Source organism: Zonotrichia leucophrys, chromosome 4, assembly GCF_028769735.1.
Source record: "Zonotrichia leucophrys gambelii isolate GWCS_2022_RI chromosome 4, RI_Zleu_2.0, whole genome shotgun sequence".
Lineage (NCBI taxonomy): Eukaryota > Metazoa > Chordata > Aves > Passeriformes > Passerellidae > Zonotrichia > Zonotrichia leucophrys.
This window is the reverse complement of record NC_088173.1, coordinates 56,999,511-57,115,844: the sequence shown is the minus strand read 5'-3', so window position 1 is coordinate 57,115,844 and position 116,334 is coordinate 56,999,511. Positions and strand designations below refer to the sequence as shown.

Below are 116,334 nucleotides of genomic sequence, written 5' to 3'. Positions count from 1 at the left end.
GAGAGATGGGCAGAAAGGAACCATCTGGAATTCAACAGAGGCAAGTTCAGGGTCCTGCTGAACCTTCTTCCTAAGCTCAGCCCACTGTCATTTTTACTTGAAGAGTGTGATTAGCAAGACAACAGCAGGAAAAGCATATGTATATCAGTATTAACAGCACAACTACTTACATACTAGTAAGTGAATTTGGTTTTCATTAACTAATCTTTTGATAATCTTCTACTTGCAAGTTTGCTAACTTGCAGACAAGGATTTCATACTCCTAAGTAATTTAATCAAATTCTTGTATAAAAGGAATGAGCTTCTGCTTATGGTTCAATAAAAATATTTATTAAAGCCTTCATCTTTAACAACTGAAGAAAATGTCTTCTGCCTTTAAAAAAAATGGTGCTGGCATTATACAGATATAAAATAGAGCAGGATATGAAGCAGCCTCTTAAAAATTGAAGTATGGTCTCTTCACTGATGGCTCTTAGGTATATAAAATTTATTCATAGCTAAAAATTCGGGAACTGAGGTAGAGGAATTTTTTTTATTTACAAGTGTCTTTTGAAGAGGAAGAACAGCTGTAGATAAACTGACTAGCTACAGGGATACCAAGGAAACATTTTACTCTGCACTCTCGCTTATGTGGAGATGTGTAATGCTTAAAGTGTGAGGGTCCACAGGGAGCTATAAAAGACTATATAAAAATCACCTATTAGTACTAAAAATTTATGCTGTCAGTCTCTTCCTTAGCAGTAATTAGTGCTTTTAGGGCAAATAAAGCTACTAAAAATCATGTTATTTGATTTTTAAAATACTTGGAATAGTTCAGCAGTGAGAGAAATCATATATTTACACCTATATAAGCAAATTTCTTGCAGTATTCAGACTGGTCTGTACTACCTATTTCGCACAAGTGAAGCAACATAAATCCATATAGAGAGAACATTTTGGGGATAAGCATGAATATACACAGCCAGAGCAAATTCAACATTGGAAACATCAATGGTGTGAACTCTTGTGCTGTGTACAGCCTCTATTAGAGGTCTCACTTCAGAATATGGCATATGAATAGGAAATCCAGAGACCTGGAAAAGAAAAGAAAAGAAAAGAAAAGAAAACATGTGAGAAGAAAAGATGAAGGCACATGAATAAATACATAGTTTAAAAAATTTACATGCTAAATAAAACAAATTCTCTATTGCCAGCCTGAAGTGATGCAGGTGATGCATAGAAGAACCTATGTTTGTATTTTGATAACACCTCCCTTTTTCACATACTCCAGGGAAGCTTCTGCCATTTTTCCTCTCTAATTTGGTTTAAGTTCTAAGTGAAGTTCTTTAGAATTCACTAGAATGAAGTTATATTAATGAACATGTGTAGTGGGGCTTCATTGTTTTTTAGCCTTGCAGCTAAAAAACACTCAGGGGCTGTTTTAAATCACTGTTCTCCTGACTTGGGATTTGAGTGCAAATGTCTCCTGCTCAACAGGAACTGAAGCCTCAACTCATTTTGGAGCTGGCCAGAGCTGCCAACTGTCCCAGGTGTTCCATGTGGAAAGCAGAAGGCCCTTCCAATAGCCTGGAGGAATAATGCACAGGCACCCAGTGGCTGCAGTGAACACATCAGTCAATTTTCTTCTGTCTTTATAGAATGAAGCAAAGACTAGAAAGCTGAAGAAAAGCATGTTGTGTGGGCTCCTGCACCTGTGAGCAGACTGTGTGTGGCACTGCTCAGCACCAGCAGCAGGTTCCTGCTGACCCTGAGAGCTGCTGCACCAGTCAGCCCCAGAGCAGCTGGTGCTGGGAGGCTGCACTGGTGTGGATGTACTGGCTGTAGTGGCTGCTGTGCAGCAACACGTGTTTCTGCTGAACATCAGAATATAAAGTTAATTGGGTGCATTGTTGTTTTATCTTCAACATTACAAATGAAATAAACCAGATCATCACTCCTTCACTCTATTAATATTATAATGGTTTCTCTTTGGTATAAAATCTCTTGTGAATTTTGGCAGTAGAAGAAATAACTAGCCTAGGACATTCTTCTATACCACAGAAGGTGATACTAAAACCTAGGGATTTAACTTCTTGCTTGTATGCACAAGGCATTTATGTTCACAGTGTACCCTGTAATCTCCCAGCTGTTTTTGCAGCTCTGCCTGGTGGTCATCTTCTACATCTTTGCCTTGATTTTGTTCCAGCAGTGGCAGAAAGTTGCGCAGGGTGGAGGTGCAGTATCTATTCCAGCGTGTTGGGCGTGTTGGTCTCCATTCCATAATCTTATCCTTTAATATTTTTTCAATCCTGCAGTAAGATAGACTGATTATTACAGTTCTAGTATTGGACATCTGAACTGATCTCCCTTGGCAGACAGTACAGATTCTGAGAACCACACATGACCTCAGTTAAACTGCAAGTGCAGAAAAGCCAACACAGCTGTGTAGTAGTGAGTGCACTGTCAGTGTCTGCATGGAAAGCCATGGAATTAAAACACCTTTTAGTTTACACCCTCTCCTCTCATCCCCCCACAGCATTTTGTTCTTTGTGAAATGGCAGAGCAAGGACTGATTAGTTCTTTCTACCTGGCAATCTCTATTGAAGAAGAGAATTTTAAAAAGCCCTGAAACAATAGCTTCTGATTTTTTAGGCCCTTCTCCTGGCACTGAAAGCAGGTTTTTAGGAGCCAGGCATGAATACCTAGGAATGCTCTGGTATTAGCACTGATGGCACTTGTTCTGGAGGTGGCATTACCTGCTCTGCAGTTCCAGTGCAGCAGCCTTATCCGAATGCTCATAAGTTAGTTCTTCAGGCTAGTGATAAAAATATAAATATTAAAACGTGCAATCTCTTCTAAATATATAACAATGTAACTTCAGGAGTTTCTGCCTTGATAATGCTCAGAGAAGTTTACAATTATGCAAAAAGAATCTATTCTTTAACAGAGACATGGTGAAAATTTAACTAGATATTTGTGTGTAATTCTGGGGTTTTTTTCCCCCAGTAAATTTCAACTGTTTACACCTTTCATAACTGTACAGGAATTTATGGCTTTTTACTAGTGATATTCATACAGCTTGAAAAAATGCCTTCTTAGCCATGAGACAAAAGTTGACTTTTTCTTTATAATACTGAGCTAGTACTTTAGATATGTTTGTTTAGAGATTTCTTCCATTTACTTCACCGTTGCCCTGAGATCTCAGATAGAGGGCAAAAACATTAAATCTGTATGAAGTCAACTTTTTTCAGTATTCCTGCTTTAATTTTTTAAAGGAGTAACTAGGAAATCTTTTTAAAAACCAATGCTATTACATAAATGTACTTAACCAAAGAAGTCCAAAGAACTTAGTATGTGCATCTTTATACCAAGTCTGTGATGTCTCAACCCCTCTTTTTGAGTTGGCAATAATCCATCAATACCTGAACACTGCGGAGACCAGGGAATGGCAAACTTCTTGAAAAGAAAGGCTTCCAAAGTTTTGGTTTGCTGATATCAAAATATATCCTTCCTGGGGAATCATATTCTTGCATATTAAACCAAATCTGCAGGAAAGCAAATCTGGTTTAGCTTTCAGCACATAATCAACACCTATGGAACACATTCCACTTACGAAGCAATAAAATCCTATATGATGTTAACCTCCTGTAGCAATTTTTTCTGCTGTTCTGAGCTGCATTTCTGCCCCTCTGGACTGCTGCACAATTCCTTCTGAATTCTGATTAGATTCCTGCAAGAGCCCACCCCAGTGCTGCTGTGGCTGTGATGCCTGGTAGCTGCTGCACCCCAAGAGTACTGCTTTTTTAAATGTACCTTGCAGAATACAAGCAGAGACTGCTGACACACAAGTCACAGCTTCTGTGCACATTTTGTCAGAAGTGGAACCCATGTCTTACACTCCCCTTCTTTACAGACATTCATTTTGGCCTCTGTGCCTGGTCTGGAGCATGCAGGCACTGTAGGATTCTTGTTCTACAGCCTTTAAATAACTATTTCTAAGGCTGCAAAATGTACCACCACCTACTATGTACATGTGTGTGACTCTTTGTAACTGAGGTTCTGTGCAGAGCCTTCTAGGACAGCTGGTTCTGCCCCAGTTGGGTGTGAGCTGGTGTGACCCTTCTGGCTGAGACTGCCCAGTCTCACTGAGACTGGAATTAGGCGCCTTGAAAGGTTGTGGTGTGTTCTGCAGCTCAAGTAAGTCCTTACTTGCTTCTGCCAGCAATTAACAACTGAGTTACATTTTTCTTAACTGCAGGTTTAGCATTGCTTACAAAAACACCAAACTAAACAACTCTACCACTCCCCAAAATGCTTTCAGTGAAAGAAGTGACACTTTTAAAATAAATGTGCTTTAGAATATTAAATTTTCATCTAAAGTTAGGCTCTGTATTTAGAATAGAACATAGAAGATTAAATAACAAAACTCATAATGCATGGCATTCCAAAAAACTGAGGAGCAATCTTTTAAACACAACTTCCAGTTTCCATTCAAATAAACACTGGGGTTCTTTTTTTAAGTTTGCCTTCTATTTTCTCGTTTTCAGACTTTCATGCATCTTTCTACCTCATTATCGTGCCCCTGTTCGTGTCCCCAGAACGTGGGAGGTCTGGCTCCCAGCCAAGTCAGGGAATGCTGCTGCCAGGACACTTCCAGGTTTCTGAGCCTCCCAGCACAGGCTCAGCTCTCAGCCTGTGGCTCCTCCTTCACCTGCCCAGAGCTGCACAGCTCTGCAATCTCTCCTCTCTCACCCCACCACCTCTGAGAGTTTACAGACACACAATTAATCATACATTATGAACATGCACCAGTACTATTTGTCAGTTTTCAAATAAATGGGGGACTTGATGCCAAGCAGAAAATCAGTGTTGTTTTTGTGCCCTGAGGTGCCAGCTCTGTGTTGTGCACATTGAACCATTCAGGCTGTGTCTAATGTCACATGGGCAACTCAAGTGACTCTTTGTACTTTTTTCCTCATTTTTCAGTCCCATTTCACCTGCAAACTATTATCTTTGAGGAATGACTACTCCTCACCTAAGCAGCTGTAATCTTAGGCCACCCACTCTGGGAAACATGTAAATAAAACTCAGTAATGAAAATTATATTAACAGATCTCTTGATCTACCTAAATGCTGATTAAAAAAATCTTTCTTATTTAAAGTAGCTGAAAAACCTACTTAAGATTTAATAATATTTCTGATAAATGATTGCCTAAACATGTTTACAATGATGAACAAATGATGCCAAAAAATAATCAAGTTATTAACTCTTTTGTGTATAGAAATGTGACAAGACTAGGCACACGTACATTATCACAGCTGATCAGACAGTACACATTTTGTAAGGGGCAGAAAGTATCATACTGCCCATAAAAACATCCGGTACTGGGGTTCCAAATTACATACTGACTTTGTTCCAAAGTTAATACATATGCAGTTGGGCCCTAGGAAGGAAAAAAAAAAAAGTATGAGAAAGATGTTTGAAAACTGGCTACAAGTATGCTTTGTTTTCCTTGTAATACAAAATTTTTACTATTGAGTTTGATAGTGCTTTTTAGGGCAAACTGCTTGGAAGAATTGCCAGGTTCATTACAGTTCAACACTTACATAATAATGTGGGAGAGAAATGTCAGACATGCAGAGCTCCAAGCCATTTTTTTCATATAGAATCTGAAAGCTCTTGTCTCAGCAACAAACAGATGTGAAATTCCACATACAGGAATGTTTACTAGATGCACTTCAGTATCAACACATCCTGCTTGGCTACTGCCCCAGCTCCCATCCATGGGCAACCTCTGAGCTGAAGGACTCCCACCAAGACAGCACACTCTGTGTCTCAGCCACCAGCCTCACTCTCAGGCATGTCAGGAATTTTCTTTATATTAAAGCTCTCTTTATATTCTCTATCAGGAATCCCTAAGCTGCTCTCCTGTGTTCTTGTCATATCTTATATTTTCTTGAAATTCCTGGAGTAAATTCCCTCTGTACAAACTGCTTTATTAATGACTAGCAGCATCTCCATCAGATCTTGAGGGGAAGGAATGTATCTGAGTACCTGCTCCTGTCACTGCAGGATCTCAGAATGTGCTTAAGAAAGGAGCTTAGATGGAAATTTGTACCAAAGAAATCTTTCATATGTATGTAGAAATTTGCATTATAAACAGCTAGCACCTTTTTAAAAAGAGCAGTATAGGTTAGTTGGAAATCTGAGTACTTCCCTGAAAACAAAGGCATCTCCCAAGCAGTAAAACAAGCTGTGTTTCAGTTCTGGGCCAGTCTGAGCCCAGCTGCTGCCACAGTGGCTCCCAGCAGCCCAAGGCAGATGTGTGTGACCACTAAGGATCCCTGGCATGCCCCTAGGCCCCTCCTATCACCTCTGAGCCTGTACCAAATCCCACACTAACTCAGACTCTGTGTATCCATGACTGAGATGCTGTCAAGGGACTGTCTCCATCAGATACACCATTTATACAAGCCAAAGTCAAATCAAGGGTTACAGATGCTTGGTACTGTATTGTGCTAACTACTACCAGTTTAATCATGGAAACTGAGGTCCAGGAAAAAAACTCCAGACATATACTAAGATAAACTTTCAATTTTTTATTTACTTCTCTGAAAAGAATCAGTGCCCAGCACCAATCTTTAGATAATATCCTGGAAAAACATCCCAGCAAGAAACAGTGGCCCCCAACAATGGACAAAAGACTTCACAAAAGACAAGTTAATACTTAGGCCAAATGGAAGAATGCTCTTACCTCAGGAATGGCATTTCCAATGATGAGCCAGGCTTTTTTCCCCATTCCAAGGAAATAATTACACAAGAGCACGGCGTGTTCTTCCTCATCTCCCGCCAGAAGATAAAGAAATTGCTAATTGAGATATTAAAAAGAAAAGGTTTTTCTAGGCAGTTATCAACTTAGAATATTTGATAATGTTTCTTAACACATCTGAAGAAAGGAGTCCTCTCAGATCTTTGCAACTGATCCTTACTGTTTATTGGTCACTGCTTCAACACACAGGATGAAGAGTGAATGGTGTGAGAATATGTGAGATCTGAGATCCTATCACAACAACCAGGGTCTCTGTATTTTTTAGAAAGACCATTCTCCATAAAAGTTTTGAGATGATAAAAACTTCATCTATGATAAACAATGTCTGCTGTTATTCTCTAAATTACAGGATTTGTGTGGCAGAATACTAAATATCTCATTATTGCTCACACTACATGCAATGTCTTTCCTGTAGTTCCTTGGAATGACAATGATCCATTTTAAGTCTAGTTGTAAAGTCTCCATCAGTCAGCATCCCTTCACTTAAGCATGTCTATGACATCATGGACTGGTTTGTAACTGAGAAAAAATGGGAGATGCTTTGAAGCCCTAACATATTCTTACTTACTGAAACCTATTAAAGATAAAACTTTTGGCTCAGATCAAAATAAGCAACTTCTTTCAAGCTTTGGTCCTTATCCTTTAAAATAAATGGCTCAAATAAAAATATTCCTCACAATAACAGAATCACAGAATAATTTATGTTTGAAGGGACCTCAAGAGCTAATCTAGTACAACCTCCCTCCAAAAACACAACCGCTAGGATGTACTATCACATTCAAGAGGATAAAGAACTTCTTTTTAATGCATTGCTTACATCTGATGTGCTCCATAAATCACAAATTCCAGCAAATGACACACTATCTGGCAAAAAAGGAATCAAAGCAACGTATCGAGCCACCAGTTCCTGCAAGAAAACAAAACAGAGCAGGTCACCCCTTTAATTCAAAATGCTCTAATGTTATACCAGATGTGAAGAATATTGCTGCTTCCACTCAATAACAGAACACTGAGTAACCTCAGTACAGTAGCAGCTAGCTCATTGTAGAATTTGTATCAAAGACTGATATGATTTACTGCCATTGAGGTTTGACAATTCTTTGTCTTTTAAAGGACAGTACTCATTAATACACTTATTTTTTCCCCAGAGAAAACAAATATTATTTTGCAGTATCATTATAGTTGGACTTACTGTGTATTACACATAGTCATTCACAGTCATTACTATTTTTATTTTGTATCTGTAGTTTTTCCTTTGCAAAAGGTGCAGCTCTACATCAGAGACACAAAGCTGAGATTTGCTTATGTGCATGTGCACAGGCAAAGAAACAACCATCTTGCAATCTGTATCCCAGAGACTTCACCATCTTTTCTAAGTACTTACTGCTGCTGTTTGAGATCTATTTGGGACAGCATCAAGAAGCTCCTGTGGTGGATTCAGAGGTTTGATATATCTGGTAATAAAAACTGTTTTTCCATCAAGGTCAATTACAGTTGTTAGGCACTGGCGGCTTGGAAACTTTGATGTACATTCAGCTTCATATTTTTCTGCTGCCTGGAGCAGTTTCTCATCTTCTTGGGTATCAAACTTCAAAAGACAATAGAATTTATACAAAACCAGTTTTATTTATAGTTTGGACTTAAGTCTTTACTATATTTAGCCATATTTCACCATTTAGAGGACAATAAAAATATTGTTAAATTCTTTTCTAATAGCACTTTGAACTTGCCTTTTAGTATGAAGTTTTGCTTACAGACATAAAAGGAAGACCAAGGCAATGGAATATCAGGTAATTTGCACTTACTTATGAATGCCCATAATGATCTCTACATATAAGCTGGCTTTATTAAAGCACTGAAGAATGCAGTGAAAGTTAGCCATCAGTTAAAGTTATGGCCAAGAAACATGGGGGCATGAGGATGTAACACCCCATATTAAGTAAAAAATAAACAATTATAGTTAGGTACTAATCCTATGTGCTATTCCCACAGCACTCCATTGAAACCACAATTGACATTAAGCATAAAATCCCAATGATTTTTATATAAATAATACTGCAACAACACTGCACAATGCCAAAATATTTGCAGAGAAGGTTAGATAAATCATTATAATTCAAAGGTGTCTAGAATTTCCACATTTTTAAATGGGATATTTTCAGAAGCAAATGTATGTCTCAAAAGCACATATTTATTATATAACAATGACAATTATTTCATGATGATACCTAAGATGTCATCTTTTAAAGGTATTAAGATTGGTCAAAAGGATCTATTTAGAATTCCTTATATACTTCTAGTGGTGCTGAGAATTAAAGTTCATTCTTTGTAGTATTTTTGTTTAAAATAAGTCACTTTTGTCATTTGTTACTCTTCTTAAACTAACCTGAGGTGGAACAGCTGGGCACTGCCCTGCAGCTAGAGCTCCAAGTTAGAAGAGAAGGCACACAGTGGTGATTCTTCTCAACCATAATTAGGAGCAGAAAGTGGAGCCTCTGGCATGTTGTAATGTAAATGTAGCAATTTACTGCAAATATTACTGGCAAATAAACAATTACTATGTCACAGTCAAGTAACACAAACTGCAAAGAGGTTGCTGAATGGCACAAACCCGAGCTAAATCTTAAACTGGGAACAACAGGAGTATCCCAACTAATTTATTAATGTTGTACCTTCTTAAGCATTTCATTCATCTAACAGAGGTTCAGGAAGGACAGCAGGAAAGAGAGGAAAAATAAGTAAAGAAACAAAAAAGGTATCATAAAATTAAACTAAAATTAAGCTTAGCATCCTAAAGCCTAAAGCACTACACGAGCATTTCAAATTAACTGCAGGTCAAGAAGAGGAAGAAAGTATGGCAAATTATTTAGGTTTTTTTTTTTTTCCATAATATGCCAAACTCTTTCTATAATAGGTGTATGTGTTGCAGCTGGAGAGTTGCAGCAAAGAATTGTAATGACTACTGTTGTTAGTCTAAGGCACTTCTGGTTTACTAATGAAACTGAAAAAAACAGCAGCTGTTGTTCAGGAATTATCTTCAAGATCTCGAGGCATGCATGAAGCCATAAATAATAAATGCTCATTTGAACAGTATAAACACAGAAGCAAGAAAATACTCTTTGCACCTGCCACCTCCTTTTTGTCCACTAAATCCTTTTGTTCACAAATACTCACACAAATGCTTTATTGTTTACACAGGAACAAAGAAAAACTACAGGCTCCCAGATAGGAATGCCAATTTGCTTTCTCTGAGGACTAAAATTAGATACCTGGGCAAAGTTATTTCTCATGCATTAAGTGCACACCTCACTTAATGGTGCATCTAATTAAACTGAACTGAGATCTTTATTTCAAAAAATTTGAAATAAACCACTCCAAATTTGTATGAGTGTCCTTCTGTACTTGTTCATGTCCTTTGGTACACTAAGGAGAGCTATTAATATGCACCTCAAGAACTGCAGCACTGGAAACAAAGAGCAAGAGAATGATGAATTAGTGATTAGTTACCTTCTCTCTGACAGACTCTCCAGGGATGAGCTGTGGTTCAATGGTAATGAACAGAGTTATATATGAGCCCTCACTCAGATTTCTCACAGAATCAAAACCTCTCTCCATGCCCACGCTCTTTTCTTTGCTGTAGCCAAGGAGGACTGGAGGAATATTGACCTTAAATGTACCATCAATCTACAAGAGATACAGAGAAATACTTCTCATTAAAAGCAAAAAAGCAAAAGTTCCCTCTCACATGAATTTGCTACTTGTGTCTGCATATTTTCTTCTTTTGGTTATTAAAGTTAGAAAATGATAAAATGAGAGAATATGACATTTATGTTGATTAACTGTGGGGAAAACACAAGGTATCTCACTTGTTAAATGTATTAATCACAACTCGATTTCAGCCTCTCTTGCATATTATGAACACTAATATTTAATGGAATGGAAATCATACACACTAGTTCACAGAGAAAGAAAGAGTGCTGGCCTTCCACTACTTTTATTTCAAACAGCAAACTCTACATGGCTCTGTTTATCTGGAAAAATGAAGAAATGGCAAAATACAGGTTGGATGACTATTCTTCTCAAGGCAGCAGCAGACCAACAGGCCTTTGCCTATGAGTGCTGTGGGAAGGATGCTCCAGCATCGCAGACATGGACCCTCTTCCATGCACAACCTACTGATGCTTCTTGGGTGGAACTGGAACTGGACCATTTATCATGCTTCTGTATGGAAGTGCTCTGCCAGCCCCACCAGCCCCTGCAGCTCCCCCTGCTAGCACAAACACAGAATAAGGACTTTCTGAAGGGCTGCCTGAGACAAGAGATGGCAGGCCCACACTTGCTTGGGCACCTTTCAATAGTGGAAGCAGCCAGCTTTAAAAGAAAAGCAAAATCAGTAAGCTCCTGATTTGGACACTGTTGAGGCAACTGCCACCAGAAAGGGTATCCTCAGTGGATGAGGGAAATGGGAAATGAACAGATGACTCACTGGCATGGCTCATCAAACAGTTCAGAAAAAAATTAAGTTCTCATGAAGAAAAAACTAAACATATCACTCAAAATTTCTGCTCCAGTGTATTAGAACAGGATGATGAAATGCTTCATTTGCTACTGAAATTTAGCTGCTTAGATGCACCTTGATATAAGCACTATGGTGATCAGGCTTTTCCAAATTCCACATGAAATCCTATTCAAATTCAAAGAATTTCTACTGCTGGGAAAATCTGTACAAGCACTCACACTCTGCTCAGGCAATCACAAACTCCAACACCTCCTCAAAGAGACTCAGAAGTGTATCTGACCGGAATTCTGGAGCTACTCTGGTTCTACAGCAGAAAGACCAAGAAGCTGAGGAACAGAGGTTGACATGAGTATGGGAAATCCTTAAAGATGGATCGTGGATGGTGGCTGCATTGGTAAGCAGTCTGCTAAAATGCCAAATCTGCCCATTAGGTATCTCTGTGAGCAGACACACTTCTCAGGTGGATTTCATTCATTCAACATGGAACAATTCCCTAAAAATGAGCACTGAGTCATGTTGTTTCCTGTTTGCTGACCTACAGCAATGGTGATCACATTATGTGACATTTTCTGCACAGGATGGTCAAAGACTCATGAAAAGAAAGTCAGATCTTACTACTTACATCTTCTTTAAAATCAGTGAAAGCTTCATGGTACAGGGCACCACAGCTCTCAAAGAGAAAAATTAACTGAATAATCTCCCAAGCTGAAGAGCACATATTACTAATGATCTAGCAGAAACAAGCGGACTAAGCCTGGTTAGACACATACTGTACAAAATTTCTCAGCACTGAAAAGTGCTTTCATTCTTTCCTGAATCCCATGACAATCACATTCTGTTATGCTTTGCAGACAGCCCAGTAAAACCACTTTGATCATCAAGCACTGCACTCAAATCAAGTGAGACTCCTACAGACTTTCCCTCCACCCAAAGCTTCTGGGAGGCTCAGAGTATGCCCTGAAGTCCTTCAGGTTCTGAAAAGTGCCCCTTAGGGCCACAGAACAGCAAATGAATGTGTCATTAGGAATGCAACCGATGCCTCAGTTTCTCACTTCATGAAGATTCTGACTTGTGTGATCAGATGACTTGATCTACACCATGCAGAAGCCCTACAGCTGTGTTACAATGTGATAGGACTATCAATGGAAAGAAGTAGCTTCCTTAAACTAAGTCCAGGATGAGTGGCTGGACAAAAAAATATTTCCTCTGAAGAAGAGCGTGTTTTACTACTACTCCCATGACTAACTGTGGCTATTTCTTGGAGAAAACTTCTCTTGAAAAGTTCTAGAAATGAAAGAAAGAAGGGATTGGGAGAGGCAAAGACCAAAATCTTGTGATTCATGGAAAGTGTGAAAAAAAAGTTAAAATTTCCTCTCGTACCTGGGTGATTCTATTCCTAGTTCATCTATCCAGGCTGTGCAATACCACAGCCCTCAAAAGCCACTGAGAAAACCACCTAAAAAAATCTGTGCTTTTAATGTTGCTACTGAAGGAAGTCAGGCTGCATTGTCACATTGTCACTGTTGAGTATATTTTATCTCTTCTCCCTTCCAAACCTTGAACTACTGGGAAATACTCACCAATCTGTCAAAAATCCCAGTGGTTTCAAAGACATCTTCAAGCATTCCATAAAAATAAACTAACAATTACAAAGAATATAATTAAATCTGACATTCCATTTCCAGCCCTTTTCCATTCTCAGTTCTGTATTTTACTTCAAACAAAATCACTTACCCTTGCTTGAAAATATATGGTAGTAAATGGAATCTTAACACATCCCAGCCAGTGTCTCTCAATACGAGTGTGGATTCCACTTCCTCTCTCATGATCATCCTATTAAAAAGTTGCCCAACATAACACTTTGTAAGACATCTTCATTTCCTTAAATTCAATCAACAACTGAATCCAGGCATTAATAAAACTTCTGTATTAATTTCCTGTAAGTATCAGCTCCATTACTTGGGCAGCAGTAATTATTCTGCACAATTTCAAGCTCATCTGATGCTGAAAACATGTAAGAACATCACAGTCCATGACAAAACGTGCTTGCACTTTAGGGTTTAAGTCCTGTATAACCTGTGATGGAGAACTTAAAGCTCTGACAAGGAGTCCACAACACTCTTCTCAGACAAAGTAAATGAAGCTCTGGTCTTCTAACAAAATATTTCATTAATATTTAGAAAAGCTTTTTGAAGTTAAAATTGTAGGAAAATCTAAGTAAACTCTGTGAAATGGAAAAACTGTTTTCATGTGTACTGCCTATCAGATTTCCAAATCTTTCATGATCAGCCTAGAATTATTTTTAAAAAACCTCTGGCATGACATCCAAGTTTCAAGCGTGTAGCCTTCTTCCTTCTGCTTCATCAAGTATCATTTCAGTTTTGAGGACAGAATTCTGTTTTCAGTGAAGTGTGTGCATTATTTATTTATGGGCTATGTTTTCAAGAACGTTGAGTGCTGCTATTTTTGTGTCTGCTGAATTGACTAGGAAAGCTTTCACTGGATTCAACAGGGGAAGGAGTTATGCCATCACTGAGAGCTTACAAAAATTTCTTGTTACTGGTACTTGCAATTCCTGTCTCATTCAAAAAAATTAATGCAAACAACCAGTAGATGGTTTGGGCTTTTTTTTATTATTTCACCAAAGAGCTTGTAAAACAAGATGAGACAAAGCATAACAAGATAGTTAGCAAAAAATACAAGAACTGGGATCACTCATCTGGAATGATGTAAAAAGCTCTGATTAAGGTTAAGAACAGAAGTCAGATTCTGTTGTTGATGTCTCTCAATTTTAGGATCTTCATTAAGGATCAGTAAAACATATTACACACTTGTGATGTGCTCAACTCTAGCAGCATTTTATGTGGTACAAGCTGAATTTGTGCAAAGGTTAACACTGTAAAGATTGCTCCCTCTGATAACCTTGCAGTATTGACTAGATATAAAATCATAATTAATGACAAAATAGAGAAAAGAGAGGCACAGGATGGGGGAAATTATTACATGGAAAAGTCTTGTTCTGACAACTTCAAAACGCTCACTATGTTCTCTAGTGTACAATGTCCTTCAATTATGAACTCACCTCTACAGCATCATGAAGTACTTCATCAAAAACATTAATGAAGACTTCATCTTTTACTGACTGCAAACTGTGGGTGCTGTAGTCACCATTAGGAGCTCTGAAGAGGTTAAATAAATCAAAAAAGTGATTTGGACAATACAGGACAATGAGGATAAATATGCATGCTCAAAATGAACTATTATTGTGCAGAAATAATTTGGTTTCATTTTGCCATACCTGAATGGAAGCTCAAGTTCCTCATTCCAGCAGGGGCTTGGACCTTCTGCTGTTGTTGTCCTGCAGACTGTTCGCTGAAAAGAAACTTCTACAAAAGGACGGACCAAAACCTATAAATAGATATCAAAACAAAGAAAACAGACCTCTGGAAATTCATCAGAGCACATTAAATTACACATTTAAGCATTTAGAAAAACATATGTTGTGGCAATCAGGCTGGTTCTGCCCAGATATTAATTTAATACACCTTAAATATTGCACTTCATGGGTTTCTAAGCATTTATGAAGAATTCATAAATTCAAGAATTCGTATTCTTTAACGAATATTTTATACACTAGCATTTCCAAAAATTTATGTGCATTCAAAATCCTTGATGTATTTATATACACTGTCAAAACCACATTTTCTCCTGAGAGTGGAAAAGGTACAGGCTATCTAATCAAGGAAAGCAACTGAATCAGAACATGTGATCCAGACAACAGTGGAAAAAAGTGCAGTTGTATCCTCTTATCTGTAATCCAAGAAGCCTACAGCTACAATCCCAGCTGTCCCTGAAACTGGCTCCTATGACAGATAAGCAACCTCATCTAGACAAAACAAACCCCTAATGTGATTAAAAATGCCTTATTTAACATTCAAATGCATATGGCAGAAGCTTTTCTACATTTCAAAAAGCTGTAATTTTGAAGGAAAATCTCAAGAAAAACAGTAAAAACCCTGAAGGTCTTTCATTTTCATTCAGAAGGATGCTGGATTTAGTTTTAAATAGCAAGAAATTGAAATTTCAGTGTCAGCCCTAAGAATGGCTGTGCTGGTTTAGACCAGGGGTGTACTGGACCCAAAGTGCAGCCTGTGAAAACAGCCAGCAGCCAACACACACTGAAAAGTAAGAACTGAGCAGGCATAGATGGTATTTTCTCCTATTACTCTTCCAGACTTCAAACATTTTCAGATGAAAGATTTTCCAAAGTCTGTAATGATTTTTCTATTAAGTAACTCCCAATGGATCACTCTTCACATACTTGTCCAATACCCACTTCAGCACAAAGCAACCTCTTTCATCCACAATACATGCAAGCAACTTCTCTGGGCACGGGCCAACTGCTGAATGCAGAATCACAACTTTCTTTTGAACCTAACTCCTACCAGCTTCATTTGCCCATCACTCACATTTGTGCTTACAGTGCCAGGAAATAGTCAATCCTTATCCAGTGTCTATGATTGATGATTTTGTGCCTTTCTACCATATTCCTCCTCCTCCTCCTCTACTTGCAGTTATGGGTGCTCTGGCTCAAAGTCCCACCATTTTTCACTGGGCAGGAGCCATTCTGTATATTCTTCTCTGAACCTTTTGCAGCTTTACTGTCCTTTTGGAGATAAAGGAGTGGGCAAGGAAACCTTGCCAATAAAGTATCTTTCTGAGGGTGAAAGCTAGTGTCTGTGGAAAATGCTCACAGCTTCCCAGAAGATGTCAGTTTTGTACCATACCTGGTTGAATGCCCAGTCTGGGCTGTTGGGTGGGCTCTGAGCTGATGGAGAGGCTGCAAACATCTCATTAAAGGACCTTGAAGATTTTGATGGCTGTTGAAGTTTGCTACAAGAGGAAACAGACAACAACAACCAGGGAAGACAGAGAATTCATTACAAAATGTGAATCCCTCACATTGTCTATTAGCCATACAGAATTCTGGAAATACTGATGGTTTTGGTTACAATTTTAACCTTGGGAAGATATTTATTAGATCAAATAACACAAATAAAATGCCAGAAAGGGGTATTGAATGTATACTTCTTACAAGCCTCAGTGCAAGAGTACTTTGTGCCTGGAGGCTCTCTTTTCTGAAGGGTTTAATAACTGCAGACTTTTTTGTTGCCTGCCCCACACAATCTCATTGAGCTACAAGCTTTTAAGTTCAAGTACTTGAAACCCTGCAGAATTCATGAGCAGTGTAGATCTCATGGTTTTCATGCAAGGCCTCTATGGCAAAAAATAATTCATATGAATATTACAGATTTGTGTGTGAAATAAAAGACAATATATGTTATATATGTTAAACATTTATTTTTACAGCACTTCCAGGTAACTTTTTTTTTGTGGTAAGACCACATTATAGACCATAAAAGAGTAACTATTCACATATAAACAGCTCAAAATAAGATGTCATATAAAGCAAAAGACTGGATGGGGTTTAAATTATTTTTGTAATTCTGGTAAAGAATTGAATTTTCCATCTTCTTTTTCCTGTCAATGAATTGCTTTTCTCAGTATCAATTTATTTACAGAGTGCAGCAGAACCTCTAATACAGCAAGAGAAAGAAGAGCTGACAATGTTGAATTCTGTAACTGGCCAGCTTGGAAATACCTCTGAGTTAAATGCAAGGTGTATTAATTGCAAATGCAATGTAATTAACACTACATTAATACACTGCCTTTGGAGCTGAAGCAGACTGTTCAGGGTCTCTACATGACACACAACCATGCAGTGCAGGCATTGTCTTAATGTGCCTGAGTGTAAAGGTCACCTTTAAAATCAGAGCCACATTAGGCTCAGTCTATTAACTTAAATGGTTCATCAAGGAGAAGATCAACATGCTGCACTCAGGAGACAAATATAGTACCTCACAGTGAAGAACTGAGTTTTTTAATATTTGGTTTTGGTATTTAATTAATATATTATTAATTAAAATTTCCCTGAGTATCATCAAGAGGCTTCCTTAAGGGATAATTCATCTGGCCTTACCAGAGTTAGAATGCTGTCAAAGCTGTAACTGATCTTTCTGACAGTTTCTGGTAAAACATGTCTTGAATTTCACAGCTACTAAAAAATTATTGTATTAATCTACAGACTTACAAAGTATCAATCCTTTATCATCATTTGTAAAAAGAGAAATGTATATATGTATGTTTTTATCATGAGAATCAAAACAAACACATGGCTGAATTGTAAAATCTGTTGCTTCATCTGTCTTCAAAACAGTAGAAGCCAGAAAATGAATCTGTACTGGAAAGAAGCTTTTAAACATACCTCATCACTGGTTTTCTCACTGGAATATCATAGGCTCTGATGATGTTCACTAACAGTTTTATGTCTCCATCTGATAAATTCTGTGCTGTGACCTTCTTCCTCTCTTTTCTTCTTGGCCTTAATGGTCGTTTTGGCTCTGCCAGTTTAAAGAGGCCAAGTCCCAAAATGCTAATAATCATAAACCAGGTATTAGTCAGTTTTGCACAGAATCCAACAGTCCAGTGTTACCATTACACACATGAAAATTATGCACTAACATGAACAGGAAATATTTGCTCCTGCTAGTGCCAAACAAAACTCCCTGAAATGTCAAAATGTTGCAATTGTTTAGTGCTGCACTAATCCATTTCTGTCCTATATTTCAGGAATTACAACTTTAATGTGCAAAAAAGATTGGTTGTTTGGCTTTTTTCCCCCCAAAACTATGCTAGGTGCAGAAAAGACAATTACACAGCTTCAAGACAGACCTAAACTACAGTGCTATAAACACGGGATCTAGCAGATGAGGATATGCACTGTACAGAAGGGGCAAAGCATCTCTCTACACAGCTATGTACACTGAATAGCAGGCTACAGGGAGGAATCAGAATCAATACACCACAACATACCCTGGACCCTCAGAACTTATAACCCAAGGCAAAGCAGAGCCAACGGAAAAAAGAAAAACAGGGAAAAAATAAAATGAAGATGTGTGCTTCATGTATGCAGATGTATGTAATGTTTACATCATTGATATCAACTGCAGACATTCCAAAAACACATTTAAAAACTGATAGCTAATGGTATTTCTTCCTTTAATAAAGACCCCACAGTAATTACTGTTAAAATAACACAAAATCATGAGTTACTGAAATATCCCAGTAAGTGAATATTAAACAAGACACGGTGTATTTTAAATTCAGTAACCATAAATCTTCACAAATAGAATACAATATGAATTAGGATTCATTATGAGAAAATATAAATGAAGCATTTGATTCTAAACAAAAAGCTAATTGTAGTTTTGTTCAGATGTTTCTCTACTGTGGTGTGAAAACATCAACTAAAACCAAGCATGAAGCCTCTTGTAAGAGAGCAAGTCTCTGTGTCTCCAGCAGATGGGACTGTTTAGATTTATACAGCTGGCTGAAAAACACTTTGACTGTATAAGGGTGCTGTGTTTAGAGTGAACAGAAGCAACTTCTACGTGAAAGAAAAAAAAAATAAGATTCACAACTTGTTTACTTACACAGATTTTAAGTGAACAATATTAAGAATCATCTATGCTGGGATGATTGATATATGTTAAAATTGATAGGTATGTGATTTGAAACAAAAATCTAAAGAAAGTGCTCAAGTAATAAAAGAAACAATTATCTTAGAAGAGAAAACCAGTAATTTCCAAACTCAGTATATTTTTTGAACATAAACAGCATATGACAACATTCAGCATCAGACGTATGTGGGAAGTAAAACAAAGAAAATTACAGTTAAAAATCTATTGCACATTATTTACAGGGCATAGGCACTGACTGTAAGGAGGCATCACCTACAGAACCAGTCAGTAATAGTGTTACTAACTCTGATAGTTGCCTGAAAATTGGAAATATTCAATCTGGCACCAGCTGGACTATGCTCAGCTCATCAGAAATGCATCATATCCTGTTATATCTTATTTACATGCTGCTACTTTATTTCTGTCAAAACCAAGCTTTTTATTAAAGAAGTTTTTACTACACTTTGTTTATCAATGCACTGTACTGGCAGAGGTGTACACAGAAGTGTTTATCAATAAACTGTACTGGCAGAGGTGTACACAGTGATTGCAAGTTTATCTATCATACTAAACACAAAGTCACATCAGCTAGTCACATTACACACTTTGTAAAACAGAAATTTAAAAAGCAGGTGGTTTTACATTAATTTCTTTTATTTGGAACAAATAAAGATAGGTCCTTACCCCAGGCCTGGAATCTCCTCTTCATTGACAAGGTCAGAGAGAATGAAATGGTGCTTTGCTATGAGGAAACGTTTGATTACTGATTCTCGAACCTGTGAACAGGGAGGGAAAAGGGACAGAGGTGCATTTCTAACCCAGACCCACTGCCAATATTTGCATTCTGATTGTTAAACACAAACAAAACATCCACATACATATTCTTCATTTTTTCTGAATTTCATGAGGGTCACAGTTGAAAGAAAAATTTCTTTCCTCCAGCTATTTCTTTAGAATATAAGAGCAGCTCATTTTACCAATACAATGCTTCTCTAGAAACAGACTGGCTAGATTAACAGAAGAATATATGAAAACATACAATCAAAAATTATGCCTTTATCTGCTTACAGCTCACCATCAGAAACAATTACAGAAACAAATGACATCAACAGACATCTATTTTCCACATCTAAATGAAATTGCAAAAAAGGCTGTAGAGAAATCTTTACAGCATCAGTTATGTGGATCAAAAGAAATACTTTGGGCTATAGAACTGGTGAAGCCTGCATTAAAATCCTGTAATTTCAAATAAATGTTTAAAATTCTTAGTTCCTTACTTACCTTTGTTGAGGTCATAGAGTGAAGCACAGAGATAAAAGTCTTCCCTCATCTCCTAACGAGGATGTGGAAGCAGACTGAAAGAATATTGTCTTTATCCTTTTTTCTTAGCACTAATGCTAGTAGTGGCTTTATACTCTGTGCTAGTACAACATCAGAAGTGATACACATATAAAGATCACATTTTGGAGTGAATTGAATTTCGGTTCTGATACAAGAAATCTAATTTTCTAGCCCATCTGACAACTTACAGAAATGTAAAGTATCCAAGTACTGTTTTAAAAAAGGCTACTTGTATTTAATCTAAGAAAGAGGCAAACAAAGGTATTATAATGTATGCTATTCTGTACTACACCATTACTATTCAGTGTGCTGTAAAACCCATATGTTCAATGCCATGCAAAACATATGGGGCTGACACAGACATGACAGCTTTGTCAAAAATCATTTTTATACTCATAATGAATCTGGACTTTGGCAGTTGCCTGGAAGATTTAAACACTTTTTTCTCTACTCTTCTTTCATGAAGCATTCTAACCAATAATTTGTTTTGTCCTACTTTAATTCAACCATATCATCATATTTCATGTTTTACTGGCAGGCTAGGATTTGATACACTTTTTGATATTTACACAACTGGTAAGAAACTGGCAGCCATGTTTCACACTTGCTTTTTTGTCAGTCTGAAATTGTAAACTTTTGGTTAGATGATGAATATTTTCCTTCTTTTTCCCTAAGGATTAAAGAGAATGTCATCTTAATATAATGAAAACTAGAAAAATTAATTTAATCAATATAAGGGAAGATGTTACTGTAATACCACAATGAAGGTAAATGTGACAGATGATATGCCCTCTGCCTTAGGCTGCAGAACAAGACTCTGTGTATTACATTAAATGATTTTTAGAAGTGATTAGGGCCACTTTCTGGAGCTAATTAAGTTCTTAGCATCACAGCCTACAACAAAGAAAACAGGGAAGAGGGAAATCACTGAATTCCTGGGACTCAACAGTATAAAACTCTGGGGCACTGGAGCAAAGAAGAATTTACAGAACTGACAGAAATACACAGAATGGCTTGTCATTTTGTATATTGCATCCTTCTCAATAGCATTAAATAACACAGACCTCCATTTGTTCAATTACTCCAGTTTCAGGCCTAAAAAAAGATGTCTGTAGGTCACATTTAGAGATGAATCAGGTTTTAATATTCAAGGAAATAAAGTATCCAAGTACAAAAGCAACATACAGCCTACAGGAATATGGTGAAGCACATATTTAGCATCTTACCTTCTGCAGATAGTTGGCAACAACTGCTCGGTGTGCATCTAGGTAGTTTTTGCTGTCAATCACATCCCTCTCTTGCACTCTCTTCTCATAGTCCTAAAGATATTTATTACAGTTTGTGCTTCAATATATATTCAATACTTTATCACATATAAGAAAAAATATGAAGTATTTCATTAATAATAATGTATGGACCACAGAAAACCACAGCAGAGTGAAGTTTGAGGAGTTTGTGAATTATTTCTCGTTCATGTAAATCTATTTTTAATGCTAGTGTATAAAACATATGCTAAATTTTCATGAATAGAGACAAGAATACCATTCAGTTACAAGATTCATGTGGTTTAAATTACAATGAATAACTTGACAATTTCCCTCTCTTCTTTGAAAGCTGAACTTTGACCTGCTGTTATAAACTGAAATTCCATTTGAACTGGAAGTGGCTTCACTTATTGCAGCTTTAACAGGAAGAGTTCTTTACAAACAGAAATGATGCAGTCTTCTTGGAAGATGGTCAGAAATCTGAACTGTGTTTTCATACTATTAAGTACTTTTCCAAATAATTAGTAATTACTTTTCATAGGGTGTAAAACTCACTTGGTGAGTAGAACTGCACTTGGTTCTTAGGGAGAAGTTTGTTGGTGGCATATCTCTCAGGGCTGTGAGAGACAGATGGACTACAGTGAAAGCTCTACTGAGTGATGCAACTTCTATCCACAAGTTTAGGAAAGTGTCTCATAAAATAAGAAGAGGCCGGAGGTAACACTCTGCTTTCAAGCAAAAACCAGAGCTTACAAGAGGCTCTCCCAGGATCTGAGAATCACACTGGCTTCAGAACCACAGCTAGTATTGTAAAAGTACTCAGTAAAATTAATCTTCAGGTCTGAGCTCTACCAGTAAGAACAAACAGCTCAATGTCTAATTAGTGTCCTCTAAAAAGCAAAGGGCCCCTGGGATTGATTATATTCAATTTCTTCACAAGTGACCTGGACGAGGAAACTCAGTGTACTGACAGCAATTTAGCCAAGGATACTTGATTAGGAAGAGTGGTTAATGTGAGTGACTGAACCATAGTTCAGAGGGCTCTTTATGACTTAAAACTACGACAACTGAAGCCTCAATTATAAAAAGAAAAAATTCTGTATTGAGGGTCAAAAAATTTCATGCACTGGCAGAGTCTGGAAATCAACCAGAAGAATAACAGCCATATTAAAGTAAGTGTGGGTTTAATGACAACCAGTGACATGTTCTTTTGGCAAAAGGCAAACCACAGGATAGATAAGGATCAGCATGTCCTACAGACAAAGAGAAACTACTATCCTCTCCAGCCTGACACTGCAGAGGGCATGCCTGACATACTGCAGCCAGTCTGCAGCAGCCAATTCAAGCGGCATTTGGAGACAATGGATGAGATCCACTGAAGGGCTACTAACACAGCAAGAGGCCTAGAGGACATGACCTGCAAGAAGAGGTCAGAATCTTAGATTAATGTACATTTGAAGAGACTTCTGGTGGCCAACTGATCCAAACTCTCAGAATCAGAACAACTCCAATTAGAATGCTCAGGGCCTTGGATTTTCAGTATCTCTGGAGATGGCAATTTTACAAACTTGATGGACAATGAGCTCAAGAATGTGAACATGTTCTTTGTGAAAAATGTTTTCATTATGTTTAACTGCAATGTCTTTGGGAGTAACTTGTGTCTATCATCATCTCACCTCTAGGATGAGTCCCTCTCTGTTTTCCCTGCACCACTGGGCACCTGAAGGGTGCAGTAAGAAAGCCCCACAAGCCTTGCCTCCTTAGGCAAAAACAACCTCAGTCCTTCCTGCCCCTCCCTGTAGGTCATGGCTTCAGCAGTGCACGTATTCTGACAGCTCAGTACTGGACTGGCTCCAGTGTTTCAGAGTCTTTCTTGCACTGGGCAAGGTGATCAGATTCATCAGTCTGCTGAGGAAGAGATTAATGAGCAATGCAGGATCTGCTCACAACTCTTTGAGGGGCAAAAGGACAGGGTGCCAAAATCATCTCTCTAGTTCCAGACAGTACAAGAAGGGAAAGCAGCCATTAAACACAACCTGGAAGGCTCAGGTTGGATGGGACTTTTTTCTTTCTTTTTTTTTTGAACAATCTCTGGAAGGATAATGAAGCACTGGAACAGGTTATCCAAAAAGGCAGTGGAGTCTCCCATTTAGAGGTTTTCAAGACTTGGCTAGACAAATAAACAGCTGACCTCATCTAGTGCTGGCAACAGTACCACCACTTCAGTGGAAAGCAGGACCAGATGATCTCCAGAGAATATTTTACAAATAGTATTTCCATGATTCTATGAACTTCCAGACCTATTTGCCAAACAGCTAGTAAATCAACTGGGAACAAATCACTTGAAACTTAATTTTGAAGATCACAGCACATAAAGTAAACTCGGAATGGGCAATCATGGGTTTATCCAATTTATCTTAATGGAAAAAACCAACAAACCTCCATCAAAATAATTCTTAAACTATGGTTTTCAAATTTTGAATGATTACATAAAATGAATGAAAATAGCCCATAAAATGAACTGCATCAGAAAGGTGCAGCAAACATGTGGTGCATCTTTAAATAAAAGATACAGAACTAATCTAAACTTACAAAAAATAATAATATTTATTGCAAAGAGATATGTCTGAATTAATAAATATCTTTTAAAAATATTATCATACAATAGAAAGGAAAAAAACAATTTTTCAAGTAAATCTATGTCAGAAGAAGTAGGGATGAAACAGCATTTGCCAGAATCTGAGATGACTCTGACCCTCCTAAGCCAATGAACATACTAAAATGTTCCTTAGCTACATGAATTGCTAAGAACAAAAAAAAAAAAAAAAAGCATGAATTAACACTAATAACAGAGTTGAGATAAAAATAATTGAAGTATAACCCAAATAAAAAAAATTGCACACATTGCATTTCAATAAGGTAATTAACAGACAGGCAAGGGCATGGTAAGCTAATTGGAGCAATGTACTAAAACAGAAATATCTGTAACACAGGCTCTAATGAAACAAAAAAAAGGTTTTAATTCTTGTTAGAGTCATTGCTTCTAACAGTCATCCCCTCCCCCAGAAAAGGGCTCAAAAGCTAATAGGCCTAAACCTGAAATATCTCTAAATTACCATTTTATATCTAAAATCACTTTTTTAAAAAGTATCTCAACTTTAACGAAAACTACTAACTCATAACATTTTTGCCTACAGCAGTTTTTCTGTTTTATTTAACTCTGAATGAAGTATGGCTGTGGAAATATTGCCTTGGAAGGAAGCTAGTTTAATTAGATGAAAATACCACTAGAAAAGACTGAAGGAATAATTTTTTTTTTTTTTCATGTCAGCATAGCTTTACATTCTTTAAAGAAACACTTGACTTAACAGCAAGTCAAATATCATAAGCATTTAAACTAGAAAAGAAGTATTTCAGAAAACATTCTACCTGGAAGATTTTCTCACTGATTTCTCGTTCATGTAAAGGGACTTGCTTGTAGTTTCTGAACTCTGCCACCTCCTCATTTCTGAGCTGCAACAGTCGGAATCTCTTTGATCTATTAAACTCCTCATCAGAAACAAAATTAAATTCTTGCTGCAACTGTTCCAATCTGAAGAAATCAGGAACGTGTGCCTCTCCACTTGTAGTAATCTAAATTAGTAACAAAAATATGAACTTTTTCATACAAAGTGACAAAAATCTATAAAATAGCTTTTATAAGTTTTGCATGCATATTGCAAGGATGTTCATTTTAAGCAAAAGCAATAAAGATGGATCACACAGACCAAACACCAAGTATTTTATAGCAGTGTTTTGCTGAGCAAAGCACATGAGATTATACATTACAGAATGTAATAAAATTCTATTTCCTTGTATCATAAACAAAAGATCAGAGAGTATGAAAACTATAACATGCCAGAGTAACCTAGGAAACTGTACAGTAAAGGAGATCCATTTACAGAACTTCAGCTTTGTAAACAGCTATGCAAATTAAACAGCTATGTAAATAAACAGCCATGTAAATTAAACAGCTATGTAAACAGCTCCTCAATTTGTTGTTTAGAAAAGCTGAAGCCTCTACAAAACCCGAGATCTCTGTGCAATCCTCATTAATGAGCAGCTTCTTATCTAGTACCACACAAGTACATTGGAAATTCCCTTGTACTTTAAGGAAACAACAAACTCAAAATCCGTATTTTGTTTTTAATTTATTAACTGATCTGTATGCACATTCCATTACACCTATTTTTGCCACTACTGAATGAATTAATAAATCATATTCATTAATATGTAAACAACCCAGTACTAAATGCATTAATCATATTTTTAGTAGATATTTTGCTTCTTAACATTCACACAAGTATGTCCATCACAAATTCAAATACTGCTACCTCCCTGGATGCATGCAGATTGCCTGGGGAGGTTCTGGTGATCAGGAGCTCCACAGCTCCAGCAGCCCCTCAGCTCTGAAAACACCACTCACCATGATCAGCTGCATCAGAGCTGCATTGTTTGGGTCATTGGGATCAAGTTTTGCTTCAGCTGCCCACTTAGCTAGTTTCTTCATATCAGTTAGGCCTGACGTGCCAATGGATGCAATAGCATCAATATTTTTTAAAGCACTAAAAAGACAGAATTGACACAACTTACACCTAAAACACATTTGATTTAGCAATATAAAAAAAGTATTTAAAACAATGTTAGAAAAACCCAAAAAGCTCCCCACAACCAGAATAGTAGATTCCAGTTCACAGTTCTTAGTTGTAACTATGAAACTGAGAGAATGATCAATCACAAAGCAAAGTAAACGGGAAATATGAAGGAAAAGATGGAAGACAACTTTTATACAGCTAATAAGGTGCTTTTTGATATACTCCTGATATACCTATGCTATTCCATGGCGCTGCAAGTAAGAAGATAAATTGCCTCACACAGTGAAAGGTAACATAAAAATGTTGACAAAGAACGTCTCAGACATACAGTCCTTGCTTGTGTTGTATCTTAGCTCCTGTCTCTGACCTCTCCTCCTGGATGGTGCTTTCAGCTCTGTATTTCAGCCCACATCTCTGCCCCCTCCTCACTGCTTCTGCACAGACCCTTAATCATCCCCTCACCATGTCTGGGACTGCTGCCAGCACTCTGCTCTGCCTGCCACATCCAGACTGCACGCTGCCTGGAGAGGACACTGCCTGAGCTTGGGAAACCCTAGCAGCCTTCTCTCTTGTGATGCAGCACCACTTATGATCCTCCCTGTAGCTACCAGTCCCAAGTCTTCATCCTCTGGGTGCTCCCACTCACTTTCTTGTATTCAAGGAAGTATGGTAGGTAGTCTGGAGGCCATTTGTACACTGCCCTGCTTGCCATCTGCATCTTCTCTCAGGAGCCACCTCTGAAGGCTCACTGCTACTCAAATCTTGACACATAAGGCCAATACACCAGGACATGTGTGTTATTTATTAGCCAAATACCCCTGCAGTGGATGTTGCCCCTTCTCATGTTAGGGGTGCCAGTTTGTCTTTCATCTCTACTTAACTTGAGTACTTTCAAGAAAAATTTAAAACTTATAGGTCTGTCTTGTGCTTGGTTACAAACAAATACCCAGCAGTTACTGGAGCAGCAGATAAAGAAGGAACATCAAGTTTATCTTTAGGCATCAGTCTTGAACAAATGTCAACTGAATCACATTTGTGCTAAAAAGCTCATGGGCACCAAAAGCTAACATTAGTCATGAAAATCCTGTCTCTGACCTTCCCAACAGACAATGGAAAGTCACAGGGTGCTGTTCATCTCCACAAGGTGTTTCAAAGAAGAGTGTTTCACAGAAAACTTCCTTCTGAAATTCTTCAGTTTTCCATTTATTATAGTGATTAGTCTCCAGAGTTAAAGTTAGCTATTGGGAATCCATCTTTACATTTTAACTTCATCTATTCTGCTTTCACTGAAGTCAGCAGATACTGATATATTGATCAGCAAAGTACTTGAATGGCTGCAGCTTGGTTAACAATAGTAACAGAATGATTTGTAAGCCAATGTCTAGCCTCTACATAAAAACAAAACTGACAAATGAATCAGCTGGAAGAAGTACACATACTTGCTCAGTATTAATAACTATGGGAAAAATTTTAAGGGTTTATAGTGAAGGTGCCTAAGGATGTTACAAAAGCAGCCTTTATGTATCATCTCTTCAACTTTACGGAATTAAATAAAAGCAACAAAATGGACAAATAATCTACAATAACCAACTTGCAGCCTCAGGGCAAATTAGACATAGCCTCTCCAAATGCACTTCAGATAAGAAAGAAGTGGAGCTTCTGCTCTCAGCAAAATAATCACAGGAAGGTTCCTTGACAAGATATTCACTCTCTATTAGAAAACCATAAAATTGAATTAATTAGCTTGAATTTTCTAGAAATAATAGGCTAAAAAGTATAATTTCTAACTAAAATACATTTACTAAATACATGTACCCTAAGATATCTGCAGAGGGTTACAGCACAAAGTAAAATATCTAAATATGAGGAAAAAGACTTATTAAAGTCTTGATTATGAAATAATTTATATTTTTTTAATACTAGTACAATCAGTTTTCCATGAATCACTAAAAATTCATGTCTTATTACCTTGGAATGCCTGTGTTTTGCTGAGATACTGGAGGAATTAAGGGGATTCCTTTTTCTCCAACTGCCCAAGAGACACTACTGGATACTTTCCCAGAGGTCATGAAAGTCATTTTGTTGCTACCATCAGCTTCAAATGAAAAGGACACACCTATCAAAAGGGAAAAATCCAAAGTAGTATTTATACATTCAAACACAATATCTTAATATTTTTAAAAACATTCCAGAAAATGAATAGTCAAATAATCTGTGCCTTTGTATAAAAAGGTTCATGTGGAACCATGGTTCTGCTGTGTGCTGTGGGGAAGAACTCTGTTCTACAATAATGAGTGAAAGATTCCATTGCACCTACAGAAAGGCCTTCCATGTGAGCTGGAAGGAAAGGCTATGCCAAAGGCTCATTGTTTTCCTCCACAGAGGCACACCATTTAATATTTCTGGTACTTTTCAGATTCAGCATACTGATATTAACAAAACAGAAATTCCGAGTCTAAAGAATTATGTATGACTGCAAAGTCAGTCCTAAAGCTTTTGACACACAATTGTACATATGGTCATCATAGACAGTGACATTTACTGTATTGATTTTTTACCCTATTTTTATCTCCTCATTTTTTATCTATTCTGCTCTAACTTTATCTGTATTTATATATGGCAAATTTATGCAAGTCAGTCATCTCACAATGCTGTTCAAATTCATTATACACACTTGCAAGTCCATATGCTGCTATGTATTCTTCATTTTCCCTTTTGTTATCTCTCCCTTATTTTATCTTTAGCCTAAAGCCCCAGGGAAAAGGTGTGTGCAGGTTGCCTACAAAGAAAACAGGGGGACAAAAAATTCTGCATATACACTTCTGCAGACAGTTTTACAGTGGTTTAAAACATTAAAATCATTGGAGCTATAATGATTAGTATCTGCTTGCTCTGCAGTGTCAGAGGCCTGATTACTCAAATGCTCAAAAAATACCAAACATCTTTTATAGCTTGTAAAGCTCCATTAATACAATACAACAAATAATAAACAGACACATTTTTATTATGCAGCGCATAAAATTAGTAAGAGATAAAAATTCACAGCAAACTCCAATAATAAAAATCATGACAATTATGGAAGACTCAGGTACAGAAGCTGTGAAGGCTGTTAGCAGGGCGTATTCTGAAATCCACTCCAGCCTCTTACTGCTACATGGTTGCAGCAAAACAAGAAACACTGAGCTAAGGAAAGCCAGAGTCCTCACCACTCCCAACTCCTTCATGATCCAGCACCACACGCTGGTCACTGCTGAACTCGATTTCCTCCAGGGGAGCACTGCCTGTCAGAACTGCAGTCTCAGGAACAGGTAAGAACACTTCAGCCAACAGGGTGGTACTGCTGATACCTGTAGTTTCATAAATCTAGGAAAAATATACGAGGGGGGACAGAAGAAACAATTTACATGGAAATTCTTGAGAAGTTGAAAACATATTGCAGGGTATTTAGAGAAAAGGTTTTACTATGGCTTAAGCATGAAATAAATAATTTAAGGCAATTGTATTATTTCACTTTCTAAAATATCCAATTAGCAGACATTTTGGCAGCTATCAGCAGCTTTACTTGATGTGAATTCTTCCTACAAGTCCATCTTCTTCATTTTTCTAGTGCACCTGAGACAAGTATAACAAAGCCAGGCTTTCAAGAGCGTCACTGTACAATTTGTAACTGCTTGAGACATTCCCTTGGATCAGCTGAAGATCCTGGAGGGATTCTGCCTGGCTCATTCTCCCTTGACATGAAAGGCAGGATGTGGCACACAGTCCCCAGTCCTGGCAGCACTGCAGGTTGCTCCTCTCTTTCCTAGCCAGCTGCAGGCTCAGAGTGATCTCAGTGGTTTCTCCATTCAATTGCTTTGAATCCAGGAAAATGGTCTTCCTTCTCCTTTTCAATTTATGCATTAAATAAATAAGCAGACAAGGGGTTTTTACATCTTTCCCTGAACTACCTGTTTTACCCAACCAGAGGAGTCTTGTAAAGGGAGAAGCAGGATCCTGATCCTATTTCATATTAACTCTGAAAAGTATTAATGTAAACCATTTATTAATTCATACTTGGAATTGGGGTTGGCAGTACCTTGATTTAACTGCACTGCTGATCAAGTCAAGCGCAGTTATGGACATTACTAGAAATTATTTTTTTCCTTCTTCCCCTCCAGTAAACATTATGAGGGTTTTACTGTGTGGAAAATAACATTTTAAGATGACCATGTTAGTAATTTGATCTGCAACACAAATCAGTTTTTCCAAAATCAAGAGGCCGATCCACTAACATATTTAATCACTAGTCCCGATTATTTAATTTCTCCCATCCAAACTATAGCTTTTTACTATATATTTCTAGAAAGCATAAGCATCAAAAACATAGCAGCAAAGTTAAAGACAGGGGAAGCAAGGAAGGAGGGTAAGATTGATGATTTACAAAAGGTCTTTCACAAGTTTTTCAGTCTTTATGGCACTATCACAGAGCAAAACACAAGCACTGCAAGAGTAATTACATTTTATATCATCTTTAAAAGTTATTGCAATAAATCAACATCTACCTGTAGTTTCAAACTCTCTGGCCAATTGATTATTTGTAAATTGAAAATCTGTCCAAAGTGAACTCTAAAATCGGAACTTATTGGTCGGGTAACAGTCCTTGACACTTCCTTGGAGTTGAAAAGGACTTTAATAAATGCTGAGCGTTTCTTCACATCCTCTCGTCGCAAAACTTCTGCTCTGTAAATATGTCAAACAAGCTATCATAGCATTTTTAATAACATTTTTATTATTTATCTTTAATGAAAATCTGATTTTTCATGGGGAGACAGAACCCATCTAAAAATAGATGGTATTCCTCCAAAAAAGTCAGTATACAGGAATGACTTCAGAACTCTTATTTAACAGGTGTTTTATCTTCTTGTGAATATAAAATGATTTTAAAATGATCAAGTAAAATTTTGGATCCACAAAAACTAACTCCATATAAAAGAAGTTATTTATGAAAAATAAAATTCTCTTCCACCCTCTTCCTCCAAAGCACAAAAATTATATCAAGTTAAAATTTTGAAGTTTTCAGCCATTGGGAGTACAACAGCCAAGCAGTATTCCCTGATGAGGCTATTTGTGAACCAAGTACAAAACAAAGCAGTGTTTAAATTACTGAAATACAGCAGATGTATGTTAAATTGTGTGCGCAAATACGGAAAGTAACAGAAAACAAGTGCATTTATTTCTTTTATCCACAGTGCAGTCTCTGGTTTAGTACACAATTCCTTTCTTTTCCCTTTGTTGAGTACAGCAGAGACTCTGTGCAAAGGACTGGCTAGTGAGAGTGGTACTGCCAGCAGTGACCCAGAAACAGTGAAACCAGTTTCTTTGTATCTGCACCCTGTTCTGTGCAGATGCTCATGGAAAAGCAGAGGGTTCAAAGGGATTGTGCAGACATGCATTTTTTAAGTGCACTATGTACAAGGTTATATGTGACTTGAAAATTAATTAAGTTATATCACCTTCAAAAGCAAAGGTTTCATACTAGGTGAAACAGAATGGTGAGCTCATGCATCTGAACTTGTATAAACAAGCAATTAATAAACCATAGAAATTCACAAATAAGGTAATTTGCTGGCCAACATTTATCTTACCGAGGACACTGCTCAGTTGGAGTTATGCTTCCTGAGAGGGTCAGCTCAGGAACTAGAATAGGCTCTCCAGGTTTCCTTCTGCAGTTGTCAGCTTTTTCTCTAACCTGCTGCTCTATTTCCAGGCTATTGGCCATTTTAGGAGGGATGGGTTTTATGCGTTCCTCACCAAAATCATGATCTTCTGATTCTTCATCTACAAGAGTATCTTTTTTCTTTTTCTTCCTGGACTTCTGCATATAAAAACAATAACCTTCTTTCTGAATGTGTTTCAATCTCTGCAATTTTTTCTCTTGTTCTCTTGATTCACAAGTGCTAAACACAGATGGTATATGTACAGTAAAATGACAGTATAATTTAGTATTACACACAAACACATAAAAGATTTCTCTCATTGTAAAGGACTGCATCAGTTTCAGAATTCAGCAATACATTCCATTCCTATGCTTCAAAATAATAATGTGTTCCAAGCAAAACATTTACTTAATCTTCTCCACCAACTTTTAAAATCAGCATGTTTCTTGAACATTCTGGCTAGATGCTGCCTCCTCACTTGCCTGAGCTACCACGTACATTCTGTTAGGATTGAAGGGAGCTTACTCAGCCAGCAGACACAGTTGTTTGAGATACACTGTCTGCACACACACTGACAAAACAAACGCACATGTGCCACAAACTCTGGAGCACAAGTGTTGCTGGCTTAGCAATATCTTTAGCATGAGCAGAATGATCCTTTCCCTCCCTTGTGCCAAACAAGAATAAACAAACAGAACAACACAGGCCTTTCAGCATCTCCTGAGCTACAAAACTCCAGTGTTTACATGCATGCCCAGCTTTAAACAGCTGCTAAACAATTCCTCCTTCCACAGACTTCTGGATTACTTGGAAGTACAGCTTGCTTGGAAACACCAAGCCACTTCACAACTTAACACATCATAAGCAAAAGAGGAAAGAGAGCAAACAGATTCTGCTCATTAACTAAAGCAGAAAGCCAAACAACTTGTTCACATATTGTTCTTAAAAAATATTCTTTCTTTGCTGAATTTTGTGTTATTCTTCTTGCTCCTGTATTCGCTCTTAAATTTATTTAGTCCCACCTAGCTCTAGTGTGTTTGATTCATTTCTAGTAAGAAACCAACAGGAGTGATTAAGTTAAAAAGTACTTTGAGTAAAATAAAATAAAGCACTTCAGGGTAAGAAAGAAAGGTAATTTCATTCTAAAAGGAAAGAACCAAAATCCTCTTAGTCTCAAGACAGTTTGTGACTATCACAATAAAAAGATGCCCCAATGGTATTTGTGAAGGCACGAAAGAACAGTTTGCATTGGGATCAATGTTCATGACTACCTGCCTTCATTTCAAGGTTTACACTTATTAATTTTATCCTACAAGTGAATCTACATGATGCTAATGAGTCATGTGCCCACTTGTGTTCTGATAACAGGAATTTCCAATTCCTGCATATTGGCCTCTTCTCAAATATTTTAAAGCTTTCCATAGAGGCTGCATGTACATGAAAAGACTCTCCATAAAAGTATCAGCAGACACACTAGATTCTTGAAAACAGTATGTGAAGCATTTTCTTAAGCTTTATTTTTCTTTGGTATTCAAAAACCCAGGGTGCTCAAGCTGGGCAATAATCATAATAAAGTATAATCACCATCACCCCAAGGAATCCAGTATACTGCCAGCTAACTGTGAAAGCAAACCTGATTTTGCCACAGCTGATTTCAAAGATCATCTTGTTGCAGGGTGCTGCTGCAGCACCTGTACTTCCCAATATCCCAGAGAAGCACAACTGAGACCTTAACTACAGCACAGATTCTTAGCAATAAAGCTTTTCAAAGGTGAAATGCTAGAATATTAATTAAATCTTTCAGACATTCCTAAACATAGTGAGGCATTCCCAAACACATATTTACACAAGATATCAACTGCTAGCTCATTAGAAACACCCCTAATTATTCTGCTTCATCACTCATAGACACAAAGTTCACCCATGCTTTTTCTTTGCAAGAAAGAAATTAATTTAACAGAAAGGCTGCAAAAAAACTGAAAGAAAGAACTGAAGTACTGAAAATCAGTAGCAGAAAAACAGTGCCTCACAAAAACCTAATACATTCTAATTTTTTAATTAACAACTACCTGACTGACAAATTCTAAGTAGACAGAATGTATTTGAACATAAAATATACACATAACTCTGAATTTTTTTTCTGTATTAGAAGGAGAAATTTTTGACACATTTACTAGTAATTTTTTTTCTGTGAAGTTGAATGATTTGAACAAACCTGTGTCTTCTTCCAGGATTTCCAGTCATGTAGCTCAGTTTTATACTCCTCCATTTTCTTTTCATATTCTTCCATACATTCTTCTAGCAATTCCTTTATCTCAGCCTGGATTTCTGCTTCATATGCTTTTTCATCTGATTTCTGATCAACCTCTTCTCTTCAAAACAACAATTAGCAGCATGTTATATAAAATTACATAAGCATTAGAATTAAGTCTGTAACATATAACAAAAATCTACTTCTCTCTGAATTAACTTCATTATATCAAAAGTATGTTTTATTTAAAAAGACTAGCACAGATACTCTTAACTGTTGATAGCAGATAATTTCATTAACTCCAGATAGTAACTTTTTTTACTTATTAGTCTGCAGACATTCCTTTCTGTTACAGTTATTACTTTTTTAAACCTTTCCTCTTCCCCAAACTCAAAAGGAATAGTGGCAGGCTCAAAGTGCCAGCACTGCTCAAAGTCTTACTTCTGCATATCAAAATTCTAAGTTTCTAAATTAATTAATCTTATTACAACTCAAATCAATTACAAAAAGTGTTATCAAGACATACTTTCTCAAATAAAGTTTCATGGGAGTGTTAGTGAACTTCTGAAAGTCCCGGAGGGATTTAATTTGTTTCCAAACTTTGATAATGGTCTTAAGCAATGTTCTGTCTTTTTCTTGTTCAGCATCACGAAGTCTTCTGGTTTGTCTAGAAATACACATACATAGCACAAGATCAATCAGAATTGTCTCACTCAGTGGAACAGATTGAAAACTTGGGATACCAAAAGCCAAGTGACAGGGGTTTCAGGCTGATTGATGGCTGCAGTGGTTTAAATCCAAGGAACATAAAACCCAGACTTGAAGACTGCAGGATTTGATTTCCTCCTATATTCCAGTCTCTTTCATTTGGAACAATCTGACTTCAGTTAAGTCTGTTCTGCAGAGATCTCACAGTTTTCGGAAATGCTTATTACAGCTGTACATAATTAAAAATATTTTAAAGCAAATTCATGTAAATAACAGCCCAGAAAACCTACACTGCTGCTGTGAAGTAATGCTCATTATATGTGCACATTACAAAAGATGTTTTAAACTTCATATGCCTCTAGCTCCAGTAAGAAGGACCTGAAGAGATGAAGTAATGTAAAAAGTCCTTTGACAGATGTAGAGGATTCTTAATACAAACAAAATTAACACAGTCTTTTTTGTGTCTCAGAATTGATATTTCACATTTCAACCCTCTAATTTGTTTGTAAAAGAGCTATTTATTAGCACTTTAAATGACCATCATGCACTTCCAATGTAAATGTCCATACAGAACAAGCACAGGCTGTTTCCCCTATTATCCTGGTACAAAACCAAGTCTGTGATTAAAAAAAAAACAATGTAAACTAACACATTGCTACTTGTAATGTTCAGAGAATGTGGAAAACAGAGAGAGAGTTAGAGGTAAGAGAATAAAGACATCATACATCATTTAACAGCATAAGCCAATCTAGGGAAAACAATGAACAAAGAAGAAACGCAGACTTCAGAAAGCAATATGAGCAACTTGTCCACTTCATTAGCTAGCAGTTTGCACATCACTTACACATGTAGCAACCTTTTCTTTTTTGTCTACCAGATGATGCCAGAAGATGAAACACGAGGAACACAGAGATCAGTAACCACACTTATCTCATGTATGGGATTTGGAAGTAGGACCTTTCAGCAGAGAATCATCTCTGCTAAAATACATTACCCACAAGAACCTGAATCATAGAATGCACAGCATATGTTGGCTTCCTGCTTCAGGAAGTGAAGATGAATTTCCTAATCTGCAAAAGTTTTCTTTATTCAGATGACATTTCTTTCTCAAGCCAATGGAAAATTACAGCTTTGATCTCCAGAAAGCAAAGGGTATACATCTGTTATGTTATTGCAGGGTGGAGGAAACAATCAGATTATTTTCCATGCTATATGTCTGTAACTTCTCACGAGCGTTCTACATTGACCATCAGGGAAATGCAACGTTAAAAGAGAGACAAGGCAGGTCAGATGATTTTACCAACATAAGTGGTCCAAGTTAGTACTGAATACCATGACAGCAAAAATTCCTGAGCCCATCTGAGCTTCATATATGTAGCAACGTCCAGTAACAGAGCTGTAGCCAAAATGAATTACAGATATGAAAAGCTCTAGAGTAATCCCAGCCAAACTCATCTCATGTTACTTGAGCAACACTGATCTCACTGATTTCAGCTGAATTTCTCCAGATTCATAATAGCATGAAACTGAACTAAAGCACTCCAGATACAGAAAAACACATCAGATACAGAGAAGATGTATTCTTTCTTACTGGAGTTCACCATCAAGCAAGCCTCAGGTGCCAAAACCCAAGAATCTCATTTCCACAGTGAATATTCCCATCTCCATTCTCATGCTTTCCCCAGGGACAGCTCCTGTCTCCAAGTACAGGATGGTAACTGCACACCTCCTGCTCCTTGTCCTCTAGCAGATATGTTAATGAGATACTGATAAAAGCGATTCCATTTTCAATGGAAGGAATCCCTTTTCCTTCAGTATAAAATAATAAATTATAGATGGCTTTATGTTCTGCCTAAGAGGAGTGTGTGGATGCATAAGTTTAGCAGATGTAAAATTCAAGGCTGAAAGTAGAATTGGTATTAAAAACATTTTTCTTCTTCATATTGTGTGTGTATAATGTGACCCATTACATCACTTTATAGTTGTTTCTTTAAATGAATACATTACTGCCTACTCTTAGATTGTGAAAATCTTTCAGACTTTTGTTATTTGCTAGTTAAAAGGCTGTTCAGCATGGATATCCAAAGTAACTTCTTTTTTATCATACTGCTAACACTTACAGCTCATCACTGTCCATCTGCCAAAAATAATACAAACTGTCACTACTAAGCCAAAAACTGTAGCACATTTTTATAACTCAGCTTTTCTCCAAGAACAATAACTGTGATCTTGTAAAACAAAATTCTACCACTTTATTTGTATTAACCCATTGGCAAAAACATGGCCCAAATACCTGAGAATGGGAAGGAAATCAAGAACATTTGTGTAATGAGGAAGAGGATGGAAAAAACTAGGAGTTTTGTCTGTTAAACAAATTACCTTATTGCACTGCAAAAGCTTTGTGCATCCAGCCGAAGTCTACTGAAACTGTAATTAAATTTAATTATACAAAACATACCAGTAAATAGCTACTAAGAAACTAATAAACATAATCAAATTAGACCACTTTTGAATGAAAATTTCAGCCTAAACTGTATTTTCTTCTTAATGTTTTATGCAACTTATCAGTGAGAACTCTACCCTAAATAGCTCTAGAAGAATTTTGAGGATTTAAAAGTCTGACATGAATCATATTCTGTACCAACACTTAAAGGAAAAAAGGAATACAAGTTTAAAAGCCAAGAATTAAATTAATTCATACCCACCTGATCTCCATTTTGTATTCAGGTATGCTTTGTTGAGCCACAGGAACACCATCCCCACCAGCACCTTCCATACTGTACTGCACAGCACTCCTCAAAGCATGCAGCTTGAACAAACAAACAAAAAAGGCAATTAACAGATGCCTTAACAAGGTATCCAGTGTGCTGCACTTTGAAAGGAAAGAGCAATTAGTAATGACAGAAAACCCTGAACTATCCTGATTCTGCATTTACAAGGTTTTGCCATGTCTGTGAGGTGATTCCTCAGCATGACATTTTAATTAGGATCCCTGGATATGGGAGGAAGAATCACTAACTTTTATCACTGCAGATCTAATCAAGAGGAAGACTGATCTAGGGAGCATTCTGAAAGCTCAGGAATGAAGGGTGGAAGTGGATAAAGACCTCAAGTCAGCAAAAACCCCCAAGTTTCACAAAATGTCGGATCTCAATATCTCAGTCCTGAGATGCTGAGCCTCCGAGACCAGCTTGGGGGTCTCGGGAGTCCTGGAATGTTGCCAGAAGTGTCTGGTAGCTGGACTTTAACCCTACACAGGAGACGACAAGGATGAAGGCTTCACAGGGCCTCACCGGGGTGAAGGGTGGAAAGATTAGTTAATTAGAGGGTGAGACACAAGGTTTAAGATTTATGTACAGGGGGTTTAGAGGAGTAAGATGGAGGAATTGGGGTGTGTCCTGTCCTCCTCCTTCTTCCTCCTCTCCTCCATCTTCTTTGGCCACGGTGGCACCTTTCTATTGGTTATTACTAAGAGTACACCGAGTTATAACAATAGATGGTATTGGGGAAAAATGATAAATATTGTATACGTAGCAAAGGGTATAAAGATAGGTGCCTGCCCCGGAGGGAGACACAGTGTGCCCATGGCTGACTGCTGTGCAGATCTCTGTTGGGCTGAAAGAACATCTTTTAGATAAACAATTAATAAACATAAAACCAGAAAGAAGAACTGAAGCCTCTTCTCGTCTTTCGATACCCGGGCTGTCCCAAGGTCACCCAGGGCCTTTCCAGGCCCCTCAAACAGCCGAGATAAACCGGACACTTGGCGTTCCCTGGCTGGGCTCCACCACCACAACCTTTCGGGGGAAGATTAACCGGACATTTGGCTTCCACTGGGTGAGCTCTGACCACCACAACCTTTCGGGGGGGCACCACCACCACCTTCAAAGCCCTGAAGAAAAAGAGAGAAGAAGAGAAAAAAAGCCAGCAGAGACTGCAAAAAAAACCAGCAGTCACTGAGAATTCCATCTCTCAGTTTCTGCCGAAGAGAATTCGTAGCAGAACAGCCCGGACTGGAACCAGAAGGCGCCCTGGGTCCACTTCTCGTGATCTGCTGGACAGATCGAGACGTCCAGACTGCTCTGGCGACAGATTTGGTAAGAAAGCCTGAAAATAAGAACATGGGAGGCACACCTTCCCAGGAACAACGGGAAATTTTGTCCACCTTATAAGGTGTGACACAAACATACAAAAAATTATTAGCTCTGGCCTTAAAAGGCCAGGAAGACCCCCGAGACGCACCAGACGTCCGGGGGGGGGCCCTCAAAAGAGGGGGGAGCAATGCAAGACTCCGGAAAAAATTAGCTCTGGCCTTAAAAGGCCAGGAAGGTAGACCCCCGAGACGCACCAGACGTCCGGGGGGGGGACTCTCTGAAAGAGAGGGGGGAGCAAGGCTCCAGGAAAGAAAAAATTAGCTCTGGCCTTAAAAGGCCGAGTGAAAAATGCTCTTGGAAAAAAAAGAGCAAGAAATATTATTAAAACACCCGGTCCCAAAACCCAGAAACCCTGGGAAACTCCCAAAAAGCGTCCAGAAAGCCCAGAGAGCATGGAGGACTCAGGACCGAGGGGGAGAGCAGGGGGGGGAAGAAAAAGGGATCGGGGAGGCGCTCTCTCGCGATGCAGCAGCAACGGAAAAGGGAAGCCAGGCTGCGGCAGAGCAGGCGGGGAGCGCGGGTGAAGAAAAAACAGAGAAGGCGTGTTCAGATACGGCTTTGCTAAGCTCAGGGCCGGGGGGTGCAGCGGCCCCGGGGGCCGGCAAGGTAGCAGAAAGGCGCGCGGTTGTGACGCAAAAACCCGGAGCGAGTCGCGGCAGAGCGCGGGTGCCGGCGGGACGGCCGCACACACCTACGAAAGGCCACACACACACACAGCGTCGGAGGAGGAGGAGACAGTCAGGGGCAGACCGAGGGGGGAAAATTCAGAGGCGGAAGAAAAAGGGAGAGGAAAAAAAATTACCTCGGGAGAGACACAGAGCAGCTCGGAAAGCACGCATGCGCCGAGCGCGGGCGGGGGCGGGCCAGACCCCCGGTGACGTCTCAGGCGAGGAGGGGCCCTCTCCAGACTTGGTGCCTTTGGTAAAAACCCTCGGGGTCCCAAGCCTCTCCCCTCCTGGGGAGGCTTGTGTGTTTTCTAACCCTATTGTCAGTTGAATCAAAAACTAGGTAACCCCGGTCTCAAGTAGGCTTGCAAACAGCAACAATCAGCGGAACAAAGAGGCAGTTGTCAGCAGAGCTGCAGCATCATTTCGTAACAAGTCTGCAACTATCCAGCGATTTTCCTCAACAAGATATAAGAAGAAACGAATACTCAGACAAAAGTCGGGACTCAGACTGCAAAGGACAACTCAGAAGAGAAACAAGAGGAACGAAAGACTCTGGGGGGGTTTTTTTCTCTTTGGGGTCTTGAATATTTCTGTATAAGGACAAAAGACTCTGGGGGGTTTTCTCCTTGGGATCTTGAATTGCAATAAGCAATGGGGTAAATTTACCTATTACAGGGAAAACTGACAAAGGATCATATATTGATCAGCTGGTAGATTTCTTTGACATTTCTCCCATTTGGAGAAGAATTTTAAGGGCAGATTTCTTTGACATTTCTCCCATTTGGAGAAGAATTTTAAGGGTAGGATTTTATGTTTTAATAGTTTAGGATTTTATGTTGTAATAATTTTCCTAGTCCTCATCCATGTCGTCCCAGATGCCATGAATCAGATTGTAAAAGAGGGTTTCTTGGGGCAAACAGAAGGGGGAGATGTCGGATCTCAATATCTCAGTCCTGAGATGCTGAGCCTCCGAGACCAGCTTGGGGGTCTCGGGAGTCCTGGAATGTTGCCAGAAGTGTCTGGTAGCTGGACTTTAACCCTACACAGGAGACGACAAGGATGAGGGCTTCACAGGGCCTCACCGGGGTGAAGGGTGGAAAGATTAGTTAATTAGAGGGTGAGACACAAGGTTTAAGATTTATGTACAGGGGGGTTTAGAGGAGTAAGATGGAGGAATTGGGGTGTGTCCTGTCCTCCTCCTTCTTCCTCCTCTCCTCCATCTTCTTTGGCCACGGTGGCACCTTTCTATTGGTTATTACTAAGAGTACACCGAGTTATAACAATAGATGGTATTGGGGAAAAATGATAAATATTGTATACGTAGCAAAGGGTATAAAGATAGGTGCCTGCCCCGGAGGGAGACACAGTGTGCCCATGGCTGACTGCTGTGCAGATCTCTGTTGAGCTGAAAGAACATCTTTTAGATAAACAATTAATAAACATAAAACCAGAAAGAAGAACTGAAGCCTCTTCTCGTCCTTCGATACCCGGGCTGTCCCAAGGTCACCCAGGGCCTTTCCAGGCCCCTCAAACAGCCGAAATAAACCGGACAACAAAAGCCTTTCTTGGGACTAGGAAGGGCCACTAAAGGCAATCCTTAGTGAATTAGAAAATCCCAGAATCATAGAATAGAATCACAGAATCATTAAGATTGAAAAAGACCTCCCAGATATAAACTAAATCACAGCACTAAGTGCCACATCCAATCCTTTCTTGAACATTTCCAGGGATAGTGACTCCAGTTCTTCCCTGGCCAGTGCATTCCAATATCTAATCACCATTTCACTGAAGAAATTCTTCCTGATGTACAACTTAACCTTCCCTGGCACAGCTTCTGGCCAGTCAATCCTCTTGACTTGTCTGGGATAAGAGACTGACTCCCCATCTGGCTACAGCCTCCTTTCAGGCAGTTGTAGAGAACAATAAGGGTCCCACATGAGCATCTCCAGGTTAAACCAGCCCTGAAAAGAGGCTGTAGACAGATGTTGGTCTCTTCTGTCAAGTAACAAGCGACAGGACAACAGGAAATGGCTTCAAGTCTCAGGGAGGTTAGGTTGCATCACTGCAAGCTTTGTCAAGCACTGGAACAGGCTGTGCAGGGACAGTCACCATCCCTGGAGGTATTTAAAAGATGTGCAGACTGGCACTTGGGGGTTAGTGGGCTAGTGATGGATGTGGCAGGGCTGGGTTAATGGCTGAACTTGATGGTGTTGGAGGTCTTTTCCAACCTTAACGAAGACATGGATAACCCAATTGTTCTGTTTCAGACAGCATTAAGGCAAATCCTTCAAAACTAAGAGAACAAAATATACCAAGGAATTATTTTGAGACACTATGAAATGTCTGTCCATCATAAGAACTAGAACCAAATGCTTTATATAAAAATTCAGAAATATCTCTACACCATCTACTGACCCTCATTACACTAATATAAAAATGAGCTTGCATACAATGATTATTTTCCCGTATAATAGCTCTTTAATGTATAAAATAATGACCTTTAGTTTATGGAAATCTGAATGTATATGTACTTAATAATCCAACTAATCTTAGACAGACAAGTGTTCCTGTGTGCCCTGATGACATCAGAATTGTGTTGACAACGCCTAATGTTCATGTGCACACTTAAACCAGAGAAGACCACTGCTATTACTGCCAATGAACAGAGAGAGGAAGAGGTGGCACACAGGGGATGAGCAGCTCTGTCAAGCTCACCCAGCAAGCCAAAAACAGAGGAGTCGACATCCAGCCTTGGCTTCTGCCACGTCACAAGAGTCCCACAAGTAAATGTGGCAGCAGTTTGCATTTAAAACACAGCATCTGTCACAGACACATACCTGGAAATGGGTTCCACTTCTGTACAATCTGGTGAAATTAAACTGCTTCCTTTTACTTTGATTTGATAACTGAAACTAAACTTCACTAACTTTCCTCCATCACTGAATAATGTCTTTTGCTGTCTCCCTGTCAGAGCTGCTGTACACAATCCTGTAATGTCTAATCTGTCACTCACTGGGAAACATTTTGGGTACTCTAAGGAATACTATACAAAATGTTATTGTATTCCTTTTACCTCAGAGTTAATTCAAATTCAAAGATCAAAGAAATTCTTAATCTTAAAAATGCAATTCTGCACTGAACACACAGCAACTCAGTAAAATATTTAGGGTTTTAACTTCTGACAAGTTCAGCTTTTACCTTAAACTGTCATGTCATTGTCTCAACAAAGTATGGAGACAGAATAGAAATACCTTGTCTGTGAGAAGTTTGGTAAGATTCTTCTGTTTTCTTGCTAAATACTGATCATATAACTGAGCCAGTTTAGCTGCTAACACATGCTCACGGCTAAAACAGGGATGATGGGTGAATATCAGTCCAGAAATATCAATATCCAATTGAAACATCCCCTGAAAATCTCCAGGTCCAACAAGATACTGATTGGTAGATGTCATTTTTATTGCCTGAAAGAAAAAAAAGAATAAAATAGATTTACAGATTCTTACAACAGTATCTTTCAAGGATTTTCTTTGTCAGAAAATGACCCATTTAGCTACATATAAATGCTGAGTCAAACTGTGTTAACTTCTTGCCTTATTGACAAGTGGGTGGTACAAAACCACCATGGATATTCCACACAAAAGAATTTTCATAGTCCACGTGAGGCTGAAATAAGAAGTCATCTTCCTATACTGAAGGTTCTGCTGAGCAATGAAGAGAATGACACTGGATTACAAAAAGCAGCGCCTGCTAGTTCTCTTTTGACACATTTGTTTAGTATTTAGTTTTGTTAGTTTTATTTAGTTTTGTTTCCTCTTAGAACTGAGCTCTAGGATAGGGTCCAGCTCTCAGAACAGCTCTCTTTGTAGATTAGGAAGACGAGGAGCTCTCCTTGTAAATTGCGTAGATTAGGAAATATATTATATTTCCTAATATTTTATATATTGCTTCCCCATTCAAACACCAGGGAAATTCAGACCAACAAAGGCAAATGAAAGTTTTCAGCAACAAAGTTTAAAAAAACTACTTCAATCCACTGGACAGAAAGACATCCATGGCTTACATCCTCAAATTAATGAAATCAGAAGAGAATTAACACTGCTTCCAGCCTGACTACTCCCGCTCCCTTATTAGGATCCTTCAGAAGACATTCACCAGAAGACGTTCACCAGAGGCACTATGGTGCTGTAAAAGATTTTTAGTTATGTAGTGTTTGTTGTAGTCCCTTCCTGAGAACAGGAAAAAGAAATATTTGGAAGGAAATTTAGCTGTTGCATAGGACTTATTTAGCTCTTTTACAGGACTGATATAAATGGCCATGAAACACACTGGAGTCCACCTGATGCTTCCACATTCAGTTTCTCATCAAAAGATACCATGTGTCATAGGAATGACAACTTTGAATTCCTTATGCTGTAACTATTTTTCTGCCCATAAAGGACTCTTAGGCTCAGTGTCTTACCACTGTGACTTAGATATTTCTATGTCACTGTTCATGTTAACGTGGTGTTCCTGAACCATGAGCTCCCTTGGCCTATCTTTACATGATCTAACCAGGAAATTTTTCCTGCCTGCAGAAGCACCCTGCACAGATCTGTGCCACTGGATGCAGCCTGTGCACGGCATATTTACCACCAGCATCAACTGAAGGGCCACATTTAAATCTCTATCAACAACAACAGTCAGAAACACTTATGTGTCCCAAATGAGCACTCTATTTTAAAGTCTTAAAAGTCAGCTTTTCCAAAGGGAAACAGAGTTCTAGCAAGCAGAACAAGTAAAGCTTGCTTCAAGATTGCTGAATGGTTTTAACTGAAACTTATTTTGACTTGTACCAATTGCACATTGAAACTGCTGTTTGCCAGGGTAGGTATGCTGTGACTGGAAAAAAAAAAACCCACAAAAACCCCTGCAAACAAAACAAAACAAACATGAAAAACAACAAAGAAAAAACTCCACAACCTCCCCAAAATATCTGAATTGCTGCTACATAACTCAAAATTAGTCTAAATGAGCAAACTCTGTATATACACTAATATAGGAACTATTCTACTTTGGCATGAGAACATCCAAGGGAGCCTCACAATGATCTCAGTGGCTCAGATTTTAAGGTGTTTGTCAGGAGCTGACACTTTACTGCTTCAACCAGCACCACCTAAACTCTTCATCCATTTGTATGCATTTTTAAAGGAAAAAACCAGATATATACTTAATAAAGTAGAACTCATTTAAATAGATTTGAAATCACAAAAACCAATCAATAGTCATGGTTCTTAGCACAAAACCCTTCATGTCACCAGGGTTTCTGGTGCAGAAGAACTGGGACACAGTCTCAGGAATCTCACATATGAAATATGCTTACCTTTCTATAGACTGTTTCAAGTTCTGGTGCAAGGCCTTCTTCAAGTGAGAATATTGGAGGCCTAGTACAAGACTGTTTAATTGGATTAGGCAATGCTAAGATTTTGCCATCATCACCAAACCATTCTTTCCCCTACGAAGGAAAACAAAATTATATATTGTTTCTTAGTTTATAAAGGAATTACTTGCAAAATCATAATTATTGTAAAAAATACAGAATAAAAGGTGACTATGGATTATTTGTGACTGAAATAACCAAAACTTTCCTAATACACCAAAATGAAATCTTAAAAAATATACTAAAGTAAGTTTTGAAATTAAAAGACCAAGATGTTGCTCAAACTTTGATTATACTGATTTATTTTTCCATTCAGTGTTATAGATTTGAAAGAAAAAAATCAACATGTCACTTATTTAAATGTTATTTTCTTAAATCACTAGAATGGAAAGAATTTTAAGTCTTGCTTTACACAAGAGCTAAATGGCAGCTCAGATGATTTACCAAAGCACCTCTCAAATCTTCTAGTCCAAAACCTGAACTACTTAAACAGCATCTACGAAAGCAGACCAGGTAAGTATTTAACAAGCAATTGCTATCCATGGCCTTGCATGTTCAGCATTGTCCTAATTCATCCCTCTGCACTCTTTACTTGGATTCAAATACAGCTTAAACCAGTGCAGCTGTCCAAGGATGCTGCCCTACCCTGTCAGTTTCATACCTGTTCCATATACCTTGTATTTATATTTATTATTATTTTCAATACCTGACCATTGAGCCAAATGTTGATGTGGGAACACCATGAAGCCAAGCAGAAAACTAACTGGGTTCAAACTGCCCATTCAAGAATTTTAGATGTTCCCACATTTGCAAAAGCACAAGAAGAATACACAGAATCACAAAAAAAAAAAAATAAAAAGGGCAGCAACTGCTCAGGAGTTTAAGTCTATACTGAATACACACATTACCATGTATAGGATGATAATATAGGAGGACAAAATATATCCAAGCTACTTTCCCAAGTCTGCAAGACATACTTAAAAATCTGAAAGGATTCTAAAACCTCTCTGATAATCTATACCAATATTTAATTGGCCTTACAGTCTGATCAGTGGTCTGTTACCCAGCAGGCTAAAAGCAGAGCCAAGAAAAGATATCAGTTTTGTAAGACCCAGTCTGATGTTCTAACAGTGGGGTTACACTAAAAACAGGCTCCCACAATCTATTTCCCAATATCTGATGCTGCTGAACATTTTTAAAATGAAAGTTCTATATTAGCAAGACCATCCACTTACTTAACTATAACAAAAATAAGATACTTATAAAGATAAATAAAATACTAATAAAAGTTACAACTAAAAAGGTAGCAGTGACTTACTTGGTCCTGTCTGAGTATTCTGTTTTCTAAAATATTTTGATTAGACTGTGTTACAAAGGGCCTTTCTCCAGTGTAAAGACCTTCATCCTCAAGGTACCTGGGCTGCATATTTCTAGGCATCTTCTCAGAAGCAGGCACTAATGAGACATTAAGAAGAAAATCATGTAAAATGTCTTGTAACTGTAGTTTTAGCTTGTTAATTCTTAAAATGATTGGCATTGTGTATTAAGTATGCTGTCAGAAGTATTTTACTGCAAAGGTAAAAAAGAAATATAGAATTAAAACAGATCCTTATCTTAATCAAGACAGATATCTCATACTAGTACCACAAAGCATCACAATTCTAATAAACCAATAACTAAAAATTTCCTTACCAAAAATTACTTTCAAGTTACTTAGTGGCAATAAGTGTTAATGGCTGCTTGCAGAACAGTGTAAAAAGCCTGGAGTAGCAACTGACTAGAGAAGCATTTCTAAGTCTTTCCAATGGAAAATGAAACTTTCAGACTAATCAGACCTTCAGTTAATAAATAGTTTGCTTAAGACAGTCTCATACAAAATACAAAACATGCCTAAAAGAGTTATTTCAGCCAAATAACAGCAGGTGTAATTTGAAGACCTGCCTGCAAGGCTGTTTCACTGTGTGTATGGATTCAGTGTTTTTGAAGAAGCAATCTTAAAACAGGGAAGGATTGTGCTGAGGGTTACAACAAAAGTTCTCCCCTAAATCAGAACACAGTGGATCACACAAGAAGTAGTCAGAATTAATTTACAAGACACAAAAAACCAGAGGCACACAGTGTCAAATATTATGACATTGCACTGCAAGCTGCATTGGTACCATTCCAGTTCATACTGGGAGACTTGCTTCTATTTCTTCCAGTGCAAATATTCAAATAGCAAGTGCTACTATAACGCAATTTTCTAGGACTTTGAAGTTCTGTGGGAATAAAGCAAAAAAGGCAGAGATATGATCATTGCTGCATACAATAAATACCAGCAGAGGAGAGGCTAGCACCTTGCACTTCCTACAGACAGCAGTGAGGAAATTACCCCCAGGCAACTGAGGTGCCCTGAGCACACCTTCCAGTGCAGCAGGTGCTGACCTGCTGAGGTGTGCACGCTCCCAGCTGATCCATCTGCCAGACATTTTCACACTCAACTGGATGAGCAGTGCCAGAGAGCTGCAATGAAACATCTCTCCCTGCGGCCAGAGATAGTCAGTACAAGATTTACTCAGCAGATCAGAGGGTGCCAGGCTATGCAAAAATCCAGGAACCAGATGGATAACCACTACCTTCATACCTGCTAACATGCTGGGAATGAAGAGAAATTCTTTTTCCCTTTTCAGTTGCTCAGTGTAGCTTTCACAATCAACAGGTTTCACTACTACAAGGTCTTCATCTGTCTGCCCTATGAATAAATCATCTTTCACCAAGCGTACGTCTTCATCCTATTGGTTAAGTGCAAACATCTCTGTCAGTTTGTCTGTTTCTTAAGAAAGTTTCTTGAGAAAGTACACTTTGAGAATTTTTAAGGAAACCAAAGATGCTGTTTTATATAGACATATAAAATTAATAAAAGTCTGAATAAAAAATATTAACATTTATCCTATAGTTCTCACCATTTCGTCCTCCTCTTGTTCATCTTCATGAGTTTCGTCACATTCCTCTTCTACCTCTTCTTCTTCACTTAATCCATTCTTTTTCATGGCTCCAGTTTTCAATTTCTCTGCTACAGCATCAAAATTGAAGGTAAAGAAATTATATGCTTCTTCCTCAGAAGGAAAATCATTCTGTAACTAAAAAAAGAAGACAAAGATAATTTATTATGGTATTCTTAAGACAATTAGGGCAAGTGAATAAATTGAATAAATCTGCCCATTAATAATATGAAACAGCAGCATGTATAAACATTTGTTACAAGATAATTATTATTTTATCTCAAACAGAACTCACTCAAATGCTGAAGCTAACTGAAATTGTAAATGATTCATGAAACTTTCTCTATTTCTATATATTAATTCAATATTTCTTGCAAAGTTTTGTTTAAAAAGTTACCTGGTCTAATTTTAACATTCTTATTGTTTTAAATCTAAATAATTTGTGAATCAGAACACCAAAGTTTAAGTTCTGGCCATATTGCAGGTACCCAGGAAAATGATATCAAGAGAAATTTCTAATGGCCTTTTGCCTCTGAAGGATCCAGGACCCTTTAGCTTTAGGATGAATCCTCTAAGAAAAGAATTAACATTAGTACTTTGTGGCTAATAAATGTAAATGTAAAATGCTTTAACTGCCAACTGGTGGCATTCAATAAAAAGGATTTAAACAGAAGACGCATTTTTCCTGCAAACTCCAGTAGTGTCCAGATGGATTTACTAGAGCTTTTTGGGATTTTTAATCAAATGTCCCAAAGCCATTCTTGTATTTGATGAAGGTTCCTTTTATATACTTCAATTGCTGGCATATACTGCTTATGAATTTTTAAATTAAATAAAATCTTCGCCACTGCTTAAGACTGAATTCTGTCTCCTTCTTCAAACAGAATCATGAAGCCATATAAAGGTTAAATTAAATTAATATTCATTATTGAAATGGAGGAATTGGTACTTACTGTTGACTTTTGCTTAAGCTTTTTTACAGAATCACGAAATTTTACTTTTGATGGTAAGTGTGAGTCACCCTCTGGCATCTCCCTGGATTTATCATTGCCTGACTGCATAAAAACATATACATAAATTTTAGCATAATTTAGTGAATCATAAAAAAATGCAAACAATTGACAGTTATTAGATATTGGGTTTTTACAGAAAAAAATAACAAAAGAAAACATCACCACTGTGGTAACAAAGGGATTGCACATTTATTTTACAAGGGTACATCTGACTGTTAGTTAATTCCTTTGGGTCAACAAATAGATTGTAGAGTATGAAGAAAAGGTTCATTGCCTAAATGACAGTAGCTGTCTTCACTGCTGCTGGGATCATTGTTCCTGCACTCCTGAACACAAGCAACCACAGGCTGAGTCCAGAGGGAGAGCAGGGAGGCAGCAGGGGCTGCCCTGGGCAGACAGCCCCAGCAGGGCAGCAGGGCCAGGGGTGCTGCTGGCAGGGGCTGCAGCCCAGGGGAGCCAGGGCTCCTCTCAGACAAGCCCTGCTGCAATCAGGAAAACACTTTTTGGTATTGTTTATAAATGTGTTGTTCATGGCTTGGGTGCTGAAATACACACTTGATTATTGATTTTATTCTGTCAAACATTATTGCTAGGCTACTCTCTAACCCCATGGGTGACACACCCCTGCCTTTCCTTGAAATAGGTATCATGTTTATCCACTCCCAGTCAAGATCACTGTAAAGGTCACTGGTTCTGAGGTTGCTTCAGCAACTTCATTTAACTGCTTCAAAGTGATTTTCATCAGGCTTAACCAACAAAAACACATCTACCATTCTATCTGTTCTTCCATTTTATCTGTTCTTCTTCTTTGTGGCCTGAATTGTTAGATTAAAGGGAGACAATTCTTAAATTCACCTCTATTACACCTGTATTTAAAAATAATAATATCAAAAAGAAAATCTCAGACTCTGTCAATCTGATGGCCACTTGTTTAACAACAAAACAATACCTTGTGCATAAATAGGTACAAGAGAGAAAACCAACACGTAGAAGGTTTCACATATACTTGATATAAAATTAATAAACAACTCCAATAAGGATATCACTTCTGCATTTTCCTAATACAAATATATTCAAACAGTATTACTTAACTGAAAGCTGTAACAATTACTTATTATACGATAACATTGCCAAGAATCTTCCCACAACACACGACACGGCAATTCGTCCCTAGACAGGTGATTTAGCCAGGCTAAATCACATTGTTTGGAATTCCATATAAAGGTGTTACTGCTATATGCTGTTATTTCCTGGGAATAACACATTCTTTGGAACACATTTTCTACAGGCAACTCTTCTCGTGAATTCTGAAGAATATGAGTGCCAGTTCTGCACAGGCAGAGCCTCTGGTTTTTTTTCTTAATAAAAAATTCATTTTTTGACAAAGAACATGCTTATACAAAAAAATTCAACATAAAATGGTAACAAGGAAATGCAATAAAATACAATGACAAAGTTAATATCTGGCATTTAGCAATTGCACTGCTCAAATTTATTTAAAGCTCTATTACAGTGGGAGCTTTATTTATATAAAGGTCCTGTTACAGTAAATTTTAAAAACTTCAAGGCATCTTAAGCAACAGAAGTCAAAAACCTCTAAATGACACAATTTTCACATGATATCCATACTACAATTTATTACTGTTAAATAAATACTATAAAAATAATAACCAGGATGGTTCCTTTCTGGTTACTAATTCAAACAGCAGTATAATTCTGTTAAATGAAATTGATCTTCAAGAGTGTGCAGACTTTGATTTTTTTCATGTTTCACACTCACTTTCTTTTGATAAGAACAGCAAGACAGAATGCACATTTTTACCCTTTTATCCAGTCCAACTCCTGGTTTTCTTTCTCTGGTGCCTTTTAAGCCTCTTGGTTGTGAGCTGGGGTCTTCTTGTGATAAAGTAATTTCAGCTTTTGTCTAAGCAAACAAATGAAAAAAATGTTTAGCTGTAATAGAAACAGAAATAGGTCAAAGCTACAATGATTCCCAGGAACTCAACACTTACTTATATTTGTGTTAGGGACAGAATCTATAATTATAAAATCAGCTTAAGTGGTTTTCCAGATCCATGTATTAACACACCTTATTAAATTGTACAGCAAATACACAAAGAAATCCATTGCTTCCAAAATAGTGTAAGAAATTTTTTGGCAAAGAACACAGAATGATTGTAATGATTGTATCATCTGAATTACAAAACAATTATACCTTTTATGTTACTATCAACAAATTAAATACTAACTTTAGAAAAGAAAAAAGCAATACAGAATGTAACTGTACTCATGAACTGAGTACTCTTTGAGCTTCAGAAATAAAAAAGCAGCTATCCCAACTCAAATTCACACAGCACAAAGCAAGCAAAATGAAGGACTGAGGTCGATCAAACAGCACTTCTGAAGGATTCTTACCCTTGCTGCTTTTAGTTTCTCTCTCATTCGCTGCCTAACTGAAAGCTCTGCAGAGCTTGTCCTTGATGTAGAAGGAACAGGTGGCAACTCTGAAACAAAAAAAAAGTGGAAATATGTTTAAATTAAGTATTTTCTGAAATAAATGTATGGAAAATAAAACCATTTATACCAGAATTCCATGTTCCAGGAGAAAGAAATTGCATGAGAAAATATGAATGAATGAAACATTTTTTTTTGGAATCCAGTCCTTACAGTTTAAATGCCTTATAATTTAAATGCCTTTAAACTACAGCACATCTATCTTTCATCATATACTTTGAACCACTGTAAGAAATGCTTAAGCACACTTTTAGTCTACCAACATTTAGAAAAGAAAAATACACTAAGATAAACCTCACTTCTACTGATTCTACTCAGAATCATCAAGAGATTTGGAAGAATTCTAATATTTCAAAATTATACAATTTATTGCTTGTATTTCTAGAAAAGAAACATTCATTGCATTTGGAAACTTTCAAAAGAATGAACAAGGTGCAAGTGCTAACCCCTTATTTTGCAAGAATTTTCAGCATCTGCCTCAATCTAACACCTTTAAAAGATTTATTAATGAATTGAATGGTGCAATAGTGTTTACTTGTGTACAGAAAACACAAGCAAGAATTCTCAGAAAGTCACATTTTCTCACAGATGGCCTTTGAAAAGTTTTTGGAATTGGGAAAAAACTAGCAATTTTTGAAACTTCAGGCTCATGAAAGATTATGGCACACAGAAAAAAGGCTCTGTCTGCTGGAGATGGAAATGATGAACTTTAATTGCAGTTTGAAAGGTGGGTAAACACTGGAAATAAAATTTAACTTTTTATTCTAACACTGGAACTGAGTGCCTTAAACAGTTATGGAACCTTCACTAGTGCAAGCTTTTAAGTTAAAAAACAAAACCAAACAAACAGATAAACCCCAACCCTCAAAGAAACTCAATCAACCAAAAAGCCACACCAAACCCAAGTATCAAGACTTAGAAAAAAATATTTCAAGGAAGAAGCTGGTCTAGAGTTACCTTTAGATTTTCCTCTTGTGACTTTTTGCTACTATTTTATTCTGTTCAGTTAGCATGCAAAAACATATTCTATTTCATTGCTGCAAATCTGTCATTCAATTCCATTCTGATAAATGCAAACTAGAAAGCAACAGATTAGATGATCTGAAATCCTTTACAATTGTCTGTAAACATTTCCAGACAAGCTAGGTCAACAGTGTAAACATACAAAATTAGGGCAGAAAAAAATCTGCTGCTACTTTAGGCACTCATAGAGCATCAGAGCTTATGCTCTGTATGCAGAATTCTTTATCAATTCATCTGTTCCTTGAGACAACAGGGTCATTATCTTTTCTATATATAATGAAAACCATTTTAAGGCCTCGGCAGTTGCATCAAATACTGTGAGATACTGTAGCTTTTTGAAAAAATGGCCACATTAAAAAATGGTTTTGTTACTTTATTTCTCTGGACAAACACTTTTGCTCTGCTTATGTGAATGGGCTCTACAGCCAACTAAGTTGTGCTCAACTTCAAAATACATCTTTGAAGTGAAGAAAGTAAAACTGATATCCATGAACACATTACTTTGCAGGATCACCACCAGAAGGCTTAAAAGCATCCACACCATGTTTCACATTGGAAGTGTAATTATCCTACAGTGGCTTTGTATTTTATGTCAGGCAGATCTAACAAGTTTGCCGGATAGTCAAACTGAAATTAAACCTGAGAACCTGAAAATGTCATGCAGTGCTTTCCCTTGATTTCATCTGCACTCAGAGGGGGCCAGAGCCTCTGCATCTCGGTGTGGCTTCACAGCTCTCTGCACTGGCACTGACTCAGAACTTCTGCAAGTACCTCACAGGGTGCAGCAGCCAGGCACAAGGCAGATGTTAATGCTGTGACAAAGCATCAGTTACCTGAATGAAAATAGGGAATGGTAACTTCCAGCACAGATCCTAGGAAAACTGCTGTATTTTTCATGGATACAACTGCAGAAATGCACAGTAAGACACGAACCAAACAATGAAGAAGAATTCACAGCAACACTGCAGTTGTGCTGGTTTCACAAGGCAATAACTACCAGACACAGGCTTTTTATTTAAAGCAATTCTTCTTTTGAAGCCCTTATTTGCTAGTCTAATGAGTGGACTGACATATAGCCATGTCATTCCATTTAAGAAAAATATAAAGGCATTAAGCACACATATAATTGGATTAGAGTAAAATACTGAATTTCTGCAAACAGACTGCATTAAAAATAGTAGAGACTGACTGAATGTTTGAAAGACTAGTATAGAAATTATGCTGAATATTAAGTGAAGAAGTAGCTGATGGACACGTTTCAAGAAAAGCTTGCCAAGAATGATAATCATTCCATGCTAGAAGAAAATAAACCACCTATTTGAGGGACATGCGTGACAAATTGATGATTCCAGAAAAATTATCTACTTCCCACTTGTCTTAAAATACAGTTCCCTTTTCCTGAAAAAAGCAGTCTGGGGGTGTGTACATTTTTAACACCACAGATTTAACATAATATGGTGACAACTGACAAACTAAAAAGGCCTCAGAATAGAGGTGATATATTATCACAGGCATTAAAATAAAAGCAAAACCAGATAGTGGAGCAAACAGACAATGCAGAACTTTTCAATGGCACCTGGAAAACTGCACAGGGAAATTATTATTATTTTTTAAATAGTTAGCTATCATTTGGCAAGAAAACGATAATCAGAAATTAATACATAAAGCATCACTCTAACAAAGGAGTGAGAAACTCAAACCTACTCTTCCTTGATAACTGGGCAACACAATAGCTAACAGCAGTTGTCAGCATATTCAAAACCATAACATACAGAACATGGAAATTTAAATTATTTATAAATCTGTGAAACTGAGTCCTGGAGAGGTGAGGGGAACTGAATTAAGCTTTGAATAGATACATGAAGGCTTCAGCTCAAGGTGTTGCCTTTCTTAAAATGTGAGATGCAACTTCAAAAAATCCAACCAAACAGATGGATAAATTATACTGCAATTAAGTAAACCATTGCTACAGAACTCTACCCAGAATATCTCATATTGTACTTTTCACTTGATGATATGAAGTTTGCAAAATTAAAGGTATTTTGGAAGCAAAAGTAACAGAGCAAAATACTTAGGAAAAGAAAACATTTATCACATATGGAAACTAGCGACTAGTTTTCTTCTGAAGAGTACTGCTGAGCTATTCTGTTTATTCTTGGAAAATAAGCTTCTGTAAAAAAAATAACTAGAGGTTATCTAGTTCTAAAAAAAAAAATCACTAGAGGGTGCCTCAATTTCTCCATGCAATCAACTCTGAAAATTGTTTGGACTCTGTCTGTCAACAGCATAGCACTTCCTAGCACAAGCTGGTACAGTGAGACTCAGAAAACTTACAGAAGAAATGTATGCAGACACTGAAGAGCTGGAAACATCCCTAAACTGTGAATTAGGTAAATTAAATTGTCTTTAAAAATTTGTCTGTGCCATATTTTGTTAAAATGTGCTTAAGGACGGTACGTACATTTTATTTTGGTAAAACTTGATGCTGAGGAAAAAACCAAGTATGTTTATACTTCACTACATTTTTGTTCTACTGATTTTTTAATATTCTGCTCTTAATTAGATCTTTTATGCATTCTATTTAGGTAAACCATAAACCCATGCAGAAAGATTAGACATCCAGTTCTACCAGTTTCCCACCACCACCTCACTGTCTTACACTGTAGAAGTATTTAATGTGTGACATTAAAATAGAATGCCAATAAATCTATACATCTTCATACCCATGAGAAACACTTCAAGCACAAATTATGAGGTTTACAGTACCAATAGGGTTGGAAGGCACCTTTGGAGATCATCCAGTCCAACCCCCATGGCAAGGCAGTCACCTAGAGCAGCTTACACAGGAATGTGTCCTGGTGGGTTTTAAGTATCTCCAGAGTGGGAGACTCCAAGACCTCCCTAGGCAGCATCTTCCAGTTTTCTGCCACCCTCTATGTAAAAAACTCCTCCTCATGTTGAAGTGAAACTTTTCAGTTTATGACCATGGCTCCATTTCCTGTTGCCAGGCACCACTGAAAAGCCTGGCACCCTCCTCTAGGCCCCTGCATTAATGAGATCCCTTCTCAGCCCTCTCCAGAGTAAACAGGCACAGCTCCCACACTCTCTTTCATAAGAGAAACATGCCAGACCCCTCAGCATCTTCACGGCCCTCCACTGGACCCTCTCCAGTAGCTCTATGTTTTTCTTAGTCCTGAGGAGCCCACAGCTGGACATGGCTCTCCAGAAGTGGCCTCACTATGGTCAAGCAGAGGGAGAAGATCACCCCTCTGGACCTGCTGGCCACCTATTCCTGAGGCACCCCAGGACACCATTGGTCCTCCTGGCACAAGGGCACTGCTGGCTCATGGACAGTTTGTCATCCAGGACTCCCAGGTCCTTTTCAGCAGAGCTGCTCTTTAGCAGGTCAGTCCCCAGCCTGTGCTGGTACCTGGGGCCATTCCTCCCCAAGTGCAGGACCCCACACTTGCCCTTGCTGAACCTCACTGAGTTTCCCTCTGCCCAGCTCCAGCCCATCGAGGTTCCACTGAATGGCAGCACAGCCTCAGGTGTGGCATAAATGCAAACCTGAGCCACTCCCCCAGTCTGCACCACCAGGAAACCTGCTGAGGGCACATTCTATCCCATTGTCCAGGTTGTTGACAAACAAATTGAGCGAGACTGGACTCACTATTGATTCCTAGGGAACGCCATGGACTACTCTGCTGCCCACAGCCCTCTGAGCTCTGCCATTCAGCCAGCTCCTGATCCACCTCACTGTCCACTCACCTAACCCACATTTCCTGAGCTTACCTGCACAGATATCATGGGAGACAGTGCAAAACCCTTGTGAAGTCCAGACAGACAACACCCATTGCTGTCCCCTCACTGATCCATCCTGCCGTGCCATGACAGGCAGCTGTCAGGTTGATTTCCCCATGGCAGAGCCAGGCTGACTACTCCACATGACTTTATTCTACACGCTTGGTGATGACCTCTGGAATGATCTGCTCCATCACCTTCCCAGGGATGGAGACAAGGCTGACTGGCCAGTCCAATTACAAAAATACCGCACATCTACACAAATATATCTGAAAAACGAAGGGCTTTTCATAATCTAACCACATTTAACCACAATAGGAGGAGGTCGTTGGAGTGCAGCGCTGCCTGTCCGCTCGAAGCCGGAGCCGACCCGGCGTGACAAACACAGACCCCCGCCCACCCCTCGGATGCCAGCAGGGAGCACACAGGAGGAGCGAGGAGCAGACCGGGAGCGCCGCACGCTCCTCCCTCAGCAGCGCTGCCGTTGTGCCCGCGGGGAGCCCCGGAGCGGGGCCGGGTCCCGCAGAACAGCGCCGGGACTGGCACCAGAGCCCGCCGGAGCCGCGCCCGCCGCTGGGAGTCACTCACCGCGCACTGCCTCTGTCTCGGCGGCGGCGCTGGGCCGTGCTGCCGACATGGTGCCGCTGCGCTCCGCCCGCGGCCCGCCGGGACCCGCAGCGCTAGGCGGCAGCGGGGAGGGAAAGGCGATGGCAGCGGCGGCGCGGCCCGGCCCGGCCCGGAGCGGGACCAGGAGCGGGACCCGGCCCGGCCCGGCCCGGGGCAGAGCGAGGGCGCCTGCGCGGGGCTGCGCGTGCGCGGGGCCGGGCGCGCGCGGCGGGGACCCGGCCGGGACAGACGGAGAGAGGGACGGTCTGAGGGACGGACGGACACCCGTCCGCACTGGCTTCACACCAGTATATCTTATATATACAGTTATAGACATCTGCCTTATCTTTACAGTTAGTCTCCTCATACCATTGGGGTTTGGGCATTCCTTTCCCCTCCTGACATTTTACTGTTTAAACATAATCACCTCAAAAACTGCTCTGCAGGTGAGCAAACGGAATAACTTCGTGGTTTTGTGACCTACGCAAGGCTAAGTATATTCAACAATAATTTGAACATAATTTAATCCGCGCTCTTAATCCGCAGTCATACTTTGAGTATGGATCAAAATGAAATAGAATTTTAAAAAGCCAAAAATCCAAAACACATCGAGGGTGCCTGCTTCCAGCACTGGTACTTAAGAGTTGCTGTGTATTTGCACAGAAATTAATTGTGCAGATCTGAAAGAACTGGAATGGTACTGCCAGGTGAGAAGAACTTAAAAGAGAGTCTTGCCTTACTTATTTCACTTTTCACAGCTATATATGTGAAAGATTCCTATTATTCTCAGTGAAAAGCAATCATAAAACATGTTTATCTCCAAGAACTGGACACTAACTTCCATGATTATCCTAGGGATTCTTCACTGCAGTTCTCCTGGGCAGTGGCTGATACCTGGCTGTCACAAGCAACGCAGGAATTACTCATGACAGATATGCTTCAATATGTGCATAATGATCATGAGAGATGTTCCACCTGTCATTTCTCCCCCCCCAAACACTTAAATTACACGATGTAACATACAGGCTTAGTGTGTGTAAAAAACCTTGATTTTTTTCATATAGGAATGATTAAAAATATATGTATGCATTCAGTTATTCCATATAATAGTGAATAATGTGGGCCAGTATCTGCTGTATGAACACTCGTGTTTTGTTTTTTTTTTTTTACATAAACAACCCATAAAGCCCACTGCAATATTCAGATCATAGGGATGCGTTCCTTTTCCCCCTGCTTTCAGCCTTGGGCTCAAATCACTTCTGTTCCCCAAATTACTTCGGTTTTGTTTCCACTAGAAAGTGGCTGTATTTGTTTACAAGCACTGGGGAAAGTTTTACATTTATATCTACACAACTCATTTTGTTGCTACTCTTCCTGCAAGTTCCTGTCCTTCTTTACCTTTCCCAGATGGAAAAGCAGCCGTGGCTGTAACTTGTTCCTGGCACAAAGTTTGTGCCAGCCTGGCTGCACTTGTGCCAAACCCAAGGGCTGATGTGCTGTGCTCACAGATGAAGTAAATCACAACAGCATTGTTTATTCTGGATTTTAAAATCCCCATGAAACAACTTGTGGGAGTGAAATGTGGGGCCTGGCTAAATCTTCTTTGGCAAGAGGGCTAACTGAGGCTGACACAGGTCACCTGTGATTTCCTTGTCACTTCTTTGTACTGGGTGTGTACAGGCTTGTGCATACTTGCTTCAAAAAGCTCTTCCAGCCCAGCCTAGAAGATGCAGAGTGATATTCATATCCCCCCTTATCTCTTAGGAAGTACCAAATGTAAAAGGAGAATCTATCTCCTGCCTGAGGCTTGGCTTTAGCAACTACTGGCCCCAAGTATTATCAGATTTCTTGATATGTCTCAACCAGCACAGGCAGCTGAACTCGCCCTGAGCAAGTGGCTTTCCCAGCCAAATGTAACTCCCTCCCAAACCACCTGTGCATTTACCTCAGCACCACTTCCCTCAGTGTCTCTCACCAGGCTAAGGGTTATGCACCTAAAAATGGCCACATTTCCTTGCTGCTGCCAAGGAGCAGCAGCCTTTTTATCACTTGGCACATAAATCTCTTTTTCATATCAAGCTTTCTGTATCAAATTTAAACAGTCTTTCCTAAAGGCACATGTAAATGTAGAACACTGACAACATTGAAGAAGTGCTTTATGGCAGCTTTCTTTAACAATTTGGTAGCATTTCTTGAAGTTAAGTACTATAACAGACACTTTAAAATGTAATAAACAACTGGATGCAAGAGCTATAAAGCTCTCCACTAGCTCAGAGGTAATTTCCAAGCACTGAAAACTAACAACAAAAACACAGGGAAGTTTCTCACACCGCTCTTTGAAAGAAATATTGCATCAAAAGTACCTAAAAAATGATTTTGAGGACTTTGTGCTACTTAAATCTGTCTCATTCATGAAAGTACACTAAATGCACTGAAACAGAGCTTAAGGAAAATGTTTGCTTCTTACCTGGGTTTTCTTGCAGAGCAGCTCTTGGATCACACACAAGAGCCAAACACCACACTCCCCTAAAAGCAGCACCCCAGCTGTGCTTTTAAAGAGAAAGAGTCAGATTTCCTGCTTAAACCACTAAAACACTTTGGAAAACTTATTTTTGTAAACAATTTCATCTAAGGTAAAAGGAAAATCATAAATAAAATATGGAGAAAATGCAGCTCCAGCAGACCTTTTCAGTTACTGCAGTTATTTTAAAAAGCAAATATCCACAGTATATTTTTACAGGGTCAAGGATGGTTATTTCAGGCTGAAATATAATAAATACACTCATCTTAACTTTGAGTATCTAACTTTGTTAAATTGTCTGACTCAATTTCTGTGTACTGCTTCTAAAGTGAGTGCAAGAGCAGCACAGACCTTCTTGGGATTTGTGTGAACCAGAGCAGTGATTCCTAAATACCAATCATTTTTGGAAGAGACTGGTTCACTCTGTTGACTAAAGAGAGGTGTTATACCACTCATTCAGACTATATGATAACATTCCAGAAAGTAAATATTTTTCTAGATTAGTTTAGAAACCTTTAATTTCACTCTGAAAAAAATCCCTGGAAACTTCATTTAAGGATAAATCCTTGAAGTGGATGGTTAGTAGCCAGTTGTTTTCCTGGTGCTCTCTGTGTTCCAATGCATTGAAGTACTAAGAGTAACTACTGGAGAAGCATCAAGGAAGCAAAACTGCATTATTCTTTACAGGGGACCTTTACAAATCAGCATCAGCCTCAGCAAACGTCTTATCTTGTCATTTGGGGAAAAATTACAGGAAACATAGCAGAGTTAAAAAAGATACAATCTCTCAAAAGCTGTTATTGGTTAACAGGCTTTTTGCCACCCCAGGATTAAAAAATGTATTAGTAAATGCTCAGAGTAAGAAGGCAAATCATAACTTCCTAGAGTTATCAATATACTTTTATATTTCTGTAGCAGGAAAAAAAGGATATGAAGTCTGTGATTAGTTGTTGTAGAGCCTGCTTAAAGGGAATCACACTCTTGAAGCCCCTGTTGGAGAAACAGAGGAGAGATTATTTATCTGCTTGTAAATACTGACAACCAGCTTATGTTGATACTAGGAATGGCAGAAATGTCAGCACTGTGGGATGGTTTGTAGAAATGTGGATTGTTTTATATACCATCCCTAATTTTTGTAGCTACAAAGGGATTTTTAGCTTTCCTGTCAAGTCTGGAGGGGAGTATTTTCTGCTGCACTGAATTATTAACAAAATAATTTCTTGTGTTAACATGTGTAGTAATATCTCTAGTATGATCAGAGTAAACAAAATTGAGAATACTAAATGGAGTTACTAGACCTATTTATAATTGCTTGTATGTAAACAGTGCCTGTAACATCTGAAGGTCTATTACTGCGAAGTTTTAGTAGTTGGAATCACATGAAAAGAGTTGTATAAATTGCTTCTCCTTTCTGAATGCTGTACTAAGAAGGAAAGCATGGGAAGAAGTAAACATAGTAGTTAAAAGAGATTAGGGGTATGCATTTTTATTTGTAAAAAGAGGAACTATCATAGCTAGAAACATCTGATATGGCCAAAGCTTTCAGGAAAGGGAAAGATATGTAATAGGGGGACAGGTTTCTTAGGGTAACATGCACAGCACACATCTCTTTTATCTGCTAAGAATCACTGCATATGGGACTGTGGAAATGTTTCAGTGGGTGAAACTTCATACGAAATTTTGGCAAGAACTCAGATTCAAGATCTTGTTTTGCTAATAAGTCTGTGTCCCAACAATATACTCCAGTATCAGAAACAGTTGTACAAACAGTTTAAATTATGAACAAATATGAAGAGCATTTATGTAAGGAACATTACTATGAGACCCTAAAGAAGTAGTCAGTCCTTTGCTTAACAGGATGGAAAGCTGCTTAAAAACACATGTCAGTGCAATGACTCTGCTCACAGGAGACATCCACAATCTGAACCACATGTGTCTCCTGGGGTGGAGAGCAAGTCATTTATCTTGGTCAGCTTTATGAAGAATGGCCAGCCCAATGCCATTGATCACACTGAGTGCTGCACATGAGGTGGTGGTGGGAGCTGTTAGGCATGACACTGGCACACTGGGACATTTATTGCTGTTCTGTCAATGATGGTCGAGGCTTACTTTTGGAACAGGCAGAGTACCTTGCAGCTTGGAGTGCCCACAGTGCAGGATGGCCCAGAGTGGGCAGCGGCATCATAGTCCCCCAGTTCAGAGTTAAAACCATTTTAAAACTCAGCAGGGGACAGTGAGCAATGGAGTTATTTCTCTGGCTTTGAGGACAGTGTGAGATTTGCTTTGCCATAGACACCTCTTATTTCCTGCCTAGAATCAAAGTCAAAATTTGTAAAATCAACAGAAGGAAACAGCAAATGTTACCAGCCACATACAGCGTTTAGAGAATGAGTACATGTTGCTGTGTTCTTAGAGTAGGAATTTAGGTATTGTGTGCAACCCCACAGTGATCCCAGTTTCAGGGAGGTTACAAACAAGAAAGAACAAACTCTGCTCATCCTCATTACTTTTAAACTGATCACACCTTACTCTGACATGACAGAAATCTCAAATAACATTTTTTGTAATTTAACATTTTTTGTAATTTTTCACATGCAGTTTAGAGGTCTGTGTTCACGCATCCGCATCAGAATGTCTGACAAAATGTGCATGAAGGCAGGTGGTGCATGGAAGGGAAATCAACATTAGTGGTAGGAAAGTTTTCAAGTGATGAAAGAGATTATTGTTCAGCTCAGAAGTTTCAAGTGCTTTTCACTTTCCTCTGAGCCTAGAGATAACACTTCATTGAAAATAGTGAAAGAAAAATCACTTGCTGGTATATTTCCTTCATGCAACTCACTAATTTCTAAAAATCCAACCTTCTTCTTTCAAAAAAATTCACTTAAGAGCCCACTGAGAACCCTGATTCATTTGTATTTTTCAAGAAGTCAGTATTTTTGTCCATTGTTAAGATGTCATAAACAAGGTTATTCTACTACAGAGATGATTTTACAAATTCTGCGTTATATTTTTTATTTGATTTAGGATTTAGGACAGGTTCTTTAAAGCTGAAAAGAAACAAATTTATTAATTTTTACTTTGGTGTAAGTAGAATCACTCCAGGATTCCCTTAAGTATCCTTAAAAATATCTATATATTTTAAATATACTTATGTGTATTGAATTTGGAGATATGAGAGGATGGCTAGCCCATCTTAATATATTGCAAAATTCTCTGGGGACCAGCCAGGTTACTTCATTTGACGTTGTCCCAGGAGGAACCTGAGCAATACTTTATGGAAGATCTGCCAAGAGGACACTTCCATCATTATCAGGGTACTTCTCATCAATCCACATCTTCTTGCTAATTTTGAGACATATAAATTCCCAAATTATATTGTGCCAATTTTTCCACTTAGCAGATTGTTCTTGAAGAGCAGACATCTTATTGAACTGTTGCCATCTCAAAGCTAAAGCTACCCTTAGTTAGTAGCTTAGATGCAAGTGATGTGAAGACAGGGGTACCTCCTGATTCCTTCTTTCTTAATGAAAGTCTCTAATAGAGTGTCATCCAAACAGAGATTTACTGCACCTATTTCTTTGCACTGGTAACAGGAGAGCCAACAAATAATTTAACCCCCACAGTGTTCTTTGAACTTTTAGAAATTAAAGTCAGGTAAGAGAAATTTTACACTAATACTTGCTGCTGCAAGAACAATGTGCATGGAGGAAAAATCTCCTTACACCTCTTCCAGCAGGTAGCTGCCAAAATTATACCAAAATTATATTCAAAATTGCGGAATATGAGCCAGATAATCCGAGACACCTTTCTCTTTGTGAATATTTGCTATTAAATGATACATGTATAATATGTCTAATTAATTTTTCTTTTCCCTTAGGTAGCGACTTTGATGAATTGATCTGCTGTATACAACTAGGACAAAACCAGATATCAGTAACCAAGGATTTTCTGACAATATTTTGAAATTTCTTCCTGTGTATGTGAGGAAGAATTATGCCTCTGAAATTCAGAAATGATGATATAATCTCAGTTGGGAGTGTTTACCTAGGGAGTTACAGAAAAATGTTTATGATCTCTAAATGCTCTCTGAGCTGAATTCTAGATAGTTTATACTGAAAGGACTAATTTGCTTCTTGAAAGCATTACTCATTGGTAAAGATAGTGGTGTATTGCTTTCTCAACTCTATTTTTTCCTGTGTACTCTCATTATTATTATTTTTTCCTGTGTACTTTCTTTATTATTATTTTTTCCTGTGTACTTTCATGAATTATTTCATGGGTGACTCCTCAGATACTGAATGACATATCCAAAGCAAGCCCCATTTCCACATACAACTGAAGTTCCTGCTGACCAAACTGCTTAGTACAGCATTAGTACAATTATTCTGAATATGAATTCCCTGCCAATGGGTAAATAAATCAATAAATAAACCAATCAGTGAAAACTGATTTATTCAGTAAATGTCTTGGTGTATGAACAGAACCTAGTCGGTGAGCTGTGGAAGGTAAATAGAGTATTAAATGAACTGCAACAACTGATGTAACATACTTGGTAGGAAATGAAATAAATTGCTTCCAGTTTTGTATATTTTTGCTTCTCCTAATAGTATCTAAATGGTGTTAGGTAGATTTAAAAAGATTTGAGGAATGTAGATAATGTTCTCAGCACTGATGTCCATTAGTAATTATTTCCTCTCTATTGTCTCAGCATTGTAAAATGTTGACGATCTATTGCTCCTGAAGAAATTGTATAACAGCCTGACCATATGAACAGGAATACCAGTAGTAAAAAAAGTGAAAGTATTTATTCTACGTGACATACTCATAAAAATTTGAAAACATAGATAAATGTTTAAATAATTATCTAGGCTAAAAATATTCAGCAGTGGAACATGTGACTAACTTCTTCCTTAATGTCACTCCACAAGTATAAAGAAATCTGAAAGAGTAGAAGATTGTGGAGAGCTGTTTTGTTTCAAATAACTTTATTTTTTCTTATTTATCTTTACATACACATATCCCAAGTAAATATATATATATACTTTTTACCTAAGAATCTCAGGAATACTGATGTTATTAATATTGTTTGATGGTTTCCTGGTGGTTTGAGGTTTGTATCGTACAAGTTCTTGCAGCCTTGATCACGAAGGCCAAGAGTTGGTACTGCAGTAAAAACATGCTTCCTCCTGGCAGTTCCTCCTGGTGACACTTATTTCTCTCTGTGGACTGCAGGCAGAGACTAGATGACTAATTTGGTCTGGATGCCTAATTTTATTTTATGTCATTATGGCATGTGTAGAATGACCAATATATTGTGTAGAAATCATTGATTAATTTCAAATTTGATCATGAAGAAATTTTGCTCTTTTGCTGCTACAGTGTTTTGAAACCAACCAGACCTCCCCATGTATTGGTGTGAATTGTGGGAAAACATCAGCCCAAGATATTTTCCATATAAATTCAAATTTAGACAGATAAATACCCAAATGCAATATCATGTCATCAAAACTGATATCTTTTCAAATAATATACAAGCAATAGCAATGATTTAGTTTAGGATAATGTCTTGAGACCCTTAATGAGGGCAGGGATACATGGTACTTGTATACATATGTCTTCCATATGTGTAGTAGAAGTATTCTTCTTGCCAAAATCTATAGAAATAAACCAACAGAATGACTTATTTTTAACTCTTCATGCCAAAATATTAAACTGTTCAAAAAAGTGTAGAATCCAAACGGGAAAACTTTGGGAAATTAACGTTACTTTTCTGTAATTGTACAAACATAAATGTAAAATTGCTAAGAAAATGAAAGCAGTAACTCTTGGTTTATTTATTCCCATGGTGTCCTTTTTAACATGGGTGTGGTTGAAATACCTCTTTTATATTGGATTCATTTTTACAGATTTTTACATGGGAACACTTTACTTATAGTTAGGATTGCAACAACTTCACTATGAAGCTGTATATTATCTCTGTTTAATTGAGAAAAATTAGTTTTGTCTGAAAATTTCCAGATGTGTTATAACTACAGTACATTCCTGTGGAGTCTGGAGAAAATCAATCATACTCTTTCCTTAAGGCTGGGCTTATCAGATTTTCTAATTCTAGTGAAACTAATATGTTACTCCTAACATAAACTTTATACTGATTTGAATGTCATAAACCTGTTTCCATATTTTATAAGATAATAATCTAATTAAAAACTAATTTTAGTTGCTTTTTCTGTTTGATAAATATATTCTGGGTCCCGTCCTGCATCTATTGAATTATGCTTCCTGGAAGTCATGGGCTGGATGTGATCCTTATTTTGTCCTGTGGGATTCAGTGCAGGCAGCACTGGGCAATGCTGATGGTCTTTGTGCCTCAGATAGGCCATGATGGCTGTGAGACATCACCATCAAACATAATTGTAAATTATGATTGGACTGCATTTTGCACTCATATTGTCCTTAATTTGCAGATGTATAAATGATTGTACAGCAGGGTGATAAACTGAATCTCCAAGTGTTATTTTCCATATTTTTCACAGAAAGCAGCCCTTGTGTGACACTAATAAATTAGATGTCTGGTTAGAAAAATAATCTACTATTGTCTTCTATCAGACATCTCTCACTGTCAAATAAAATAATGGTTGTACAAGCATTGCCAGTTTGATTTGTGCACCTGTTCACTGCATAAAGCAGCAGCCCTGCACTCACAGCCGTGAATGCTGATGTGGGAGAAGTGAGGGCACAGGTACAGAGTGCACAGGCTGATGTTCCGTACATAACCTTCCTGCTGGTTCTGCAGCCTCAGCAGCATCTTTGTGTCATTTTGTCTGCTTGTAACTTTCTTAATCTGTTGTAACTTTCTTAATCCGTCAACTACACAGTAACAACCTAGAAATTTCTGTCTGCCTTGGTCATAACTAAAGTGGGTTCAAGAGTTGTGCAACACAGACCACTAACATTTAATGTGATCTGAATAACTGTTAGAAATGGCAGGTCTCTGTAAATCTGGGATGAATAAAAGATTGTAAATTGTTGGAAAGTAAGACAACCCAATGGAAGATTGCCAGTCTTGACTGGTGTTGAATGCTGGAGAACTCGTGATGTTCCTAGGTATTTTTACAATGATTGTTGCTGCCACTGGTAGAACAGATTCCTCATTTCCAGTGAGGATTGATATGGTTTCTCACCAATGGACCTTGCTGTGCTCATATTTGATAGCGGGAAGTGCCAGGTACTACCAGATATTTATCTCCAGATGGGTGTAGATGGTGATTAAATCACCTCTTAACCTCGTTGACAAGAAAAGGAAATTGACCTTGTTGCATGTCTTGTGTAAGCACCATGAATATAAGTATACACTTTTTTTTTCAACTTTCAAGTTTTTGAGACACTGACAGAAGTAATTTCTTCCTATGTAACCACTATTCATCTCTATTTTTAATTCCATTTATCATACATCCAAAGGGTGGTAGTGACAGCCTACTTTTATAACTTCTATTTAGCTGATAATCCATGAGGTCCCATCTACCTTTTCCAAGTTTGTTGATTTGCTGAATGCAGATTTTCATCCTGTGTGTGACCTTAATTTATTTCATTGCATTTGGCCATGTTGAAACATAACTTCTGCTTTAATGGTCTGACTCACTCCATTTCATATAATTTACTCTGATTAGTGATTACTGACCTGTCATTTTTGGGCATCCACAATTATCTTCAGCAAAAAGTTTAAAGTTTTTTTCCACACTTCTCATAAAGATGATAGCATTTAAAGAATAGCAAAGACACTTGGAATTACACTGAAAATACCCTCTGAATACTGACTCTCTCCAAGTTTCCAGATCTTTCAGCTTTCAATTTCTTTATATGTTTGATAGCTTTGTTCTAGACTTTTATGACTGCTGTTGAGTAGTCCTCAGCTAGTACAAATCTTCCTGTACTTACTGTGAGGTTGGTTACCTATGAGTGATATTTGTTGGTGCAAATATCAGATGGGACTGTTCTTGTGACCTGTGCAGTGGCATCCTGAAACTGTCATTCTTACTTTATTCCTCTCCCATCTGTTTTTAGTGTATTGCCTGTCTTAAAATGACCAAGATTGCAGTGAATTGTTCAATTTTACTTTAATGTAATATACAAAATAGCCATTCTAATTTGCAAATTAATACATTTTATATAAAATCCAATGTACAGTATCTTAAATTTGTTTAAATAGTATTATAAATGTAATTTTAGGGAAGAGTCAGTCCTGGAGTGATGCAGTCTTATGTTAATTACAGTTCATTTTGATATCCCTGCTGTTTGTTAAAAAATCCTTCCTAGATTCTAAAAACATCCTTATGAACTCAGGTTTGGCTCCAATCAAAACAAGAATGAACTCCCAGGTTTTTTTTTTTTTTTTTCATTTCAACTTTGTTTTCCCCCACACAGATGAATAAAATCCTTTGCTGGGGCCTCCAGTTTGAATGTCATTTGCCATCTGCTTCAGAGCTCATCTTCATCTGATAAAGCATCAAGGTAATCCGTATCAACATACAGGAGAAATCCAGAAAACAAGCTGTCTGCCCACGTTGGATCAGAAAAGAGACCATTTTGGTCAGTGTAGAAGATTTCAAGCCATACTTCATCCTCTGGCTGAAGGTAGATCACCGTGGATCCAGAAGCGACGTCGTGGTTGCCGGTGTTGGCGTCGAAAGTCTTGATGCGGTACTTGCCATTGTGAACCAGCCCGATGGCAAGGTGCTTGTTTGCTAAGGTGATGTCATAAGAAAAATAATAAATCCCGGGGATGGCACAAATGAACTTCCCTGTGGATGGGTTGTAATGCTCCCCCTCGTTGAAGAGGACTTTATTGAACACAATTGGTAGTCTTTCCTCTGGGTAGCTCGTGGTGATGCCGACAGAAAAGGCAGATTTCAGCACGATCTTTCCACACTTGCAGACCCCTGGTGCTCCTGGCTCTCCTCGGTCTCCTTTATCTCCCTTAGGTCCAGGTGGTCCAGCTGGACCTACGTCACCTTTGGCACCAGTCAATCCTCCAGGTCCTTTCTTACCAGACTCACCTTGGTCTCCCTTCTCTCCAGCTGGTCCTAATGGCCCAGTCTTTCCTCTTAAACCTTCAAAAACATTTTAAGTTTGTTAATCGTTGCACATATCACCTCAGTAAATGATTGTGTGGGCTACTGTGTGTGCCTGAACAAACAAGAAAAACATGGTCAAAATTTCAAAATACTCTAGAAATACTTGCAAAATTTTCTAGTAAGTTTGCAAAAGAAATGCCACTAAGTGATAATATCTTCATGTGGCTTGATTACATATTAAAGAATGTTATATGTAATCAATCTATTGCTGCCTGAACTACTAGGCACTACTGATGGCAGGGACAGCAGCCTGACTACCTATGTAGTGATACTCGTGCACTACATATTTCCTAAAAATAGAGCCTTTTTAGTGCATACCTAAGCACCTGCTAATCTTTTAAGCCTGGTCAATGGCACAGGTGGGACTATTTATTTGAGACCACGCGTACTTTATTCTTTCCAATCTTTTTCTTAGCATCTGTGTTAAGAAAGGTTGTGTATTTACATTTCTTTACACTGATATATGTGCATACTCTCACTGTATTTATATATGAACACACTTAAACCCACACAGGCACATACACACACTCATCATATATAAATATATATATATACACACCTATAGATAAAGATATAGATATGGATATATAAATATGTGTATAACAGTGATGATGACAGATCTTGCTTTCTTGTTACTACTGTGTTAATTTACATAAATATTCAATACCTGCACTCCCTTTTTCACCTTTTTCTCCCTTCCTGCCATCTCTACCATCTCTTCCTGGAAGACCAATGCGTCCATGTGGCCCTGGGGTTCCACTGGCTCCAGGGGGGCCAGCAGGGCCTGGCAAACCTGGGATGCTGCAGATATATCTGGTGTAGTAATTTTCTCCTTTGCTCTGGCTTTGAAGAGGTTGTTCACTTGTGTAGATGGCAAAACTTGTAATGTACAGCAGCACAAACATCCTCAGATCTGGGAAAAAAAAAATTAGTCAGACACTTTAGTCACATGGAAATGGCTCTGAGTATGCAAATAAGTGTGACACTGTGATGCATTATGCACAAGTAGGGGTGCAGACCTCAACCTGGAATTTCTGCATTACCAAAATCCATGTAGGACGCAAGGAGGAAAGTCTGTCAGGTTGGAGATTTTTCTGGGCACTGTACAAGTTGCTGTGTGACTTTCAAGTAAGTAGCTGTAGACTGACATAGTGTAACTGGTGAATCTCAGCTTTCTGAGGCCAAATGTTGACACATGAAAAAATAATCTGGATTTTTTCAATGCAAAGACCTTTGCATAGTTTATTTTGTCTTTGGTCCCTATACAAGCTTTACAGCTAAAAGCCCTCTTGCTGGAGGGAGTTAGTCTATACTAGAGGCATGTGCCTGTAGTCAGGATAAAGCTTACACCTTCATTTCATTTTGATATTTGCCCTTATGGTGGCAAATGAATCTCCAGCTTAAACAACTGCAGCAGAAACTTGCTGAAGCTGCAGAAAGGATGGAAGGCAGTTAGAGAGCTCCAGTTTCAGTGCCCCTTGGAAACAGCACAAATAAACACTTCACCCCAATCCTCAGGTGGAACCAGACACTGCCCTGCCCTGCCTTGCCCTGCAGGGGATGGTGGGGTGTGAATGGGCTGCTAACAGGTTGAGTTTTTTAAGCCTGGCTTAGGCTGTCATATACAATGAACTGTGTCACAATATCTTGCAAGAAAAATGATTAAATCTTTATATATGGGATTTGGGCGCTTTCATGAACGATTGGGTAGAAATTTCTCTGTCCCACTGTATACTGGGATACTAGAGAAAAGTAACTGTAGAAACAGTGACATGCTGAGTAATTGCAGTACCTGATATACAAAGGTGTCTTAAATTTAGTGTTGCATTAGCAGAGAGTCAGTCATGGGTCAGGTGAGAACCTACAAGTCAAGCTGTTTTTTCTAGTTCCTTTGCTGTCTTCTCAGAAAATTTGTGTGCGTTTTTTTTGTTGGAGCTGTCCATTCTGTCAGAGTAATTTACAGCATTCAAGGAAATTGGAATCCACAGGTTTCTGTAGGGGGAAAAAATGGAATGGGAGATTGAGAAAAAATATCTGTAAAATGCAGTCTATCTTTTTTTTACAGTGAGCCATAGACTCACAGAGCCATTAAGGTTGGAAAAGACCTTTAAGATAAGATTATCAAGTCCAGCCATCCACCCAACATCATCACCATATTCATCACTAAACAATATAAAATTCACACGTTTCTTGAACACTTCCAGAGATGGTGACTGCTGCTTTCCTGGGCAGCCTGTTCCAATGCTACTCAGCCCTTTCTGTGAAGACAGATTTCCTGCTACCCAGTCTAACCCTCCAGTGCCCCAGTTTGACATTATTTCCTTTCATCCTGTCTTGTTCCCTGGGAGAAGAGACTGACCCCCACCTGGCTGCCACCTCCTTTCAGAGATCTGTGGAACAGGATGAGGTCTCCCCAAACCTCCAGGCTAAACACTCCCAGCTGCCTCAGCTGCTCCTCACAGGGCCTTTGCTCCAGACCCTTCATCAGCTCTGCTGCCCTCCCAAGAAAGCACCTCAGTGTCTTTCTTGAAGTGAGATTCCAAAGCTGAGCACAGGATTTGAGGTGTGTCCTCACCAGTGCCCAGGATGGGGGGACAATCCCTGCCCTGGTCCCACTGGTCACACTATTGCTGATACAGGCCAGGTGCCTTGGGCCTTCTTGGCCTCCTGGGCACAGCTGGCTCGTGTTCAGCCACTGTCACCAGCACCCCCAGGGCCTTTTCCCCTGGGCAGCTTTCCAGCCACTCTGCCCCAGCCTGTGGCACTGCCTGAGGCTGCAGGACCCTGCACTGGACCTTGTCGAACCTCACACAACCAGCCTCAGCCCCCTGATCCAGCCTGTCCAGATCCCTCTGCAGAACCTTTTAATCTAGAAATTGTTATTCTCATTCTCCCCTCTGTGATACTGGTTGGCATTAACTGATTTAAAACCCCAAGCCATTACATTTATTTGCAGTTCATGATATTTCAACTGGTATATGGATGGCATGGTCAGATCTATTCAGCAAAGATCAGCATATTTGTATATACATGCATGCACAATCATACACAGTCTTTATGAAGAATCTTTTATTTTACAGAGTGGAAAATTAGAAAATGTTATGGTTAACAGTGATAATGCAGAAAAAATATAAAAATAGTATATTTGTAGAGAAATAAACAATGCTCCAAAATTCTCTTCAGTGATAAACATTTTGCTTTTCATTTTAGACATCTTGCATCAAATTGGCAGAAACCAAACTATTAATTTTGCTGTTATTTGATGAAGCCTTACCATACAGTCAGGCATAGCAGTCTCCACAAATGGATTAGCATATGAATGCTGAACATTACAGCACACCAGCGAATGATAACTCCAAGGCAGTTGTTAGCTACAAGACAAACTTCACAGTGACGTTTGCTCTGATGTACTACTGAGCAAACTCAAATAAAGCTCATGGATTTTCATGGGACTTAAATCAGGGACAAAAAAGCTCTCTGCAGAGAAGAAAAACTTTAAACACTTAGCCAGGAGGGAACAGCTTGGAGGGACTTCATGCTTCAAGCTGCATATGCATTTTACACAAAGCTGATGGATAAGAAGCAGACATGACCTAAGGATCAAGGACTGGAAAAAAATCCTGCCCTTTGCCAGATGAAAGTCTGAATCAGTAGGCTGGATATTCCCACACCGTGTTGCATGTAAGCCAGGCAAAAACTATCTCAACAATTTCTAGTTTTGCCTGTGTCAAGGGTGTCTTACAAATCAGAGTAAAAACCTACACACAGCTGCTCCTGTCACTGGCTGGCCAGTACCTTATTGATGTGTGAAGCTGTCTCCAGCTCCCAGACCTCCCCTGCTGTTCTTCTCATGTGCCTGCAGGAAATTAATTGGTCCGGGACATGTATTTCTAAATAAACCATGGGAAAAAATGTCATTTGGGGAAGGTGAGGGGAATGGGGTTGTTGAGATAGGGATGTGCCTCAAATGGCTGGGGCTTTGTGTTTGGAGAACCAGTTCAGGATGGAGAAGGCATAGAGGACAATATACAGAGATTTCATCTACGTGTTGGGGGTCTTAAGGAGTGACAGGGCTGTGCAACTGAATGGTGGGAATGCAGTTAGGTAAATAGGGCTGGACTTGGGAGAAAATTATTATAATGGTTCAGGTGATTAGGTTTACAGATCTCAATTCATTCTTGGGGGAACACAGAAAGCTGCTTCCAACAGTGGTGGCCAAAAAATGACATTTGGGAAACCATGCATTAACCCAGAGAATCAGGAATTCTCTTGCCCTTTGAATTCAGACTCTTGCATTTCTTTGTACATAACAGTAGTTATTTTATAAGAAGGAGGGATGCCTGTCTGTTAGTGCAGTCTCTTGGAAAGAGACTCAAAAGGGAATCCCCTCAGACCAAGGAAAGAAGGACAGTGCTGAACCCATGCCCCCAATTTCCCAGTGAGTACCCTTAAAAGCACTACTGAAAAGTTAAAGGTGAAAAAGAACATATGACCATGGCTTTTGAAATTTCAGGTTGACTTAGGAGGCCAAAATCAGAGATTTCAGTTCACAGGGTTTTAAGAAGTTAGAGGGTATAACAGACTTCCCAGATCACTTCCTCAGGAGTCACCTATTGTTGCAGTTTTATTGTTGTAGTTAAATATTTGTCCACAGAGATTTAACTGGGAGGCAGAACGTGAATCATAAATAACACTTTGTTCTTGGCTTCTGGTTGTCCTTTTCAAAGATAAAAAACTTTTGTCCATAAACTGGGGCAGGAAACAAAGTTCTTGATATATGCCAAGTGATTTGTCTCCAGAGAAAAACAACATTTGAGGAGTTCAATGTATTTTTCCAAAAACTGAAAGCCAGAATAAGCACATGGTATTCTTCTTCAGAACAATAACAGACATCTTCATTATAGCCATCATCAAAAATAATAATGAAAATTATATAAACTCAGAGTTAAAATAATGTTATTCCATGTTTAGGAAATGGCATTTCAATAAGTTTCAAATCCACTAGGTAGAGGAAGAATGCACATCAGGGCATTCACTGGAAGATGATGGACATGCTGATCAGTTCTAGTCATAGAATTACAGGATAGTTTGTGTTGGAAGGGACCTTTCAGATCACCTAGTTCCAGCCTCCCTGCTGTGCGCAGGGACACTTTTCACTATACAAGTTTTCTCCGAATGGTTTCTAAAACAGATTTTCCAAGTGAGTTCTTAAAGTTATCTTATCCATTTAATACTGGAAAAACATTCAAAAAACTTTTCTGGACCTTGTTGCAGTCTGTTAAGGTGGCAGATCCAAAGAATCAAAAGCAGGTGGCCAGCAGGTCAAGGGAGGTGCTTATGCCTCTCTACTCCACTCTTGTGAGGTCCCACCTGGAATGCTGTGCCCAAATCTGGGATCTTCAGCGAGGAAGGACATGGACATGCTGGAGCAGGTTCAGAGGGGACCACAAAGACAATCAAGGGTCTGGAGCACCTCTCCTATGAACACTCACTGAGGAAGTCAGTACTTAAAGGTGGTACTTGTGAGAAAGATGGAGACAGACTGTTTAGTACGGCCTGTTGCAATAGGACAAGGGGATATGGCTTTAAACTAACATAGGGTAGATTTAAAATAGACAGAAGGGAGACATTTTTTATCCTGATGATGGCAAAACACTGGAACAGGTTGTCCAGAGAGGTGGTCAATGCCCCATCCTTGGAAACATTCAAGGCCATGTTGAACAGGGCTCTAAGCAAAGTTATCTAGTTGGAGATGTGCCTGATGATTGCAGGGGGGTTGGACTAAATGATTTTTAAAGGTCTCTTACAACACAAACTGTTCTGTAATTCTATGATCTCTCTTGAGAACATACCCTGTAAGTTAGATCCCCACTGAAGCCAGGGCTCAGCACAGGCTTTTCATCAAGACATTAGGAAATCTCATTTCATTACTGCTATACTCAGACTATGTCACTAACATTTTTTTAAACTTAGAAATTCAGGGATTGTAAGAAATTGCCAGTTTTGAGACTTTCTGGTATATGATCTAATATTTCTCACTTGTTCAACTATGTAGTGCTAATTCTAAAATTTATTAATTGGCATTGTTTTGAAACAAGCCTAGAAGATTTCCCATGAATCTGTTGTAAATAAAAACTGGGTCAAGTGCCAGTAGCTATTAGTCACAAGCTACCCTGACTATGTTCTTACTTTTGTTTGCCCTGCTAGCTTTGAATTCACTTCCAATACATACACACAGCTGTTTAGGCAGTAGAAGATATGTTTTAACTTCCTTGTGCACAAAGGCATAGATGAGAAATTGTGATACCTGTGGGCCCTTTCTGTCTGCAGCCTTGGCAATGGATTAGTGGTAAAGAGCAAGATACTCTATATGTCCTTTGGCTTTCCAAATGCAAAGGCCCCAAATGCCCCACAGAGCTACCAGGAATCCTCCCTGTGAGATGCACAGATCTTCCCCAACTCTCCCATCTAGGAACTGTAGGGTAGGAGAAACAAAGTGAATAAGGAGATAATAAGTCTGGATGAGAAGTAGAGAGAGAGAGACATCTTCAGCAATTAATGTGAAATCTCACTGGCTATGCCAGTCTTTTCCCTCTCAAAACATGATCCACAAAAATCAGCTGTGTCCCCATGCCTGAAGGGTTCAAACCTGCCATTCAATCTGCCACCACCACTTACCTTTCTACACGGCCTAAGAAACAGGTGTTTATGGCTTCACATGCCACATTCAGTAGTTTCTTTGCTCTGTAAGATTTTTATGCCATCAAAATATGTTGTGAATCTTAATGATGGTTTTTTTTTTTTTTTTCCCATGGATTTTACAGTGATCACCCACCTTCAGTTGGCCAAAGCTTTATACATCTCCCAGCTTGTTTTGTGTTATTGGGGGCTGTGCTGGACTTCCAGAGCTTCACCTGTAACACCACACCTTACTCTAATGAATCAAGACCACAGCTGGCCATTACCACAGTGCTTGGGTTACCTACATAACCCAGCAATCTTCACAGGGCTTTGCACTGTTTTGTTTCCCTTGTGTAAGAAGGGGAAAGTGACCCAACAGTATTTGAGCAGTTTGAACTTCTGACTCCCAGTACCAGAGCAGCTGATGGTGCCCAAAGGAATCAATCAGCCAGTGGGAAGGACCATTAGCTAAATATTTCTGAGAAAAAAATCCTTAAAGGCCTCATTAGCAGTGCTGACATTTAACAGTCTCACTCACTTAAGTTTGCAGTCAGTCATGTTAGAACAATCCTCTTCATAACTTTGTTGAATGCAGTCAGATTCTTCAACCAGGTTTCAAGCCTCCATTAAAAATCAAGTGCTTGTAATCAAGGCCAGAAGTTTAGTATGCTTGATTTTCAAAGTATCAGAAGAGTGGGAGCAATTTTATTTCTCAGTGTCTGTCTTTAGACATAGTCTCTCCAGGTACTGCCATTATTTGGAAGGTTGTTTTTCTGAAAAATGCCAGAGAGCCTGGTCAAGGTGTGTGCTGGTGAGATAGCTTGACTCAGCTGGTGGGAATTTTAACAAGAATGCTGGCAGGCAAAGCGGTTTCACTGCCAGCTGTACCAGAACACACAAATAAACACAACCTGACAGAATTTGTTTTGACAGAAGGCCAAGAAGTGAGGTCAGTTGCTTACAGTTGGCAAGTGACATGGAGACAATAGATGTTTGCTTGCAGTGTAGAGAAAAATGTCCAGGATTTAACACTGGGAGACTGAGGATTTGAGTGTACCTATGCCTCAGGTGCAAGATTATTTGAAATGTGTTCTCTATTTCCTTAAAATAAAATAGGAAAAAGACACAAAGTCCCATAAATTAGAAGCTGTCTTCAGGGATTACCTAGAATTTGAAGGGTTTGTTATGAATCTGGACTGGAATACAGCATATGGAAGCACATAGGCATCTAAAGATGTGGATAGATGCCTAGAGCAGTGTGCCCATCTCCTGTGAAAAGTATTTCAATTCAAGCAGGCTTCCTCCTCTTGGTTCCTCTCCAGCCCTTAGCAGGAAAATTTCCATCTCCTGTCTTAGATCATTCTGTCTTGCCAACCTTGTAATGATAGAAGAGAATTAAAAAACAGGCTGGGTAAACCATTTTGGATGGTTTGGAAAGAGGAAAAACAGGGCGCAAAAATGTCAAACTGCAAGGTACATGGGGACAAATAAGAAGAAAAGTCACAGATTCTTGCCACAAGTCATGGGGACAGACTTCCCCTGCCTCATACCTTGTGCTTGCTTGTGTTCCCACCTGGGCTTTGTGAGCAGAAGCCCACAGAGAGCTCCCCTTGTGACAGCAATCACTTTGCACAGGAGTGACTCAGCAAAGCAAGAGCTACTTTGGGAGCTTCACTGGATATATAGCTGAATATGCTGTGGTCCCTGGGCATGGCTAAATTCTCATGCCCTCAAGGTAAATATTATTTATCAGATCATGGACACCTCTGATGGATTCTGCTTCACCCAGTTGCTCCCTTGGTACAGTACACGGCACCAAAGGACAGTGTTCACCATGTGAGAGGAAAAATGTGAAGAGAAGAAAGCCTCCAACCCTCAAAAGGACACTCCTCCCCCAGAACATTGTTTTCTTCTGGAAGTTCATCCAATGATATCACCCTGGCACTGTGCCTTTCTGGGAACTTTGTGGAAGAGTAGGGATCCAGCCAGGGACTGCATTCTACACTGAACTAGGCAGAGACCAAAGGAGCAGTTCAAAGGCTTAGACTGCACTCAGCTGGCTGATTTTTCTGAAGCAAGCTGGGGAAGGTGCCCATAAACTGCTCTGTCAGGGAAGCAGTGGAGTGCCCTGGGGCAGGGAGCAGCCCTGTTCAGCTCCATGGCAGTGTCTTGTCCCTGTCCTGCTGTAAATGGAAGAGGATATCCATGAGAATGTAAATGGAAGAGGATAGTCCATGGCTTGACATGAGTAAATTTTTTCAAAACCCATCATAGTTAAGCTTTTTGGTGTACACTTGCAACAAATCAAGCTGATAGCTTTTCCATGAGGAAAACCAGAAGTTTTTCCTTCTTGGGCTGCACAGATGCTCGGGACAGCAGTGTGAGACCCAGGCTGTGCACACCTCACAGTGTTAGCGACATGGGGACATATCAGTGCTGCAGCTTTCTTGCAGGACTGCATCCACAGGGCACTGCAGTGGTCACTGCCCAGAGTTAGCTGCAAGGGCTTCATCTTCTGACCCTTGGTGTAATGCTGGCTTGGTCAAGAACAAGAAACATAGAGCTTCAAGAAACTGAAGTCAAACAAGAGAGAGGTGGTGGTGAATCTGAATCTTACAGAGGTGTGAGTGGCTGTGTCTCAGCACAAATGATAAATGTGTTTAAAAGCTGAAGTTTTACTGTAAATTAGTAGTGCTTGAACTTCTGAAAGCCTAAGGCATTTTGAAATGGCATGAGAGCTTTGAAGCCTCCTGTGCTTTCAGAATGCCACCAACACTGGCTTGTGTCCCCAGCCTCTGGGACTGACAGGCTCTCATGTCAACCCTGGTGGTCTCCATTTTACTGCTCTGACTCGTCAGTAAAATCCTGGCTTGAAAATCAGCATACTTTCCTGACTTTGGCTGTTCTGAGAAAAGTCCTGTTCTCCTGGAGGGAGCCTACCTCGAAGCTATTACTTCAACAGTATTACTTCCATATTTATATTGGAACAGAAAAAGAAGAATTTGGCCTGGTTTAGTCACATGTGCAATTGTTATGGTTAATGTCAGATTCGGGAGATTGGAGCCAGGAAGATATAAAAATAGAATAAAATTTATGTAATGTCTGCTTTTGGGTAATAACAGGTTTTTAAAGTATGCTTCTTCCTGATTAAATCAAACCTTTTATTTTCAGAGAGGCTGACCTTGTTGTGAGACAGAAGGTCATGCACATTAAAAAGACAGCTCACAGTTTGGAGCCGTGAAATAAAATTCCATTTAAATTCTGTATGGTTTGATATTTTCTTACTGAAACAAAGGTTTCTGTTTCCATAGCAAAGCAAGAGGGACAATCCTTGCTCCCAGCAGACTGGCCAGGGGGGCTGTCTGCACCCAAGCCCACCCTTGGTATCTCCAGCACCCAGCTTACCCAGCACACTCAGGACCTGCACTTGTGCTTGATGAGGCTGATGTTCTACAGCTCCATTTCTTGTGCAGGTTATTGTGCTGGGCGAGGGCTGGCTGTTCCCTGGGGCTGGAGAGATGGAACTCACAGGGAACAGGGGGACAGGGCAGGATCTCACCAGGCAGAGCCCATCCCATCCCCAGCAGGAGCCAGGGCAGCCTGGAGATGGCCAGAGACAACCATGGCATCTGAGGCCAGACCAGAATATCACCCTGTGGATGGGGATCAGCTGGGCTGAAATGGGGTCCTGGACCATGGGCTGGGTGATGGGACACCCCAGGAGAGGCTGGCAGGGATTGCAGGGATGTCAGTGCCCACAGGGCTCTGGGAGGCTGCAGGTTGTGCTTATTCAAAGAGGAAGAAAGCATTGGATTCTGTCTACACACATGGAATTAACAGTTTTCAGAACGAGGCTTTTAAAGGGTTGTTTAATTCCATATGGATCTTTATGCCTCTCCCCACTGAAGCATTCACTGAGCCATGTAGAGAACCTGTGTCCTTCAGAATCTTGTCTTGCTTTCATCTGCCTCCAAATGAGAACCATTTCTATGTTTGGATTTGTAGAGTCTCAGTCCAGCGTGTTTAGAATTTGTTTAGTACATGAATTGCCATGTACTGGGAAGGGACAAACTTGCTTATTTGAAAAAATTTTTGGATTGTTGTTATAACACACTGTAAAATCTAAAATCTGTTGTAAGAGCTCTTTCATGTTGAAATAACACTGACATTTTTTTTCTCTGTGTTTCTGATTTGGACTATTCAGGCAGGAAGTTTTAAATTTTCAAGTAAAAAGTTTATGAAGAAAATGAAAGTATTATCTCATTTATTTGTTTTCTAACTTGTACAATCCTTGCAAGTGAAACACTCATGCTGTTATATAGAACTCTGGAGGGTCTGTCCACCTGTTTGGTTAACTACTATAGACTACTCTATATCCTGGTCACAGTCTGGCCTGACACTTCTTTTTTAATAAAGAGTTTAATGGAGAGGAGAGGAGAGGAGAGGAGAGGAGAGGAGAGGAGAGGAGAGGAGAGGAGAGGAGAGGAGAGGAGAGGAGAGGAGAGGAGAGGAGAGGAGAGGAGAGGAGAGGAGAGGTTTGTCTTCTTTTGTTTGACACAAATTCATCTGACACACATTCTCTTAGAAGAATGACAGTTTTTCTTGTGATATAATAACTTCAGTTTGATACACATAATTATTTGTCAGCCTGCTTCTGTAGGTACTGAAATCAAATGCAAATCTCTCTTTTATTAATGGCATTTGATCAAATTCACAGAGAGGAAAGAAGAAAGAAAACAGAGCACAGAGTTTTCTTTCAGGAGATCTAATTTCTGTTCCTCAATCAGAAATGTCTATTCCATGGCAATTATTTAATCTTACATGCCTCTATTTATTCACCAGTAAAACAACAATATCAAAACCATCAGGGGTAATATTGCTCTGTTGATGTAAAAGCAGGTAATTCAAGAGCACTTTTCAGATTTTGCTTTTCTTAAGTAAGTGTCATTTTGTATTTCAAATCAATTCTCTCATGGGAGATTAAAATGGATGAAGTCAGCATAATTCTTTCAGTTTTTTCATTACAGTGCAGATGAGGTCTAGCATCTGATAACCGGTCATTCCTGACAGAAGGTGTTTTCTCACTTAAGTTCTTGCAACAATAATTGGTCTGGTTTCTTTTGAAATCCATCCTGTCTGGGAAGTGTTTGTTTCCTTGGGTTCCTCCAGGGAACAGCACAAAAAAGCTGCAGCTGTCAGTCAGCATGCCACTCTCCAGCAGGAAAGTCTGGCCTTTGTGTGGTGGGGAGCAGGCTTCACTTTGCATGTGGTGGGATGTGATTTCAGCACAGTCTCCATGGGACACAAGTGGCCATTCCCAGATGGTCTGAAGGTCACAGAGTGTTTAGCAACCAGTTAAATCTCATTTTCACTTTAATTTCCCCTGATCTCAGTCTGTCAACAAGTTCCACCTGACCTTGAATCGCAGAGTGTTGGAGTCACCTCAGGCTGTCCCCAGCCCAGCTGGAGCCATCAGACCCCCAGAGCAGCACTGGTGTGCACAGCCAGGAGGGCTCCATGGTGACCCAGGCTGAGGGTGCCCTGTGCCTGGGTACCAGCTGGCACACCCTGACACAGCCCCACAGAGCATCCCTTGGGCAGGAGCACAGGACACACAGGTACCACACAGTCACAGCCTGGGTGTGCAGCTGCAGTGCAAACACAACCCAGGCACTGGCATGTGCTGGGCTATACATGTATTTGTTACAAAGAGAAGTGATTGTAGAGAATCCTCTTCACAATTCCATAATCAGTGAATAAAATTCTCTGTTATTGTCGTGTCCGGAGTTGTGCTTGAGTTTCTCTCAAGTGTCTCCAGATATAGTTTACAATGATGACAATAAATTCAGTGTTGTTTTGCAGTTGCAGCTCCATGGCAGCAGATTGCCATGAGCCTTTTTCCATTTCAAACAGTGACCTTGATGTAAATTTATTTCTTAAGAAATTCTGGCAGGTTTGAGACAAACAGTATGCCAGAATCACTTCTAATGATCTGTCCCCCAGAAATGTCCTCACATAATTGTTAATACAAATAAAATATATATTAAAAAGAGGAGTCATGTAGGGCTTACAGCATATCAGCTTCAAATTTCCATCAGGGTAAAGGGTTTTGCAATTTCCACTTTAATGGAAACCTACAGAGATTCAGAACATATTGACTTGCAAATAAAGTTGAAATACATAAAACATGGAGAAGCTTTCTCTTGCCTTGGTAAAAATGACCTTTCTTTCTTTCTTTTCTTCTATTTAAGTTTTATGGCATGGAATCAAGATGTAAAACTGAAAAAAATTATTACAATTTAAAGTCTTTCAGATCAGTTCAGGCTGTCACTTTTCCCTCAGCTGGGGCATATTTTCATCACAGAAAAACAAGTGTTTGTGTGCATTGTGTGTATGCACACACATATCCTTACATTTACAGCCAAAGGAGTCCTGTTTTCACTTAGCTTTTCTTCAATGCCCTGGAGCATGGTGGATACATTTTATATAAAATATGTTATTAAAGATCTTTTTTTCTATTTGACTTTGACTGATAGAATTAATTTTCTTTAATTCAGATCTATTCTCTGATAGCCTAAATTACAATGCACTTAGATTTGTTTCTAGCTGATAAACAGTAAGCTGACATTCAATAAGTTTTTGTTGGTTTTATCTTTGTTTTAGTTATCTTCAATGGGCTCTGCAAAAAGTTCTAGTTTGATATTTGTGATTTTGTTTAATGCTTAAATTACACTGTCTTGGACAGGTAATTGCAATTGAAAACTCTCTTATGCTCAAAGGTCATGTCTTTCCTGCTTAGAATTCTCCTTTTCTACCTGTGAGATGCTGTGATTTCTATGAGTCTTCTCTTTTCCTCCGTCTTTGGAAAAGTGTGAATGTATGTCTGCTGAAATATCTATATTTTTGTACACAAACTGTAAAGTTAAAAAATATAGGTCTCATAAATTTATCAACTCATGGAAAAGAATATCAAAACACTTCATTTGGAGACAATTTCGTTGGCATAGATGCTCTTTTATGGTTTTTTATCTATTGTGCTTATTTTGTTAATGCAGGAAACTGGGTCTCTCAGAAGTTCATAAGCCACTGCTGCTCCTTCTCAATAAAATTAATTGGTGTCCCAACATGTTCTCTTGGGGAAATGATGAAATCAGCTGTAACAGTCCTTTCATTCTGTCTCTGGTTTGGGATGAATGTCGCCTCTGAAGGACTCTGATAAATATGATCAGGAGCCCTTCTGGCCCTGCCCTCTCTCTGGGCAGTGTCCCAGGGATGTGGGCAGCACAGAGATGCTTGCACAAGGTTATCTCTCTGCCTGTTCCCCTCCAGCTGAGGCCTCCCAAACTGAGATACTTCTGAGTCCTTGCTTTCTTGTCAGCCTTGTTGGACTCTTTATCCACAAACTTGGAAGGAGCTTAAACTCTGGCTTTTCACAACATTTCTCATAACTGGTAAATTTGTTAAATTAATTATGCACAGAATGCATTTGTTTCCCTTAAACCTTTTTGTCCCCATTAAATTGTTTTAACTAATAATTTCATTCAGTTCCTTCTATTTCTTGCTTTAAGAGACAGTGATTAATCTGCTCATTAGTATGTTCTCTTTCTCAGAAAGGTAGTAAGATTATGATAGCCACAGCTTTTTCTTTGTTTAGTATTATAAATTTACAATTAAAAATTCTAGCTGTTATATGGTCCATCAAATTATGAGAGCTGTTTTCTTGTGGTGTATTAACATTAGTAAGCAAGATTGTGAATGACACACAAGAACAGTTTTCATGTTATGTCCTTAGGTCAGCATAAACCCATAATCTCTAAAAAAAAGGCTGCAAAAATGCAGCTGCCTGAATTGTGTCATCTGGCCTCTGCCCACTGGAGCAATTGTCATTCTGCTAGACTTTAAAGCCAAGGAAAGTCATATATATAAAATGTTTTTCTAGGTGAAATCAGTGGCTCTTATAGGAAGAAAAAAAACCCCCTTGAGTTCATCAAAGCTGCATAAACTGTGTGCTAGCTGCAAACAGTTCAAAGGACAGCCTTTCAAATACTCTATAAAATACTGCTTTCATTGGCACACTTCTAACAAAACAATCATGATTTCTTAATACAGATGTGTCTCATTATTATTCAAAACCTGGTTTGTTTATTTATCTGTTTTAACCTCAGACTGTCAGGTTGTCACGGCCCTGGTTTTGCTCCTCATGAGCAGCCAGCTGTACACAGTGTGTGACTGGTGGCTGCATGTCACAGCCACAGTGCTGGCTGGGTTACAGGGTGGGGACACTGCCACTGCCTGTCAGGGTGGCTTTTCCTCTCCTCCTCCTCCTCCTCCTGCTCCTCCTGCTCCTCCTGTGCCTGCCAGCACAGAGCTCCCCTCTCTGGGCTGAGCCCCTGGCACTGCCGAGCTCTCCTACCAGGAGCCCAAAAGTCAAAATCTGCCCTGCTCCCAACAGGTATGTGGGGAAAAGAGCCTTTCCCCCTTTGCTCCCTGTGTATTGGGATGTGGATTCCCCTGTGTTTTTTGCTTTAATTGCCAGACATGAGGCTGAAGGTGAGGGGTAAGGACAGACACAGCAGCATGTGAAGGAAGCCCAGGAGCAGCCTGGTGCACTTCTGTTCCTCCAGAGCTTCTGCTCCTCCAGAACTTCTGTTCCTCCATGCCCACATGGGACAGAAAAAGTCACCTGTCCAAAAAGTTGGAATGTTAGCAGGAAGGTGGCAATGAGAAGGCTTCTTTCCTCTGTGGGACGCTGTAGCTGGCTGAGTTAAAAGATGGTTGGGAAAAGTCCTTAAATGGAAATCTCAGACATGGAACTTGCTTTTCCTGCCAGAAGTCTGGCTGAAGTAGAGTGTTTGTTGTGGAGAATGTTGAAGCTGTGGTGAGCCCAGATGTCACAGTCACTTCTCCCTGTTTGGAGCCTGTCTTCAGCCCTTGGCAGGGATGCAGCAGGCCAGCAGCTACAGAGGAAGGACCTGTTGGGAGGCCACAGGGTGTAGGGCATAGCCCCAAGTCTCATGCAGTGTCACTGCCTCCCCTTCAGCTGGGGCTTCTGAAGACCAGTTCTCTCTTCTAAGTCCTGGAAACTGAGCTGCTGTGCAGCTGGTACCACTTGTACAGAAGAAATCACAGCCAAAGCAGCCTCCTCTCCAGAGACTCTTGGCTGTGGAGAGGGGCAGCAATGACTCACCCCTGACTATTAGCAAATACAGTGGGTTTGGCAAAAAAAGGGATCCCATTACCCAAAGGGGTTGTTCTGGTTTGGAGTTTGATCTTGAAGCTGTGGGTTTTCTTTTTTCTACAATTTTTTAAAGCTTCCATGTTTCTGCCTTGTTGCTGTGTGCTGCAGGCCCAGAAGCACCAAGAGCTGGGAGCTGCTGGGGCAGCCAAGATCTGTGTGCAGAGGGTGGCACAGACACAACACTGGGGCTCCTGTTCCCTGAGCGCACGTGGGCAGCAGCTCAGCTTGCCTTTGGAATCTGAGAGGGAAAAGTGAGTGTAGCAAGAGGTGGTGCAGGTGTCCCTGGGGTGAGCAAACAGGGAATTTGTGCTTTTGCCTGGAGGAATGTCTTTGTTCCAAGAGTGGCAGCAGGCTCATCCCAGGAGCAGCAGGACATGGATGAGGCTCCTCAGCCTCCTCACCTGCAGTGGCAGCTAAAATCCCAGTGGGCAGGGGCCAGATGGAGGCTTTGTGCTGCATCCCTCTTGCCCATGAGCTTGCACCATGTCCCAGACACAGCAGACAGCCCAGGAATGCTGGGGTCTCTGTGTGCATGCCTGTTTGCCATCCTAGTCTAGTCTGAATAGCAGGAAAAGGCCAAGGGCACATGAAGTCTGATAAGGCCATGTGATGAGTTACCAATGCTGTTCTCTCCATGAAAACAACAGACATTTTTTGAAGGGCATCTGTTCCCTTCATTGCTTGCCTCTTGCTATAGCCTGTCTGGTCTTTATCCTGCTGGATAACACAGCTCCAGGGGATTTCATTGCTCATGGTCTTCCCTCATTCTGATTTACTTTTATCACAGGCTAAAGCTTGTAAACCTTTGACTCCTGTTTACAAATAGACAGACTGGATAATATTAGCAAACATAAACAGTCCTCTCCATGAAAATCCTATTTTAAACACAGATTTTGTAAGGACCAATTTTATCTCTACCATCTGTAGCTAGTTAAAATTCCAATTATTTTTTCTTTAAAAGGATTTGGATAGTAAGCATGAGATACATAAACTGTAGCCTTTTATTAGGAGTTTAGAAAAGAATCTAACAGAGATCTGGGTTATCTGCAGCCTTGAAATAGTGCTGAAAAAGCAATGGTGCTTTCAGCTCTCATAGGTGACATTTTTCGTCTTCTTTTAAACTCCACGATATATTTTTCTAACGTTTATGCTCAAACTTGCATTTGTTTATCTTCAAATAATTTTGTTAGATTAATGCCAGATCCTTGGTTGACATTTTAATTAATCTAGAATCAGTCAGTTTATTTTTACTTGGCCCAAGCTGGAATAAGGAGTTATATAAACTAAGGATACAGTCAGTCTGTCACTGCAAAAACCTGTGTGCCAGTTTACAATGCAACTGTCCCTCTTCAGTTTGTTGTTGCCATTCTGTCTGTCTGCTGGGGCTCCCTTAGTCTGTGGATTTGCCACTGCCATGACCTGTTTAACCCATCTGGCACTGCATTAAATCACCAGCATTCTTTGCTATCCTGTACTGCTGTGTAGGGGAAAGTGGGAGCCAGAAGGGTAAGGGAAGGCTTCCCTGTGGTAGATGACTGAGCAAGGCACAGTGCAATGTAATTCCTGTAATTCCTGAGCTCCTTGGCCCCAGCAGGATCAGTGTTTGAGCTTTGCCCAGCTGCAGGCTCACATTCCCCACCGCCCCTCTGCAGTGTGGCCACCTTGAGCAGAGATCTCAGGTGGCACCTTCACAAAGCACCTCACCAGGATTCACCAGATATATTTGTCAAAAGTCTAGGATTCTGGCATGGCTGATGCACCACCCTTTCCTTTTGACCTCTTTGCAAATGGGGCAGGTGAAAACGATTTTTATCCATTGCCTTTGTCTGCTGGGTGAATGGGAGCCAAAGAGCTAAAAGCATCCAGATGGGTGCTTGTGCTGGTCTAATTAAATCGGTTTTGAAACATCTCTTTAGGCTGTGGACAGATGTTCTGTTTGCAGAGAGCTGTGCCAGATGAAGATTACAAGCCACACTGCTGGAGGTTGTTGCCCTCGCAGCTCTGCTGGCACAGCCACCCCAAATCCTCCGCAGCTTCCACAGGGTGCAGACAGGCACTGAGGGCTGGGGACAGGAGGGGTCACACCTGCCTGCCCACGCTGGCCTCCTGGGCACAGCCAGCTCTGCTGGGTGCTCCACATGCATCTCCTGCCCTCTTTCAGTCAAAATTAGTCCAGTGGGAACAACAGAGCTCCTGTGGCTCTGGTTCGTTGTGTTTGTCAGGGAGTGGGGGCCCTGACTAGCCAGGGACAGTGTGGGAGCACAGGGGACAGGCTGGGGTTGGCACAGCTGGATCTGCAGAATCTGTTTGCAGCTTTCCTGTGCTGAGGTGGGAACAGGAACCCACTTGTCCCACTGCTGGCCATGGTGCGTGGCCTCTGAGTGAGGAGCTTTGGAGGATGGCAGGGACTCAATGTCTTTGGACTGCCCATTTATCAAGGTCTTGGCATTGGCTTGAGCCAGAGCCGTGGGGATGCTGAAGGATTGTCAAGGGCAGCCCAATCCAAACACAGAAGCTTTTCTCATCAAGCTGTTATATTTTTACCAAATGTGTTAATGTGTGTACAGACAAAGCATGAAACAATGTTGACCAAGTCTGGTGAGCTGCTTAGCTTCACTGGGCCAAAACTATCTCAGCAGATAGTATTGGACTTTCTGTGTAACACAAACGTCAAGAGAAATAAACACATTTTGTGAGAAATAAACACATTTTGTTTATTGCTTTTTGTATCTTAAACTCTATCTGGATTAACAACTATCATGTTTCTTCTCATGACTATTCTCAGTTAGAATGTGTTAGGTTAAAAGCAACTTAAATCCCTTACAAAAGGTGTCTTCCACTAAAATGTAGGAAAAATGTCACTATTGCTTATGGCGCTATCTGGCTTTCCTTAACTCTGGGAGACACTTTTTAATTAAGCATGTATGGTGCAGTTCTTCCTCACTGCCCTTACTAGAGAATTATTTCTTTTGATTATGCTTTTAAAGATCATGGCTATATGCAGAAATCAGCCCCTATCCCCTTTTTTGAGAAGTTAATAAAAAAAATGGCTGAAAATAATCCCGGGTCTTAGTCCCGTGCCTGAGGTCCTCTCTGAGAGTTGATTGTCCTCCCTGAAGGTGTCCAGCCCAGTGGAGCAGCCAGCTCCCTTCTCCAAGGCACCTTGCTTGTGTCCTTCTCCTCAGGAAACAAATCAGTAATATTATGTGTATATTCGTTGCTTCCTCAGTCCCCACAGTTTCCTTCCCACTCTCCAAGCAGTGAAGAAAGTGTTTCCTATTCCACAGAAACACAGCATATAGATGAGAGCAGTCCTGAGAATACCCATTTCCTTATCTCTTTTTTCACACCACTTCTTACTGCAGCTCTGCAGAGTTTTAGCATCTTCCAGCCACCCAAGTGAAAGCAAAAGGAAAAGAGGCACAAGCAGCCCTGGGAGGGGCAGGGGCTGTCAGAGCAGGAGCAGGATTTGCTGTGGCACTGGAGCTGGATGGCACACTGGGGCAGAGCCTGGCATTTGATTTTCTGCAGCCACTAGATGGCACAAAAATTGCTGCTGTAGCATCAGCTTGCTCCTGGAAAATTACTTCGGTGTCAGGCTCATGCTGCAGTTAAAGGGGATTTAAAGGGGATTCTTGTGTCCCTTTAATTCAGAGGCACATTTTAATGTTTCTTTTAGATGCCAGAATGTATTGGTTGGAGTCATCCTGTTGAGTGGAAATTAATCTTAACAGCAAAATCCAGCTTCAAATATCGAGCACTGCTGGAGTCAGTGCCATTCACAGGTGGAGAGTAGCACAGCAGAAGATGAGGGGAAGGGAGGTTGCTCTGCTAATTGCATTACAGGGCCTGGCACTAAGAAAAACCATCAGTTCTTGTCCTAGGGCTGATAACAATTCTCCTTTTAGCTTTGGGAAAATCACATAATCCTCTTCATTTCTCCATTTCCATATGGAGGGCAATGATTTCCTGCCCTGCAGTGATACCAGAGGAGTTAATTAATACTCATAAAGCACAAACAGAGAGAAGAAAAGCTCTTACAACTATTGTAAGCTACTTGCAAGGGAGAGATGTCCTGGTCTGTCCATCCTGCACCATCCTGCCATTGCTGAGACACTGTGATGGTTATAATATGATGATGATAGAGTATGGATAAATATGAAACATAATGAAAGAAATACTTTGTTTCTTGTTGCTGTGTTTGCAGTGTAATTCATAATGGAAATTTCATGTTGAGTGAAAACAGCCTCACTGCTGCTCTCCAAAGCCCTCTGAGACACAGAAAGAGCCTGATGCTGAGGGATGTTGACTTGCATGTCCTGGCCCCCACCCACAGTCCAGCTTGCCTCCAGCTGTGGGGAGGAATCTTTGGTGCAGTCTGTGGTTCTGCTGTTAATTGGTAATTAAAGCTCCTGGTTACTCACAGTGCTCTGCAGCCACCGTGAAAGGTGACCAGCTCTGTGACAGGAGCTGGTGCTACACCTGTCACTACAAGAGACATGTACAGCTCCTGAAGCAGGTCCAGAGGAAGGAAACAAAGATGATTAAAGGATTGGAGCATCTCTCTTCTGAGGAGAGGCTGAGGGAGCTGGGCCTGTTCAGCCTTGAGAAGACACAACTGGGAAGGAACCTCATCCATGTCTGTCAGTGTGTGAAGGGAGGGTGGCAGGAGGATGGAGCCGGGCTCTGCTCAGTGCTGCCCAGCAATGGACAAGATACAATGAGCAGAAATTGATGCCCAGGAAGTTCCATCTGAGTATGAGGAAGAATTTCTGTACTGTGCAAGTGACCAAGTGCCAGAACAGATTGCCCAGAGAGGTTGTGGAGTCTCCTTCTCAAAGCAGTCTGGACACAATCCTGAATAATGTGCTCTAGGGAATCCTGGTTAAGCAGAGGGGTTGGACTGGAGGGCATCCTTTCCAGCCTTGCCCATTCTGTGATTCTTTAACATCTCTTGTACATCCTCAGGACCAAGACCTTTGGTGACTTTACCACTGAAATATGTAATTCATGCATAATGCATATGCATAATGACTTCTGATAGCCCATGAAATAGGACATTTCTGAACACTATTAGGAGCTAAGCGAAAAGCATAAGGATTCCATTGTAAATCAATAGCAACTGGGAAAATCTCACCACAGCAGTTGGTGTGACTCTTGCGCTCATGAGGTAACATATTGCCTTTTCTCTTTATTGAGTGTAATGGATATGGATCTAGGAGAGACAAAGGATTTTACAGGGTATACAGGGAATTTTCATGATTTACAAAGAAAGGGTTTAAAGGTTCAGATAAGGACAGTACTGAAAAAAGGGAATTTGGCATGATGTTCCTGAGAAAACAAAGAACAATTATATTCAAGTATACTTCATGCACTGATTTCACTGCCAATGAAAAGAGACTGACCGTGTCTTCCCATAATCACAGAGGGTATTTATGGCATAAATGTAATTTTTGGTTTATCTGAAACTGAGTTTTATCAGCTGTGCTTTAGCAAAGTGAGAAATCAGGCTGTGCATGAGAGAGACATGAAAACTGTCAGACCAATAAAAACCCAACAAAACAAATGATTACTGATTAGGCTTGAAGAAAGCTGAGAAAAACTATTTTTATATAGAAAAAAAGAAGACACTGAAGGGCTGTAACTGCAGTGCTAAACTGATTTCTAATCACCCACAAGAGTATTGTCTTTGTTTATCCAGTGATAAATTTAGTTTTTCCGCTTGTCCCAATTGCACATTTTAGTGATGATCTTGGAGATTTTTCAGTTTCCATTAAAGATTTTAAACAGTAAATAAAGTGATCTTGGCAACCTGTGGGAGAGCTAATGCAGCAGATAGAAGATGTTTCAGATAGAGGGAGTTTATCTCTTTTCTCTCTGCAGCCATGCTGTGCCCAGGTGATGCAAGAACCGCACGGCCTCACCAGTATCCAGGAGTCCTTCACACGGACCAGCAGATCCAGAGAGACTCCATTAGCTTGCTTCCTGGCTGTTTTCCTGCTGTGGTGCCCCTGTGCCTGGGTCTCCCTGGCTGAAGTTCATTACCCTTTAAAGCAGGGGTTGTGTGGCAGCCCCTGTCCCCTGCAGTACCATCCTGCTGGGTATGTGTGGGCTCAGCAGACTCAGCGTGTGCTGTACAACCTTGCTGCCCGCCCAAGGCAGGGCAGATCTGCAGTGCTCATGCATCAGGGAGTGCTGAGCAGGCCCTTGGGTCACCTGTAGGAGCCTGCTGTGGCAGGGGAGATGTGGCAGGAGGGAGACAAGGAGCCAGAGCAGGCTGGTGCTGCCTCGAGGGCTATTGCGGGCGCCTTTGGGAGTGGACTGAGTCAGGCTGATGCAGGCATTTAATTATGCTGCCACTTAATTATCCCCAGAGCTGAATACCCTGCTGTGGAAAAAAGTATCTTGAGTTCCAGCTTTGAGTGTTAGCATTATAATCATAATCCTTTGGGAGCCATGGCTTGCCCTCCCTCATTGCCAGGTCTGGCTCCCACTCATCAAGTGAGTACAGTGCTCACCTTCTGCCCAGAGACTGCTTGAGGCAGTTAGCCATCAAGGGAAACTGCAGAAAGTGTTTTATTATCCTAAAAAACCCTTTTATATAGGAAATAGAGTAACATACCCAGCAACAGTACCAACTTCTAGCTCTTAGCACCATTTTCTTCCAAATAACTAGCCCTCAGATACTGGGAGTTTTTTATATCCTGAAATTTCGCTATGTTGCTACTCTTCTAAATGGATCAAGATGTATCTCAAACAATAATAAAGCAATAGTAAATTATAGATCATTTTAGTTAAAAAACAAATATCAAGATGGGATTGAAAGTTAGAGAAATTAAATGAAAGGGAAGAAAGACACCATAAAGAAGCACAAGCACTTGGCAAACAGCTATTAGACATGAGAGATGCTCTTATTCTTGCTGCTCAGGGAATGGACTTATTTTTCCCACGAAGAACATTCACAATACCTTATTTAGTAATATGTCAAGAAGCTTTTTTAGCATCTGGCATTGAGTGCAGTTGTTGCAATGCTCTGGCAGCTTGCTACACTGTAAAGCTAACACATTAGCATATTACAGAGATGAAAATAAATTGGAGAAGACTCATGAAATCCTCAGTGCAAGGTGCAGCTCCTGTTACATCCAGCTCCATGGAGGATTCATGCTGTAATGCTATTCTTCTGTTTTCTTCTCCTGTTAGAGCACAGGCAGTTTTTCAATTTTTTTTCTTTTAAGGTGAAAGGGTCATCAACTTCAAGTACATTGTACATTTTGCAATGCATCACTAAGTGGGGGCAGTGATGGGAATCAAGTGACACATGGGCACTGGTGGGGTTTGTAGGATTATGCAAGCTGTAAGGACAGAATCTGGCTTGGATCAGATGTGCAGTATTTTATGAATCATCTTTAATGGCATGAGTAGAATTGCATAGAGCCTAATAATAGACCTAGAACATTTTTCTATTTGAGTTTGCTACAAAAATTGCTATGCAACTGATCTTTAAGTGAAACAGTTTTCCTTAACAGTTTTTAAATACCATCCTGGATGGTGTTAACAAGGTCAATACTGAGATCCAATAATTACTATCAACATTTCTTAAAACAGGCTAAAATATCTTTTTCATAAAGGAGATGGATAAAATAAATTTTGTTCATAGCATAATTTTTGGAAGTTATAAATTATTTTTCCTTCAAAACTCTACATGAAATGAGAAATCTACATGTTTTCAAATACAATAATGCATTTTGGAGTTAAAAAGGCAAGACTCAGAAAGTCTAAGCTGACAGCCAAACACTATGACAAATAAAATGAGAAGTGTGGAATACTTCACAAAGTTCACTACAGACTTTGCAATTGCTTCCCATTTTTATGGGAATACAATGGTATACAATGAATACAGGAATACAGGAATAATCACAGAAGACCAAAAGAGAGTGCATGGAAGTAGTGAAGCAAGAAAATGCATTTTTAAATAATTCTCAGTAAATGGCATTGTTATTGAACTCTTAATCAGCATTCAGATAGGTTTTAACACACTGCATATATTGTCCATGTCCATTGGGATGTGATTTAAAATCAGCGGACTCAACTATGTTCTCATTAGCACTGGTGTAAATCCAGAGGAAATCATCAGACTATATCATGGTCATTTCCAGTTTTTCAAGGAGTAACCAAATAGAAATTGGTCCATATTCCATGATTCTCTCTTATACTCCTTTGTCTAAGAACTACTCATAAATAAATCAGCAAAAATAACACACCCACTGCATCTTCTCCAATTTTTAATAGGACAAAAATACCCACCACAATGTTTTTCCTTATGTACCTTCTGAGTAGACCACCTGTCAGTGTGAGAATTACAGAATACTACCAGCCTCAAGGATCCTGAGAAAAACTAAGCTGGTGAATCTGGGGAGCAGAGGAAGCCTAACTCTGAAATCCAACTTTATCTGCAACCCAAAGAAATGCCTTGTGGTGTGGGAAGTGACACCAAAGTGTTTGATTATGGTCAGCTTGAAAGTAAGGAGTGTGAAAGATGTGAAATGAGAAGCAACTCTCATTGGAGGCCTCCAAGGGCCAGAAACTGGAGTAAATGAAGTGGCAGAAGAAGGAACTATTGTTCATAATTACGAAAACAAAGTCCCATCCTGGCCAAGCCTCATTTGTCTGCCTCTGAGTTCTGCTGTCCAACTTGCACCTTGCTGCATTTTAGTGTGACAATGCATGCAAAGAGAGCAGGCTGGGGATAGCTAAACTCTCCTTCTCCTCACCACTGAAACACTCAGGAATATGATGTACAAGTGGTTAATTTATCTTATTTCACAGAAAACTCTCAGCCTTCATTGGGCATCTATGGAGCAGACCCACCATTGCCCTGCTGTGTGAGCGGCCGTGCAGTGGTGCCCAGGAAGAGTGTGGTGGGTGAGACACACAGGAGGGAAAGCACAGTCCAGATGTGAATCAGACCCTACATGAACAGCCTGACTGAGCAGCTGCAGGCAGTCATGGGCCTTTTTACCATGGATTTCATTTCTGTGGGTCTGCTCCACTGTCAGCAACTGGTAATGGCAAAGCAAAGATGCTGTTAAAGCCCAGACCGGGTAGAAGAGCTTTGCATTCCTAAATGATTGAATCAAAAAGCAGAGCATAAGCCCCATAGGCAACAAGCCTGGCACAAGGTTTATTTTTACTCTGTGAATTAAAGCCCTGGAATGTCCTGAATTAATTCCAGAAGAGTTAACACTCTCACACCTCGCAGCCTGGCCAGGCACCCAGTGCCGTGGGTACAGGCTGTATCCTCATTTTCCTTATATTTCAGTTACCAAAACAGCCATATCTTTCTAGCCTTTTTAAGCTCAGCATTCCTTTGGAGCCTTCTTCAATTATTGTTCCCATACCTCTTACTTGTCCTTCCCTTTCCTTGTCTATTCCTGTTCCTAGAAACTTTCCTTTCTTCCCTGCCACCCAGCTCATGGCGCTGACTGGACCCCCAGCCTGCTGCAAGTGGGTCCATGTGAGCCCAGATGGACAATTTCTCCTTCCAGTCTTCCTCACTTGGTTGTTCACCTGGGGAAGCATTGCTGTGCACTACCTCCAGATGCAGAGTCACTGTTTCTGCTGCTCAGAGCAGAGCTAAGCAGCTGACAGACACGAGAGAAGACATTGCACTGACAAAAGGCAGCACTGCTGGCAGCTTCCTGCTTATAAGCTCCCTGAAAGAGTTCAGAGAAAGTGGGAAATGTTTGTAGAAACAAAACTTATTTACTGCAATCTGCTTTTAGCTTATCTTCTAAAAAATGTGCTCTTTAACCAAGACTCACTTTAACCAAGATCCCACTGCTGAGCAATCACAGTCACCTCTTCTCATGCAGCTTTTGAAACTTTTGCAAGATGGTAGGACAGACTATGTTGTATTTTATGCTGGGTTTTCTTATGTTCCTTTCTGATGAAAAAACTAAGAGGCCACTACTGGAAAACTCCTTAAGTTTTATGACTTTTCCAAGACCTGCTGTCACAGCATTCATTTTTTTTCCAGTCAACACCACTTTGGCAAGTGAACAGATTAAGACGAATCCTGCTGCCCTGTAGACATCCACATTTCTTCTTTATCCCATATGTTTTCTCCAAAATGTTCCAGTTCTTTTTCTAAAATTGATTTTGTATCTCCAGCCTAGTCAGGGACTTTTAACAACTTCTATTTGATGAGACAAGATGGTTGAAGAAGGAAAGAAGTATTTGTTCAGGAACCAAGACAGAAACTGAAACAGCTGACTCAAGGGCACAGAGGAGCTTCCTGACAATGAAAAGCTTGAAAATGGATTCTCACTCTGTAGCTGTACCATAAAATATTTCCTTTGTTCAGAGAAGCAATAAAGCATCACAACCATGAACTCATCATAACCTCAGTTTAAATTTTAAATGTATATCTTTTAAAGAAAAAAACCCACCACACAAGCATCTTCTTTAACCCCTCACTAACCATGGGCACAGTTTGCCTCTCATAAGTAAGCAAGATTTGACATTTCTGTAGTTTTTCTAAGCACCCCTTACTCAGCTGCATAAACCCATCTCAGCCACCACCAGAGATCTGCAGCAAGCAGGCAAATTTATTCATTAGATTTATCCTATGTTTATTAACAGCCCAGCTCAGAAAAAGAGTCAGTGACAAAAACCATCTGGAATAAACATAATGGAAAACAAACAATGTAATATATTCCGTCACTCCAGCCTAATTGCACTGTTTGGTGCAAATGCAAGTGACAATTTACAAGCCAAACTCTTATTAAAGGGAAAAATGAGCTGTGCAGGGAAGCACAAATCAAAGTAACTAATCAACATAGGCAACACATTCAGGGATTTAAGAGCCAAGGTACGGCAGTCTTTTATTCCTCTTTGTTTTCAATTTGGGAAACCTGCTGTGATGTTGCAGTACATTATACATTATATATCTACTTATGCAACACTGGGGAGAAGCTTGCCTCTGACTGTTGTCAGAGGCACCAGCTACATGCTGTCATTTTTCACCAGCTACAGCCTGTGGCTTTTGTGTTTAAACCATTCTTTTTCTATCACTGAAGCTGGGAGCAACCACATTGTCCGAGGCACCAGTTTTCTTTTAACATATTTTAGCATATAATATAAAATTGGAATTAAAGATGAGGTTAGAAAAGTAGGTTTGAGTTAGCTAAAAGCAGTGCCAATTTGATCTCAAACAAGTTCTTATTGAGTGAATTGGTCCAGCAAGAGAAAAAGGAAATTCCCTTCCATGCAAGAATCTGAACAACATATGGCTGCTGTCCATGACCCGTTTCAGCTCCGAAGCTGGAACTGACTCATTAGATGCATCTGGCGTCCCCAGGGAAGCAAGAGAAAACCCTGGCAGCAAGAAAGAAAAGATGGTAAAAGCCATCTGAGGCAGAAATCAGCCAAACATCCTGTCTGCACTGGAGCATCATCTTCAAGAATGACTTTAGGCACTTGCATGAAAACTGAGCCCTCAAAGACATAACACTGCCACAATATGTAATACATTGGGGAAAGTACTCCCATGACCTGGAAAATACCAGCTCAGAGCAACAGGGAAAATGTTTGAGACCTCATTACAACAAGGGGCAGCCATCTAGCATTACAGTGAAATCAGTATGAGTAAATATGCCCACAGCCCTGACTGCAGAAGGGTGGGTCATAACTTCCATAAATGTAGCAAGACATGATTTATAAAATCCTGCATGGAACAATTCTCTCAGTGATTAGATGCTGAGGAAGTTTTTTTTTCAGTCTTTCTGTGAGACAAAAAAGTGAGCAAGGCTTCCCTGAAGGCAAAAGCTGTCAAAAGACCCACATGCTGCTTTATCTGCCACAATGCTGCCACAAGGAGGAAGACCACAGTCATCACCATCCCATGTGCAGAGGTGCCTCTCTGGACTTTCACATCCTTCCCTTGTCTGCAAGGAGCCAGGATCCTTTCACATTTTGGAAATGGCCCTTTAGCTCAAAGAGAGATTGTCTTGGAAACAGCATTTATCAATGAGAAGGCATTTCATATTTCTCCCTGAACTGATATTTTCCTGGAACAGGGTCTGGTGCTCTGTTTCAGAGTCCAGTAGGCCCTGCAAGACAGCTTGTTCTCAACCATAAGGTAGCCTTATTCTGAATAAGAAGGCTGATAATGTGCAAACTTTTGTCATAGCTCATGTCTATGAAAAAATGCCCATATATTAGTTTCTGCATGTGCTGTTTTCAGAAAGAAATGTGTGACATTTGAAGAGGTGGTATCTCAGATATGTCCACAGTGGGGTGTTTCTTTATTTAAGTGCAAAGTCAGAGAAACACATGCCTGAGAATTCTAAAATTTCAGTACTTCAGAGAAGTAAAATATTTTATTGCCTGCTAGCTGTGCATCCATCTCTCCAGAGCATCATTTCATCATCTTATTAGCATGCAAATCAAGATGACATAGCTGTTGCTGACTAATTTCAAATATGATATTTACAGCATAAATGCACTGTTGGGATGGTCTTTGGCAACACTTTCCAGTCATCTCTGCATGCTGTTGACCTGAAACTGTAATTTTTTCAACTAGGAAGATGATCATGAAGATAACTTTTCTCATGCACTGAGTTCATGTCTATTCTTAAAAAATATTGTATTTGACCTGTCAAACCCCACAGGTATTGTGTTCTTTTATGTGTCTCATCTTCTAACTTCTATCATTTAAGCAGAAATCCCCAAAAGTTGTAGTTGTTTTTTCTCTCATTTCCACTTAAGTGACAGGAATTTGACTAATGTTCAAAAGTGTGTATAAATAAAAGAAGGACGACTCCACACATGTAGATTAAAAAATTCGAGGTGTGTGTGGTGTCTGGCAATAATTATAGTATAGTGATATAATATTTTAATTATTAGATAATATGGATTCTTACTGTCTTGTTCTATGACCACTGGTGGCCAGTCTGACCAGAGAACAGTTCCTGAACAAGAAATGGCCATGGGTACAGAGCATTTTCTCTAAGGAGAAGAACACAGCATCCATGCTGTGGTCAACACGGTGGTCATATAAGTTTTCAAATCTTCAGCTTTGTAAGAGGGGATTATTCTGCCCATCTGGATGCTCAGACATTCATTTTGTTGCTCTCTTGTACCCTGAAGGATTTTTGTAATCCTCCAGTGTCACATTAACATTCTCTGAAAAATCCCTTTGCCCAGGATTTTTCTCCTGGGAAGCATCTGAGAAAAAGGAAAACAATAATTATCTCATTTGCTTCTCCTCCGTTTTGCTCATGTGGAATGTGTTTGGATATTGTTTATCCACAGGTGATTGTTCCATTGGATTCTGGTGTGAGTTGTTTTCACTCATTGGCCAATCAGTGCCAAGCTATGTCAGGACTCTGGAAAGCGTCACAAGTTTTCATTTTAGCATTCTGTAAGTATCCTTTCTGTATTCTTTAGTTAGTACAGTTTATAATAGCATTCCTTAATATAAAATAGTATCGTAAAACAATAAATTAGCCTTCTGAGAACATGAAGTCAGATTCACCATTCCATGGGGCACCCCGCGAATACAACACTCCAGGATTCCCTTTTTCCTCTGAGGGAGGTGATTCAGAGGCTACACTGGTGACTGTGCACAAAGGAGGGAGATTGTTCATGCACTGAGGCAGTGATCTGGGCATGCTGGCAGTGCCTTGTTGCTGCAGCCATGTGAAACTGAATCTGGTCCTGATTGTCACCTAAAAACCCCAAACAGTCTCAATACTTTCTTTTGACTCCCTGCACCTTTTCCCACATGCTCCACCACATACCTTCGGTGCTGTCAAGGATCTGAACTACCAAGAAGTTCCAAAATCAATTTGTGGTGAACACTGAAATTTTTCTCAGTGTTTTAAAAGGACTTCACAGGGACAAGGTAGCTGAGATACTGAGCTGTCTCAGGGAACCATCTATCAACAGCCCCTCAAGGCAGAAACTACTTGCTAGAGCATCAGCTGATAAACAAAAACAGAGGTGACATTCAATGAAAAAATTGGTTTACTTATCACTTGTTCTGCTTCAGCATTGTTTTAGAAAAAGCTGGATGCAGATCTTGCATGAATGTAATTGCAGATTTCAGGAAATAACTTGAAAGCCACAGAGGAAACCTTACAAATAAAACAGAATTCTCTCTGGAATATCAATGCTAGCAGATTTCCCTCCCCTTCCCCCTTTCTCCTTCACTCTTTTCTCCAGCTACATTTAAGATATCAAGTTTATAAGTTACTTCACTGCTTACTTCACTAAGTTACTTATGTGAAGTTCACTGCAGTTCAGAAATGGGCAGTCACTCAAAAAAATGTTGCATGAGCAATCATCAGTTGACACCAAAGGATTTTGTTGTATTTGTTCCTGCAGACCCACAGCAAAGAGTCCATGTTCCCATTGCACCCCTCCATTGCAGCAGCTCGCTCAGAGCAGCTTCCAGACCTGCTTTCCATCTGCACTCTGGAATGTCACCGCTCTGCTTCCTGCCCTTCCAAGGGCTTTCCCACTACAGGCACACAGTACTGGTCACTGCTCTCAGCTCTCCACACTGCTCATCTGGGGAAATTTTGCTACTTGTGGTCCCTTGTGGTCAGTTTTGCTGATTGTCTGGTACAACACCCAGATTGAGAACTTTCTAGCAGGTTTGGAGATTTTTTCTTTACCTCTGAACCTATGGCAAAGCTGCAGGCACACAGCACCATGGAAAGGATTAAAAGCTGTTTTCTCTCCTTCTTTACAAAGAACCTGTTTATCTGTGGGTGGCCATGGATGGACACATATTTCCAGAATTCAGGAAAGCTACCTTCAGTTTATTGCCTCTTCACAGACTTTTAGTAAGATCTCAGTTCTACAGTCACTGAGTCATGCCCCAGGTCTGTAAGCCTGAGAGGTGGTTGGCAAAATATATATATATGTGCTGAAGTGTTGTACCAGAGCATTGAGGGATAGAAGGGCTTCACAAAAAGGGCTTGAGATAGACACCAGAGAAGTCTAAGTCCATCACACATCAGGTTGTAACCTCTTTATATTGCAAGGATTTATGTGGGAGACCCACTCTCTGAGTTATGTTGCTGTCAAGTAGCAAAATACTGCCTCTGTTTTTTCAAGTATTTTAACATTTCCAATCCTTAAATAATTAGAATTGTCAGAAAGAAAGACAGTCCATCAATCAGAAGCTTTCACAACTCCTTTTCATTTGTATGTAGATTCCTAAACCTGAAAACCTGATATTGTCAAATAATATACTAAAATAGAGCACCTCAATAATTTTCTTTTTTCTCTTTTTTTTTTTTTTTTTTTTTTTTTTTTTAATTTAAACTCTACAGTATTGGACAGAAAAGAGATCTTATAACTTTCAAAGTGGACCTGGAGGAAATGTACTCTTTTGTCAAGCTACTGGATTTGTCAGTCTTCTGTTGTTTTGGGTAATGACCTGTCCCAGAAGATGTCTGGGTCAGGAAACCACCAGGAAATGCATAATATTAGGCAGTAATGAAGTGCAAGGCAGTAATTAAAACATCCCTTAGACTTGGACATCAGATTTCAAGGGTCAAAAGCCTTCCTGCTTTGCTCACATGTGGGTGACTTCACTTGTACCTGCAGAGATGGGGATTAGCCCTGCGATCCATGTGGACAGCTGGGCTGTGCTGGGCACTCTGCCCCCATCAGGCCCCCTCTGCATCCCAAACCTTCTCTGCTCCACAGAGCCTGGACAGCAGCCAAGGTGCTGTGGAGTGAGGAGAGGCTGATTTGAGGAAAACCTGCATTGTGGAAGTGCCTGGCATTAGGACATTCTGCATCCTGAAAGAGGGAGAAAGGAAAAGGTTTCAAGAAGAATTGGAGAAAGAGGGAAAAAAGAGAGGGAAAGAGCGTTTTCTGCATCACCACTGAGACCTTCTAGCACCCCCTCAGCACCAGGAACCCTTCAACAGTTGCATTCCTTCTCGGAGAGGGAGGCAAAAGCTCCAAAGCTTGGTTGAAATGAGGCATTTCTCTTTTTCCAAGCCAGGCTGGTGCACTAGGTATAAGCACTGATAACATCTATTTTGTCATTACAGCTAATAAAGCCTTTGACAATATGTGCAATAATCCATTCTTAAGATTAACTGAGTAAAGTTTAAACAGTTTGCATGTCACAGGTTGTCTCAGGTGATTTCTCTAAAAAACAAACTTTTCAGGACTGAAAATCAGGCAGAGAGGGAGAAAAGAACTTTTAGAGCAGTAAATTAAGATCCAATAGCAAACCATTTGGATAAAATCTGTTTGTATGATTTCTTTTCTTTGAAAGAAAATGAGTTATTTTCTTATTTCAGATATCTTCTTTCTATTTACATTCCCAAATTCATTCCTGATTTAAGATCTTATGTTCTTAGATTCTTATGTTCTTAGACTCATCAAATTTCATAGCTGTACTGCCTGAAAATGAACGTTTAGAGTAAGAAAGATCAAAAGATTTTGTTCAGTTGTTTCCATAGGCACTGCATTATTTCCTCTGGGAAACTGTGCAAGAGGAACCTTCAGCCTGCTCACAGAATACAGCAGAGTGAAAATGCAATTCACAACTGGGGCAGCTCCTTTCGCTCTTTTTGTTGCTTGTTCTCTTTGAGCTCACATCAAATTAGAGCATTTCACAGTTTGTTTCAAGCTTGAAAACACAAGCTGAATAATTAGATGAAAATATCTCATAACAAATAATCCTGAAAAATATGTGGTTTATTATTTATTGGTTTGTGAGCTAGGAAGCGACATCAAGTATCCAGACATGGATATTTTTCATTTAGTGCATCAGTTCTGCATAATAAGATAGAGTGCATTCCTGATTATAAAATATACACAAAGTATTTAAAGATGTTCAAATTCAAAGCGGGAACCATCTGCTTCTTGCTGACATCTGTTGCTTCAAAGCAAAGGACTATATGAAAGGTTCAGAAAGCTTTAGAACTCAAAAGATGCATTTGCTAAGAGAACACATGAATATACATAAATTCAAAAACTGTAATATAAACTGCTGTTTTCTTCCTGGAGTGTGGTTGCACCAGCTAGGTAGAAGAGAGTTTTGTCTTGCAAAGAAAACAGCTCCTACCCATCTCTGTGCTGAAAATTAAACTTTTTCTCATTCTCCAAACACTCTTGAAAAGCAACATCTTCTTCCATTGTCAGAGAAGTTTGACTTTCACTCTATTCACCTCTGACTTGCTCCTGCCAGTGCACCTTCAAGGTGTGATCTTCATTACCCTGAAAATGTTCTTTCTGCAGAGCCTTTCCCTTAGGGAAGTGGCTCCCCGGCATTCCTGGGAGCAGCAAGCTGCATCTCCCAGCCCAGCAGGTCTGTTCATTCCCTTGCTGTTCTGGCATTCAGGTCTGAGTGCCGGGCTGACAGCCAGGAGGGGCTGCCCATGGCCTTAACAGACTCGTGGGCATCTCCCTAATGGGCATTACCCCTCTCCCTGGAAATGCCATGGAAATGAAGGGCGAGGGGAGGGCTGGGAGACGTGGTACAGGTATTTATTTAGGGCAGCATCCCTGTTCCTCTTAGCACCTGATGCAAGAGGTGATTGGGGTGGCATATCTGCAATAAATCCAGTTGGGCTGGCTACCGTGGGTATGTGACAGGGTTGAAGGGCTGGAGGGAAGGGTTTGCACTGGGAGGGTTGGGGGGCAGGGTTTGCACCTCTCAGGCCTGTGGTCCTGGAGGAAAGGGCCTATTAAATGTTATTGGGAACTGGGAAAATGTGTGAGCCAAATAGAATGTGCAAAACCACAGGGATCAGATGCTTTCTAGATAAGGAATACAAGGGAACTAGAGACTCTCTGAACAGGAAGACACTGAGAAATCTGAGTGAAATTTCTATCTCAGGGTACTATCACCTGTACCTAGTCAGTGAATCTAATGTAGCTTCCATTTGTTTATCACCATGTCTACATTTTGGCAGCAATCAAAATGGCAGGGAGGACTTCACAGAGAAGAAGAGAAATTTGGCATTTCAACAGCTCTCTGCCAGGCCTATTGACATCAAAAAGTATAGGAACTACATAGAAGCTACAAGAAGCAAGGAAATATTTCATGACTTTAGGTTACATTGTGAAGCTCAGAGAAAGGTGATCCATCCCTTGCCGTAAGCTCCAGATAGCCACAGAGAAAGCAACAAAGTTAAATATGAGCATGAACATAAAGTTACATTTTATAAAGCAATCAAAATATTTCTTCTGTTATTTAATGTTCCTCTTAGTCACACAGTCTGTGACTCCTTGAACCTCGCTATAAAGCACTTAAAATTTCACAAGACCACAAGTTCAACATGAGGGTTACACACCACTTTTGGGTTCACTGACAACACTTTATAAACTACTTTTATGGTCTTTGTTTTCACAGCCTTTTCGTTTCCCTGCCAGCTTCTCATTGTCCTTGAAACAAAAGAAATCAGAGAAATCTGAAAGGTCTCTGTGCTGATCACAAACAGAGATCAGGAATGATTCAGAAACAGAATGAAAAAGCGATCAGAAAAGCAAACAGAGCCTGCCTGAGGGGCTACAGATTCTGCTCCTTACAAGACTCACAAGCAAAACAAGGTAAGATATTTCATTATTGTGCTGACATAACATGCATTATTCAAAGAGACAGCAGGATAGCAACATTTCTAGTATTAGGAAATTCATCTAAAATTTATATTATCTCAGTGTTTTTTATGAGGCAAGAGAACATACAAACTTTGTTTCAGCAAAATAAAGCCCTTTACTTACATGGCTTGCAAAAGTTTGCAGCAGCTGGAGCCTCTGGCTTGCACTTTGTGCAAATATTGTCCCTTGTTGAAAGAGTCCTAACTCTGACACTGGAGACAGCACATAGCTCAGCAGTGCTTTGGATGGATAAACCCTTTAAAAACGCTCTCAGATGTTTCTTTATCTGCGGCATGCACTGACAGGAGGCTGCAAAGCAGAAAGCCTGTCTGGTGCTACGAGGAAAGAGTTCCCTCTCTGCTGAATCCAAAGCAGAGGAGTCCTTGACCTCAAGAGCTAGAATAAATCTCCTGCAGTATCTGCTGGCTCCGTGCTGGGTGCATACTTGAGCAGTAACATAAGAGCAGGAGCTGTGGCATGTGCGCTCCGCGCCGGGGCACGGGAGCAGGGCTGCTCGCACAGCCACAGCCAGGCACAGGGCTGCTTCTGCCTTCTCGTTTGTTCACATCCTTTCAAAATAAAGCAAAGATGACAGCCTTCTCTGTTTCAGCTCGTGGGTCCCAAGTGGCAGCGCTCTCAAGCTCTGTCCCCTCTGCCGAGGTTCCTGGTGTTCCAGATGAGGCTGCTGCTGGCTTTCTGTTTCAAACCTCGATTTTCTGAGAATCTTTCTCTACCCCAGCCAGGAAATGTAACCCATACCGAAGTTTAGCATTTTGGATATCATAAATTCAATTAATTACCTGAAAGCAAAATGAGTGGTTTCCAGGTTTGTTTTTTTTTCTCCTTCAAACAAACGATCTGTTTACTACATTTTTCCCCTCTATTTCTTCCCTTTCCTCTACTTAAAATTACTAAATTTCATAAAACCAAGTACAGCTTTTGCAACAAGTCCTTGGTGGAGCAACTAGTGAGACAAATAGGAAAAGTAAAAAGATATTGTAACTGAAAATAGGTAAATGCAGGGTTTCCAGGAAGAATATTCCCTGTTCCATTTTCAAATTACATCTTCAAGACTAAAGACAATAGTTTAAACATAGTCATATAATTCTCAGGCACTAAGGACAGGGGTTTTATGGAGAAGATGAAAAATAGCAGCAGCAAAGATAAGAAAGGAAATCAAAGTCCTCATTCATTCCATTGTATTCAGTTTCAAAAGAGGAAAAAAAGAGAAAGAAGCTTACAGTCCAGAATCAAACTTTAAAATATTGTAAATTCAATTTTCATGGCTTTGTGAAATGTAAAGATAAAAGAAACAAACAAAAAAGCCCTCAAAACTTTTAACAAGCATTTCTAGCTTAAGGAAATAATAGTTTTTAATGAAGAATGATCAAATGATCTCTTTTTTTATTCTCTTATGTGAATAATGGACTTGAAAAAATTCCCTACACATTTTGTATGTGTGTTATCAATGTTTTTCTTGAACCTGAAGACTTAAGTTCAGCTTTTATTGTTTTGGATTTTTTTCAGCTTTATTACGACACTAAAACACAACTATAACTTCAAAGTTGTTTATAAGTAATTGAATTGTCTTTCTGCTGACTAGTAGCAGTGATACATTTTGTTGAATGAGAGAGACCTCAGTTTCAATTTAGTTTCCATTTATATCCATTTCCTTTGTTGAAAACTGAAATAATAAGCCCTCAGTAAATTAATTTTGGCTCCTTTCAGCTCTTCCTGTTGTTTTCACTTTTCCTTTCTCCGCTAACAGTTTCAAAATACGAGGCACTATCAAACCATAGATCTTGAATTTCAAAATATTTGCTGGGCTTTTTTTAATTTTAAATTTAAATTCATGTTTGAAATCTATTGCTCTATTGCTCAGCTATGCTGGGGTGAGCTGTTGTCAGCTGCCACACTGGATCTCTTCCCCCACTGCTAAACCATCGGCGAGGATGCGTCTTCTCCCTCTGTCCCAGCTCATCTTCTCTATTTTTAGAAAATAGCTGGCATTTTTGACTTTCAGTCCTGTTTCATGATGTTGGAGGCCCTGTGACCTGGTGTGTAGGAGCAAGGCTTGGCACGGAGCCTGCTCGCACACGCCCAGGCTGCAGGCAGCAGTCCTGCGAGTGGGGCGTATCGGGATCCTCTCCAGCTTTCTGTCCGTAACTACCAGAGGCTAAACTTCAAAAACTGCCTGGGACCTGGGACCTGCTGCTCTCTGAAGTGTTTTGAGACAAGCAGAATATATACCTAACTTCTGAGGGCTGAACTGAGTTCAATTCAGTAGGGACATCTAAACCACAGTACTAATTTGAGTGCCATTTAATTACTCCCAGGCATGACTTGGTTTCTGCCCCAGGGATTTGGCTTTTGACTGAGGAAGCAACAAGCAATTGGGCAGTGCACTTGCAGCCCCCAGGACTGGATGATTTCATTTATCCCCAGCCCAGTTCAGCCCCACCACAACTGTGTAAGCACTGCAAGCCTCTGGGTGCTTCATTCTACTGTGGCCCTGTGCAATGTTGCCTCTCAACTGGAGGCAGCTGGTCACTGCAAATGTCATTTGCCTTACTGGATATTATTGTGTGTGCATTCACAGATGTCCATGCAGAGTTAAGAAAACAGTTCCCAACAGAAGAGTCATAGTTACAGCTGCAACTGTGAATGTGACCATGGAAGCCTGGCCAGGGCCCCAGGAACTGTAACACAGACAGAAAAGTACAAGACTTGTAGGGTGAAGTCTGTGTCATGGTCAACCACATCAAAAACATGTGAATATTTTTTCTTTCTTTTCTTTCCCTCCAAGGAGTGTAGATCCTTATATATAAATTAGTGTCCTATGTTTCTCATTTATCTTTCCAGCCAAGAGATAGTTTGGGCTGTGCTGCCTGCAGGCTGGGAGCACTGATCAGACTTTGAAAATTGTCTCATTTTACTCACTGCTTTTAAAAACACCCAAGTATATATTTATATATTTTTAAATATATATATATCCCAGTAGCTATTATTTCCAATGTCAGTGTGCAGGGCTTTTACAAAGCCCACACTTTATAACTTCATGAGAGATGCCACATAGAGAGTCCATAGGAACCACAAGGCTTAATTTTGCTATCTCATGTAAAGGCTGAGCAAGAAGGACTGAAATACTGATGCAATGGTGATGTAAAATGAAATGGCAGGTAAATGGGAACTAGAGAGCATATTCCCCTACATGGTAAACCTTCATTACCTTTAGGTAGCTAATCTGAGATGAACCTGCCATTGCTTGGCTCCATGGAGGCCCAGTTCTACCTAAGGCCACCTAAACTCTTTCTAGGATGAGCTGGGGCCACAAGAACCAAAGTGCTTTTGGTGGAGGCATCAGTCTGCCCTGAATTGGTTCAGTCCATGGCCTGACCAGTCCCTGATGGAGGCAGGCTGTGTCCTGCAGCACTGCTTTGTCCATGTGCACTCTGGTACCCAGTGGTCCCAGGGGATGTGTTTGCAGAGGTGCAGCATTAGAACAGAGTCACAGGGGTAATTTGGGATGGAAGGGACCTTTTGAGTTCATCTCATCCAACATCTGCTAAAAGCAGGTCTAATCAGCTGGCAGCTATCTCTTCAGTGATCAGTCTATTATTCAGAGGTTTCCATTCCATAGAGCACACCTGACCCCTATTACCTCCAAGAGCAAGATGTGATTGTGATCCAGAGGGATTTGCATCTTTTATCCCAGGTAATTACAAACTTGTGGTTATTGCCATAGTTGATCATCCAGTTATTTGATTCTACTTATTTATCATTGTATCTCATTTTACAGATGTGGACCCAGGGCACAAGGATGGTATTTGCCAGAGATTACAATCTGTGCAGAGTAAGAAACTGAGTGGTCATCTCTCAGGGCCGCCATCCTCCTTGCTGTCAGCTCTCTGTGCATTCCTGCTATTAGTTATTAATAGCCACCTTGCTATTACAGATCATTTTTTGAAGCAAGAGTCAAAGTAACACGGCACTTATGAGATGCCAGCTGTGTAATGGGTTCCAGTGCTGAGGCTGAAAGGGGGGGAAAATGAAAAATGCCAACACTGCTGCTGGACATGTGGTAGGCAGCTGTAATAGGGATCATCAAGTGAATGATTCTCCTCAGAAAACAGCCCTTCTGACAGTCTAAAATAGGATCCAAATTAAAAAAATCTGGTTCTGGAAATGAGGAAAGGTCCCCATGGTCTTTATTGCTGTCAGTGAGAATTCATATCATAATGATCAAAAACTGTATGAAGGTGAGTATTGCTGTAACTTGTTTAAATTGTAGGCCTAGAAAAATATACTTAAGACACCTGCAATCAATTTCAAATTTGAAATTCAGTTCATACATAAGGAGGACTTGGGAAGAATTGAAAGGCAAGATAGTATTTTCTTGAAAGACAAGAATGTTTATATTTAAATGAGTGGCTCATAAGCATGGCCCTCATATTTTGATCTCACATCTAGATTTTGGTGAGTAATGCTATTTTGTACCTGGTGCCACAGTGGTTAAATATATATATATATGTATATGGCATGTAGCTAGGAAATGATGAATCACTTCTGTGAAAAACAAAAAAAAATACAGTATGGGCCACAGATGTATGCTAGACTGGTTCTGCTACCTGGAGGGATCCAGTTAAGCTCCTTTGCAACCCTTATGTGGATGTCCCACATTGTCAGCCCCCATTCTAGACACTGCTGCATTCCTGCTGGGGCCTGCCAGGCCAGCCAAATTAGGAGTGCAGCAATTTCTCACTTGAGGCAAGGTGCTAATGACACTAATGACATTAACTCATATGGTCTCAGCTAATGTGGGGACTAGGGAAAAATGGGCAAGGCCTCAGGATCTGCAAATTCCTGTTGATGCTTCAAAGCGCACATTAAAAAAGGAAAGAATTCTGACTTTTTAGTTTGTAATTTATTTTAATATGTCATTAAAATGTAAAAGGCAAATCTCCCTTTTAAACCTGTAATGTGTAATATTGTGCTCATATAACCTCTGTCTTGAATTCTGAGCAGCCAGTCCTTGAGCTGACATGCACCCATGCTGATGCTCTGATTGCAAAGGCAGCATATTCAATTTGCAGCAGCAGAAGTTGAAGTTCTGGCTCAAAACTGTGTGAAAGCATATATATAGCATATATATTCCCTTTCTGGTCACAGTGGTGCCACTGGAAAATGACTGAGGAGCTGACAGCCATCATGGCTCTGTATCCACATCAAAGCTTATCCTTAGGCCTTGAGCATACCCCAGGGGGGCTGAACATTTGTTTTTGAATGCTTCACTGAGCTGTATAATTTAGGAACATCAACAACATATAACTTTAAAACCCAGCAAAAGAAGCTCTCACGCTCAGATATAAATGTCCTGAGCCTGCACTCGTGATCTTCCATCTGAGGGTCAGAGAGGATTTTTTATTAAATTGCCTTTTCTCTCAGAGGTCAGACAACATGGATGAATCCTAGAAATGTTGAAAGTCAAGGACATTCTTCCATTGTGGAATGTATCTTCAGCCAAAAGCAAAACCTATTTCAAGTACTGCTACTTCATCAGAGGTAGGAAGGCAAAATAAACTCCCCAGGAATTAGAGAGCAGGCTTTCCATCAGTAGCTTGTGTCACTTTGCCATCCAAACTCTGCCGCTCGTGTACCTTGAACATGACTGCAAAACATTATGTTTGATTTTATGACAGTTTAAGAAAATGGCTCTTTATGCACACATCAAGTCTCCCATAAGTTAAATCTATGTCCCTTTCTGCTCTATAACCTTGGAAAAAAACCAAGCAGAAATAAAAATTAGGGCCCCAGAATATCATGTACGAGATATATCTGGAAATTTGAAACAACTTTTCTCATTCAAATTCATCAGTTTTTATCAGGTCTGGAGTGAGGCTGAGGCTATTTCAGACCAAGCTATTGAAAACATCAAAGTAAAATGTTCTTTTCTTGCAATGAGCTGCAATTAATTTCCTTCCTACAAGCACAAAGCTTTCAGACATGAGGATATCTCTGGCCATCCCTTATGGGTACAGAATGAGGGAAGGTAGAGGAGAAGCCACTGACAGTGTATATCACCATTTGAAGCACAGCTCAGTTCTCAGGAAGTAAAGAGCTGCATCTCTGGTAAAAATGAACTGAATGCCATCTCTTCATTTGGGAAAAGGCTTCATGACTGAAAAGCACACTGCAGCATTGCAGAATAAATTGTTTATGGTGCTCCCATTGAATGTAGCTTAAAACTCTTAAAGTGCTACAGGCTTGTCTGGATTGAATTACAAAAAAGATTGATTTCTTTTGTTAGATGAAAACTAGAATTGCTTCAGCTCTTTTCAAGATCAGTATTGTTCCAGGTGTCTTCAGTTTTCCTCTCAAACCCATTATTTTCCAGCTTGCCTTACACATTTTATGTACAGGAGGGATGGGAATGCAGGAGCTGTAGCAGAGCACCAAGGGCTCTGATTCCTGCTCCCACTGCTGCTGCTGCTTTCCTCCTGATTTTCTTCTATTCTCCTTTCCACTCTTCCCTTCAGCCTACCTGATATTTGCACTTGAAGATAAGTTCAGTCACATCCTGGTACATTGTCTAATGCTACCACTTAATAGAAATAATGGAAGAGAAGGATTTCCTGACTGTTCCAGCCCCAGGAGATCCTGCTTACACCTGAAGAGACTGCTGAGGAGAGGGGCACTGGGCCTTCAACAGCATCCCACAGCCTTGTCCCCATTGCAGTGACCCCATGTGAGGCTATTTTGTATTTCCTTACAACCCACTCACCTGCTGCAATCCAACCTGAAAGTCCAAATATCCAAAAGCAGTGTGCTCTGCCATGGCTGCAGTACAGGTGGCCACACCCCTGGGTTAAAGGATGTCACACATTCCTGTGTGACATCCAGGGCTCAGCCTGTGCCACTGGGTCCCTCTCTGCAGCAGGGGCACTGCCTTGTGAGGAATGAGGAGCACTGCAATGTCTGGCAGGCAAGGACACCTAGTGAAATCCTTATTTTTAGAGATGTAGCTGAACAAATCAGTACAGTTGTTCCTTTTCCATGTAACCGGGTTTAGTGTGCTAATTTGTGCTCCTGGTGTTCCCATCCTTGCACCACAGGGTGGGAGTCTCTGGGCTGCCAAGGCTGCCAAGGACCCCCTCCCATTCCTGCAGCAGGTATTTTCTGTTTTGTGGATGCCCAGCTGCTTTGACAGTCCTGCTGCTGGCTGGGGCTGCCTTTCCCCCTCACCTTTCATAGGCACACAAGGCTGATGCTTTTAGGGTCTTTTTAAGGCTGCTGCATTGCTATTGCTTCAGTGCTGCTGTGCATGGCAGCTGAGTGCCACTGCTTGGAGAAGAGCCTTTTCCAGAAGAGCAGCACAAGCTATGGGCAGTAGGAGCTGGTGGGCTGAGGTGGGTGTCAGCAGAAGCAGGACATGCGTATTGCTTGTAGGAGCAGGGGGTGGGTATTGTTTGTAGCTGGATGGATCAATAGCTGTGCATGTGCTGAAACACAGATGATCTGAGGCTGGCCATGACCTCCAGGATCAATAAACATATTGATTGGGAAACCCAATAAACATATTGGGAAACCCAATAATTTTCTCAGTCCAATGGGTTTGGACTCAGGACCCTTCCCATCAGGGCCTTCATGCATGTTGTGAAGATGCAATTTCTGTGCAAGCCCTGAGCACAGTCCTCACTGCCAGGGGCTCTCTGGTGCCAGGCTGCCCTCCAGCCATCACTGCCAGGCAGCCAAGGGGAAATAACTCTCCCAAAAACAAGAAGGTGTGTGCCAGGGTTGCTGCTGAGGCCTGCCTCTGGCACCCATACCACAGAGGGCTGCAGCATCTGTTACACCCAAATAATGTTCTGAAGGGCTAAATAGATAAATATTGGAGCTGTTGATGAAAGGAAAGAGTGCCAGATGCTTTTGGCCAGCAGAACAGGAATGTGTCCCATTGCCTCAGGTTGAAAAGGCTTTGGATGTTTAGGACTTGCAAAAATTAGAGGGAGGAAGCATTAGTAACAATATCTGACACAGATTTGCCTCATTCATAGACAAATTAACCTCAATCATCCAATTTATAAATCAGCTTTAAGTGAAAGCCCCCCCTCACCCCCCACTGCTGCATATTTGGTGGATTAAGTTGTTTGGTTTCAGTGATAAATTAGAAACATCTGCTTCAGCTGACAGCCTGGAATGGAGGCGTGCACAGAACATGGCTGGGCTGCTCTCTCTGAGGGGGGATTCTGTGCCAGGCCATGTCCTGCCCACCTCTGGGGCTGAAAGGATCAGGATCAGGATGTCCCCTCTGCCCTGGGGCCTAGCGGGCAACAGGAGGCCCACGCCTGCTCCTGGGCTGGCTCAGGATGGTCCTGGGGAGGTGGGAGCAGTGCTGAGCATCTCCAGCAGTGTGATCTTGGCAGAGCCTTCCTTTTAAGGGTGTCTTGGAAGCTCTTCCATGCAAACAAAGTTGTTTCTGCTGTGGGATCATCAAGTCTTAATGACAAGGAATCCAAAGCTCGTGCCAGAGTCAATGCAGAGGCTGCTCAAGCATTAGCACTGATGGTAGTGAGTGTCCCAGCCATCCCTTCTGATGAAGAAAATGGTCCTAACTAAGGGACAGAGAGGTTTCACAGCCCTGGCCTGTCCTTGCAGAGGTGATACAACTTCCTGATTGCTGAGTCAGGTTGGACATGGCCAAGAGACACATCGCATCAAAGTGCTTCACATGGGTGTTTAACTTGTTCAGGAGGTAGGAAAAGAATCCTCCTGGCTACAAGTCCTTATCTGCAGGAGGGGAAATCTAGGGCTAAATCCTGCCAGATACAGCAATCCAAATATGCCCTGGGGCATCCCTGGAGCTGCACTCACAGCAGACCCAGTCTGTGCATGTTCCTGTGTGACACACACGAAAGGAACGGTGAGCACTGATCTGACCTCAGTTGTGACCTCACTCTCACTGCAGGGATTTAATACATGCCCTGTTGGGCTGCAGAAACAGATGTTTTACACACAGCATTCAGACATTCTTTCCCAGCCTTTGGCAATCAAAAGTCTCATACAGAAGCCCTGACTCTCAAGGACAGAACATGTCTGCAGAAAGGGAGAATACATGATAAGCATTAGTTTCTAACAGCTCCTGTTCCCAAGGTGCCCTTTTATTTTTTCCTGGATATTTTCTCCTGGTGAGTTTAAGGATTATGTGCATTTGATAACAAATTGTGTATATCTGTCAGAGGCAGGCACTCCAGCAGGTTCAGAGCAGACTCTCACTGTTCAGAACAGGTTTAGGCACCTCCTGGTAGTGCAGGATGCACTGTTCAGGTGTGACACAGTGCAAAGGGATGTGTTTCTGTCTGAGAAATTCCATGAACAGGAATTTTGAATCAGGACTGAGGTGTGTGGCCTGTCAGTATGGAGACAGCCATCCTAGGCAGCTCTGCAGAGGAAATTCTCAATTCTCCTTAAAAAGCTGAAGGCAGTCTCCAAAGCAGCTTCCAAAACCCCACTCCAATGTGAGGCTGTGTAACCCATCAGTAAAGCTTAAAATGCAGAGAAATACAGCCCCTTCTCTAGAGAATCAAATAACATTCACTGCACAGCCATGGAGGCCATGCAGCACAGCTCCTCTGAGACCCAGGGGCCAACCCAGGACAGGGAGTGCCCACTCCCTCTGGGGCTGCAGGAAGGAGGGGAGAGAGAATAACCTGTTTCACAGTTAGCCAGGACTACTGGTCCTGCTCATCCTGCCTAAACTGTTCCCATCTGTCTGACTATTAATGTTACTTGATCTTTGCATTCCCATTTTGGACTTTCAGACACATGGAGAAATTAATGATGATGAAGTTGAGTCAGTAAGGGGAACATTTTTTCTTTATTTTCCTTTCCCTTAGGGAAAGAAATGAACATTCCCTTCTTCCAGAAGAGAAGCAGGAGCTGTGATCCAGACACCAGGACACACAGCTTTATACAAGCTGTTTTGCTGGAGTGCAGGCCATCCTCTTCCCACTCCCAAAATTGCTGCCTCTCCCTGGAATAGTTTCTTTCTGCACCACATCAAAGCTGGTGCTCAGAAGTCATCTGCAGATATGTATCACCACTTTCTAGCAGGAATATGAATAGCACAAACAGTAACTTAGGAAAGGACAAAGCAGCCTTGGTCTTTCCACTGGGAAATCAAAGAAGATGGAGAGTGCCTTCCCTGGTCATTTGAGCAGGCTACAGGATGGCCCATCATCCACTGTAGTTTTGGGAGAAAGGGCTGCCCCCTGAGGAACCTCCTGTGAGGAAGCAGTACAGTGGTTTACCCTGGGTAAACACACAGACACACCAGAGAAATGGAAGGTCTGTGAGAAGGAGGCTACCTGTCACATGTTTTATGAAAAATCCGTTCCTTAGCATTTTTTCTCCTGAGAAGCTGAGACGCCTCAGGAACAAAATGTAAACAATGGTTTTCAGCTGCTGAGTGCAACAGGTGCATCTGTGATTGGTCTCATGTGGTTGTTTCTAATTAATGGCCAATCACAGTCAGCTGTCCGAACTGTCTCGATCAGTCACAAGCCTCTGTTATCATTCCTTTTCTATTCTTAGCCAGCCTTCTGATGAAATCCTTTCTTCTATTCTTTTAGTATAGTTGCAATATAATATATATCATAAAATAATAAACCAGCCTTCTGAAACATGGAGTCAACATTCTCATCTCTTCCCTCATGCTGGGACCCCTGCAAACACCATCACAGCCGCCAGGCTGGTAGTTCACAGGAGGAGCCAAGCAAAGATGAGTGGGACTGTGTGGGTTGCTAATGCAGGGCTATGATCTCAGGTTTAGGGACCAAAACAGGACAGTCTCTGGGAGATAATTTTCAGAGCACGTCTGTGCGGAGCTGGAACTTACAGAGACTCAAAGGAGCCAATTGCTCTGTAAAATAAATACCAGCATGGTGTCTAGAAGGGGAAATGGATGCAAAGAGTAATCTACATGTTTCTCTGCATTTCCACTGTTAAGTGATAGTGATTAAGGGTTGGAAGTAGCAGATTGGGGTGTGCTGGGGCAGTAGGTTGAATCCCCAGGTGCATTGAGAGGCAGCAGTCTGGCGCTGTGCAGGAACATCAGTGCAGGCCTAGCAAGGCTGGCATAACATCAAGTTTTTATGGACTCCTGAAAAGGAAAAAGACTTTTGGTCTTGAGTCGTAACTGCTAGTGAGAATAGCAGATGTATGTTCCAGCACCAAGAGAGTCCCCCTCCAAGAAAAGGGAGCGTTTTCCTGGACAAATCCAGAAGAAAACCAAGTTTCTCTGTTTTTTTCCAAGGGGTAAAAAACCCAGGGGAGGTCTGTCTCTCAGCAGCTCACAAATCACTTTTCCTGTGCTGCATTGATGGGGCTCCTACGCTGGCCTGGATCCAGTCACGAGGCCACCACAGCAATGGGAAGAGGTGGGGTGAGCAGGCTGGACACTCATCTCTTCAGCTCTGCCTGTCCAGCTCCCCTTGCTTTTATAGCAAGTCACTCCCTGTTTTTATTGCACATTTTTTAAACTACATTTCAGGTCCCACCTCAGCTATTAATGCTCTCCCCACTCTCATATTTTCCTGAAAGAAAAATATCTCTATTGCAGAATGTAGGGAAAAAGAAAAATGAGAGAGAGAGAGAGAGAAATAAAACAAAGTGCATGAATTACAATACACCCAAAACCCCCATTCCCTTAACCAAACAGTTCCTTTCCTTAAACCTTCCTTATCCCTTCCCTTAACTTCAACCTTGGACTCCTGCCAAGGAGATGTTCCTGTTTCTTGCAGGATGTCTGATTTTGGGTTTGGGGCTTCTCCAAAAGAGAAGGGGAGAATGTGAGTTGAAAATAGGATGGGTGGCCTGATGGTGTCCAAACATAATCAACCATCTCCATTAAATTTTTGAGATCTGGCCCCATTTGGGTCTGAGAGACGTGACACTCACATGGATGAGGAAGACAAATGCAGTAGATAGACTGAAGATGAGCCAATACATTTAAGCCAGCACAACATATGGACTATCACATCTCTCAGCCTAGGAATGATTGCTCCCCACAGGTTTCTACTAGGTTTGCCCAGAGTAAGTGAAACATCTCAGCCAGTGAGACTTTTCCCTTCTTTCCCTCTGGATTATTTTATAACTGTATATCTCTCACTGCCAGGATGTGTTTTCCCATTACTCATACCCTATTCTTCCCCTTTAATAGTGGTCGCCATTATCCTCTGTGATAAGAATTAATTTTATACCAAACAGTTTTGTTCTTCCCAACACCTAAACCTCACAGAAGTGTGTGAACTCCTTGGTCATGTAGCCCTATCCCAGCTCGGAGGTTTAATGAAAATGTAAAGTATCTTTGAAGACTTGAATCAGGTGCTTTGCTGTTCTGCTTTCATCACTTTGGGCTTTCCCTTCTGCATCCAGCATCAGGTGAGTCTCAGACAACCAAGAACAGTTTCACACTGCTTTTCAGAAAATGAAAGCTGAATCCTAATTTATGAACAACATAAAAGGTTAATTTCAGTTTTGGGAACTCAGAGTAATCTAGATTCCTTCTTCAGCTCAACAGAGAAATGCAGAGAGGTGCTGTGCACCTTCTACTGTAGAGAGAAGGGAGCAGACATAAATAACCTTTGCTGACAGTTGCAGCCCTATATCTGTAACCAAAATACAAATCTGCCCAGTGGTTATTTCATTTGCAGCCTTTTTATTCAAGGTAGGACCATGAAGATGAGCCTGAAAAGGCTCCAGATTTCTCTGCCAAGACAATCACTTTGCTGTCCTTTTTGCTAACAGAGAATCCACTTCAGCAGTGAAAATGGAGTTTAACTGTCTTGTATCTGTGACAAGCAAGGTCTCTGAATCAGAAACACTTTCTAAATGACCATTACTTGTGTAAAAGGTTGAAACCTTAGGATTTTTGCTTCCCTGTGAAGTTAAATTTTTCTGGTGAATCTAAATTTTAGTTTCATCATTTGCAAGGTGATCCTTTAGTAACAGGGATGTTATTTGATCATGAAATAACAGTATATATAATGTTCATACAGCATCTGTTTAAGGACTCTGAAAATCAAGCTTACCAGTGCATGGGACAGAGTTGTGAATGGGCATGTCACAGAGAAATAAGGATATAAGTTTGC

At 40.1% G+C, this 116,334-nt stretch overlaps 2 protein-coding genes across 8 annotated transcripts; both read right to left on the bottom strand.

The window, feature by feature from the left end:
• Positions 1 to 472: 472 nt before the first annotated feature.
• CC2D2A (coiled-coil and C2 domain containing 2A) lies at positions 473 to 57,153 on the bottom strand. 2 transcript variants are annotated; one of them, XM_064711808.1, is made up of 35 exons: positions 56,962 to 57,153; positions 51,451 to 51,539; positions 50,858 to 50,959; positions 48,976 to 49,077; positions 47,984 to 48,160; positions 47,665 to 47,812; positions 46,360 to 46,496; positions 44,985 to 45,116; positions 42,877 to 43,086; positions 37,509 to 37,612; positions 34,622 to 34,762; positions 34,060 to 34,216; positions 31,773 to 32,002; positions 30,690 to 30,867; positions 29,355 to 29,511; positions 28,117 to 28,264; positions 25,980 to 26,118; positions 24,944 to 25,147; positions 21,476 to 21,568; positions 19,593 to 19,684; positions 17,654 to 17,821; positions 16,116 to 16,221; positions 14,627 to 14,736; positions 14,411 to 14,507; positions 13,063 to 13,161; positions 10,317 to 10,493; positions 9,482 to 9,502; positions 8,194 to 8,397; positions 7,627 to 7,716; positions 6,735 to 6,848; positions 5,289 to 5,423; positions 3,402 to 3,524; positions 2,736 to 2,794; positions 2,111 to 2,288; positions 473 to 1,073 (listed from the first exon to the last, which is right to left on the bottom strand). In XM_064711808.1, exons 1-35 carry the CDS (start codon positions 57,008 to 57,010, stop codon positions 885 to 887), a joined length of 4,659 nt encoding a protein of 1,552 aa, XP_064567878.1. In that variant the 5' UTR covers positions 57,011 to 57,153; the 3' UTR covers positions 473 to 884. The 2 variants fall into 2 exon arrangements, with proteins under 2 accessions (XP_064567878.1, XP_064567879.1); XM_064711809.1 differs by lacking the exon at positions 9,482 to 9,502.
• Positions 57,154 to 66,873: 9,720 nt separating this feature from the next.
• On the bottom strand, positions 66,874 to 103,637 carry C1QTNF7 (C1q and TNF related 7). 6 transcript variants are annotated; one of them, XM_064711812.1, is made up of 4 exons: positions 103,310 to 103,637; positions 70,424 to 70,623; positions 69,299 to 69,544; positions 66,874 to 68,607 (listed from the first exon to the last, which is right to left on the bottom strand). In XM_064711812.1, the coding sequence occupies exons 3-4, from the start codon at positions 69,534 to 69,536 to the stop codon at positions 67,976 to 67,978; spliced, it is 870 nt and encodes a 289-aa protein (XP_064567882.1). In that variant the 5' UTR covers positions 69,537 to 69,544; positions 70,424 to 70,623; positions 103,310 to 103,637; the 3' UTR covers positions 66,874 to 67,975. The 6 variants fall into 6 exon arrangements, with proteins under 6 accessions (XP_064567882.1, XP_064567885.1, XP_064567883.1 ...); XM_064711815.1 differs by having other exon boundaries at positions 70,497 to 70,623; positions 103,310 to 103,441; XM_064711813.1 differs by lacking the exon at positions 103,310 to 103,637 and adding an exon at positions 75,310 to 75,407.
• Between the last annotated feature and the right edge of the window lie 12,697 nt (positions 103,638 to 116,334).

What these genes read in the sequence shown, in the direction of transcription:
- CC2D2A (XM_064711808.1), bottom strand. Translation starts at nt 57,010, where the DNA reads ATGTCGGCAGCACGGCCCAGCGCCGCCGCCGAGACAGAGGCAGTGCGC. An exon ending in TACTTCATGATGCTGTAGAG is followed by an intron (nt 13,162 to 14,410) that starts GTGAGTTCATAA and finishes ACTTTTTAATAG; the next exon opens with GATGATCATGAGAGAGGAAG. An exon ending in GCACTGGAACTGCAGAGCAG is followed by an intron (nt 2,289 to 2,735) that starts GTAATGCCACCT and finishes ATCTTACTGCAG; the next exon opens with GATTGAAAAAATATTAAAGG.
- C1QTNF7 (XM_064711810.1), bottom strand. Translation starts at nt 103,481, where the DNA reads ATGCCGCAGATAAAGAAACATCTGAGAGCGTTTTTAAAGGGTTTATCC. An exon ending in TGCAAACTTTTGCAAGCCAT is followed by an intron (nt 69,545 to 103,309) that starts GTAAGTAAAGGG and finishes TTTTTTTCCCAG; the next exon opens with ATCTGAGGATGTTTGTGCTG. An exon ending in AGGTGAAAAAGGGAGTGCAG is followed by an intron (nt 68,608 to 69,298) that starts GTATTGAATATT and finishes ATGTTTTTGAAG; the next exon opens with GTTTAAGAGGAAAGACTGGG.